This window comes from Sceloporus occidentalis, unplaced genomic scaffold, assembly GCF_023333645.1.
Source record: "Sceloporus occidentalis isolate IW3139 unplaced genomic scaffold, rSceOcc1.0.p SCAF_1, whole genome shotgun sequence".
In the NCBI taxonomy this organism is placed as follows: domain Eukaryota; kingdom Metazoa; phylum Chordata; class Lepidosauria; order Squamata; family Phrynosomatidae; genus Sceloporus; species Sceloporus occidentalis.
Window position 1 is genome coordinate 240,483,040 of NW_028316981.1, and position 144,179 is coordinate 240,627,218.

Below are 144,179 nucleotides of genomic sequence, written 5' to 3' on the forward strand. Positions count from 1 at the left end.
ATGGTGAGCAGGCAGGATCAAGGAAGCATCTGGCTGTTTTCATAGCCAGATGCAAAATGATGACACCAGCCTCCAAGGGTCTCAGTGAAGCTGTGATTTTGCATCTGGCTATGGGGACATAACCAGATACTTCTTTAATTCTTCCGGCTCACCAGGAACCATGGAATGTCTTTAGAGGCTTTTTAGTAAAAGTTTTTTTTTTTAAAGGGGGGGCATGGCTCAGCATAAAGCAGGTCTGCATGCAGATATTTACACTACTCTGGAATTGTTGGATCACAGACATTATATGCAATCATTAATAACAATTACAACCATATTTACAATTTATTTGCACATTTCACACAAATATTGGATACAGATCTCTATTTCAGAGTTTGGAAAGAAACTGAAAAAAGATCTAATACCATCTCTTCTTCTATCAACAGTCTGATTAGTGCGTCTGATGGCTGGGCCAAACTGAATATTACTGTAAAAACTTCAGATCGCTTTTTAGTTTCTGGAGAAGATCATTCACCAGTGTGATAGTTCTTTGATATTTCATTCCAGCCTGGCTCACTCTGTTTGAAAGATGGGCAAGAAGGTCAATAACTTCTGAGATTTCACTGCTTCCAACTGCAAACTGGAAGAGAATAGAAGAAATTTAGATGTGCCACTTTATGTTAGGAATGAACATAATGCATGCACATTTCAAATGGGCTTCTCAAGGCCTTTTCTGCGGGTCTCTAGTCCATAGCAGACCCACCCCAAAGCCACTAGTGAGGGAAAATGGGGGGTGCCAAACAGTCAAGCAATGCTCCTGAACACATCCTTAAAGGGTTGAAGGTGTTCAGGAACAGGAGTTGAGCAGAAAACATCCCTTCAGTCCCCACACCTTCTGGCACCAGTAGATGACTAAAGAGCAAGTTTCCATGGTTTTCCATGGTTCTTGGACAGTGTGGCCTGGAACAGGTCTGCAGGGGGGAAACTGGCCCCAGCACATGCCAGTTGTCTATCCTTGTTTTATGTCAAATTAATTTGTTGCTGTACAGTAATAGAAACTGTACTCTATTATATAGTTACTGTTGAGTACAAAGGGAAAAAATGAAAATAGCTTATACTGTATATCCAAGACAAAGAACCAAGAATGGGGGGAGGAGAAATAAACCCTGTTAACTTCTGTAAGCGGGGCACTAGTGTTCAATTCTGACTGGAATTTCCCCCCTCTTGCTTTGTCCATTCCATAAGCCACCTTCCTCAGCCTACTATCGTCCAGATGTGTTGGGAATACAGACTCCATCATTCCAGACTGCATGCTTTTTAATATTGGGTTGAGGGGAATGATAGTCAAACGTATCTGGAGAATGCCAAGCTGAGGAAAGTTGATCTAATCTCTCTATGGAGGAGATGCTTGTTGGCATTATTCAGTGAAAATGAGATGTCTCCTCCTCATTTTGCTTTTTCAAGGGCTGAGCAAAAGCAGTTTTGAAGCACACACACTACTAAAATCAAAACACAGTGAACACTCAAGATAACAAAACAGTATTTAGAGAACTTTCTTTTGTCAAGATCTCTATTAGCCATTCAGGATTGCTGAAACACAACTTTCTGACCTATTCTTCCTATTTAATTACCTGATTTTTTGACCCTGCCCTTTTCTCTTGAGAGATCATCACTCTCTTTTGACTAAGGTTCTTTCCAGAATTATGACTGGCAATGAACTGTGTATTGCTACTGCCAGTAACTGAAAGTGGAAAATAAATTTGCTACCTGCGGGGAAACAAACTGATTCTCTTTGCTGCCATCTTACACAGCCTCTCTACTTCTAGAATGGCAAGAGTAAAAATACTGTTATCTTCAAAGCTATCCATAATTTTACACAGCTGTATTTATCTATCTCTACCGACAAACGAGGAGCTAGGAGCAAACTTGTGGAGCACACACCTTGCATACAAGTGGCTCTACATCACAGTCCTTTGAGCACATTTTAGCTCAAAACATTGGCCAGTTAACTGCTTCTGAGCTCAATCCAGCAGCTGATACTGACTTTTAAACCCCTTCTTATGAATTTCCTGGTCTTAAGCGACTTGCTGGCCTCAACCACCTTCTTTAATCCTTCCCAATTCACGATTACTTTCACAAGTAATTTTGCTTTAAGGACTTGTAATCAGGATGTGGTTTAAAGGAAGCAACTGAACACCTGGCACTTCTTTATATGGGAAGAAAAAGCTGCTTCATGGAGGACTCCCCTCTGGGATGCATGCATCTATGGGTGTCATGGAGGACTCTCCCCTGGGATGCATGCAGTTTTTTAAAAAATTGACAGTATATGTGCTCCATTGTTTTTGCCATTACTTGTCTTGCTCAGCCATAGTCAGTCTGAAATTCCACAGGAGTTACAATAAATATCTTGCTGCCAGTGGTGATAAAAAGGAGGGGGGCACATAGGAAGAAATACTTACACCATCAATAAATTCTCTGGCTATTACTTGTCCACCAGGGGTAAAGAGCAGAAAGCTGATGATCAGATGCCTAACCACGTGTTTGGTACCAGGTTGTCTTATTCCTGTTCGGCTACTAACTGCAGTATGCAGGTCTGTGGCAGAAATGGATGCAGCTCTTGACAGGGTTGTCAGATGATCACAAACCGATCTTGCTTCTATCTGTTGGGAATCATAGAAAAGAATAAAGGGTTATACAAAGAATAAAGCTCACCTCTGTTTTGTGAAATTTGCAGAAAAGCACATCAATGATTCCTGATCCTATGCGGGGGTGAGGTAAGAGGTGGCATTATGAGCCCAAGGAAGATCCAAGCAGAACAGAAAGATGATTTCAAACAACTACAACAAAACCCACTAGCCTTAAAAAAAACACAAAGCACTAAGGCCATGGGCCATGGTTTGACCTTTACTTGTTTAAAGGAAACAGTGAAAGCCACAGAGCAAAATGAAGGAAGATTGTTACATCGTGGGGAGAAAAAAATAGAAGTCCTTTGAGGTCTCACTATAATAAGGCAGCTACAAATCAATTAATCCCCATGCAGTCTGACCTTGTCTGATTTTAAAAAATCTGATGGGGGGTTGTTTCCTTTTAGTATTGTTTGCAAAACATCCCCCTTCTCTTTCACCTCTTGGAGCAGCCAGAACAAACAGCTTCTGGAGCCAAAATATATGGAGGATTTGGGAGTCTGTGCATTAAAGGAAATTATTGCCTAGATCATAAGTAGTTATTACCTAAAAATATTTGTTACATAAAAGCCACTGCAGGAAATGAGGAATAAAGAAGTAATGCACACATATCCTTCCTGCTAACCTTAAGTCTGTTTTTAAGCAACAGATTTCCTTACAGATACGTTTTTCCCTATTAACATTTATAAATATGCTTCCTGGTTTAAAGACATGTGTGAGAAAATGTCACATCTTATGTCTTATAGACCATTACATTTTATTTTCCACACCCTCTTCCTCCAAAAATGAACCATTCAACCATGGATGTTTTTATGCTAAGGCACTGGCTGCTACAGTCATGGAGATCCCAATGTCGAGGAACTTCCTCTCCTCTCATAGTGGTGCCTGGATCTGGCCCACATGCTTAATTGGCAGGTATCTGTGCTATTGCTCCCGGGGTCTTCCATGGTTCCTGCCAGGCACAGCTATGCCAAGAAGAGAAACTGGGCTGGGATAAGGAGGTGGCTAGTATTGCACACAGCAGTATCATGCATCTATGCTGCTATTGCATCATAATAAGGGATAAATGTTTTCTACCTTTTCATTTATATTTGTACTATGCTTTTCATTTTAAAAATTTCCAAACTGTTCACAAATTATGACTACATAATCTCCTGCTAGGTGCCTTGTAAGGCCTGAGCCAGTAGCAACAACACTGGTTTCAAACAGCAATATAAATGTAAATGCAAGCACTACAATCAAAATCAAACAAGCAAAAAAGGAAGGAAGCTATCTAAATCTTGAAGATGATATAAACATAGATTGGGTACAGATCTGTCTATAAACACTGTCATGTTATTAAGAATTTTTTATTTTAAAAAGTGAACAGATTTCAAGTATAACTCTGTTTCAGTACATAATGAATAATATACTGAGGTTGTAGACAGAGCTTCTTTTGTTGTTGTTCTGAGTGTTTACATTTACAGTCTTACAGGACAAGACATATAGAAACCTATAGGGAGCCCTGGTGGCACAATGGTTAACTGCCAGTACTGCAGCCACAAGGTTGTGAGTTCGATCCCAGGGGCTCCAAGGTTTACTCAGCCTTTTATCCTTTTGTAAGACAGCAAAATGAGTACCCAGCTTGTTGGGGGCAATTAGCTTACAGATTGTAAACCGCTTAGACAGTACTGAGTTCATTGATAAGCGGTATAGAAAGCTACACGCTACTGCTGTTGCTGTATACAAAGGTACTTTTTTGCATTGCCATCCTCCAGTATCCCCAGCTATCATGCTTTAGCTACTATGACATGCAGGAATAAGGAGCAACACTGTTAGCCCTCCCAAGGCCCATACAGCAACATGGTTGCTGCTGCTGCTGCTTCAGCATCTGGTTCTACAGCAGTGAAAAGACACGACTAGAATTTAGAACAACTTTTAGACTACAATTCTCAGACACTGTGAACATGCAGGGCCACTGGCTTTCCTGGCTGGGAGATTTCAGAGTTGTTGTCTAAAAAAGTAGCCTTTCCAAGTTTTGGACCTCTAGGAGAATAGAGTGAATGTAGATTAACATCAGACCACCCAACTGCCAGTACTCAGAGCAATATGGTAAGATAAAGTTGATGGAAACAAGCACAATAAACTCATGAGGACAGGAGACAGTCAGGAAAAATACCACCACACAGCAATGTATCTGCAACTGATTTATTTTTAATGTACTTCACTTCTGGAATATTTCCAGATTGATAAAGAGAATAAAAATCAACTAACTAATGAATGAACTAACAGCAGTTCCCTTTTTTTTTAATATGAGAAGACTACTAAGCAGGAAATAAAAGTCAGGATGCCCAGGGAGTGGACTGTAGCTCCTTTGCCACAAGATCCAACATGACACTGAAAAGCATTATTGAGAAGGTACAATTAACTTAATTTCACTACTGTAGGTTCTCAAGGAAGAAGTCTCTCCACCCAAAGTTTTAAACACATTTTCATACCATGAGACTGTCAAATGCTATAAAATCTTGTCACTGAATGATTCAAGAGCAACAATGAGCAATTCAACAGACCAAGCTAGTTGAACAGGAATTTTTGTATTTATCTTATTTTATGCATAATTGGGCAACTGATATTTTAATCACCCACTTCAGAAATGCTCCTGTCCTCTGGGACACTGCTGATACTGTAGAATTGCTCTCAGTTAAAAAAACCTTGGAGGTGGGAAGTATTAACAAATAGAAGAGCCTTAGTTAGGAATAATCTCTAAACCATTCTGAAAGCATTCCCTATATGTTGTAGCCAAAAAAGCTCTTCAACCTAAAAGCCTTATGCTTCAAACAAACAAATCCTCATTGAACTCAGAGGCATGGCTGTGTTGGTCTGATCACTGAATATGTGTACAGAGAGAGAAAGAGAGAGAATATGTTAGGGAGTTGGAACTACCCACCATTGTTTGAGACCTCTGCTGATCCTCATAATTTGGTTCATAGTAAAATACCAAAAGCCACAGTAAAGCGTCTGTAGATTCATATTGTGACAACACCAACTGCTCTGCTGCGATATCAACCCATTCTCCAAAATGAATGAACAAAAACCAGTTCTCAAAGAGGTTGCCGCAAGACCTGGAATATCACCAAAACATATTTCAGCTTTCCCATCCATTATAATTTTAAATTTCATCAAAGGTTTACAAAAGGTGATGAATTGGAAGCAATGAAGACTGGCAAACCTTTTATGTACACATGAGGCACAACAATGGTTGTGAAACAATGTTGCTTAATATAGGGGAGCTTTAGAGCAATAGGGCATCTACTAATTAATTGCCAACATTACAAAAAGAGAAAATGGTAAGACATTTTCTTAAGACTGTGATCTTCACACAGTTCTGAAACTAGAAACTTTATTTTGATTTTAAAGTAAACTAAAAATGAAAAGCAAACTTTTCTTCTTGCAACTTTTCTGTTTTAAATATGTGGCTTAGTGAAATACTATTGATGAACAGCTGACCACAGTTTGGGGCTGAAATATCTGATAAGCCATCTTGGAGATGTGGGCCAGAATGATAAGAAGTGATATTTTTCATTTGCACATCCTTGGAGCATCACTAGATAATGACTAGTGGAAACAAAGAGTTTAACTGACATCAGTGGCGCAACTGTCACTGAGTTTAATGCCTGTCCAAACTGTAAAAACTTTACAGACTACAACCTGGAAGGTTCCTATTCATGCTTCAGCAGCAAATGGAGCTCCTATAAGTTCATTATTCAGTTAAAAGGAACAAGTGGATGGTTCCACCAGCTGTTCTTTTGAGTATAAGAGATATTATGCTGAAGCAACAGGAAGATCCTTGTACTGCTCCATCAGACTGTAAAACAAACAAACAAACAAACCTTCCTGAACCGGGCTACTAATGGCTTCCATTGGCACTTGAAATACCGTAATTTTATTTCAAAAATGTTTTGCATTTAGGAATATAAGTAATAAAAGAAATGTAAAGACACTGAAATAAAGACAATCAAGATGTCCTAAACAAATGAGGATTCTCAAAATAAAATGAAAACAATGCAGAAAAGGAAAACATAATTACTACTGCTTACCTGGTGCCTGTAGCTTCTACTGTTGTTTTGAGCATTTCAGCAACGTGGTTCAAATGCTGACGTAAACCTTCAGCTGACATTTCTGGAAGATTAATGTTAACTAAAATTGCTTAAAAACTGACAAGCAAAACACAGTCTATTTTGTACTATCTGAATAGAAGATTTTAACCTAGCAGAGGATTTTAAGCTAGCAGAGGACTGGCTGTGAATCTGATGGCTTCCACAACCACAGTGGCATAGATGACAGTGGTAGCATAGGCAGCAATATGGTAGCAGGGGTAAAGTGGCTGTAGGTGCTGGAAGAGGGATGGGAATAGCCATGAAAGCTCTTTCTGACAGATCCTTTGCTGATACTGGGCTGCACTGGAGCTTGTAGAACAGCTTTCTCTGGCAACACAGATATTTTCACTGTCACCCCACTGCTATCATGAAACATTACTCCAAACACTGCCTTGGTGTAGCTGATCAGAAAACCAGCATAAGACACCACCAGGATTTTGGCAAATAAGAACAAATGAAATTTCTGGGAATATGGAAAAGACTTAAGGTAAACTTACCTTTGGGATGTTTAAGAAGAGCCATCACAAGCATATGTGGATTGTGAGGAAAGTAGGCTTTCAGTGGGAACTTATGCTAAAATGAAATTAATCATTAAAATACGATAATCATGGTATAGTACCCAAAACACGAAAAGAAAACTTGTGGTTCAACTTGTAAAATTTGTAAATAAGAAAAGATGCAAATACAGTCGCCCTTCCTAACCTGCAGATCTGGGATCCATGACCTTGAATACTCACAGACCTCCGTTCTTTCCAATGGGGTATGTTTCTGTGGTGCGCGCCCTGCACACACTATCAAGCACACACACCATTCAGGCCTATGGGGCTTGGATATGTGTGAGCCTCTGTTTTCACGGGGGGGGGGGGCATCTGGAACGGATCCCCAGTGAAAACAGACTGCAAACTGTACACAAATACACTACAAAATATGTTAACTTTATTTAAGAAAAGAAAAATCAACTTCCTCATCAGACGTATAGAAGTCAAAGCCGCAAATATCAAAGCCGCAAATATGGAGGGATGACTGTATTATTATTATTATTATTATTATTATTATTATTATTATTATTATTGGTTCAGGAGGCCTGTCACCCTTTTCACATGACCATCTTAATGAAATATGAATACAGGACTTTCATAAAGGAGGACATATTTCTGCTTCCTGCCATACTAGGAATAAGGATTATACTCTGAAGTTATTTGCCAACAGATCCCAGGCAGACTTAAATACTTAAATAACCTACTGATGGAATACACTGCCACAGCCATGTCATAATTGTCTTTAGCTTTGATGGTTTTTAAAAAATTTAAACAAATTGACTCATAAATGCTAGCCATGAGTAACAAATGAAACTTCCATGCTAAAAGGCATAGCTGATGGTGGGAATCAAAACAGGGCAATTATAATGTTTGTGCGTGATTCTAAAGTTCTAATATGGCTGGTTGCTTTGACTCCCACTTTTTTACCTGAACCTACAATTTCCCCCCATTTTTTCACATGTCATTAAATTCAAGAAATACACAAACTTGCTCTCACCATACATTACTAAAGTTTAACTATGACTTTGTTGTTAACATGTGTAAAAATGGTTTATGAATATATGTTTAATATGTGTTTGGAGCAATGGTAGTTGGTGCCCACTAGAGCTGCTGGGGCAGAGTAAAGGGTTACTAGAACTAGAACCAAATACATCTTCTAGTTCAATACACACACTCCTCCCATGCAAAATATTTTTGATTCCAACTCTTCCAATCTTCTGGCCAACACATTCAGTGGCCAGGCTTGCTGGGGAAGTCTGTGAGCTGTAATCCAAAAAGTAACATTTCCAAACACTGGTCTACATACATTAAATGATTAACTAAACTAAGTAACAGTACTGTCACACTTTGCACTATACTGGGAGAAAAGACCACAGGTTTTTTTAAGTGTAGTTGTTCTCATTTTTCAACTCCTCCAGCACAACTCAAGACCATTTCAGACATGATTAATTTCAGGTGAAAAGCCTGCCAAATACTGCTTTTGCCTCCTCGCATGATTTGAGGATTATAAATTCCTAACAAAGCCCATCTAAACTGGATCTTTCCTCAGAGGTAGCAAACAGACCAGCCTGATTACAGCTGATCTTTCATTTCTGCGAATGCCTTATTGGTTTTCAGAGAACCAGAGAGGGCTCCTGTTCTGATTCTTTTTGTTTGTTTGTTCCCAGAAAAGAGTTTATCTACAGAATGAAGAATGTCATGGCATAGAGGAAATCTCTATCCCAGGCTAATCCAAATGTTTATGGACTATTTGCAAATACAGATGACATAAGTCTGAGAAAGGCAAAAGGCCGAGTGATTAAATTCTGCTCACTGTATGGCAAGTCAGACCCCAAAGACAATACTCAGTGCAGAGAGCTCTGTTGCAAATGGAACAAAGTGTTCCAGAAAGTCACAGACAGAGCATTCAATGCTTTTGTCACAGATTTCCAATCAGGGATGGCTAGTCACTGAGGAGAATGAAGAGGGCCAGTGTAGTATAGTGGTTTGAGTGTTGGATTAGGACACTCTGAGACCAGGCTTCAAATCCCTACTCAACCATGGAAAACTACTAGGTTACCTTGGGCAAGTAATACTTTCTCAGCCTCAGAAGAAGGCAAGGCAAACCACTCCAAACAAATTCTGCCAAGAAAACCCTGTGACAGGTTTGCCGTGAGTCAGAAATGACTTGAAGGCACATAGCAACAACAAAGAACCAACAACAACAATAAATAGTCGGGTGACTAAAGTCTTGTATCAGGTCAAACCCTCCCTCTCTCTCTCTCCCTCCCTCTCTCTCTCTCTATGCAATTGTTGTCCTGCATGGGGGAAATGAAAGAAAAGAGCCAAGCAGCTACCATGTACAATCTTCATTTTATGGTTCTGTGTTAAATTCATGAAAAGGACACCTTTGTTACCCACTGTGGCTTTCCTTTATGTTAATGGGATTAGAGTTTTAAAGAAAAATGAAAAGATGAAACAAACATTCTCTCACAACTAGGAAAGCAGGGACCACTTAAGACATTTTGCTGTTTGAGATGGACTATCTAATGATGTCCATTCCCACAGTACCCAAAGTTACCCAATTTATTTTAGCACAAGGGCCTTTCTCAAGCTCTTTTGTCCCTTTGTGGCACAGAAACTTCAGTAATAAAAAATCATAGTGCTACCATAGTGCTACTTTGCCAGTCTGAAAAGGCACCTCGGTGTTCCTTTAAAGCAGAAGTAAGATTGGTGTAGTGAATTGAGATCTGGATTAAGACTCTGGAAGATTAGGGCTTGAATCTCTGCACATCCATGGAAATCCACTGGGCAAGTCATACTCTTTCAGCTGCTGAGGCTGAACAAATTTTGCCAAACAAACTTTAGAATAGGCTTGTCCTAAGGCAGAATTGAATTGAAACACCACCACCCTTCTTGAAGGATAAAAGAAAATGCTTCAGACTCAGAAGAGAACCAGAATTCCAGATTTGGTGAAAACTTAGATAAAGAGAAAAGCACAAGAGAAAATAAAACCCTGCAACCCAAGATCATTCAGCTGAACAAAGAATGTTGGAAGAAGCTATGAAATGGAAGGAGGAAACCCCCAGATGTACCAACCAGTGGAAAACATATCTTGCCTTTTCCCATCACAGCTTGAGACAGAATGTACAAAAATTCTAATGACTCTCCCATCCAGTCGCAGACCAGACTAGCTGTTTCATATGCCTTCAGGCCATCTTGGCTTCATCCTTCCGGCTTGGTCTGAAGATGACTGGCATGCAACAAGTGGCATTTATTAAATAAATGGAAACTTGAAGAAAAATATCGTAGCAGCAGTGAGAACAGTTTAAATGTGTAGAGAAAGAGAGACCTGGAGACTAGAGAAGGAATAAGTAGAAGATAATCTGGTAAAATTCCAGATGCACAGATGGATGAAGAATTACAGAGAAGGCAAAACAGCAGTCAGAAAAAGATAAGGGAGAGTTGGAGAAAAAATGGGGAAGGAGAAATAGGCAAGATGGGCAAGAGTGTAGTTATGGGGGAGAGAGAAGGACATTGCTGCCGCCGCCCCCCTTTAAAAATTCTGTCTCCAAGTGAAATTTTCCTTATGTCCTCACCTCTCTAGCATTACAGAGAATGAGAGTCTGAAAGTGGTTCATATCTAGAATGCTTCTATTTGCTGTGTTGCATTCCCTTGGTAACTTTGCCTACCCTTTTTCTTTAGATGCCTGGGCTAAGTGTTCTTAGTTTCTTGGTTTCTTAGATTATTTCTAAATGCTCAATTGAAGTTTTAAATTACTGTAATGCTGGAAATTTGGGGAGCGAAGGAAAATTTTATTGGTGGGACAGAATCTTATTTGTGGGGAATGTTCACATTTAGCTATGCTCCTGGGTGGGGAGAACCCAAATGCACAACCATCAACAAAAGGAGGGAGGAAAGGAGCTGCAGCATGAATTTAGCTTGCTTCAGGCTCTATTCCCCTCCAGGGGATTTTGATTCCAGCAGCTCCCACCGCTGCTCTAAGGTTCTCTCAAATATTTTTGGCTAAGTGAAATGAAATCCCATTCAGGAAGGGTTCCTGGTTGGAAGCAGAAAGGGGAAGAAGGAACAGGAAGATATTCCAGACTACAGAAGCTAGGTTTTCATAGGCAATGCACAGTTAAAGACAATTAAACACTCTTTTAAATGGAACAGGAGGTTACTCTGGAATCGGCTGGATTCTGCCAAAGATTCCAGCAAAACCAGGGCCATTGGAGGCTTTGAAATGCAGCAGAGAAAAAAAGTGCCCAGTCACCTCTGTTTGTGTTGTTGTTGTGTGCCTCCAAGTTGTTTCCGACTTATGGTAACCTTATCATAGGTTTTTCTGGGACTGACTCAAGGTCTCCCAGCAGATTTCCATGGCTAAGCAGGAAATCGACCTCTGATCTCCGGAGTTCTAGTCCTATACTCAAGCCACTTACACCATGCTGGCTCTACCAGTTACCTTATCAGCTGGTAATATTCCTCTCCTCTCCCTCTCCCTCTCTCTCACACACATTCATACAAATCACACATACATTTTTAAAAAAAATAAAATCACTTAAATTGTAAGGCAGAAGCAGAACAAGGCAGGAATCACTTGGCTGCTTCTAGTACCTTTCTCCCAGCAAGCCACTGGCACCAGGGCATGAAGAGTTCACCATCCTAGCCTCTGATCTTCAGTTCCAAGAGGGATGCCATGTGAGTGCCAAACATGTCCTTTTGTGGCAGCAAATGGAGGGCAGCAACTGCTTGCCTTGCTGCCCTGCCTATATCCCTCTTTGCCTTTTCCAGAACTTCTGAGCATGAACACTGAGCATACATGCTGCTCAGAAGCTCCCAAGAAAGGGCCCTTTCAGAAATAAATATAACACATACAAAATGTCTAAGAGTCTGGGAAATTATTTTCTTATTGCACACATTGCCCACATTGCTTAGAGTTATTTCACATATTGCTTAGAGTAAAAATACTTTAAATATTTTTATTTTACTCTCCATTGTGGAGACTGAGTTGTGTGGGATTTTTTGCTGTGTGGTGTCCCCATAAGAGTCCAAGACAGGCTATTCCAGGTTTGGAGAACACCTGAATATTCTGCAGTTTCCATTAACAACAACTCAGAATATACATATACACATAATGAAATGATGGCAGGAATTCCAACCAGCCTACATTCCAAACCAACACCCAAGGTTTTTTTCCTCTCTGTTCATAACAGCAGAGATGAAAACTTACACAAATTAAACACTGGAGACCTAGTTAATATTTTAAAAACAGCTTAACAACGGAGCATGTAAATAATCTCTATAGCATAGTTGGCTCCTAGCTATGTGAAGGGTGTGAGATCTCAGTTTAAGTCCTCCACCCAATCACCCCCGCCACCCTCGGGCTGCAAAATGTGTTGCCGGTATATAAACAGAATGATACAAAATTAATGGGCATGGTACCTGTACATATTAACTTTGACTGCTGCAATTTCATACCCTAATTCATGCCCTTGAAACTAAAAGAGAGATTTAATCACAATGCTAATTAGAGTCAATTATCAAACTGATTCCAAGAGGAAGAGAGACTGTTTCATTAACAAGCAATCTGTTACCCCACTCTACCCTATGTGGAAACCTCACTGAAGTACCTGAAAAAAATTCTTGTGAGGAAGAAAAGCTGGAACAATTACATAGTTCAAAATTAAAATTTTGGTTTATTAAGCACATATGCATTATTTTAGTGAAGCAAGAAGCAGAGCTTGAAATGCTACTTTTTGGATTACAATTTCCAAAGTCCCCCAGCCAGCATGACTACCAGTAACCTTTCCAAGCCCTGACAAGAAAGCAACCATAGTCATAGAACAATATTGTACACAGAGAGAGAGACAACTAGTGGGAAGAATCAGATGCTATAGAAGGTGAAGACCACCAGATGCAAAAGCAGTCAATGATCTCTACTATCGTTTTTCCATGTACAAATCCATGTCAGGGAAGAGGCATTCAAACTCTGGGATCAAGAAGAGATTATTTTTAAAGATCTGAGGAGCAGAATGAATGTAAATGTAAATGTGTGATATATTTCCAGATTGATGACTAGTAAGGATGATATGGATTTCACAGGTACATCTCAAGTTACTGCACCACTTCTTCAGCAGTAAAACAGATTTGATGTGGTAGTGCAAAGGATACACTGGACAAATTGCTATCAATAGTACAACATAATCTTCTGGATTGAAAGAAGGTTCATTGACTCTATACATACTTCCATTTGACACAGTTTAAGATGTTTGCATTTACACTGACATCCATTTACTGCAGTAGAAAGGTATTATTTGGCTCTCTCTCTCTCTATATATATACACACACACACACACACACACACACAGAGAGAGAGAGAGAGAGAGAGAGAGAGAGAGAGAGAGAGAGAGAGAGCATTCTGCAGTCTAACACATTTTTACACTAATGTTGAAGCACCCAATTTTAAAAAATGAAAAATGGGACTTTACTAACCTGCTTGTTATTGTTATGGTAAGCCTGAACAAAGCACTGTGTAAACACCTGCATTACACTCATTACTTCTGGTGCTCCATCAGTTTCCAGCAGTGCATTCCTAAGCAATGAAAAGTTTAATTATGACAGGTCAGATTATGAGTGTGCCAATCAAACAACCATTAATTGAGTGAATGAAGAAAAAAACCCACCCACAAATTGGAACTTTCTCCTCATGCCTTGAGCTGTGGCCTTAACACATCCAGCTATTATGCCAAATTGGTAAATGGAGAAAATATTAACTTTCTGTTGCCTTTTCTTTTGAATATAAATACATAAATACCTTTCTAGACTATCATTGCTGTTACAACAAATCCAGTGTCAGTCTGACATCAAAAACATTATTTCTGGTAACTGCAAACCCTCCAGCTACAACTGTAAACACAATACCTGGTTATTAACATACTTAGTTTCTTGGATACAAAGTCTCATACAAACAGGTGATATGCAATTAACTGAACACTGAGGAAAGAATGATGATGAGAAAAAAAAGTGGAAAAGTTGTCTGGTTTCTGTTGTGATCTGCAGGAACAGAATATATTTGGATGGCATCCACAAATCTGTCACAAATTGCCAGGCAATTCCCCAGCTCTATGTGTTTTCATTTTCTCTATTGCTATTTCTCCCAATATTTCAGTATTTCCTGCTTTAGCTAACATACTAATACTACAGACATACAATGGATATTAGTACTATGTGAACGCAGGATGATAAGTTTTAAGTGTGTTGAAGTATTTTTCTTCTCACCTCTCCCATCATAACTGATAATTTGTCCAGTCTTTTAATGCTTTCTTGGAGAAAAGATATGTAATTCACCAAAGAGTTTTCAAAAGCTTTATAAGCACCTATCCTTCTCCACTGTCACAAACAGTTTACCTTTCTCTGAAAAAGCTGTTCATTTGCCCTCAGTTCCCATGTTGTTTTTTTATTCCAATGATGGACCAAAATCCAAAATGACACTGGTGGTAAAGTCAGGATTTTCACCCACACACAAAGAGCATGGAAGGTTGTGTGGCATTCACGCATGCTTAGGGGACTTGTATGGAGTGTCTGCAATAGGAAATTACTGTGCCCAGGAGAGTGGATTCCACTCTTGCACAAGCACAGCAGAAGTCTAGCACTGGATACTGCCCCTGTATGAAACAGAGCTTGAAAAAGCTACCCAGTCAACATGGTCAGTGGCCATGCTGGCTGGGAGATTCTGGAGATTACTGTCCACGATAATTCAAAATTCAGCTGTTGTTTTTCCTCTACAAACTTTCTATCATTGACCCCCAACTTTTGAACTCTACAGTTTAAAGTGTTTTCCAAATAAAAGACAGTTGAATTCCTAAATGCACTCCTTCCTTGGACTGTAGATCTGTCTTCAGTTATAGATTATGGTTATTTTAATTTAAAACAGATACAACCAAGCAGTTTACATTCAGTACTTTTATCAGTGTGAAATCAGGACATGTACTTTAAAAATAAAGGCATAAAAGTAAGTAGATTCTGCATGAGAAAAGATTCTGTGAAAAAGGCAACTTGGAAAAAAAAGATCTGTAGCCACCATGTGGCAAGTGGTGAACACTGCTTAGCATTATTTCAAAGCAGTGAAAAATTCTTACTCTCCAACTCCCCTATTAAAAAAAGCAAACAGAGCCACAATATTCAGCAGTATAGACAGTAACAGAACTATCAAAGCCCTATCAAAAGGCACTGGTATTTTAGTTAGTCTTCCCAACTTTCTGAGATTCAACAGCATTCATAGGAGTTTACCGTTTTTCACTACACATTGTAACATGTATTTTTATTAATGATAAAACCCAAATATTTACAAGATTGATAGGAACTAAAATGAAGCTATCATCATTAGTCTTTGCAACAGTTATAATGTCCTATGAAGAAGGCTCTTTTTTCTGAAAGAAAGGCAGAGCAACACAAAAAATTGTTCTGAAGGATTTTACAGATAGGAGTCTCATCTCCCAAGTAAGGTTAAAGTTGGATTCTGATGGAGGTGGTAAACGTGCTAATCAAAAGAATCAGCAACTACAATGTGAAGTGGTATACTAATAAAGCAGAGGGTTTTTTTTTAACCTGGGCACACAACATTTTAAATAAACCTATTAAGTGACTACATATTTCAATCTTAATTTTCATTGTAAATTTTTTTAATCTGTAGCGTATCTGATAAAGAACATAGGAGTGACCTTCAAGAGAGATATGGTTGTCAGGACACTAGCAGTGCCAAACCAGTTATGATGGTGATGGTTTCAATCTTTATGTATTTAAAAGGGTCTGGGCCCAGTACTATTCATCATTTGATGCAATTACTTAAAAAGAAAAAATGAATGTTATCCAAAAATGGATTTTGGGAATCTTGTGCACCAAGGGACAGTGCAATAACATAATAAAACATGCAGGTCCAGACATGTTTTCCCCACTATTAACCATAGAACAGCTTGCATTCAGTTCTGGCAACAGTGGGAGTTGGTGGGTGGACATGGTTCTCTGAATCACATTCTTCATATGGAGAAATTAAAGTTAAGTCAATCATGTCACAAGATATATCACCATATTTAAAAGTCAGAAAAGCTGGGGCACTCTTGCCAAGGGTCAAAACAAGAACTAAAATATCTGTTTAAATTGCTAATACAGTTGTTTTCTGTTCACTTGCAGTGGAACAATAAATCCCTCCCCCATAAATTGTAAGCAATCATACTTTAAAATTTCATCAATTATTCTGAAGACAGCTGGATGGCATATAGCTCGGTCCTGTTGAAAATAATATGAGAACAAACAGGTTAGACAAAACTTGTAACAAATTCTTAAAGATACAAAATAGATAATGACATCAGGCATGCTGATTTAGCGTTACTGTATTCCTGATGTTGACTTAGCCCAGGAGCTAAAAAGTGTCCCTTTTCTCCCAAGATCAAGTGATTTAAAAGGAAAGTATTAGGCTGACAGTGACATGAAGTAAGCATGATTTATTAGAGAGCTACAAGAGCAAGTCAACAAGTAAGATGATTTATTTTATGCTATGTATACATATCCACAAAAATTCTAATAAGTAGTAGAATTTTCATGGATTTACACAAACCTATCAAATATGGGAAGAAAAACTGTCCTATCCCCTAAGCACATGACCTTCTTACACTGGATGGGGAATTCTTAAGTAGGTTTCTTCATTAAGTTTTCCTTATTACATGGAGGCTTCTACTTACATTCAAACTAACATGCACAGAAGTTCCCTTCAGACTCAGAGGGCAGAATTGGGGCGGGGGGGGGGGTTGATGGGGGCAGAGCCAGTGTACACAGTGCTGCATCCCTTATATACATTTGTACTATCTCATTTTGGTGTAACACCTTATAACATCATCATCTATATTAGAGAGTTATTCTGCCTTTCTTCCATGCAGTTTAGAGTTAGCAGAGATGGCCATCAGGTAGACCTCTAGAAAAGCTCACAGAGACTTAAGAAAATGGAAGATGTGTTTCAGTGAGAATTTGTTTGATGCAACACTCTCAGTCTGCAGAAAGGACAGAAAAGAGGCCCACAGTTTGCAAGCCACAGATATAATTTGTTTGATGAAGAAAGAACACTGTGAGATGGACATCTTGCAGGGCCCACTGGAAGGAAGATGAGACTATCAGCCAGTCCTCTAAATATTCAAAGACAGACTCCTTCAAGCCTTAGCCGAACTGCCACCATAGCAAGACGTTTTGTAAAGACCCTCAGGGCTGTAGTGAGGCTGAAGGAGAGGATGCAAAATTAGTAATCCTCCAGCTCAATAAAGACTTCCACAGAGGACCCACTTATCTGTAGTGATAGCATCCCAACTGTTAAAGAAGGGTATTGACCAGTCATGAAATGGAACGTGAGGTTGGTAGCTGCTTAGAGAAGGGAGGAGTCAAAAACAATGTTTGGTTTCTAGGCAGAAGAGCTCTGACTGACCATAAGAAAGTCAGGGAAAGGAAGATCCTTGAAAGGGAGTTCTGGAATGCTGACGCAATAGAGAACTGAGACTCCTTTAGATGGGAACAACTTGAAGCAATATAACTTAGCCTTGACTTGTTGTGCAGGTCAGGACAGAGACCATATACGGCTTAGTTGTCAACTTCATTTACTGGTTGTGCTCCAACTTCTCATCTATGGATGAGTGGAACACCCCTGCTTGTCAAATAAAAGGTCTTCAATCATGGACCCTGTATCATTGGGGGATGATGATGATGATGATGATGATGATGATGATTTTATTTCTTTCCTGCATCTCCTCAAGGCTCAAGGTGGGGTACAGTATGTTAAAATACAATGCCCAATTAAAAACATATAAACCCACAATTAAAATGCAATACTATAAAATCATTAAAATACACTCATAAGAGTTCACATCCCTCATCAGGCAGAGAAGTATGGGCATTCTTTGAAGGTCCAAATTGTGTTGCTTTGACAATAATTGAATTTGACTGCGGGTGCTTAAAGAGCACAGTATATAGACTTCTTTTGCACTTTGTCCAGATTTTTCAATCCTCCTTGAAGTAGAGGGAACCAAGCCCAGAGTCTTCCAAGAGTAGCACACCATCTTCCAAAGTCCCAGAAACATAGCTATAGCTGTTGGAGCAGTGTGTAGAGGCCTGATTCTCCTAAAGACTGGGTCTCCAAGAGGCAGTCAACCGTGTACACTCATGTCCTCTGGGAAACATTTGCTCCATCTAACCAGGACTAGACTGGCAACAGTTTCCCAGAGGATTTTTTCATCTGCTGCTTCCAGACTGTAGAATGACCTGCTGGAAGAGATATAACAGCTGAAAGCGCTGACGACATTTAAAACAACATTAAAGACACATCTCTTCCAGCAGGCCCACCCAGTCAGTTTTAAAACAAGACTATTTAATTTCCATATTTAAAAAAATGTACTCATATCAGTGTACTTCAATGTTTTATAGTATTTTATTTTAACTGCTGGTTTTATGTGTTTTCATTTTAATTGTGTTTTGTATTATAATATGCTGTACCCTACCTGGAGCCTTGAGGAGAGGCAATAAAGTAGTAGTAGTAGTAGTAGTAGTATGGTTGTTGTTGTTTTTTAAATACTAGCTTTAGGAGGAAAGATGTGTTAATGCACTTCCAGAAAGTCTTTACAGCCAGTTGCACTAATTTGGAGCTCTGAGAGGGGAGAAATACTTCAACTAACCTTCAAGTTAAATAATAATAATAATCCTACCTTATGTGCTCAAAATATAAGCCAAAAAGGTAAAATCTATGTAGCAAACCAAGCTTCACAGTGAATAATGTGTATACTTTTTGCAGCATTCTCGATGAACAAAAAGCGGGGAATGAGAAGGGACCCATTAGTCTAAACATCTTCTCATTTTTCCTTAGATGTCACTATCATATTGAAAGGATTAAATCGCACCTCATTTTCATGCTGCACTCCTCAATTTTTTGCCATATAGTTGCATTTAAATTGTCATATTAAATGTATGCCACCTAGTGTTCATGAGTATTCACAGCTGACTCTCTCTCATATATTTGTGAAGAACAACTTACAGCTTGTTGCAGTCTGTCATCTGCAAATTCGTATGGTTTTAAAGAGAATTGGCTGGATGTAAAATGACAAGAAGGAAAGAAGGTATACAGTGCCTTTCTTATAGTGTTAGTTGCCCAAATCAGCAGTACTCAGTCTATGGAATATTCATCTTGATAAAATGCAACAAAGGGGGAGGGAAGGTGAGTTGATTTTCAGCTCACTGAGGTTAACAATTTTATCATTAACAAGGCATGGAATTTTATATCCAGTGTGACCATGAGTGAGTCACTATGTTTCAAACTGATCTATCTCAGAGAGTTCTGATGCTAAAACACCATTCTGAGAATCTGAACAGGAGGTAGAGGGGATACAGATGTAAATTGTCAAGATCATGCCCACTTCAAACATTTTACTGCTTGAAGACTCTACAAGAGCACATGCATTTTCAGACCTGAAGCCAATAATTTGGAGTATAAATCACTAACAAGTGATTATGAGGCAAGTACAGAGACCATACCGTGGCCCCTGTTAAAACAGCTCCACTGGCTGCCAGTTTGTTTCTGGACAAAATTCAAAGTGCTGGTTATGATCTGTAAAGCCCTATATGGCTCAGGCCCAGGCTGACAGACTGTATCTCCCTGAATGAGCAAAAGAGGCCATTCTCTCAGTCCCACAATCACAGTTGTTGGGGATGCAAGAGAGGGCCTTATCAGTGGCTGCCCCTAAACTCTGAAATGGCCCCTTCCTTGTTTTCCTTCCGTCAACAGACTTAAGACTTTTTTATTCAGACAGGCTTTTAAATGAGAAAGTTTTTAAAGTACAGGCTAGGGGGTGTTGTACTGTTTTAACTGATCTGTTTTAAGAACTTTTAAAATCTTTTAAATTATATATATTTTTATTGAAGTGCAATTAGTTTTAATACTCTAAATAGTTTAATTCTATTTTAATACGCTCTTTTTTGCATGTTTTTAATTACCGTATATACTTGACTATAAGTCAACCTCATGTATAAGTTGAGGGCAGGTTTTTGGGCCAAAATTACAAATTCTGAAATGACCCATGGATAAGTCAAGGATAAAACCTAGGGGCGTGAACCAAAGGATTTAAAGGATGAAGCAAAGGAAAACAATGCAAAAGAACTTACAAAATTCCAGAAGGCATAACTGTATTAACACTAAAGGCTGGATGGATGAGAGAATAGGGGGGGTCAGTACTTCCAGGGCAGATATGCTCTTGCCTTTCACCAGGGGATGGTTCCTCTTTAAACAGGAGTTAAAATACAGTACTTACACTGACCCATGGATAAGTTGACTTAGGCACGGTATAGACCGCCCAAAAAGGGCAGGCTGCCAGCGGCCCAATTTCCTCCGGAGAGAAGCCGCAGCTGCCAAACCGCACGGCTTCCCTCTGGAGGAAAAAGAACCTGGAAAAAATGGGTTCTTTTTGAGCTGCAGAGAGGATCATTATGTAAGCACTGCGCAGCAACGTGCAGCACTTACATAACAATGGTGGCATCTGTGTACACAGGGCACCGCCATTGTTACGCCACCCGTACGTAATAGGGTTAGGGACCATGCAGTTGCTGTGTGGTCCCTAACCCTAAAATCGGTGCCGGTATGCTGCTTGTTGGCGGTATGTACAGTGCCTTAGGTTTTTTGTGTCAGTTTTTTGACTAAACTTTTTAGACTTATACATGAATATACAGTATATTGTTCTTTTAAACTGTGAGTCACTTTTAGCCCCAATTTTGGAAGGAAAGCATGATATAGATAAAAAAATAAATAGATTTCAACAGATTGCTGTCACATGGTTCTTTTTACATTTTTGTCTTGTATTTCTGTATCTCAGTTGCACTGTTTAGATTCTATGAAAGGAATTTAAGCTGAACTGCCATTTAATCTCAAGTACTTATATACTCATTTTTAACTTGGAATGTTATGGTGATTGTTTACATGCTTAGAGGGCTCTTAATAGAAGACAGAAATCTTTTCAGCAATACAGTGTTAATGGAATCTAGATCAAAAGCAGCCCACAAGGAATCTGACAAATTTTACACAAAGTGTAATGTGGCACAGATAAATTTCTATGTTGAACTGTGTATATTGCAAGTGAGTCAAAGATTTTGGCTCCCCTCTCTCCCAGTCCCAAGCTGTAAAGGCACACTGGTTTTGCTCTCAGCTAGAACTTAGCAATCAGGCTGTGAGGGAAAGAAAGGCCAATATACTGAATTACTACAAGCAGCAACTGTTTCTGCCAATAGCTGTGAGACAGAGAAAAGAGCCCTTCCTCCATTTCTGACCCAGAAATCTTCAGTGCTACTACTTTTACAGGCTAACACCAGTTAACAAAGATTCTGACAGCAGGGCTCCTTTTTACACAGTGTTTTTATGCCTGTCCAACCTCTTTTTTCTCCCCATACTCTGTCCAGATGGAAGGATTTTAGCAACACTGGTATTTAGAAGGATGGTGAAAGAGAGCTGAAGAATTATTGTATATACTCAAATATAAGGCAAGAAATTTATGTCCCAAAATGGACTCCAAAACTCATGGGTTGACTTATATACGGTGCTATGTTATCTCTGGTCATACAGAACAATTTGGGTCAATGTTGGGCTTCCTAACATCAAAGAAGCAGAGATCAGGGGTTTGAATTTTTTACTCAGTTCAGATCAAAAGCTAAGGACAGTGAGTGTTTCAAGTGTGGCTGTGTATAGCCAGGGCTTTCCATTCTTTATGACACCATGTAAACACTTCTATGATGCTGTGAGTTGCGCAGGTGTTACTGTACAGAATCAGTCCATAAAGATCATGGGATTTTGCAGAATATTTCTCCATTCATGCATTCATCACTGTGGTAAATTACAAGTATGTCTAAAAGATTCGTACAACAGCTTGTTGACAATAGCCAAAATATAGTCTCACCCTCCCATATGCAGTTCACACAAGACATTTCTGCAAGTCTTTGGTAAGGTGAATCTACCACTCCATTTTAAGGGCACAACTTTAGCTGTCTTAAAAAAGAACTAGTGTTACCAATTCCTAAAAAGCAAAATAATATTTATAGAGGTTATTTCACTATGTGCAACCTGTATAACACTTATCTTTTGTTTTTATACTTCCTAGTAACTATAGACTTTCCATTACCAATTTCATTTTTTCCCAAGGGATGGAAACATAAGTAACAGCACACCATATAAACTAGAAGTTACTAGACCATCACACTTTAATTACATTTGGAGCCCTAATACAACAGTGTTGGATATCATATTTCTTGCATAAAAAAGGACAGCCGTCTCTTACTAGCAAGACTAAACCTGAAAAGTTGCTGCTCTGTATACTCCTAAGTGTTGTACGCTAGAGAATGCCAATGTACAGCACTGTGCTAAGTCACTCAGGCAAACCACTGATGAAGACATACATTTCATACCATCAGTTATTGTTCTAGTAATTGTTCTAATAATTTAATTTCACATTAAATTATTTTAGCCTAATTTGGGGGTTTATTACTAGATATTGTTTTTGATTCTGAAAATGCTCTTGCTCCCTGGATATACAACACAACCTCAAATGACTTCTTCCTATAACACTGAAATCTTCCTTTTTTCCCTTAGCAGATTAATGACTGGTTTACCAGATTTTGTAGCATTTAGTAATCTCTCTGTGAAAATCAGATATAAAAGCGCTTGGAACTGGGAAAATCTCTCAACTGATTATGAAACTGGTGTAATCTTTCTTCTTACTGGAAGAGGGGACATTAGGGGAAGCACACTACAATGCCTATTAACTGGGAGTAACTAGAAAAAAAGAAGCTATCAGTCTTAGCCACCGAAAGTTAGTTTTAAAAGAAAAAACAGAAGAATGTTCTTCATTAATGCAAATTATATAATGCTTTTTAGAAACACAATTGCATCCCCAATTTAAAGCATGCCAATTACAGATTTCATTTATTTGTTTAATCTTTACCCTGTCATTCTTCCACTACAGAACTCAATGTGGCCATTTGCTTTCTTGCATGGTTGGAATCTAGTTGGTTTGTCTCAACTAGTATAGATCCACTGATTACTGAATGGTGAGCCAACATATAGATAAATCCTACTGATTCAGTGGGTCTACTCTAGTAAAGAATAAGAACAGGACTTGTGTACCACTGGCTGCTTGTTCCTAAATTGATATGTCTTCTGCATTTGTGAACTACTGAAGAGGACTATAGTACAATAGGAAAGGCAACATCATATTGGTTTACTAATACCAATGCACCAAACTTACCAGTAAGGAATCTTTTATCAGATATGCCATTTCTTGCATTGAACATGGCTGAATGGAGATTAAATTTTCAAACGTTTGGAGTACTGCTTTCTCCAGACTAGGAAGATGACGAAGCCACAACTGCAGCACAGCAGGTTCAGACAATGAAATCTGTTTCCTACATTAAAAAAGAAATATGCTATTCTCTTCCATCAGAGTTATAAAGTAAATACATGTACTTCTGGAGTATAGTGAACAATATAAAGCATCTTCAAAATAAATCTATATATTTTACCTTTACACTGAGGATGTCTTTTTTGAGTGCTGCAACAATTGGTCTTCCCTTCCTCCCTCTGCAGTGCTCAAAGGTGCCTCCACTTACTGAAAAGCCTCTGAAACAGCCCCACATGGCCATTTTGAGCTTTGCAGTGAAAAGGCATGCTTGGAGAAGTGTCTGGCTATGTCCTTGTAGCTGGATGCAAAAAGATGACATCAGTGCTGAAATCCACAGGGTCCTTTGGGGGTTTCAGCACTACTGTAATCATTTCACATCTGCCTATGGGGACACAGGCAGATGATTCTCTGATCCTGCCTGCTTGATGCAAAGCATGGAATGGTCATAAAGAGCAGCTCCAGGGTCTTTTCAGTAAATTGGAATGAGAAGGTATGTGGCTCAGTGCAATGCTCTGCATGCGGATATTTACACTACACTGAGAGGTTGTTGCATTGAAGTTCATTTACTTATTATATATGAATTACCAGCAAAGGACCGGCGGTGTGGGGGGAGGAGGTAGTATACTTTGAATTAATAATTAAAATGTAAATCTCTCCAGGATTTTTACATGAGAAACAAGTTTTGTATAATATATAAACATGTCCCACAGAATTAATATATCAATGTATCATGTATTTTATTGTAGTGATACCTGGAGCATCAAAAATTAATTTCAACAGTCAACTTGCTAATTTAACATTAATTTTAAAGAAAGTGGAACACCCATATTTTATGGACTACTTACTGTAACATGGCCTCATTCACAGCTTCTAAAAATGCAGAATGGAGAACCTCTTGTGATCCATCATCATGATAGCTAAGAAGGGCTTCAACCAATGGTATGACATCAGGCAAAGTTATAAGAGGTACACAGAAGAGGGACATGGATGTTATTTGAGAAGAAATGCTGGTGAAACAAAAGAAATCTTATTTGGTTAACAGGCAATATTTTACTTTTTCTACAATAATTTGTTCATTAAACACAATCATCTGGAAAAAAATCTTAGGAGTACATCTATTTGCAGTGTGGCGACATTCACAGCATACACAGAACAGATTTCAGCCATATAACAGTAAAGATATGACTCTCTCTCTCTCTCTCTTTTGTTCTGACAATCATACCTGACAAGAATACCTGTCTTTATGTAATATGGGGACTCAAGAGATCACCATGGTTATATTACCACTCTGAGAACAAACAGAACATTCAATGCACAATCCTAACTGCAAGAAAAGGTTTGTTGTAGATTGAGATGAGGTGTGATCTGAAAGCAGCATGAACTTTCCTAGCCCTTTGCCATGACTGTTGGAATTTCATTTTTGTACAATATAATATTAGGTCCAGGATTTTGAATTGGAGAACCAAAACTCTTAAGAAAAAAATCTCAAAGCACAGGAATATCATTTCAGTAACTGAAGTTATAGGTAAAATTCAGAAATACAGTCCGTCCTCGCCTTACGCGGGGATCCGTTCCAGATCCCTCCACGTAAGGCGAATTCCGCCTATGCTCAAGCCCCATTGGAAACAATGGGGATTGTGTGCAGCGGTGCGGGCGCGCGTGGGGCACAACGGGCGCGCACGCCCATTCAATTGAATGGGACGCGCCGCCCCTTCCGCCCCGCGCGCGCCCCGCGGATTGAGCGTGTATGCTCAAGGCCGCGTAAGGCACGCCCACATATGACGCGGGCGTGCTGTATAGCCGTGTTAAGTCTGGAAGATCGTATGCAAGGGGACCTTACAGCACCCTTAAGACTAACTATGTAGAAGAAGTTGTAGCATAAGTTTTTGTAAAGAAAGCAGACAAAGTCTATGAAAGCTTATGCTACAACTTCTTCTATATACTTACTCTCAAAGGTGCTACATGATCTCCTTGTATACTGAACGTATAGGTGAAATGCTAGTTTCTGTACTTAAAGAAAATCTGGGGTGGGAAATCTGTACTTAAAGAAAATAATCTAATGGGTATAATCTGATATATATATATATATATATATATATACATACATACACACACACACACACACACACACACGCGATAAATTTAGTAAATCAGTTGAACCAAGGAGCAAGCAGATAGTTCCTGGTCCACAGCAAAATACTACATGGCCCAAGAAGGCTCTAAGTACAGGGATTTTACAAACTGTCATATACAGTAGACGTTTTGTTCAATGGAAGAAAGGAGACACATTGTTGCCCACTCAAATAGTGCTGGTATAAAGCTCATCTCTAGAAGCACAAACCTCACTGATATACACAATGAATGGACTAAAAGAAAATTGGCTGTTTTAGTTTTATTTATTATATTTAGTCCATGCCTAAAATCCCCATCATAACAGAGTATATATTTAATAGTTTCATATTTCATGTGTCTGGTTTTAAAAACCAACCCTAAAACAATGGAGAATATTTCTGCTGGCAAACTCTGATTTGATACAGATTTAGAACTATTGTCTGAATTGTAAGAATCAGAGGACCATGATCCAAATGGGTCGAAGGGTGGGGAGGGCATTCTTTCAACCACCGCAGGATGTGGCTCTCCTACACAGACCAAAAACCACCAGTGGCTGTGAGGAATGGGAACTGAGTTCAGCAAATGGAGGAGCTTAACAACAAAAAGAGCATTAGACTACCAAGAGTTTTCTAATTTATTTGAACTAACTACAAGCAGCATGATTATACTCCTAACAGAGTTGACAAGCAGAGCAAGATGTTGAATAAAATATCTCGATTCTGACTCAGCAAGGGGCTAGGACAGTCCTATTATTGAAACAGAAGTGCAGACAGCTCATCTGAAACATGCAAGAGGGAAAAGATTAATAGTTGAGCCAGGGTATAATTGCCTTGTACCTGTCCTGATCTCCATGCCAGCAGGGTGATGAATCAGCACTGGATTTTAGTCTAAACTTTAGAGGAGATATCCAAGTGTGAAACCTATTTTGCTGTAAGGTTTAAACATCCTGGATAGATAATTTAAAATTATCACAAGAACATGGAGTAAATTCACTCCCACTGACATGAAATTCATCAGTCACCACAAGCTGATATATGCCTTTTATTCCAGTTAATTAGATACTAACTGATTTTTAAAATAATAAGCCTCTTTCTATCTAAGAACAAAGACCTACTGAAAGATTTGCAAAAAAGTATAAGCCGGTAATACTTACCTTTTTTGATTCTTGAATCGATTAGATCGATTTCTACTGAGTTCTGTCACTAAAGATAAGACTACCTGTTAAATAAGATCAACCACACATTATCAATGGAAAGATACTTCAGAAAAATAAATTATATTTTCTCATTATTGGACCTGCAATTCCAGTGGATTTGATGATACCTGCTGTGACCTATGCAATGAACCAAGATCTGCAAGTAATCTTTTTAAACTCATTTTCGATCAGAGAAAGATCCAGTTCTAAAGATGCACTCTTCTAAATTTTATGTCACTATATCAGTCAAGAGCCATAACTGTCAGAGCAAAGTTTAATCAAATATTTAATCAAGTTCAATAAACTTTAATCAAAGTTTAAGCAAGAATTATATACATACTTATTAATTAACAACATTTTTGACTCTGATACATTATGTACAAAGGGAAAATAGCTTTTCCTGCTAAGAATGACTGGCAGCTTCAGCTTATGCAGTTAGAAGTTCTCTTTCATAAACGTCAATATTTTTTGAAAAGGCACCTATATGGAGTTTTTGTTAATATATACAAATATTTAAACTTAATTTTAAGGTAACTAAGGCCCAATCTAGACGGGCCTATAGTGCGCCCTCATCATGTGCTACGGGTTGGCTGAGGGCGCACTGCCCATACGTGCCGCACCCCTAACACGTGACAAGGACGTCAAAATGGCAGCACCCTGTACACATGGCACGCCGCCATTTTGAGACAAGCCTATTTGTGAGCCAAGGATATAGTTTGTCATTCTTATAGCTAACAGTCAAGAGTACAACATACTCACATTTTCAAAGAGTTTAGAATGGTAATCAGCAGATGTGAAGCCAAGAGCAGAAATAAAGCTGTTAATATCAGTGTCATGACTTCCCAGTCCAGAAATTGACAACAGATGGCACAATGAGCTCTTGATGAAAAATCAATAAAAGAGGGGGAAATTTGGTTAAAATATAGGTAACTCAAAGTAATTTACATTACAGTTATGAAATAAAGTGAGAGGAAGACTATGTCTACAAAATATGATATTTAATTTGAGTTAGGCTCAATATTATCACATATCAAAGTCCCACAACAGTCTTAAATTATGGGATCTACAAAGATACTAACCCCTAATTTAATCATAAGCAGTAACTAGGACCTGGTGCAAGATGCATGCAGAGAGAGATTGAAAGATGAAAAGAATAGGACAAGAGTAAAATGTGTATGCTTTTTTTTAATGTATTTTCCTTTTTGGTAAAGAGCACCGCAAATTTCCAAAAAACATGGATCTCAATATCCAACTGTATTCCAGTTCAATAAACATGAATCTGTAAGCTTATTCTGAAATGCAGATTATTAACTTTGAACAATCTTTCATCCTTACAGATAGTAGAATTGTGTGTGTCTATGATGATATACATTCACTAGTTACTTTAAGTTAATTGGCACAATAGTTCATAAATTCTTTAAAATGTGCCATTTTGATATATAGTAAGGTACTGTGTAATGAAATATTAAAAATGTATTAAATATCTATAAAAATAGCATGAAAAGTAAACTAGCCTTCCGTGTTCATTGGACAGAAAGGTTGAGGCTTGCATAGATTTGCTTAACAACCAAACTAAACATCTGTAGTAGTCACTGTTCACAGAAAGAACAACTGTTACATTGCCATCTAGTGGTTTACATGATAAAACTGATAAACACTTTGAATTTTGAAAACCATATTATCGTCATAGTGCTCAAAATACCAAACCAAGCCCCCCCTCCAGAAACCAATGTATTTATGTACCTTGTTCTAATTTCACTCTTCTATACTCTATAACTGCTCTAAAGATTCAAGGTTAGCTTTAAATTTGACACTCCTCACTTGCCAAATTCAATTGTGCGTAAACTAATTTTCAGCCATCACACAACAGGAGTAGTATCATCACACAAATTCCACTGCCTTAGCTTATCATCCATCAAAGGCCATCAATCAGGTCCCTATTGTTCACCACCAAAAACAGTGAGAATGTTTTTGTCTAGTAAATATAGTTAATACAGCATATCGTTTGCAAGCCAATGATTGTGGATTTGATCCCTGAAATTTCCAGATAGCACCAGGAAATTGAGAAACATTAGAAAGCCATTATTGATTGTGAGTTCACAAACTACCTAAGGTCCTTGACTGAGTGTTGAGGCCTGTTGCCATTTTTCTCTGCAGTCCTGCTAACCTGCATGGGTAAATTGGATGTGAGGATGACTGCTAGAAACAGCTCCAGAATTCAGGTTAGGGTCAAAAAGGAGACTTTAAGCAGCTGCTAAGAGGAACCAATCAGTAACTGGAGACAGGGACTATTTAATGGCATTTAATTTTTAATACTCTTTTCTTTAAATATGGCATATACATTTTAAATCATGCTTCTAATATATTTTAAGTTATGCTTTGCATGTCTGTAGTACCATAAGTTACTTCTGAGGAGAAATATATCGAACTCAGCTGTGATTTATATGTTTAGCGGAGAAATATTCATAATATAATAATATAATAATAATAACATTTTATTTATGTTTCCCCGCCTCTCCCGGTTGGATTGAAACGGGGTTGCAGACTAGGGCGGGTTATAAACCACCGCTTTGAGGTGGTCTGCCGCCGCCGCCGTTTGCTCCGTGCGGGAGCCGCAGCAGCCACACTGCGCGGCTCCCGCACGGACCGAAAAAGAAGATCCAAAATGGAGCTTCTTCTTGCGGCGCCTCTGTGACGTCGCGAGGCGCCAGGGGCACATTAGCGACGTCACAGAGCCGCGACACGTTCGGACACACAGCGTCTGATACGTTAAAATGGCGCCGGCCGTGTGGAACGGCCGGCGCTATATTGTACGGACAGAGTCTGTACTAGAGCCAGGGGCATCTAGAAGAGACGCCCCTTTTTTAAAATGGGACATCCTGCAGACGTCCCAAGTGGCGGTTTGTAACCCGCCTAAGTTAAAACACAGTATATGCACTAAAATTCTCTAACATTAAAATATCCAACATGTAATTATCAATTAACAATTAACTATTAGCAATACAATCAGTAAATAGCACAGTGTCTCATTCAAGGGGGTAGTCGGTCAGTATATTATATCATATCAGGATATGCTTGGCAAAAAAGCTCAATTTTAAGTGCTTGCCTAAATACCTCCAATGAGGTCGCCGAGCTGATATCCTCAGGAAGGCTGTTCCACAGTCTCGGAGACCTTATAGAGAGGGTTCAAACTGTTATGTCTCTCTCTCTGAGCAAGTACATCTGAGTCCCCCTGACTCCCAATATATCCAAACTCAGCCATAGAAAAATAACACAATTTTGCAAAGCTTACTTCCAAAGCCAACTAAATCTGAAGGGAGCAGTGAAAAGAAACAAAATGTGATAGAACAAAAGGGCTCAAGTGTTTCATTTCAGTCTTTTCCTCAGCCAATTGAACAATGTGAGTTCCTGGTAACTATTAGTATATTAACAAGCAATATGTACATCCTGTTAATATTTATAATCTTAAAATGGATGCATCCATGGCACCTCCAGACAGCAATCAGAAGCTGCACAATTGCCAAAACTAAACAAGTGTGAACATTTTTTCAGCTTACTCCTGGTCACAGTTCCAAGAGACTGTAAATCAGGAGCTTTAAAGACTTTTTATCTTTTCCTTAAAGAAGAGTTGTTTCAAATCTAGGTCATTCCTGTTCATTGCATTTGCAACCCAAACGAATCCATATTGCATTCATACCACCCAAAACCTTTGGTGCTTGAGCCACCTTCAATGAAAGTGCCCAGGACTTTAGATTCTTCAGATTAATTGCCATCTCCACAAGTTTTAGATATGCTTTTAATGCTGTCTTACCCATGCCTTGTAAAGCTTATGGTATTGATGGTGGATTCAACCGCCCATAGATTGAAAATATTAGAAAATATATATAAATTCTGTAAAGCAAATCTTGATTTTGCCATTTTATATAAGGGACACAATTTCACTATGTTATTGTATTTAATGGGACTTGTGCATCCATGGAGGCAGTCAGAGCAGTTAAAGTGGAATAGCAATGCTTTAAGAGCGTAGTGTGATAATCCTGTTGGCCTCATTCTGTGCAGTATTAGCAAGGGTTAGCTATGGTGCCATTGTTTCTGAGAGACAACACCAGTATCACCCTCCTCCCCCAATGCCCATCAGTTCTTTGGCACATTTAGACTGGCTTCTCATCAAAAGCATCTGACATAGGAAAGCCTACTAGCAGCAATGCAACCATCAGTATAGCCTCTGATCTTACAGGAGCATGCAATTCCACCATCATGGAAAGGTACAAAGGGGTGTTGAATGGTTCTTGGCCTGACCAAAAAAGGAATAGATGATCTAGTGCAGTGGTCCCTAAACTGTGCTTTTTGAGGAATTTTGGACTTCAGCTCAAAGAATCCCAGAATACTGGCCAACATGGCTGAGGCTTCTTGGTGCTGAAGTCCAAAATCTCTTAAAGGGCACCATTTGGGGACCACTGATCTAGAGCCATGAAATTTAAATGCTATTCCACATATTCAACCCAATGTTTGAAGGACTTGGCACATCATTTCTCAAGTTTCTTTAACCCTTCTTTTTAAAAATTATTGATGTCTGGTCACTGAAATTCTGCTTCTATCACCTCTGAATCATTAAAAATCTTATTTCCTAATTTAAACCCTTTTTAAGGTTTGGAAACAGGAAATAGACAGATGGAGCAAGAGCTAGTGAGCAGGCTGCACAGTCTATGCATTCCGCCTTCAAATTCTTCAAAACATCCATCATCTTGCCAGCCCCTTGAACAGGTGCATTCGTCTTGCAAAAAGAAAACACTTTTCCTCAGGGAACTTCATGCATTCTGGGGATATCTCTACTATCTCAGCAATTGTTTTAGCTGAGATTCATAAATATGGCAAAATCAAGCCATGAACACGCTCAATAATTTCAGTAGTTGACACTGTCGAAGGCCTCCCAGATCTTATTGTATTTTCAATCTCAAATTCTCCATGCTGAAAACTGGTACACCACTTCATCACAGTTGAGTACTGTATAACAGGCACTTGTCATTCAATGTTTGCATCATACACCCATGTATTTTTTGGAGTTTTCCACAGCAGCAACAGGAACTTTATGACAGCCCATAGTTCAGCACTTAAAAATTCCATACTTTTTGTTGACATGAATCTACATGATCCAAAAAAAAAATCAGAAATGAGATCCTGCAAATCCTGCAAACTGGCAGTTTGCAATACATAGGAACACGCTTTCAAGCTACAGTGACAAAATTACACTCAGATTTTGGAAGCGGGTTGGGCTGAGAACTTTTCAGCATCCTTTCATAGTGTCATGGGCGAGTCCCCCACACATTCATGGTGAAATTCACTTGATAGACTCAAATAGGGAACATTGATGTCCTGAAGAATGGTCCTCTTTGCAAATATGGTAGGAATGGAAACAGGAATTGTTGAGTCACTTGCACCTCCTATGGGTCTTGCTTCTCATTAAAACTTGTGTTTCAAATCCAGACCCCTAGTTTAATCCACTTTTCCAACATCCTTAAAGAAAAAGATTAAAAGCTCACATTTCTGATATCTTAAAGAAAAATTTAACAGTTCTTAGTTTTTCTCTTCCAATGGCTAAAGCCCTTAAATTTATTGCTACTTTCCTTTAAAATTGTCCTCACCAAATTTTGTGTTTCCCTTGCCACTTGTGGGAAACGAACAACAATAAAACACTGGTTTTGAAGAGATCCTTTTCACTACAAAACAAACAAAAACTTAAGAGAGTTATAGTGGTTAAGTAACTGAGAAGGAAGCCTGCTCATTTACAGACCATCTCAACACCCTCTGTTTATGAAGCTATTGCATGAGTAGGATGTGACATAATATAGCTCACTGATTTTCCACACTCTGATCCAATCATAACAAAATATTCAGATGCTAATTTTGCTTACAAGAATTCTTGCATGCTTATTCATTTGCCTTTCTGGGGAAGGAAGATAACAATTTTTCCACAACCTAAAATATATTAAACAATTAATTTTCAGAATACAGCTTGCACTACACAATTATACGTACAGTCTACGCTTCCCAAACTAGATTAGTAACACAGGTATCTGGTCTATGATATTTCATTAGCATGTATTTATGCACAAATATCAGTCATTTATTGCCATACAAATGTATCTAGAAAGTTTAAAAATGAATTTAAGGAAATAAATAAGAATTTAAAAAAAATTAAAAAGGAAGTGTGCCTTTTTTCCCTATAGCTCCAAGGCTGTGAAACCTAGATAACCTAATTTTCGCATGGACATCTGCAACTTGATGTTGATGAATTTTAGCTAATAAAATTTTGTCTACATTCTGCAATACCATCTTCAGTCACCAGACGGCAGACTTTCCTAACTACTGGAAATGAAGTAGTAGTCAAGCCTGGGGTATTTATTTCTCTAGAGAGATTCCACATGCTGCTCCTTTCTTCCATGTACAGGGCCATGGTAGGGGATATGAAGAGAACATTATCCTCCCAGGATTTAGCTGAAAGAAAAGCCAAATGGGCATCATGATGACAGTTTTCATTAAAGAATGGAAAGTGAAGTGACAATAGAGAAAGAGCAGCAGAATTATGAAAGTGCCCTAGGACTGGGTGTGGAAGACTAGAGGTTTGTAACCCTGTGTGAAGCTGGGTATATCTGCTAATATTATCTATTCCAAAACTGTTGAAATTGCAAAACCGTTAGCAATTTTCAAAACTGTTAGCAACACTTGGATCTCACAAAGTGTTTTCATGAATAGAAGTACATATAACATTTTCATGTTTTAAATGGCTTCCAATTAACAGTGGGCCCTTGGTATCCGCTGGGGTTTGGCTCCAGGACTCCCCCTGGAGAACAAAATCTGTGGATGCTCAGTACCATTAAATATGATGGCATACTAAAATGACGTTCCTTATTTAAAATGACAACATCAAGGTTTGCTTTTTGAAATTGATATTTTTCTTGAATATTTTCAAGCCATGGGTGGTTGAATCCGTGTATACAGAATGTGTGGATATGAAGAGCCCTCTATACATCCAAGAATCATTATGTATTTTTGGCCTAAAATGCATGAGATAAACTAAGCAGGACTCACCTTCCATGAGACGGATTGTAAGCCTGAGGGCAGGGAACCGTCTAATTAAAAAGACTATATGTGCAGTGCTGTCTAAGTTTGCAGTGCTATATAAATAAAGGTTAATAATAATAAGGAGAGAATCTTTTGATTCGATTCAAAGTCTCTAAATTCCATAAAAAGTACTTGTAACAACTTCAGTATGACCATATGCAAAAGGATACTGTAGCACCTTTGAAACTGAGAAAGAAATTTGTACCATAAGCTTTCACAGACTCAATCTACTTCATTAGATGCATGAAGTGTGCTTATAGACAGACATTCATGCTCATGAATCAGCAGGTGTACATGTGAATAATAACAGAAATGCAAAACATGTGGGCATGGTGATGAAATGACAAGCTCAATTTTAATAATGGTCGCTGGAGAATAATGTTGGGAGAAAATATATTGCATAAATGTAGTATGATACTGGCCAGCTGGGTGGCAGCCAGAGGGGCTGTTGTGATAAAATTGGCAAGAGTACCCTCATGAAGCTGCATGTTAAGCAGTGTTATAATCTGTGTAATGTATCAGAAAAATGTTATGTTTGATCGACCCACTGTTAATGGACTGGAGTATATAGGTACACTTGGCCCTTCATATCTACGGATTCTGCATCCATGGAGTCTACCAGCCATTGATTGAAAATATTAACAAAAAGAAAATCCGAAAAGCAAATCTTGACTTTGCCATTTTATATAAGGCACAGCATTTTACTATGCCTTGTATATAATGGGACTTGAGCACCCATGGATTTTGGTTTCCACAGGGAGTCATGAAATAAACTCCAACAGATATCAGGGGCTCATTGTATATCCCAGTTCTGCTGTTTTTTTTCCCAGTCTCTCTTTGAAGTTTTTTCGTTCTAGGGTTGCTATTTTGAGGTCTAAGCTGAAATGCCCAGGGAGACTGAAGATTCCTGCAAATTTGTTATTGTTTTGCTTGGGGACATTGTATTCCCATTCCTAATGTCTGATTTATGTCCATTTATCCTTTGGCACAGAGACTGGCCTGTTTGCGCAATGTAGAGTGCTAAAGAGCATCGTTGACAGATAATAGCATACATCACATTAGAAGATGAGCAAAAGAAAGTACGTCTAATATGGGGGTGATGTGATTAGGTCTTGTGATGACATTACCCAAGTAGATCCATGGACAGAGTTGGCATCTGATTTTGTGGCATGGTCTTGTACCCATCTCCCTATCCAGGTGGTGTGTTCTACTGTAGGTTAGTACAGTAGATTTAGATCTAAGAGTGGAAGGCTGTCTGTAGGCAAGTAAAGGCCTGCCACTAAGAGCCATTGAGAAGGCAGCATTATTGTCCAGAAGAGATTGTAGTTCATTGATATACTGAATTGTCTCAGTTGGGAGCTATATATGACCACCAGTGGGGTTCTGCAATTTCCTGTCTTTGATCTGTTCTGTAATTGATTAGTCCCGGTACAAGTCCTGCCTTGTTGATTTGTGTGTGTGTGTGTGTGTATATATATATGTGTGTGTGTATATACTGTATGTATATATACACACACTTCATATGGTGGGTACTAGACTTTCATGGCTTCTCCCACCTGGACTTTTTCCCTCCCTAGGGGAAAAACACGGGAAGGATGAAGATGAGGAATATGTGCAAAGTGGCCTTAACCTCACAAATAATTGAAACCTTGAGTGTCAAAGTCACAAATGTCGAGGGACGACTGTCCAGGTAGTGGTCAGTGAATCTGTGATAATGTCCACTCTGTAGCAGTAGGGTAGTGTCCAGAAAGTGAACTTGCCCTGTGAATAGTTCCAGGTTGAGATTAATGGGATGGTGGAAGTTGTTGAAGTTCTGGTGGAATGTCTTAAGTGAGTCCTCTCCATTAATCCAAATGATAAAGATACTGTCAATGTACAATACAGAGAAGAGGTTTCTGGGAACAGGCGTTAAGGAAATATTGTTCTAGGTCTGCCATTGAGATATTGGCATATTGTAGTGACATACATGTGCCCAAGGCAATACTGTTAACTTGAAGGTATATGTTCTTATCAAAAGTGAATTAGTTGTGTGTGAGAACAAAGTGGCAAACTTTGCAGGCTAATTCTGCTATGGTGCCATCTGGAATCCTGTTCCTGAATACTTGTAGTTCATCCTTGTGTGGGATGTTGTATATAGGGATCCTACAGCCATAGTGGCTAAGATGGTGCACCCTGGGAGGCTGTGGATGGACATAGCTTCTGTAGGTAGTCACGAGTGTCCTTTACTAGGGGTGATGGTGACATATGGTCTAAGGATATTTTCTATATCTCCAGAGGCACCAATTGTGAGTGTTCCACTACTTACAACAATGGGCCACCCAGCGTTGCCTGTTCATGTATTTTAGGTAAGAGATACAATGCACCTGGTATGTCCATAAGTAAGGGTGGCCTAATCATCTTTTTATATAAAATCCATTAATTGGATTTTTAAAAAATATCCCCCTGAACCTAAAGCCCACAATTTTATTACCGGAAAATACCAACTGAAACTATTAGAGGGCAAAGCCTGCCCAGAGGCCTGAAGTAGCAACAGAGAAAGATGAGACATGAAAACTCTAGTCTCATCTTTCCTGCAAGAGTTTACAGTGCATGTGATGCATGTCATGTTTTTGTTATGGACATGTGGTTTGAATGAAACCAAGAATGCCACATTCAATAGCTATGGCTTTCCACAGCTCTTCCCACAACTCTCTTTGCTTTCAGGAAATACAACACGGGGAGTTGGTGAGACAGAAAAAGAATAGGGATGGGGGAGAATTATTTTATATTATATTCAGAATTATTTTTAACATACCTTTAAGGGTAGAACTCACTCAAGTTAATGTACTAGATAGAAAGAATATGAGCACAAAACAAAATAAAAATAATACAGTCAACATATGACATCATTCACAACCAGTTTAAGAAAATGTGAGCACAAATTGGTGGGTGTGCAGAGCTTTCATAAGGACCTTCAAGGATGTGATCCAGATGTAATCTGAGCCTGAGGATGTGGACACGATACCCAGAGAAGTGAGAGCCACCACGTGTGTACTGGATCCTTGCTCTTCCTGGCTCCTGAAAGCTGCTAGAGGGGACCTGGCCTACTGGATAAGGGGAGTAGTGAATGCCTCATTGCAGCACAACAAAAAGATAGAACTGCTCAAATCCTTTTTTACTTCAGTTTTCCCTCCAAAAGAAGACTGTGCTTCCATACATCAGCAGATTGCAAATTAAGACGGATAAGGAGTTAGTCAGGAATCACCTATTTCCCTTAAATTAGTTCAGATCTGAAAAGTCAGATGAACTACATCAAAATAGGGAAAAGACCAAAATAATTACTGCCCAGTCAGCCAATACCAGAAAAGATTCTAGAACAGACCATTAAAGAGACAGTCCGTAAGCACTTAGAAAGGAATCCTGTGATCACTAACATTCAGCATGGGTTTCCCCAAAACAAGTCATGCCAGATTAATCTATTTCTTTTTTTTTATCAAGTTGCAAGCTTGGTAGATGAAGGGAATGCTATGGATGCAGTGTATCTTGATTTCAGTAACGCCTTTGACAAGGCCCCCCATTGATATTTTTGCAAAAAGACTAGTAAAATGTGGGGCAGACAATGTGACTGTTAAGTGGATCTGTAGTTAGTTGACTGATTGAGCTCAATAGGGCACTCACTATCTTTTTATCCTGAAGAGAACTGATTAGCAGGTTGCCACAAGGTTCTGTCCTGGGCCCAGTGCTATCTTTATCAATGACTAGGATGATGGAATAGACAGCATCTTATCAAATCTGCAGAGGACACCAAATTAGGAGGGGTAGCTAATATCCCAAAGGACAGGATCAGGAGCAAACTTGTTTTCTGCTGCTCCAGAGACTAGGGCATGAAACAATGGCTTCAAACTACTGGAAAAATATTCCATCTAAATATTAGGAAGAACTTCCTGACAGAAAGAGCTGTTCAACAGTGGGATACGCTGAGTCGGAGTGTAATAGGCTCTCCTTCTTTGGAAATTTTTTAAACAGAGGCTAGATAGCCATCTGTTGGGAATGCTTTGATTGTATATTCGTGCAGAGTCACAAATTCTAGCATTACATGGTCACTTCCCCCTAGAATACCAACTGTTTTTATTTCAATAAGCAGCTCCTCCTTGTTGGTTAGAATCAAGTCTCCTTGTTCCTTCTTCCACCTTTTGAAAGAGGAAATTATCTGAAAGGCACATCAAGAATTTGTTGGATAGCCTATGCCCAGCAGAGTTGGATTCCCAACAGAAAAGAGGAAATTGAAGTCCCCTAAAACTACCAGTTCTTGCATCTTGGGCAATTTCTGAGATCTTTTCCGAAAAGCATAATCCACCACCTTGTCTTGGTTTGCCTTAGTAAACTCCTACCACAATGTTGGGCTTTTTTCTTTCACCATTTATTTTTATCCAGATGCTCTCAACTGGTCCAGTCTGATCATTCACATGGAATTCTGTACAAGTGAATTTATGTTTGATATATAATGCTAGTCCCTCTAGAGTAAGAGCTGATATGATAGCCATATTCAAATATCTGAAGCATTGTCACGTGGAAGATGGAGCAAGCTTCTTTTCCCCAGACTAAACACAGCCAACTCCATGAACCATTCCTCACAGGTTTTCTTCCAGATGTTTTAAATTTTGGTGGCCTTCTTTTGAACACATTTCAGCTTGTCAATATTCTTCTTAAACTGTGGTGCCCACAATTGGACACAATATTTCATGCGAGATCTGAGCAAAGCAGAATAAACTTGGTAGTACTGCCTTGCTTGATATGAGACCATTTACACTACACAGTTATAGAGGAACATTTCACTTTAACTGCCATGGCAACATCTTATGGAATCATGGAGCTTGTAGTTTGGTCAGGCACTAGAGTTTCCTGACTGAGAATTCATAATACCCCTCTGTTGGTTCCAAATTGCAGGACTGAACCAGGGCAGTTAAAAAGGAATCATAGTGCTGTAATGTAAAAGATGCCAGTATCCTTTTCATTTGCACTACTGTCATGTCAGATGACATCCATCTTCTATTTGTATATCTGATGTTTTCTGCTCAAATGTAATTATTGCTAAGTGTTGTGTCATTTGTGACCTATGGCAACCCTTAAACGAACTGATCACAGGGATTTCTTGGCAAAAACTGTTTAGAGGGCGTTTGCCTTTCCCTTTCTTATAGGCTAAGACAGTGATGGTGAACCTTTTTGAGGCCGAGTGCCTAAACTGCAACCCAAAACCCACTTATTTATTGCGAAGTGCTATGTCCCTCTGGCTTTCTAGTAACAAACTCTGTGCTGGGGCGATGGCACAAGTGCCCACAGAGAGGGCTCTGAGTGCCACCCCTGGCACACGTGCCATAGGTTCGCCATCACTGGGCTAAGAGAATGTAACTTGTACAAGGTCATCCAGTGGGTTTCCATGCCCAAGTGGGGATTTGAACCCTGGTCTCCTGGAGTCCTAGTCCAGCACTTATGTCACTACACTACATTGGCTCTCCAAATGTAGTACCTTGTATATCTCTATTGCAATTGATTTTGTTAGTTGTGGTCCAATACTCCAATCTATTAAGGTCATCTTCTATCTACTAATATATTAACCACATACACAGAGACACACATACAATTTGATGTCACCTGCAAATTTGATAAACCTTTCCTCTTTTCTATCGTCCAAGTTATTTATAAAGATGTGGAGCAAAGCTGGGACCAGAAGGAGAACCCTGTGGCACACCACTTGTTATGTCTCTCCAGGATTATGAGAAACCATTGATCAGTACTCTTTGGGTTCTATTTGTAAACCAGCTACAAATTCACCTAACATTAATAATAATAATAAAAAATTTTATTTATATTTCCAGCCTCTCCCAAGTATCGAAGCAGGATTACATCATTAAAATAATACAATACAATTTTAAAAAAGCAATCAATAAAATACTAATAGTGAATTACACATTCCTATTAGTCCCTTAGCCCATATTTTACCACAGGATGCTTTGTTACTCAAATCAAGTTACACAACATCCACAGCATTCCCTTCATCTAACAAAGCTGTGACTCTTTTCAAAACATAGAAACCTACCGCTTGATAATATGAAGTTCCTGAAGTCAATCTAATGATCAATAGTTGCCTAGCTCCTCTTTTCTGCCCTTTTTGAATATGGTTACAAAATTTTTCTGTCAGCCAGCAGGGATAGCCAGCAGAGATACCATTTGTTGTCCAATAATTCTCAAAGTTTAAAGACAGAGACCTAAATCCAAGGCAGTGGGATAAAACTTCCTTCTCCCACCCAAAGCTAGCCAAACCCTGTCTTCTGAGCGGGTCCTCTGAAACAGGTTTGGAGACATTCAGAGGAAGCTTCAGAGAGAAGGTGAGTTTCCTCCTCTCCCAATTCCACTGGATTCCACTATTCCATTAACGAAAGTCCTCTGTTATATTTCCCCCTCAGTATGGACATACAATGAAATAGAAAATGGAGCCCAAACTAAAAGCAGGAGATCACAGTGATTCCTCTACACAACACAAACTAAAGATCTAGCACTAAGAAATGATGGAATAAATACCTGTTGTTTAAACTGGTAGGGGAAATGCACCTTCCATAGGTATGGGATCCACATTCACACCGCTGACACCCCAGGGCGCCCATGCCTTGATTTATTTGTCCCCCAAATGGCCATTATGCTGTTTAGGGAAGAAGTGATCAATTATTCGAGTTTAGGGGGCTGTGCAAGTCCCTCTGTGAACCTTAGATGATTGCACTGCTTGTGTACCATTATTAAAAGTTTGATTTTTTAAAAAATATATATTTATTTTTGGCCTTGATGTTCTGCTAGGGAGCATTTCACCACATTTTTGGCCCTCTCTGGGCCATTTTAAGCCAGAAGAGGCCTTCTCATCAGAGAGTAAGTAACTCATAGATTTTTGATCCCTGTGGGCCAGCAAAACAGCCCTGGGAGCAATATGTGGCACATGGGCCATACTTTTCCCATACTTAATCTAGGCCTGTTACAGACTGCCAAAATAAAGCTGCTTCGGGTCTCTTTGGAGGTATGCTGTTTAAATGATGCATGCATCCTAAGAATCCAGAAGCTGCACCAAAGCTGCACTCCAGTGCTTAGGAATGGAGTGTGGCTTTGGCGCAAACTCCGGACTCTTAGGACCCATGCATCATTTAAATAGCATACCTCCAAAGAGACCCGAAGCAGCTTTATTTTGGCAGTCTGTAACAGGCCCTAGTGTCATTCTGTACATCCTCCTCCAACCTATATAAGGCATCGAGGGGCCTTTCTTCAAAACCGAAGTGACAACTTTTGAAATTGGTTCTAATTGGCCATTTGGAGGTAAAAAAAACAAGAGGTGGACAAGCAGGTGCCAAAAGAGACCCTTGGAGGCCATTTGTGGCCCATGTAATACCTTCCGACCACCCTTGCAATAAAAAAAAGCCTGTACAAAATTGGGTAAAATAGTTCTGTAGGAAAGAAACCACATTTTTTCCTGCTTATAAGATGATGAACACATGTGTTGCCAGTGGCATAATCACATTTTGAGACATTTGGAGGAGGGCCAGTAAATAGCTGCAGAAGCAGCATGTTTGGAAATACGCTGCAAGTCCTAAATCAAATTTTCAGTTAGGGACAAGATATTCAACCAAATGAACCAGACCCTTTTCACTGTGCATGTGTGAAGGGTTTCTTTTACTGCTATTCCTATGACTTTCAGTTCAAAAAGTCACAAGCACATAGAATAGATGTCTAAAACCCTGGGCACAGGGAAAGAAAAAGGATCATCTGCTTATAATTTATACAAGCAAAATCTTGAATTTCTGCATAACTGATAAGAATATCATTTTTAAATTTTAACATTTATCTTCATACAACACACTGGGAATATTCATAATGTAGAATAATGAGCGCAGAAAGCATTAGAAGTGCTATTGTACATTAAGATTTAAGATTTAAAGCAGGTTATTTAAGATTTATGCCCTTGTAAAGCTTATAAATCCATTAAATTAGGGAAGAAGAATCTTATTTTCTATGGGGATGATGCATAACAACAGCACTAGTTGTAGCCGATGCGAGGTGCAACCAAGACCCTTTTCCCTCTTTCTTTCTGCCCTGACACCATTTCTCTCTCTCTGCTGCCATCTCAAAGTTAGGATGGGGTAGTGGTACAGGAACAATTACAGTTGACCCTTGTTATCCGCTGGGGTTTGGTTCCAGGACCCCCGTGAATAACAAAATGCTCTTTTTTTCACTTTTAGCTTTATTCTTTTCTCATATTCTTTCTCCATCCCTATGTTACAATTCTTTTGAGTAAAACATTTTTATTCTTGGCTTTTGATCTTATTAATTTAAATCAAACAATAATACTTTTTTTTTACTTTACTAAAGCATCTTACTTTAACCATAGCCATTATATCTTTTCAAAATGACATCTTATTTCTTCATAATATCATAACATTCGACCATTTTTTCTTTAATAAAGCATAAAGTAGCTGCCAGTCATTTTTAATAGTTTCTTCGTTTTTATCCTTCAACCAACATGTTAATCTATCCATTTCTGCTGTTTCATACATCTTAATTAACCATTTGTAAAGTAAAAGTGAAAGAAGGAGACTAAGAATTTATGTGAAGAAAAGTATTTGGAAAACAACGTAAAGATACATCAAAACAAAAGTAACAAAATAAGGAAGGAGACCAGGCAGTAGGAAGTTAACTGGATGTTATATGTAATTTTAAATAGATTGTAAGTGATGTGTAAGTGTGATGTTCGTTTATTTGTCACTTGTAAATTTATGTTGTTTTGACAATGTAATGTGATGTGATTGTATGGTGTTGTAAGTTAAAAAAAAAAAAAGAATAACAAAATGCTCAAGTCCCATTAAACACAATAGCATAGCAAAATGGTGTCCCTTATATAAAATGGAAAAATCAAGGTTTGATACTTGAAATTTATACTTTTTTTGAATATTTTCAAGCTGTGGATGCTTGAATCTGTGTATAAAAAAATCCGAGTATAAGGAAAGCCAACTGTACTCTGAACAAGAACTCCACAAATGAGGAATCTGGGGGAAAATATGTGTGCTATGTTGGCTGGATTCTTCTTGCAACCTTTTGGTGTACATGAGGCCATATGTAAGTAAAAGCAGCCTCATGGGTTTAAATGGGGGTGACTCCCTATGGACTAGAGCCCTTCCACACTACACAATTATATAATATAGCATTTTGATTCCACTTTAAAGGCCATGGCTGTACCTTCTGAAACCTTAGGTTTCTAATATGACAAAGCACTATAGCTCCCCTCAAAATTTCAGTTCTAATTATATTTGGCTTCTATTTTTACACAGTTGAATCCAGTCTTCAACTTTTCTGTTTCATCTAGCACTGAGATTTTTATAGACCAATGAATAATATAGAATAGATTGATCAAGCTTCATAATGTGAGCTGAAAATATGTCTCTCGATATTTTAACCAAGTGCTGCTTTCCTTTTTAAAATGCTGAGTTAATCTGGTCTATTGAACAAAATGCAGAATCAAAAGTGATAACATGAAAATAGAGAATTAATTTAAAACAGACAAAAGTGAAAAGTCAGTGTTCATTTCTATTGCAAAAAAAAAATTAACACATCAGAATTTTTCTAGCAATCTTGCATCATGTTTGGGGAAAAAGTTACTACATTCCTTTGAGACAGAAAAAGTAAATAAGATTCAGTTCAGAGAAGGACCTTTTTTCTCTTAAAACCACTCCCTCTGTCATTCTACCATCAAAGCCAAAGAATTCAACTAAAGCAGAGGGAACGGGCATCAGAAACCTTGCATAAGCAGAGAATATTAAGATGGCTTTGGAACGCTGTTTTCTTCAATACTGTTACAATCAATGTTTCAGGGAATAAGACGGACAATTCTCTGTGACCACCCACATGATGGGAAGCACTATGATTAAAGTGAGCTCGGCATTCCAGTATCTGCCAGAACAGTCTGCTTCATATTGTAATTATTATATTTGCAGTCTTCTTTTAATTACTTTCATGTGTTGTAACATGCTCCCCTGTATCATCCAACTTGAAAATCACTGAACATTCTTGGTGTAGTTTCTTCTACACTATTTTAAAATTAGACACTTATTCTTCACAAAATCAAAACAAAAACAAAGTCTGACTAATACAAAGCATTGTCAGCAGATTGTTTTATATAAAACACCTAAAGTTTGTTAGGCATTGTACAAAACTTTAATTTTTGGAGCTGGGGCCACTCAACAGCACAGCTCCTGCTTGTATGGTTACAATTTAATAGGTTTAAAAAAGGGAAAAGAAAAGAAACAGGGGTAAGGGTTGCAAATCCAGACCCTAATTCTTCATAAGGTTGCATACATGTTTAAAGGTAATGTGGACTAACCACTGAGGAAGAAAGCATTGGCAAAAGAAGACCCCCAAATGGCTTCTGGTCCCAAACTATATAACCCTTGGGAATCCATCCAAAAGTCAGTAAGAATGGGCTATACTGTCATAACATCTTCCTCTGCTGCTAGAATGACCATTAACTACTATCAAAATAATTGCCATTTGTTTACATAATAACCTACAGCATAGTTTAATGTACCTTTTCTCTTAAACTCTCTCTCATTCTCTCTTTTACAACTAAGAGAGTAACACTATAACTATTGTCCTGTGTCAGAACTGAGTGCAGTTACAGGCCTCCCCAAGCATTCTTTCGATGTTGAACATTAACAGTTACTATACACAGCTGACAGCAAAGAAGGCTCTCAGTCCTTTCACTGATGCAGTCTAGTGTTCCCTCACCAACAACTGTAGAAAATTGTGCAGGCATAACCCATCTCCCCCAAACCCTCATAGCTATAAGAATTGTACAGACAAATTAGTAACAGAGGAAAATTCATTTACCCAGTCAGTCCTCGGCCTTCATGTCTTTTCCTGGCCTCAAACTGCCAGACCAATGTAAACAGTACAAAACAAGGTCACTAATATAAATTAAATCTTTCTTTAGACTGGACACCTGTTAACATTTGGCCATGATGCTAACAGGGACTCCAAAATCCATCTGTCTGTGGAACAGACCCAACTCACTCCTCTATGCTTATCTATTCAGAAGCATTATCCATTCTGTCCGGTGTCTCTCACTCTCTGGTAAATGCCTACAGAATTGCAGCAGAAATATAAGGTTTTTAACATGCTTTTAGAAACCACTCTGCAAACATTATTGTCTATAAATCTTTCAAACAAATAAATGCAATTGGAGAAAAATCCCTATATTAACAATAGAATAAACATATTCACTAAGACAGATTAGAACTAATTCCGCAAATCTAATTTTACCTATTACTTCATACCACCTTTTTCTCAATATAACATGGCTTAAAATAACCATTTCCCATGCCATCCCCATGCTACACATTTATCCATAAGCCAACAAGCAAATAGCAATATCCTCTGATCAACGATATCTGACTGGAACAAAAGCACATCAGGATGAAGAGGGTTGGCACAACACACTTAAACACAAGCACCCTTCCCTGTCATCCAGATGCCCTTGTCTATCTTTAAGGTTAAACAGAATTCTCAAACTTTAAGGATTTGGAGTTTAACAATACTGTATCCAGAGAAATGTAAGCATTTCATTTAAGCAAAGAGCATATGCCACCTCTGGAAATTCACTCACGGGTTGAATGCTCTTTTGGCAAGGTATGGGGTGTGGTAGCTACAGAGGAAAGCAAGTAATAACATAATTGGGGGGCGTGGGGTAGGAATCGTGCACCAGAAGAGGTGCTTTTCCCCTCACACAGATATCTTCGTGTGAACATCCAGTTTCTAAACAGAATGGATAACTTGCATAAAAAGGCAAGGTAGAATGAGTTCTACAACACAATCACTTCTATCTGCAACCTACACATCGCAGAGGAAGATAAATGATGGTAGACAAGATGTCTTTTGGGTAGTTTGTCAAATATTACTGCTCTCTTCATTGAGGAATGCCTAACAATGTTTCCAATGAACACCAATTCTACCCTGAACATGCTGTGAACCTCCTTGATTTATGACATCAAAGACTCTTCTTTGTCCTCGTGATCCATATTTCCAAATATGAGGTATCAGGTGGTATTGTGATGGCAAATGTACCAAGAGCCAGACTGCTTCTGAGGGCAAACTTAACAGGGCTGCATAAATACAGTGCAAAACTAAGAAAAGCAATGTTCATGATGCAATTAATAAGCATCATGGAATTCACAGAGACTACTGGAGAGTGATGCACATACTATCCACTCAAAGTTATGGGAAAAGACAAGTACCTGTATTTCTGGCAGCTGTGATAGAATAATGGGAATGCTGCTCAGAGGATAAAGACAAAGGCGCGTTACAAACGCTCCTAAAAGTATGTGCTCAACACGTACTAGGGTTAGAAAGGGGCGCTGCTTCCGGACGCCCCCAACCCTAGTACGTGCTCAGCACGTACAATATGGCGGCGCCCGTTCCACACAGGGGCTGCCATTATGACGTCACGACCGCGCCGCCTCCAAACAAGGTGGCACAGACGTGACGTTGTCGCGCCGCGTGAGGGCACCTAGAGCGCCCTTTCCACGGCACGAAAAGGAGCTCCAAAACGAAGCTCCTTTTGCAGTTTGCGTCGCTAGCGGAGCCTTCAGATGGCTGCGCTAGCGACAGAGAAGAGAAAGGGGCCAAGCGGCCCCTTTCTCCTCCTCCCTGTCGTCGCCGGGTGTCCTTGGGGCTTGAAGCCCCAAGGACACCCCTTTCCAGGCCACAGGGAAGGGGCCTTTTGCCACTTCCCCGCAGCCTGCAAAGTGGTGGATCAGGGCCTCAGAGGCTGCTGTTCTGGCAGCTGAGGCCCCGATACAGCGGGGAAAGGGGCGGGTTGCAGGCCACCCCAAACAGGTGGTCTGTAACCTGCCCATGGAATGTGAAAATCACAGCTCAACCCTTCTGGTGATCAGACTTCAGGCAAGATACAACAATGAGAATACAAGTACAGTACTAATAAGTGTCCTAGCACAAAGCTAATCATGTTTGAGATCCTTCATGAGGAGTCTTAACTTTCCATGTCTAAGAACTTAACAGTCCTTTTCTGTGGCATTTGAGACCACAAGCCTCCAAGGGCTGATGTAGAAAAAATGCTATGGATTTAATTAAACAATATCTGAGAGAACTATGATTGTACTTCTGTGCTTTTAAAGGTTGTATAGAAGAGTGAATTTCAACAGGTGGAGCTTGTTCTCTGGTAGCATGACAAACACCAGCAGCTGAATTTCCCTCTTCTCCACATCTTTAAAGGTACAGGTGTCCTCTCTAGTTTTCTGTTTGTCAACCCTAAATTGACCCAGGTTGGCAATGAATACATTTACAAAAATGAGATTTCAGCCATTAATACTAGATTAAAAATACTCATTCAGAAAAACATGCAAAGGTATCCTTAATGCCTGATCCTGAAGTTCCTAACCAATAGTACCTACAGTTATTATGATCCCATATTGCCTTAATATAAATAGTACAAATGCAGAAGTAATTTGAGAGGCTTACAGAGAACCTCTGTGGGTTTACTTTACGATTAAAAATATACCTGTTGAATTCTATATATAATGTGGGAACACAGCAAACATTTTAAACTTTGAAATAATTCAGTATCTGATATTATAATGACTCTGAAAGGCCCCTGGGTCTACATTACTTGTCATTGTGTGCTTTCAAGTTGTTTCTGATTTATGGAAACCCTAAGGCAAACCTATTACAAGGTTGCCTTGACAAGTTTCTTCAGAGGGGGATTGACATTGCCATCTCTGAGACTGACAGTGTGTGACTTGCCCAAGGTCACCCAGTGGGTTTACATGACTGAGCCAGGATTCAAACCCTGGTCTCCAGTGTCATAGTCCAGCACTCAAACCACTACACCACACTGACTCACTCTGGTCTAGTTTATAGAAAGGGTTAACTCAGCCTCCTCAATTCAACAATCTGTCGGCTCAAAAAGAAGCAAAACAAAGCTGCTCCTTTGGAGCTGGCAAAAAAACAGTCTTGCCGCCATAGCAGTGGCTTTTCCCTGTTTCTTCAGCACAGCGTGTCTAAACACTGCACCACAGAAATGTCGTGGCGCCTGAACAGGCAGGCGGGTGGTGTGACGCCAGCATCAGGGTGGAGGTGGTTGCCACGCCCCCACTCCACCCTGATGCCAGCATTTCTTGCCAGTCTGCATAGCCTGCCTGGGAACTGTAGTTTTGTGAGACATTTAGCTTTCTCCATCAGAGAGCTCTAGTGCTGCAATAAGCTACAATTCCCAAGATTCCCTAGCACTGAGCCTGGGCAGTTAAAGTGGTCTCAAACTGGATTATTTCTGCGATGTGTTTTGGATCAAAGTGGAGAGTCCTAATTGGCCCTGATTCCCACTTGGGTTCTGTTATCCAGAAGAGGCTGGGTGGGGGGATTACAAGGAGAGAGAGACTTATAATGTAAACAGGGACTAACTACTCTAGTCTGACTAAAGGGAAGAAAGCCTGAGAAAGACCATAAAAAGCCAGAGACTGTCTAGGCAGGTGGTCTTTACATATTAGTCTAGAAAAAAGTTTGAGACCATTGGATAATATTGTTGGCAGCAGGTGAAATTGAATATCAGTGTTATCCACTGATGTGTGTGTATCAATTTGTTAAACCTGTCTATGTTTGTTTGTTTTTCCTTTTTGCGACAGGGAGGGGGGAGGAAATTGTCAGCCCTTATTTCCTCCTACCATCCTGTTTGAGTTCTGTGATCCAGGGGTTCAAGGCTCCTGACCCTGTCAAGAATTTCTTCTTCCCTGGTTCAGATTCACCCTTTCTCTCTTGCCACTCCATATTCCTAGAATCGCAATCTGGGTACTCATTTTAGCGATCTCGGAAGGATGCAGGCCTAAGTCACTTGTGGACCATTACTTCCCCAGTGGCGCAGTAGTTTTGTACTGCAGCCACTCACTCAAAACCATCAGGTTGTGAGTTCAATAACAGAAAAAAGGCTCAAGCTTGACACAGGCTTGCATCTTTCCGAGGTTGCTAAAAGGTCGCTAAAACGAGTACCCATATTGTTGGGGGCAATTAGCTTACAGTTGAAACCGCTTAGGCACTGTTAGTCCAGTATGAAGCGTTATATAAATGAAGCTGTTTGTTTTGTTTGTTTAATTTCAAGTCCGAACTAAAGACTTTTTTGTTTACAAAACCATTTCAAGCTGCAGGTTGATATTTTTGAGAATTCAGATAAGCGTATATTGTTTGTCTATAGTTTTATAGTTATTTTAATGGATAAATTGCTTATTTACTAAATTTTGCATTTTGTGAGTTTAGATTGTATGCCATTGCCAACTTTTTTTTATGTTGTAAAGAGCTGTGCAAAACGTACTGCACTATATAAACAAACATTAATAATAATAATAATAGAAAATGTGTCTTTTAAACCATTTGAAGTTTCTTGTTCTAGCAACAGTTACCTTTTACTAGATCATTTTCCTATTTCATTTTTAAATTGAAGAGTTCACTTTTTAAAGACCTGTTTGATTTCTTAAGGGAGCATGAAGCTCTGGTCACAAGTCTCCATGACCAGAACAGTCAGGAACCAAGTAAGTATTATTCTGTGTTCCCAATAACCACATGAGAGAGGGGGAGGGTGTTGAGCTCTTGCACCCTTTGGAACCTGAGAAGGATAAATATCCACAGAAGGGCTTGGTGGCAGCACTACTGTGCCATAGAACTGGGAAGAGGAGGCAAGTCAGAATAGATTTCAACTGCATCCTGGGCCGCTTTTTGCCACAGACACTTTTATTATCACTAGAAATAATTGGTTATTTATAAAAGCATAATTTCCTGACACTCATAAAAAGTGAACAATTCTCCAATATGAATTAACTTCAAGAGACTTAGCACTGAACAATCACATTATAAGAATGCTATGAGAAATCCTCAGGCTCATATATTCCCTTCTACTATTCTCAGCTGTTTGAACTTCAATTTTTGTTTTATTTTGCTTTTAAGTACAGTTTAACAGGCATAAATACTCTAAAGTCACCAGATCCTGCATGATCATGGAAGCTAATCAGCACTGGCTAGTACTTGGATGGGAGACCACCAACGAACACCAGGTGCTGTAGGCTATATTTCAGAGGAAGGAACTGGAAAACCACGTATGAGTATTCCTTGCCTAAGAAAACCCTATGAAATTCTTCGGGTCACTATATGTCGAAAGCGATTTGAAGGCACATACACATGCCACATAGTTTAAAATGTCATCTGAACACTCAGCTGTGGTTTATCTCAACTATAATTAATGGATATAGGCCAACTTCATAAAATATGGTCTGAAATTAGCTCCTTCCCACTAAACATACTGTATATATTCATGTATTAGTCTAGAAATTCTAGTCAAAAAATTGACCCCAAAAATCCAAAACGGCTTATCCATGGGTCAATGTACATTTTGTACTTTAACTGTTATTGTTAAAAAAGGAACCGTCCCCTTGTGAAAAGACAAAGTGTGAACTGTCTTGAAAGCACTTGCCGCCACCAACCTACTGTCTTACCCATCCAGTCTTTTGACCACAAACAGTTATCCTGCTGGAATGTCGTACGTTCTTTAGAATTGTTTTTCTTTGCTTCAACCTTTAAATCCTTTCTTACATGCATCTAAGTTTTACTCTGGACTTATCCATGGGTCATATCAAATTCCACAATTTTCGCCTCAAAACCTGCCCTCGATTTATACATGAGATCGACTTATCATCGAGTATATACGGTACTTAAGATTAAATATAATTTCTCAATTTCAGTGGCTCAGCAAACTGCAGTTAATGTAAAATGGAAATGAAATCTTCTCCACAAATTCAACATTGTTACCTGAATTTATTAATTGTATTTCCTGGTTCAGTTATTTCAAGAAACTATTTAACTGAAGCTTCTTGGATTCTTTTCCCACTTGCACAAAGGAAGGAATGAAATGGGAGCAAAGGGGCTATGTACAGGTGCACTAAACTCAGGAATATCCTGGTTAAGTCATGATCTGTTAGCCCAAACCATGAGATGGTTTTCTATGGAATGAACAGAATGTTGCTAAAATTTCCCCCCAATATCCCTGGATATACAGAGACTGTGCTGTGAGAAAATAGTGATGAAGCCTGTATTTTATAATCTCGATAAAACAGATTGAGTACAATTCTATACATGAGCTTCATCAATTATTTAATTAAGGAGTAAATATATAAGATGGATTGTTTTCAAACAGCAACAGCTGTAAAGGTCTACATTATAAACTTCTAAGTCCATCACTCAACCACTTGTGGAATCATTTAACTTACAGTTAACTAAAAAAAGGTTTTGAACTACAGAGAAATATTTTCATCCATTGTCTCTGAATAAAACTTGGATACAATTAGTTTCTCCCAAGGCTAGAAAGATTAAACAAAAACAAAGAGACAAAATTATAGAGCATATATAAATTGTTTTCAAAACAAACAATGGCATTTCTCCATATTACATTATTTTCCCTAATTGAAAGTCTGTTTTTACAGCATTCTCTGGGTTGCTGATTTGCAGGCTTTGTACTTCACTTGAAGTTACCAGAGTTTAAACTCCATGTATTAAAAACTATCAAAATTACTTCAGTTTATATGCTACATCTTTTTTTTTCATTCAAAATGAGAGGCAGCACAGATTGTGTTTTAATTAAACTAGAACCTATTTCAATGCAATGTGAATCGAACATGTCTCAAGAGTGGTTTCTAAAAATGACACACTGTCTCTGCTGTAGATGCTGCACCTTTAAATAATCAAGTTAATTTAAAGCAGTTAGGGAGAGGATTCATTTGCTTACTTGTATCCAGCTGTTGGCCTTCAATTCCACTGGGTTCTGTGGTTCACCACTGTACAGACAACATAAGCACCACATTAGAATCTTCTGGCATTCATCTGCAGATAGTAATCCAAATAAGAATAGTTTTTTTGAAAAAAAATTCAAAGAGCAAGAGCAATCTTTTTGTTGATGTTAATAAACAAAAAAACCACCCCATGAACCAAAGTCAATCTTTAGCTTTAAATTTTTGCATTATATGATGTGAAAGTTTTCCGGTGATCACTTATAGAAAATGTTTCTTCTTGCTTTTTATTACTACAACATACACATTAATAGAAAAGGGATACTATTCTGTACAATTATGGATTGGAGACAGAGGCAGTTAGTCACACTTTTGTCCCTTTGATTCAATGAAATTCATTAGTCATGACTAAAGTAAATCCCATTAATTTCGATAGAACTAATGCCTGTGTGCCTTTCTCTGGATCAATTCCAATTACTTTGGCTATGCCTTTATCTTTTTTTCCATTAAATTCAAGTATACATAAGACAACATTTATACATAATCTTATTTTAAATTTCAATACTTCAAGGGTGCTTTATGCAACAGATTATTTCACCTTAATCTAACATACAGCTGAACTGCTGAATCTCTTTATATTGTACTGTATCAATAACTTTCAATATATCATGACTTCCTTGACCTTTCAGTTTTTCAAGGCACAGGGATTCTTTCAATAGTACTAAGAACATGTTGTTTACTTAGAAATGACTATGTAAGCCCAGCTGGAATTGCCTCTGTTCGCCATGTGAAGTCTTTCTTCAAAGACCATCAGACTTAGCACCACATTTACGTGCTTGATTTAGGGCACGAACAGAAGCAGCTTCATGATGCTCCGGCGGCGCAGCATTTACACACTACATGTCACCAGAGTGTCACAGTGCCACCATGGGGCCAAAGTGGGGCTGGCAAAGCTGGCTTTTTCTCGGCCAAAACATTTTCGGCTGGGTTCAAGGCAGATTGGGGTAGCGGTATGTAGTTGCCATGGCTCCAATCCCTCTTCAAGCCATCCTTTCCTGTCTGTCTGTTTCCCCCCTCAGATTGTTGTTGTTGTTTTTTATAACACTTCGTAAATGCCTCTTTGGGCACTTCAGGTCTTTTATGTATGTCAGAGAATACTGTGAACTTTTTTTAATAACATTTGACAGACCATGCAATGGAGAAGACTGTAGCTCAGTAACAGAGCACGACACAAAAGATCCCAGATTTGGTCCTTGACTTCTCCAGGAAGCACTGAAAAATGCCCTCTGTCTGAAACACTAGAGAGCACTTCCAGTCAGCATAGGCAATGCTGAGTTAGACAGATCAGTGGCTTGATTTGTGTAGAGCGGTATTTTTTATTCCAAAGAAGTTTTTTTCTGGCAACAACTAATAATTTATTTCAATAAAAGCGAAGTATAGCTTTGCCTGGAGATATGAGGCCTGCCACTTGTTTGATAGAGCAATGTCTATCCTGGCTAATTACAATTGCCAGAGGAGGTTTGACCAATTGGGTGGAGGAAGCTGTAAATGCTTCTTTGAAACAGGGCTATGTTCCAACCTGTCTAAAAGAAGGAATTGTAAGACCTTTGTTGAAGAAACCTTCATTGGACCTGACTTCCCTAGGTAACTATCGATTAGTCTCTGATTTCCCCTTTTTAAGTAAGATCCAAGTGGAGACAACATAACTCCAGGCTTCCTTGGATTAAACAGATTATCTGAGTCCATTCCACTCTAGATTCACACCTGGTTATGGGACAGAAACAGCCTTAGTTGGCTTGATGGATGACCTACACAAGGAGTTGGACAGGGGGAGTGCATCCTGTTGGTTCTCCTGTAGCATTTGATACCATTGACCATGGTATCCTTCTGGGTCATTTGTGGATGCCAGGAGTGCCTTTGCCCAACTTTAGCTGGTGCTCTAGCTGTGTCCTTTCTTAGGGAAGGCTGTTCTGGCAACAGTGGTTTATGCCTTAGCTACCTGTTAACTGGACTAGTGTAATGCGCTCTACATGGGGCTGTCTTTGAAAACTGGTCAGAAGCTGCAGCTAGTGCAAAATGCGGCAGTCAGACTGGTGTCAGGTGATTTACAGACCATATAACACCAGTCTTGCAACAACTGCACGGCTTCCAATTTGCTTCTGAGCTCAATTCAAGGTGCTGGTGTTGACCTTCAAAGCCCTAAATGAGTTGGGTCCAGTATATCTGAAAGTCTGGCAGAAATTTGAGATCCTCGGAGGAGGTCCTGTTCAGTGTCCCAACATCTCATGAAGTTAGGTTGGTGGATAACAGGGCCTTCTCTGTAGTAATGCCTCAACTGTGGAACTCCCTATCCAAGGAAGTTAGTCTGGTCCCATCTTTTTTAAGCTTGCCAAAACAGTGCTGTTCCACATGGCATTCAATGTTTGCAATTGCTATTTTATCTGTTTTAGAACTAGATTCTAGGATTGTTTTTAGACTGCCTTTAGGAATTTTTAAAGAGTATTTGTTCTGTTTTTTAAATGTTTGTTATCCTCTCAGGAACCCTTGTGGGGTGGAAAGTTATATAGAAATGATTTAAATAAATTAATTAAATAAGCCTTAAATGAATCTGAATTTAAGAACATAGCTGTTATTGTTCCCAGCCAGCACCACACTACATTCCAGTAACTCCCTCCACTATTCATATGGTTATCTATTCATTTTGGCTTTACACAACATCTTTCCTGCTGCCTTTAAAATTGAACTTGTCACCTCATCACCATATCCACAAGTTTTGCATTTCTATTGCTATTCACACATATGATCTGCTCATTAATAGCTGTAAAGGTCTGTTCATAGGCACTTCACTCCAGACTTCTGATGAAGTAGACAAGTCCACAAAAGTGTATGCTACCAAGTGCTTCCTCTCAGTCTGAAAGGTGTGTCAACATCCCTTTGTATACTTAAATGGACCAGTGCTTCTCAAACTATCTGATATGGTATCCCAGCAATTTTTAGCCAACATACCAGAGGCTAGTACCACATTTGTGCCATATTATTACTGTGGTCACATAATTTTCTTGCAGCTTGCAGCAAATCAGCAGCCAGTAGGTCACAGATCAGTACTGGCCCACAGCACTTTGTGTGGCAATGAATTAGACAACTAATTATTATCTTGAATACTTTGAAGAGCTATGACTCCATTCAGGGTAGATTTACTCCACCACTAAAGAGACAACTATTTGATACCATCATTGTGGTCGTAGCTGGGATAACCAATTTGTCAGCAAGTGACCAACATTCTGGTGATGAGCCCCTTTGTAATTACCTAGGCTAGTCCTCAGAATGCAGACAGGACCGAGCTTCACTATCTTAGTGAAATCTGACAGAACTTTGAGCGCCCAGAGTCACTACCACAATGAGGTGGCAGAATAAGACTTTGTGGAGAAATCTTTAAATCAGACATGTTTTTGTGATTATTGCCATAAAAAAACACAAAATCCAAGAATAAATAAGCTTATTTCACAAAGCAAATTTCAAACACTCACCATGGGCAATGACAAGGGGATTCCAACAAAGTCGTCCCAATAACTGACCTATCAATGGAAACTGCTGGACAGCAGTAGTACAGTTCTGGAATTAAAAGAGAATGCTCAGTCTCAAAAACTTTGTCAAAAGTTATTGAGTGTCCAAAGAAAGAGTGGTTTGGAGAAAATTATACTGTATATATGTACAGCATCTTCAAAGACAAATTTCAGACTACTGTATAAATGTTACCTAAGAAGTCTTATCCATTCTTCAGATGGTCACAGAAGCTTTTGTAAAGTTGACTCATGACAAGGAAAGCACTGGCCACAAAGGAGATTTTGGAGAGGAAAGTGCACAGACAAAATATAGGCTAAGTTCCCACAATGCACTATTAGAACAAATGGGGAGCACAGTCACAGGATCCCATACAGACCTTCAAGCTTCATTTGCACATCTAGAATGCTGTTGAACACAGAGCAATGTTTATGGTGCGTCTTATGTGCATACCCCTTATCCTTGGTTAGTTACACTTGAGTCAGCAAGCACATAGGTTTAATGAAGAGACTATTAAAGTCTTCGGTAACTTATGGTTATCAGGTATGTAGAGTCTGAAGCTGTCTGATAGAATCCCTCCCCCAAAGCTTGTGTCCTGTTTTTCCTATCTACTTCTGAGTTCAAGAACAGAAAGACAGGGTTCAAGTAAAGGGAAGGACTTAGTTCTTGAAACTGAATGACTGGGTCTTGAACTGACTCCAGATGAGAAATCACTGGTGGCTTCTGCATAAGTGTGGACTCCCTTCCAAAAGTGACTACAGTCCTTCAGCATAACTGAAGCATCATCATTCATTACTATAAACACTTTCAGTTTAGCTCATCTTCTGTGGCCAAGACTGTATCTATTCAGGCTGGGTTTTTTTACATGAAGAAATTAAAAAAATTAAAACCTGGTGTTAATCTATTGTTTTTCCTAGCTTTCAAGATGAGACAAAAATGAGTGCAAAAAATAAAGAATAACACCACATCATACAAAATGTCAAGCCTCTTACATCATGCTATGGGTTATATGGAGGGCTGAGTAATAACTGCAGTACAAAGACATCCTGAAGTTTCTATAACAGTTTGCTGTATTCTGTATGACATCATATTTAGTCAATTCCAACCTGAAATTTAACAGACACTATGTCTACAAACCTAAACAAAATTTGACCAAATGGAAAGCAGCTTTGCTACAAAAGTAATGCATGATATAGTTTATAAACAGTATTATGCAATCAGTCAATGTTTTTCCACTTTTGTAGCTTTACTGCCTAATAAATGAAAGCTTTCAAAATGATACTAAACTGAGATAATATACAAGTAGCAGAAAAGATTCATACTGATATAATAATATCTTCAAATTTGTCCCATGTTTGGAGCTAGCTCTAGATAGATGTATGTGGCCAAAAATAGAAGGTCCATCTGAGGTCAAGGTATTTCCAAGAAACAGACATATAAACAATCCCTCATCTACAACTGATTTTTCATTACCCTATGTGACACTTTTCTCATTTGTCAAATGCTGCATTGGTAATAGAAATTTTAATTCATACTAACATATCAAAAAAAATTAACAAGTTGCAACTTGTCATCGCAGAACAATTACAAATTGCCAGACAATACAAACATTACACAGGCATGACTAGAAATATTTGCTTGAGATCTATTGGTGGTGGGCTGAAATGTCTTCATATGCCACAGCAGTAGGGTTCGTGTGTCAGCAGACTGTTTATGATTTAGGGGATCAGTTATAGTTTTGTATGTTAAGGGTCTTTAAATAATCCAATTTGTGACCTGAAAACCAGAATCAAATACTTGTTTATTATACAGTCTTTTAAAAAAGGTTACTATGTTGGGTAGGAAATCTCATGTGAGAACATAACCAATCAAGAAGAAAAAGCTCCTTTCACAATAAATCAGGAACACAGGAAACACATTCCTGTTTCCATTACCTGTGGCTGTTTCCCCAACTCGCTTCTGTGATCCAGCAATACATTAGGTCAATACTACAAGGCTTTCTGCTACTGTTAGCTTTTTGTCTTGTCAAAATGTGGGGTGCAGAATGTTTCTGTAACAGTCTTCCAAACAGTTCATTCTTCCAGCTAATTCACTTACCATATGTTTCAAAGCTCCATAAATCTGCAACAGAAATTCCTGCAATTCAGGCAAGTGAAGGCAGACATCTTGCTGAGATTCTGGAGTGGTGTTTTGACCCCACTTAAGAGTCTTGTGCAGCCAAAACTCAAAGCTGAACTTAGGGGGTCCATCTTCAGCCATCCTGTCACCTTAAAAACAAAAAGAAAAGGGAGAAAGCTATTCTGTGAGGGGGAGAAATGTTGCTAAACATTTAACACAGTACACGATGTAGAATTAAAGATTTCTGCAGTGTGGATGATGTGTATGCTTATTATAACACCATCTAAGATAGTCTTGTGCATAAGTTGCAAGAGGGAGCGATCAGTTATCAGTCAAATATATCAAAATGCATCCCTTTGCTGTATTTTTATGATAGGTGTTTAAGAATCAATACTTGTGGTAAAATTGTATAAGTAAAAATGTGTAAGGAATCATGGGAATGTGTACCATTTGCAGCCTGTGAAAAACAAATGCTTTCAGAATCCTACTTTTTAAACTGAAGGCACCCTTGGGTTTCAATATTTCACCCAGAAACCACATGATTGGAACAAGAGATATACTGCTAATCTCCAACATTCACAAATTTGAAGACTTTTAAAATGCAATAAATCACAATTTTCCATGCAAGGTATGTATTCAGACATTCCAATGAATGTCAAAACTCAGCCATAAATAACACACACTTCATGCATAGAAAAGGAAGGTCATTTTCTTTTTTACTTTCTTGAAACTGGGGGAACTGTCACTCTACTCCACACCTACCTAATGTGTGTGGTGTGGTGTATGTGTATGCGTGTGCACCCCTTCAAGTCACCTGTCTATCTAATAACAATCCAACTGGTTCAAATTCTTCTCCATGATCCCTTAGAACCAAGTCATGTTTGTATTATGGCAGCTAATACAAGCTGCCATTTTGTGCATGCTGACTAATCTCGTGAATGTTCCAGCAGATAAGATCAAGATCACCGTTCAAAAAGTCTAAAAATGTAAATCAGAAAGTGTGAAGCAGTGACCATTAACAATCCTTGACAGGATCATAGCAGGATTTTGCTTGACAGTTTAGTATCAGTGAAATCTACCGGTATGTTGCCACTGCACCATCCCTTACCAATACATTTTAAAGGAACAGGATTAGTGCATGTGCCCAGAACAATTTGTATAGCCTATATTTCCATCTGAAGTAAGGAAAGCAAGGACATATCAGCCAGACAGATGGTGTTTTCAGGTACACTGGCATGTGCTCAATTCTTCAAACATAAAATAAGCAGAACAACAACCAGTGCATTGAATGTCACAGCTAGATGTAAAAATCCATGCTTCTGGGATACCTTCGAGCTAAATGACAAGGAGCTCCCATGGAAAGAAAGTGAGAGAGATCTAATTTTAGTAACTAACCTCTGGGCAATACTACCAGCTAAGACTACCAGTCTGGATAGCACTAACACGTTACTGCTTACTATATTGGGATAAAGGCGGGGTATAAGAAAAGAAAATAATAAAAAAAAATAGTGAAAGGCAACTTGGAAATATATTGCAGATAGCAGGAGAGAAGAGGTGTAAAAGACAAACTAGATACTTGTGACAGCATCCTCCAGCTTTTTAAAAATATTTTTTAACTTTTGTTTAAAAAAATTAAAAACAGTAGCAGAGAGTCCCATTTCAGATCTGCACCATGGTACTGGATGCTTTCACCCTTTCCCTCATATTGTTTTCCTAATGGAGATCAGCATACAACTAGCTGTTAGTTCTTCCTTTAAAGGACACTTATGTATAGAAAGTTACATTTTACCTAGCATAGGTTTGGAAAAAGGAAAGATCTACACTGGGAAAGAGTGAATGAAATAATTCTAAAATGCCACCCCACTGCAATGCTCAGATGTGATCTCTGCTGCCAAAATTTGGCCTAGTTTGGCCCCAAGTTCTAATACTTAACCTAAGAACTTAAGTACTTTTCATGGGAAAATGGGGGTGGAAACTGCTTTGGGAGGGACTGATGCCCAACCAACATTTTTAAAATGTTAAGACACAGTGGGGGCCCTTTCACATTTCATAATTAAAACAATATGATTGGCAACTTCCTATGATATTCTGGGATTTGCAGTTTAGAGAAGGGTATTTGAAATTTTCTAAACTACAAATGGGTTTGTGGCTTTCCTAAACCACAAATCCCAGGATCCTTAGAAAGCAACCATGGCAGTTAAACTGGAATCATAGTGCTGTAACTATGTAGTGTGAAAGAGCACCAAGTTAAAAACAAAAGCCTGAAACACATGGACCAAATAAGGCAGCTTTGATGCATGTGCCCAAATGATACATGCCCCCAAAGCAACCAGGAGCCACTCCCGTACTGCCAGAAGGAATCCAGCACCACCACAAAAAGAAGCGGAAATAATCTGCTCCTGGCAGCACCTGCTTGGGACCACAATGGTGGCCCACTTTGGAAGTGGTCCCCACAGTCCCAGTGCAACCAGCATTCCATATCCATAGATTCTGCATTCATGGATTCATCCAACCACAGCTCAAATATATTCAAAACTATAATAATAGTCCAAAAAGCAAACCTTGATTTTGCCATTTTAACTAAAAGACACCATTTGACTATACCACTGTATATAATAGGACTTGAGCATCCACCGATTTTGGTATCTACAGGGGAAACTGGAACAAAAACACAGGGGATACTAAGGGCACATTGTATTCACAAATATTCCAATTTTTCAAAACATTTGCAGTGCAAGCAGTGAATGCATAACTATTTTTTAAGAATCCATAATTATGCATAGTCAAATTGTTTCACAATTTAACCATTACTATACTAGATAATTATCTCTGCGAGAGACAGCATGGATATATTTATACCTTATTGTTTAAGCAGCTATAACAAATAATGTTTCTTAGTCATCCAGGTAAGACACAAATGATGCTACCTCTGTTTACAACATTTCAAATGACAATGTTTCTCCAGAAATAAAGTCTCACCCACAATGCATAGCTCTCCCAGTGTGCTCATATAATTGAGCAAGGAGGTTGAGGTGAAAAAATATATAGAAACAAAAGAAAAAATGGTGAATGAAAATATGAAGGGAGAAAGGAAGGAAGGAAAGAAAGAAGGAAGGAAATGAGGGACCTATTCATCAGGAGACCACCTGAATAGAAGCTGTTCTTGCTGGTGGATGGAAACTGATGGTAGTTTGGTAGGTGAGGACATGTGTGGTAGGTGAGAGGGAATGGTGTGTTCCCACGAAGTTATGTAGTTCTTAAAACATTCTAAATGGAGTTTCTGTGCAGGTGCAAACCCATTTGTGTGATGCACAGAGAGCATGAGAAAGAATGAAACTATTCAGAGTGTTGGCACTGGGTTTTGAGCTGACAAGACTGAGTTTTTTTACTTGCCTAGAGCCTCAAACAGGTGGCCCAAAAAGGCCACTGTCGGGCCGATCCAGGAACAGAGCATACATACGACGCATGTTCCCAGATAACTCCTTACTGCTCTTTTTTTCAGCTTATTCAGGTTGCTGCTGTCCCATGGCAATCAGGGCAGGAGTGATCTCTGACCACTCCTACTGCCCTGTCTGCTTTGCCCCTAGGTTAGGGGAGTAGAGAGGGAGAAAAAGCAATTGTTGTCTTATAACTTCTGGAAGAGGCTTCCTTTGCCTGCTTAGAAGGGGAGTGTGAGAGGGGTAAAGAAACTTGAATTTAAAAATTTTGGTGTAGCTGGCACAGGTTTCCACTGCTTGCTTAGGTGGAGGGCGAGCAATGATGTCCAAAGATACCTATGGGATTGTCTCTTCTCATTTACCTAACACTCAATTTACACTGCAAACCCAGGTACGCAACCCCAATGTAACTTGAGACTCACTTGTAATTTAATTGTCTTGATCCATAAGAAGCTATTAAATCTTTACAGTTAGTAAAAACTGAGCCACAGTGCTATAGTGGTTTGAACACTGGACTATGATCCTGGAGACTATTTTCCTGAAAACGGCATACAATAATTGCTGCTTATTGGGGGGAAATCTACTTACACGGGCTAAATCTATTACTGGTCCTATTTAGAGAAAAATCATGTTAATGAATAGGAGGTGTTACAGCTCTCAGATGTATTCTAGATAAGTTTAGCACTCAATATTTTACCTTGCCCTTAAAAATATTTCTGAATTAGTTTGACCTCTGAACTAAGATGAACTTAAACCAACAAGAAGTGTGAGCAATTCTGTACAGAATCATAGTGAAACATAAGGTGAGTTTAATAAAAGCAAATCTTTAATTAGATTAGCAGACAATCATGCAGTACTCCTTTGGTCATGCTAAAATAGCTACATTAAACTCTTTCCTTTTAAAATAAAAATCAATTCAAAACAATTCAAAAATATTGTAAACTTTAAAATATGCTGTCTGAGTTCCAGTGCCTTAATATATTTATTTATAAGTTATTTAAATTAAGAAAAGCTTTTACGGTAATTTGTTCAAATATATTATTTAAAACACATTATGTGTACTCATTGATTTTTTTTCCAATGGGTATTTCAGCTTTAGAGCTTTTTAACAATGGAAAAAAAACTTGCAGATATTTATACAATGTGTAACGTTAACACGTATATTTTTAAAATGTTATTTACTAAATATAAATCAATTGCTCATGATAAATCTTATGTTTCTTGATATGGGAAACTGAAGTGTTTTTGGATTCAACATTTTTCAGATTTTATGGCATTTTTCTACTCCTGTGGGCTTTGCTGTAGATTTTACTTTGTAATTTATTTTCCACTATATTAGTTTTATGGTTTTATTACCTTGTGCATATTTCCTTCTTTTGCCCTTATTAGAAGCCAGCCGTAGAACCAATCAATGTTAATTTGTGTAAATAATGTTTTAATGATTTTTAGGAAAATTCAGATTGCTAAATACAATAGATACTGCACTTCATAATGGAGAATATCAGTCATTGCCTCTTGGTAACAGATAAACAGCTGTTTGAAAGTCAAGTGCAATGAAGGCTATTCTCAAAAGGCATAATGTAAATGAAAAAAAGTTAGTTTGTAATGTATGATCACATTTTATATTAAAGTCAGCACAATTGTGAAAATTGGTTGCTCTTTACAAGCTCCACGTGTCATTAAACATCTTTTCCATATATCCGTTCTTTTATATGTTTCCTGGCAGCCTCAATATCAGTAATGTACAACAGGTCTGGGGGTATCTCATAATTATCCATCAGAGATTCACACTGCATAAACCAGCTGCTAACTTGCAGCTGCTCCACCAGGTATTTTTAAGGTAGTCCATTATCTGGCATTTCCACAACTGAGGTAATCCCATACAGGGCAACCAAAGTACCTCTGAGTATATAGTATGCTCTCAGAACTGATTTTCCATGTTATCAGGGAGCTTAAACTTGTTCAGTCCTTCTCCTTCTTCCCCCTTTTCAATATGGCCCACTACATTTTCTGGCCACAGTCTTTCCCCCTTTAAGGATTTTTAAGCAAAGGAACTACCACATTTCCTTCCTTGCCATAGGTGAAATTTAGAATAGCATCTGTCAGTTTAAAAGTTGTTAAACTTATGACTGAAGTATGCCCATTCCTAGAGTGTCACATTAGATTGCATCAACCAAGGAGGTAAGATGATTAACTTGACAACAGGGGCTTTGCTCTTTTATTTGTATTTTTAGCAGAATCACCCTCTGAACAAAGTTGACTCTCTTCTGGAATGATGATTGTCACTAAAGCAAGAATGACATGTCAGAGATCTATGATATAAGCAATATATGAAACTATATAAAATTATTACAGAAGCAATATAAAGACCATACCTGAGCTAGTCAATCACCTTGTAATAATAACTACTATTCTCACACTTGACAATATGAGTTTGGAGAAGTTGACAACCTAGGCAATAACTGTAGTCACTGGCCTGTTCTGCAGTAGAAACACTAGAACATTTGAAAAAGATCACTCTTTTTCATGAAGCAATCAAGAAAATCTAAAACAAGTTCCAGAATACTGACTTACCAACTTAGCTGCAACTGAATGATCCACTGTCACTTGAAAGTTGGGATAAGAAAAGAAGAGGTGGAGACTCAGGCCCGTTACAGACCGCCGAGAAGCGGCAGTCTGCCGCCGCTGCCGGTTGCAGCATCCGGGAACCGCAGCAGCCAAACGGCGCGGTTCCCGGAGGCTGCAGAGAAGGAGCGTGAAAATTGCGCTCCTTCATGGGTCCCGGAAGAGACGCCGCGAGGCACTAGTCGCGCACTCGTGGCATCACTTCTGGGGTGTGATGTGCGGACGCAGAGCGTCCACTACGTCAAAATGGCGGCGACCGTGTAGAACGGCCGCCGCCATTTTGACCTAGTCATTAAGCACGAGGGGCAAGGCGCGTCAGGAAGCGCCGCCCCTCGCGTGATGACGACACCTCATGGGCCCGTCTGTAACACGCCTCAGATTGTTTAAATACTTCTTCTTTCAAAACATGTTTATTGTTGTTGCAAATAACAACACCACCAACAACATCCATGTATGTGCCCACATGTTTGTGTTATATAATGCAAGTTAAGTAGAGATGTACGGTAAAAATCTTTACTGTTATGGAATGACATGATAGAATATGAGCTTCTTTTTGTAGTTTTGTAGTTAAGTTTAACTGGATTGGCCTTAAAACTATATTTGCCTGATTTATTATATACAAAATGAGTAAGAAAAAGAAAACTATTTACTGTCACAGGCAGTTTTATTAGCACAACAGAATCTAGAGTTTCCCATACATAGTCTTCTGGAGATAAATTTAAATACCAAAAGTAGGAGACCCAAGGGAACTATGACCTACTTTTGCCAACAAGACTATTTTCACAATCAGCTTCTGGATAGCTGGCAGAAGAAGGCTTAAAAAGCACTTTATTGCGTATGACATCTTAGTAGTAAATGAACATGAAAACCAATGAGGAAATCCCTCTTTTTCCATTTCTTCATTATAACTTTCTAATATACCTACACATTTCCCAAGAGGCCAAGAAAAATAATGATTTCACCGATTCCATGTATCCCATGCAAAGAATTAGAGTCTGCCACTTCCCTGGGTGAAGTGAAGTATTTCTATAGGACCAAAATTGGATGAAATCAAGGGGAAAACATAAAACAGTACATTTACAGACACTTTATGCAGAACACCATTTAAAACTGAAACTCCACCACCAAATTCCATTTATCTTTAATGGCACTAGAGAATGAAATAAGCCATCTGATCAAGCAAAAAAAAAAAGGTTTCAAATCAGTTTTATCTCCCACCCTAGGCTCACTGCAACATCTTTTTTTTTGCCATTGCATCACAGTTTGACTCATGTTTGGCTTGCCTACTAAGATCCTTTTCACATGCTGTGAAGTTGCATGCCATCTATCCTACATTCATGCATCTGATATTTCGTACTTAAATGCCAAAGTTTACATTTATCCCTACCAAATTTCATATAGTTTGACCCCAGTTCTCTAATTTGTTGAAGTCATCCTGAATCCTGATGCATTAGCTTCCTCTCCCAAATTCGGTGCTATATACAAATTTTATTTGTATACAAATTTGTCTATATATAAATTTTATTTGTATAGAGGCAAAATAAGAGAAATTGAGAAAAACAAGTCACCAGGAGCAGATGATATTGTAATTTAGCTGCTGCTCAGACAGACTCAACTATAGTGCTAACTACCATATGTCAACAGATATGGAAAACAAAACAATGGCCGACAAACTGGAAATGATCAATATACCTCTCCATCCACTAAAAAGGAGACACAAAAGATTGCAGCAACTATAGAACCATAGCACTAATATCCCATGTAAGCAAAATTTCACTCAAAATTCTACAACATAGATTCCAACCACACATGGAGAAAGAAACCCAAGGTCCAAATCCCAGAGGTTCAGGAAAGGAAGAGGCACCAGGGACCACATTGTAAACATAAGATGGATAATGGAGCGCACCCGGGAATTCCAAAAGAAAATCAGCATGTGCTTTATAGACTATAGCAAAGCCTTTGACTACACAGATCATGAAAGGCTATGGAATGCTCTTAAAGCCATGGGAGAGCCAACACATCTGATAGTCTTGATGAGGAATCTGTACTCAGGACAAGAGGCTACTGTCAGAACAGAACAATGATGTCATGGGGACCCTTATAGAAAGCCTTAGTGAAATCAAATTACACTCTATCCACACCATTTGCCTAATATACCAGGCTTGTAAGAAGGTAAAGGTAACTCTTTGACATGAATGTCTAGTTGTGTCCAACTGTAGGGGGCGGTGCTTGTCTCCATTACTAAGCCAAAGAGCCACTGTTGTTCAAAGACGACTCCAGTGATCATGTGGCCAGCAGGACTGCACAGAACACTGTTACCTTGTCACATTTGCATGCTTTTGAATTGCTGCACTGGCAGAAGCTGGTGCTAGTGACAGGAGCTCACTCCATCACATGGCACTTAGGCCTCAAACTGCCAACTTTCCCACCTTATGGTAATCAGAATTGGCATCTTAACTTCTAAGCCACTGTATCCCTCAGGCTTGTAACTCAGTACCAGGTTTGTACCAGGCTTGCAACTCAGTCAAAAAAGAGGCAGTATTAGTCTGCGTGACTTGTTTTTGCTCACTCTTAAACATATTATTATCTATCATAAGTACTCCCAGATCTACTGTTTTACAATCTGTCCTAGAACATTCTTCTGGTATTTATGCCCAACTGGAACAATGACCAAATAGCTGTTCCTACAATCCTGATAGGAACAACGTTCCCCTGCCTCCAATCTACAGGGACCTCATTTGTTCTCCAAGAATTCTCAAAAATTATAAACAAAGGCTCTTGAAATTACGTCTCCTTAGCACCCTTAGATGCTGTTCTTCCAGCCCCAGATAAATGAATTCATTACCTATCTTCAACTGCAACTCCATTATTGCATCATTTATTCTATGTTCACCAAACTGAGCAGTTTTCCTTCTGGGTGAAAACAGAAGCAATGTAGGTGTTGGATAGTTCTGTTATGTATTAACACTTCTCCATCTTCTCCCTGCAATAGATCTACAACGTCCTTGTTCTTCTTGCTTCAAGCATAGCCCCCCCCTCCATAGAATTACCTCACCAAAAAAATAATAATCCCTATTCTAAAACTTTTAAAAGCTAAAAAATAAACTTCTCTTGCAAGACTGAATTCATTTTCAGCTTTACTCTTCATGAACTTCTCCTTACAAAGATTGTCTTCTCATTTGTACTTTCCCTTGATAGTCTGCTCCTTTTCCATTTTTAAAACCTGCTCCCAGATTAAGGGACGTCATAGTGCTGTTCTCTTTTGCTTTGGTCAGAGTACTGTGTCCTGTTCTGAGCAATACACATTAAACATAATACTGACAAAATGCAATCTGTCTAGCTTGGAGATTGACCAAGACATCTGCATGTGAAATGGTTGAGAGAGCTAGGCACATTCAGCTTGAAGAGAAGATGGAATTACATGAAAGTCATCTTCAAATATCTGAAAATCCATTGCGAAGAAGATGGTGCAAGCTTGTTTTCTGTTGCTCCGGAAGACAAGATCAAAAGCAATGAATTGAAATGACAAGCAAAAAGATACTGCCTAAATTTTAGGAAGAACTTCTAAAACAGATGGTAAGAGCTGTTTAACACTGAAATGGATTAGTTCAAAAGGTCACAGAATTTTGTTCATAAGAAGGAGACTCCACTGCACTTTTGCGTTGGCAAAAGTTGGCTTTTCCTGCCCCACCACAGCTTTATGGTGCTCTGATGGCATGTGGAATCTAAGTACTGCACTGTCGGAGCACCAGGAAGCTGGTTGCCATGTGGCAGTCAGGCAGCATGAAGCCAGCTTCTGGGCATCATGAAAGCATGTGTTGTGCGTATGCCATATGGCCCAGGGGCTGCATGCGGACTTCCAAGGGATTTCGAACGGCCTGAAAGGATGTGGAACAACTTCAAGGCTCCTCCACTGCTCGGCCTTCTCCTGAGGAGCGGATCATGCAGAGAAGGAGGAGGAAGGGTGAATGCTGACCCTGCAAGGCTCCTCCACCAGGCAAGGAGAAGGAAGAGGACACTTGAACCTGCACTGCTACTCCACTGCCCTGCTTTGTCCTGAGGAGAAGGCCAGGTGGTGGTAAAGGAGGAGGGAAATGAGTGAACACCCACCCTGCACTCCTCCGCTGCTCTGCTTTCTCCCAAGGAAAAACACAGGTGGTGGAAGAGGAAGAGGACATTTGGGAAGGCCAGGCAACCGAGGAAGATGCTCATCCGTCAAGTTTCCTCCGTCACTCGGCCTTCTCCCGAGTAGAAGTCTGGGCAGTAGAAAGACAGGCAAGGCTCCTCTGCTGCTCAGCTTTCTCCTGAGGAGAGGGCCAGATAGAGGAGGAGGACAGAATTACCATTAATTAATTCTAATTAATTTTATGAATTAGAATTCTAAATAATATTATGAACCTATCTGCAGCCCGAAGAAGTTTAGCCTATTTTAATTTTAGTCCCTATGTACTGCCACACAGGTCTGGCATACACCATTGCAAGCTGGCTGGAAGCCAGCTTTTTATGCCGGTCTGAACCGGCCCTGAGTCATCAGGTATGATTCCATATGTTCAGCAATGGCATTTTCAACGTGTGAACAGGTCATCTGAGACAGGATTGTTCTTCTTTCCAAAGCAAACTGAAACTATGAAGACTGTTCCTACCACACAGAGATGCTGAGCATGAAACAACAAAATCTTCCTTGTGCCGCCTCAGCAGCCCAAAAAGGCACTACAGGATCAGGTTGCCTGACACATTAGACTTTAACAGAGTTTATTTGCATAAATTATAGATGGGAAAGGTCATGTAACCCATGCCACTGACACTGAATAAATATTCCCTCTGGTTTATTTTCAGTTACAATTAAGTTTCCCCAATTAATACCTACACCACTGCAAGTGTGGACTCCACTTCCCTCCGTATTAACTGCAGCGGCTGGTTCTGTCTTCTTATTACATTTCACGCTGCTACAAAATTACCACTGAAGGAAGAGTTCTCAATAATTATAATTCTCCTCAAGTTACTTCAGCTGCTTTCTGGGAGAGAACAAAAAAAAGTCTTGCTCCTCCTGCATCAGAACCTCCCAGGCAAACGCTTGTTCTTCTGTACTTTTAGGAAGTGGGGAACCCTGTGGAGTTGAGGCATGGGGTATTTGTTACATCCTTCAGACTCTGTAAGCAGCATTTCTAACATGGAACGGATTAACTTTATTCTGTCAAGTGAGCTCTCTGGATTAGCGTCTGAATTGTAACATTTTAGTCAGTAACTTTTGTTAACAATTTTAAAGCCAGTTGCCTATAGTACACCAAAAGAACTACAAAGTTTGCATAGAGGAATGCTACTATCTCTAACCTCATATATTTACATATATTAAGAACGCTCCAAGTCAGAGAGGAACACACTAAATTAAAACAGCAAATGAATTTTCCAAACTCGACAGCATGTGTTCACAGTTCTCCAAAGCATTTGTGGGAGAAGGAGGTTGCATGATATTTGTGCAGGGAGGAGATAAACCATTTTTGAAATACTTTCTCCTTTGTAAAAAAAATGTTTTAAGATGTATATAGGATGTATAAAAATGTATGTTTTATGATGATTATAAAATAGCATAATTTATGTCCACTTAATACCAAATCAGCTTCATGTTATCAAAAATAAAGACAAATAAAGAGAAGCAACTGGTTATTATCAAGTGGTAAGTTTGCAATAGTGCAAGGTGAGACACTCAGTTTTAACCAAGCTCTCCCCCCCCCCCCAGCATCTGCCTGTCCCCCTCAAAAGAAATCATGACCAGGAAAAAAGCATTTCATTAATATTGCTGGTTTCTTCTATTTTCATTACTTTTTGCTAGGTATTAACAAATGCAAAATAAAAAAATATTGATAATGTGTCTCCAAGTAGAGACTAAGAAGCTTTTACCTAGAGTCACGGTAGAATCTTTTCAAAATAAAGTTCATATAAGTTTAACAGGCAAGCAGTATTGCCATTTAAGGGGTTTTTATATGCTTCTTTTCCACAGAAAACTGTACCCAAAGCAGCTCACAACATCAGCTGATCATTTGCAGGGGGTAGGCATTCTGTAAAACACATTAAAAAATTCAAATATAACAAAAATATAGGCGGATATTGTAAATTAGAAAACCTTTAATAAAAGTGAGGTTTTTTGGTTTTGTTTTTGTGTAAAATACGCACATAACTCCAGAAAACATATTCAGAATGTATCATCTTATGTCCTGAATGTATGATCTGCTGAATGGAAACAGCTGTTAATAGGACGAGTTTATAAGGACCCAGCTGAGGGAGGATGGCAAAGGTGATGGGTTTGCACTGGGTCAGAACAGAGACCCAATCACTCTACACAATTATAGTGCTATTATTCTATGTTAACTGCCATGGCTTCATCGTATAAAATCCTGTGAATGGGCCTGCAGCAGACCAGACTGAAGATGTTCACCAGTAGTTTCTGAGACATTAAATTCAGTTTATCTGTGCCCTGATCAGCAGTATCAGGGATGTATCTTTGCAAAATATTCTATTTTAGTTCGATACAAGTGTTATGAAAAAACAATGATCTAGAGAAGCGGGCATCAAACTTTTCATACTTAAAGAACCCTTTATATACCTATTTGTGTGTGGCATGCTTGTGGGAACATTCCCAGTTTACACACAGGACTAGCTAGTAGCTACACATAAGGGTGATTGATGTTGAACTCATGGTGAATCACAGAACTTGCCTTGAAACAGCCACTGCTGCATGGGACACAGAAGGACCACAAATGCTGGAAAATACATTACTCAGTGACAAATCCCTAGTGGGTTTCTAACACAACTCAGAGTATCAATTAAAAAAAAAAAACAACTGAAGAAGAAAGAGTAATGCAAAATTATACTGTCCGGGCCTAGAAGAGACAGAGCAAGTCATGAGCCAAAAAGGACAAAGCAGCTGATGAAGAAACTAGATAAAGCTTGCAATGATCCTGGGATAAGCATGCTACCACTTTCAGTTCTATCAGAATCATAAGTGCTTTGCGACTGGGAACTGGGGAGAGCGTAGAAAGCTGGAGGGGTGGAATTGAAGGTGGGTTCTTAAGATCCTGAACTGGAACACTGAATATCCATTCACACTGGCTCATTTTGCTTTAGACCCTATTTATAACAAAGGATAACAAACTGCCAGGAAGCAGGGTTATCCCTGATTAGTACTTGAATGACAGACTGCCAACAAATACCAGGTGCTGTTGGCTATATTTCAGAGGAACTGGCAAAACCACCTTTGAGTATTCCTTGCCTAAGAAAACCCCATAGGTCACCCTAAGTCACGCACAAGCATACACTAACACACAGGACTTTCATGACTGCTAGTCAAGCAACTACATCTTCTGTAGCTTTGGCATTAAAATTAAGTTTGCAGAGTTGCCTCTCTTATGTGACATTTTGGTAATGGCCAGGGACTGTAATCAAAGTATAAGCAGTGTCAGATCCCTATAAGCCACCAGAAAGGAGCTTTTAAGGAGCCTTGGGGTTAACAGCTTTATAGCAGTGATTCTCAATCTTGGACCCTAAATATTGTTTAGAAGACTCTGCCAATAAGGCCAACGGCGAGGGGCCTCTGGGGACCCAGAAATTGGGAGCCACTGTTTTACATTACCTGATATCTTATCTCTTCTTCTTCTTCTGCCACCATTCAGCCAAATCCCTGAAAGCTGCCAGTAACAAAGTTTTTTTTTTTTTTAAATCCAGAGCTATGTTGATCCTTTGTAACCTGATAAGGCTGACATCTATAGCAGTCCTATAAAAAAAGACTACTTCAGAATAAGTAAATCCACCTAAATGTATGAGCTTTCAAATATTCTTAACTTCAACTAAATACAGTCCCTTTATGCTTAACTTCCCCCAATGAAATCTTTACTTGAGTGAATGTAATTTTGGCTTCATTATGAACTAAGTCGCTTGGGGGCTAAAAATTACAGAATAAATGAAGCACATATCAGTAAAACTGTTCCTACAATTCAAATGAGTTCTGTAAAAAAACACCCTATTTTGGAGACAAAGAGTTATGAGGTAAGAGTTCATATATAAAATTGAAAAGAAAAATGAATGATAGAACATTTGTATTATTACAAACATCCATATTCCAAAAATATTTTTATAGATACAATTTATATCTATGTGTAGATAGATAAATAGACAAATAAACAGATGGGCAGATTCTATATGGAATTAAGAAAAAATTAAAAAAAAAGACACTATTTTAAATAAAATTATTTTCCTATAATGTATTGAAAAGTCAGTATAAAGACTACAGGACTTCAGGACTATCTTTTCCCTCTGCCCCTTTTAAAAATAAATGCCAGTCCACAAGAGGGCAAAAATTATAAATATTTATTTAGCAAATCTGTTTCCATCCAAAAGATGGCAGTGGCAGATCAATCATCAGTGCGTATATTACAAAACAAGTGAGGGGAGGAAGGAAGGAAAGAAAAATGCTATCTTGAAGAGGACTTCCCCTCACACAAAATAAATTGCTGTTGTTTACAGAACACTAACATTTTGATTTTCTCTAGAGGAATGATAATGGAAGTGACTGCTGCCCCACCAAAATGTGTGTGAATAGTGAAATTCTAGATCCAAGTAAAAGGACTGACTGAAAAATGGCTCATTTATACAACACAACACCTTGGAAATCATTGTGTCATACTTCAGTCACAAACATAAAGACAGCAGTACTTGAAAATTAACCAGTAGTTTAAGGAATTATCTGCCACAGATATGATTCTTTAAATAAATAAATAAATAAATAAATAAATAAATAAATAAAAATACATGATTCAACCCAACAAGCTAACATGCTCAGTTTGTGTATCTAGGCATCTTATTTTTCATTTGTAGATTATTAAAATATACAAAGAAGTATAACTCATGTTAAGTAATAACTATTTTTATGAATTCTTGGATAAAATTGCTGCTTATGTAGCCTTAGGCAGCACATAACCCTCAGATATTTAGCAGGTGAAGATGTTTTCATTGTTTATCTGCACCAGGAGAGATGGCTATTATTGTTGTTGTTGAAGTGGTTGTTGTCTACACCACATTTGGGTTGATCTCTGTGCCCCCCCCCCATGGGGTCAAACAAAAATTTTGCAATTTTTCTCGAAACTCTGTTCGTCCCAAAATGCCCTCTACATGTGAGGGGCATTTCCATCACTTTTTAACCCACCCTGGATCAATTTAAGCCCAAGAGTCCTTTAAAAACAGAAAATGAACAGGCAATTACTTCTGCTCACTTCCTGTTTAAAAAACTCTCTTCTCCTAAGCCTCAAATGACCCACGAAGGCCAGAAAAACAAGGTGAAAATGCCACTTTGTCCTCTAGAGGGCATTTGGGGGCAAAATTGGGTTTTTGTGTTTGTTTGTTTTTTCAGAAGTGAGAAAACGAAAATGGCTTCACCTGTGCCAACCCAAAAATGCTTGCATCTCTATTATTTGTGTATCCTAGTACTGGGACATCCTTCCAAAAGAGTGAGCTGACACTGTGAAGCTTGCATAGCAATTTTTGTTCCCTAAGACACCAAGGAACTGGGGAATGGGTTATGTAGCAAGGATTGGAGAATGGTTGTTTATTTCTCAAGAGGCAACAGGCTCCTGTAAGTTTCAACTTCTATCAAATTGCTAACTTGGTGGAATTTTCCCAGCATATGTGCTTTCCCATAGTGACTTGGTAACCCTAAACTACAGTGCGACTACGTTATACTCATGCCGCTTCCAGCATACTCTGGAAGATGCACCGGGAAAAATGCTGGCGCTCCCCGGAAGAAATGGGGCATGGTGTGGGCACAAGCACCATTACTTCCAATGGGACTTGAGCATATGCGTTTTTTCCCTTACATGGGGGTGCGTGTGTGTGTGTGTGTGTGTCCAGAACGGATCCCTCACATAAGGGATGGGCCGACTGTATATTAGCATGTAAGTGTTTGAGGTTCAAGGCTGTCATTCTCACCAGTTTCTGGTCTAATAGGATGAGTGATAGAAATGCATTTCTTTCCCTAAATAAAGCTGGAACCTTGATTCACCAGGCATGGCCTTCTAATTTCTCCTAGAGTTACAAAGGAAAGAAAGTCATAGTAAGTGCACCAGAGAGGTCAGCCTTACAAGGTCTCCTGGGAAGCTAATATGGCCCCATACTCCTACACAGTTGCCCACCTCTGCTTTAAACAGTAGTATGGTCAGAATGCTGCAGTAACTGATCAATGACCTGTCTATAGGGACAATGAGAATTATTATAATAATCAATGCAAAGAAATAGAAGACAGCAAAAATGAGAGCAGGAGACCTCTACCATAAGATATGAAATATCTAAGGAAAATTTAAACCATGAGCAGAGACACTATATGACTAACAGAATAACTATATCTTGTTAGAGACACTATATGATGAGGATAAAATAAAAAGACAATGGAAATAACGTGTTGAGAAACGACATGAATGACACTTTGTTTCACAGAAGAACTTTTTGACAAGGAACCCACAATTTTTAAAAATGAATTGAAAGATGCTCACACAGCACTTGGAAGAAATAAATCACCAGGAATAGATAGCATACCAACAAAGCTGTTTCAAGCCTTAGGTCCAAAACACATTGCAGAAATAATCCAGTTCGAGACTGCTTTAACTGCCCTGGCTCAGTGCTAGGGAATCCTGGGAACTGTAGTTTATTGTGGCACCAGAGCTCTCTCTGACAGAGAAGGCTAAATGCCTCACAAAACTAGTTCCCAGAATTCCCTAGCACTGAGCCAGGGCTGTTAAAGCAGTCTCAGACTGGATTATTTTTGCAGTATGTTTTGGACCTTCAAGAAATAATACTTCCGAATGTTGATAAAAATCTGCCAACAAATATGGAAAACTAAACAAATGACCACTTACTGCACATCCAATTCCCAAGAAAGGAGACACCAAGTATTGTGTTAAACATCCTCCCACAGAAGCAAAGGTATGCTGAAGATTTTACTAAAGACTTTACTAGCAATTTTACTAAAAAAAAGACTTTTATCATGCATAGAGAAATAATTTTCAGATGTCCAAGATGGATTCAAAAAAGAAAGAGGCACTAAATATCATATTGCGAACATTATTGGCTAATGGAGTGCATCAAACAGTTTTTTGGAAGAAAATCAACATGTGCATTATATATTATAGAAAAGTCTTTGATTGTGTAGATCAACTGTGGAAGGCTAAATCCTATTATTATTATTAAGGACCTGCATTGGTTCCCCAGAGATCTTGGAAGACCATAGCACACATTTCCATAAGATAAAAATTTAAAGGCGGGTTTGCTCCAAATGGCTCCAAACACCCTCTGGGAAGATTGGGGGGGTTGCCAAAATAAAGCTGCTTCGGGTCACTTTGGAAATATGCTGTTTAAATGACACACACATATTAAGAGGCCAGAAGCTGTGCCAAAGCTGGGTAGATGTTTATGTGGCACAGTATCAGTGGAGTGAAAGGGAAGAGAAATGCAAAAAGTCTCTTAATATGCGTGTGTCATTTAAACAGCATACCTCCAAAGTGACCTGAAGCAGCTTTATTTTGGCCTGACTGTTCAGGAACAGGACATTATAGACCCAGACAAAGCCTTTTTTTTTTTGGGGGGGGGGGGGGCAACAGGAAGTGAGTGGAAGTAAATCTTTGTTCACATCCAGTTTTAAAAAAAGCCTCTCCAGTGTCTAAATTGGTCCATCCATCCATGTGGTGGAAATGCCCCACTGCTCCTAGGGGGAGGCCAAAAGGTGTTGTTTTTTTAATTCACAAAATGTTTTTGATCCAAGGAGCCTATAAACATAAGGAAAATGCCCTCCACCACCCAGAGGCCATCTGGGAATATTTTGGAGAAAAACAATGCTTGAGGAAAACACTGTTTGGACCCTTGGAAGCTACAAAAAAAAAGGCCCTGGGGTCACATGCAGCCCACAAGACAGACACACAGCCTGGTGTAGAGAAATTATGGTTCACTTTAAAAGACAGGAGTACTACAACATCTGATTGTCCTGACACATAGCCTATATTCTGAACAAGAGGTCACTGTCAGGATACAGCAGGGAGAAACAGAATGGTTTGGGAAGTTGAAGGCTTTCACAGCCGACATCCATAGCTTTTTGTGGGTTTTTCAGGCTATGTGGCCATGTTCTAGAAGAGTTTCTTCCTGACGTTTCTCCAGCATCTGTGGCTGGCATGGAAGAGAGTTGGGTATGTATATACACGGTGTGAGAATGGTTTGGCATTGATAAGACGATCAGACAAGGCAGCATTTTGTCACACTGTTATATGCAAAACATATCATACAGAAAGCAGGACTGGATTCAGAGGAAGGAGGCATGAAAACTGGGGGAAGAAGCATTGACCATTTAACATACACAGATAACACCACATTACTAACAGAAAACAACAAAGACTTGGAACAACTGCTTAAACTTAAGGATGAAAATACAAAAGCAGGTTTACATCTGAAAATTAAGGGCCTGGACAGACAGGCCAAAATAAAGCTGCTTCGGGTCACTTTGGAAGTATGCTGTTTAAATGACACACACATATTAAGAGGCCAGAAGCTGTGCCAAAGCTGGGTAGATGTTTATGTGGCACAGCATCAGTGGAGTGAAAGGGAAGAGAAATGCAAAAAGTCTCTTAATATGTGTGTGTCATTTAAACAGCATACCTCCAAAGTGACCTGAAGCAGCTTTATTTTGGCCTGACTGTTCAGGAACAGGCCTGTCTGTTAAGGAAACAAAAATAATGTCAACAGATGATTTATACAACTTTAAAGTAAGTAACTTCAAAGACATCAAATTTGTTAAAGATTTTTTAAACCATGACTCAGTCATTAATCAAAATGGAGACTACAGTGTTTTTCCTTTTAAAGGCATGTGTTGAGAATTCTGCAGTATGCAGAAACATTATCTTTTCTGTGGGTGTTCTATTGCCCAGGTTCATTATTTCAAAGATATTATGATAAAATACCAAATATAAATTGATGTACAGGGATATTCCAGTTAACAAATGCTCTGACAAATAAGCTGCTTTTCACAAAGCTCTGTTCTTGTCACTGGCATCTCATCCCACTCCCCACTGGCAATTCAAAGAATTAGTCGGGATGCAATGGCTGCAGCTGAATGTTGGGCTTTGGAAGGAAAAGCAGAAACAGCCACAATTGTCCCACTTGATAGAGATTTATGGTACCTCATCCAGCTCCCACAACCAGTTCAGGATTAAAGTTACAGAAGCAATATCCCATCTCCAACTTGGCAACCCTATAGGCTGGGTAGATGTTTATGTGGCACAGCATCAGTGGAGTGAAAGGGAAGAGAAATGCAAAAAGCATTAATTATTACTTCAAAACAGGTCACTAACAAACATTAGCAGAAGCACTGATAATGCATTCATAATGTATCACAATTTCAACACAATACTGTAAAACTCTTTGTTAGTATTTAAGGTGTCACAAAACTCTATGCTGTTATCTGTCTGTACTTACATCTATTTATTTTTATCTTTTTCTTTCAAAGCAAACCCTCTTAAAAAAATGATCAAAGCAACAGCATTGTTTTCTGCCCACTACCTGTGGAATGAAAGAAGTAATCTGACATTGAACATGCCACTTTCTAGCCACTTAATAATGCCACTTAGCTAGCAAACATTCAAATATTAGCCCAGCATCAATAGCAAATTTCTCTTTAATGGACTACCACCTACTAGCCTAAATCACTAGCAATACAGTAGGTCTTTGGCATACGCTGGGGTTTGGTTCAAGGAATGCTCCTAGATACCAAAATCCATGGATGCTCAAGTCCCATTAAATACCAAGGTGGAGTAAAATAATGTCCCTTGTATAAAATGTCAAAATCAAGGTTTGATTTTTGGAATTTATATTTTTTTTAAGTATTTTCAAACCGTTGATGATTGAATCAGTGGATACAGAGGCCTGACTGTAGTAGCAGAAGCCAAGTGTTGACATCTTAGTTTCCCAAGTGGTGTAGTATCATTACAGAACGTTCGAATGGCAGCTAGACCCAGGCAGCCAGTGAGTCATAAAATGTCATAAAGACAGGGGACAGAAAGAGAAAGACATCAACTGTCCAAGTACATCAGCTGGTGGCAGCTTGCAACTTTTCACCTTTACAGCCCCAAACTATATGAAATTCTAGTTTCTCTAGAATCCTCACCCAAATGCTTCATTTCTTGCCCTACCCCTCCATGTAACTTACATTTTATTGTATTCAATTGTATAAAATGGCATGAAGAGACATTAAACCACAAAACTTCCTTTATTTCAGTTGGGGGAGAGGAACCCCCTGAGGCTAGGGGAAAAAAGACCACCAAGCAGGAGACATGAGACCCTTTCACACTACTTGAAGGAACGCCTCTCCCTACATAATCCGCCCCACACTCTCAGAATAACTGGGAAGAACCAACTAGAATTACAAACAACTAGATTAGTTTCAACTTCCCAAAGAACCTTTATCACAGCAGCTCCAAAATTATGGAACAGTCTCCTTGAAGAAACCCATCTTATTACCTCCTTGGATTCTTTTAGGAAGGCAGTTAAGACGGATCTCTTCCGGCGAGCTTATCCACCTGACCTCATATAAGAAATACTGATCCTTCCTTCCTTGAATCTGTATATTTCCATTCCACTGTCAATTTTTGATAGAACTGGTTTTAACGAATTATTAGTTAATTTTTATTGTAAATTATTGTTGTGTCTTGTATATTTTATTGGGCTGTAATCCCGCCTCGATCCACCTGGGAGAGGCAGAAAATATAAATAATATTATTATTATTACCATTACTTAGTTACAGCTATGGTTGCATTTTAACTATGTGACAACATCAAATGGAAATCTGGAGTCTGCAGTTTGCTGACGCACCCCAGCTCTTTGGATGCGAATTCTAAATACCTTCCCTAAACAGCAGGTTCCAGGACTCCATAGGATATTGCCATGGCAGTTAAAGTGGAATCATAGCCCTATAACTACCATATACAGTGGTCCCTCCACATTCACTGGGGTTAGGTGAAGGACTGCATCCGCAAATAAAAAAAATCATTATACTTTTTATCTGAGAGAAGAACACCTCTCTAGGAATCTCCAGGTCCTCCAGTACAACTCTGCCGTCAGCATCTGCCAGAAGTCGATCATAGAATCATACTGGAGGACCTACAAATGTCTAGAGAAGTGTTTTCTCTAGGAACATCTAGGTTCTCCAGCACAACTTTATGGTCAATTTCTGGTAGAGTTGTGCTGGAGGACCTAGATGTTCCTACAGAGAACACATTAATCAAAACAGCAAGCAATCAAATCCGCAAGTAAAAGCTGCAAATGTGGAGGGCCAACTTTGTGTGTGTGTGCGCGCGCACACACACAGAGTTAGCTGTGTTGGCCATACAGCAAAGTACAATTCAAAGATATAGCCATGTTAGTCTATAGAATCAGTATATAGAGAGATCTTGTAGGAACTTTGAGACTAACTGAAAGAAAGAAGTTGGCAGCATAAGCATTCATAGACTTCAGTCTACTTCCTCAGATGCTTTTGGTGGCGTGGAAGCCATACACAAAAGGATTTTGAATTTGAATTGACATTCTCACATAGCTATGGCATGTATATGTCTGTCCCTGGCTTCCACTCCACTAAAAGCATCTGAGGAAGTAGACTTAAGTCTAGGAAAGCTCATGCTGCCAACTTCTTTCTTTCAGTTAGTCTCAAAAGTGCTACAAGAGCAATCAGCAAAGTACAACAATGTCCAAAATCCACAAAACAGTGATACTTCTATAGGACCAACCAAAATACACAATAGTGTCCATGTGGAAGGCCAACTGTGTGTGTGTGTGTACACAACACAAGTGATCCTTCTATAGGACCAACCAAAAGACACAATAGTGTCTGTGTAGAGGGCCAACTGTGTGTGTACACAGTACAAGTGGCACTTCTATGGGACCAACCAAAACACACAAGTGTTCGCATGGAGGGCCAATTGTGTGTGTGTGTACACAAGTGATACTTCTATAGGACCAGCCAAAATACACAATAGTGTCCATGTAGAGGGCCAATTGTGTATGTGTGTACACAAGTGATTCTTCTGTAGGACTAAGCAAAATACACAACAATGTGCATTTCGGTTGGCCCCATAAAGGGCAGTGTGGTGCTTTAGGGTGTCATTGTACAGTACTTGGCTACAACTGTGTGAAAGGGCACGGGAGGTGTGTGTGTTTGTGTGTGTGTGTAAGGCAGGGGTTTCCCCCATGATGGCCCCATCCTTCCTTTCCATCCTCCCCGTCACTAGCAGTGGCTCTTAAACTTGGCGCCTTTGCTTGTTTTGGACTTCATCTCCCAGAATGCCTCGCCCTTGGCGCCAATGGCTGGGGCGCCTGGGAGACTGAGTCCAAAGCAACTGAAGGCAGGAAGGTTGAGGAGGGGCTTAAGGAGGCGCCTTTCAGTGTTAAGCGCGGGAAGCTTCTATAGCGGCGGGGCTGAGGGGAAAGGGCGCCTTCTTCCCTTGCCCTCTCCTCCTCCTCCTCCCCCAACGCTCCCCCCAAAAGCCCTTTTCATTTCATTCATTTTATTAAACCCCGCCTTCTCCCAAACATCCCGCCTCTGCAGAAACAATCCCGTTTGAGACTAACTGCCTTGGCTCAGTGCTAGGGAATCCTGGGAGTTGTAGTTGTGGCTCCAGAGCGCACGCTCTCTGCCAGACAGGGGCTACATGTCTTACAAAACTACAGTTCCCAGAATCCCCTAGCATTGAGCCAGGGCAGTTAAAGCGGGCTCGAACTGGGATTATTTCTGCAGTGTGTTTGGGACCTCCTCCACGACGAAGTCAAAACAAACGACCCTCCCTCTGAAGAACCATGCCAGGAAAGCCCCGTGATAAGCCTGTGAAAGGGCTCCCAAAGCCCACAACAGCCACAGCCTTAGCCCTTTCTGATCTGAGGACTAGGAGACTCACCCGCGCCTTAATTGGAAACCTCAGGCTCAGGGAGGGAGGCCAATGCTGGGCCTAGTGCGGGGGCGCCTCCCTGCTTCATGCAGTCTCTTCTTCAGAGGCTGGATGGAGGTGGGGTTTCCTAGGCGAGGCAAAGGTTTAACTCCGTCCCTGCAGGCCTCCAACCTCCTCCTCCTCCTCCTCCTCCTCAGGAAGCCTGCCCTGGCTGAACCTTTGCGGGGTGCTGAGGAGGAGCCCTTTGGGGCATCCTCCTCTGCATCGCCATCATCTTTATTATTTCTTCTCTAGACTGACGCCTATTTAAGTGCCCAGGCTCCTGCCTATGGACTCCTGGGGATTTGTAGTTTTATTACTACTACTACTACTACTACTGTACTACCTTTAATACTGTTACTATGGAATCCAAGGATTTGTTATTTTATTACTACTGCTGCTGCTGTACTACCTTTACTACTATTACTATGGAATCCTGGGATTTGTAGTTTTACTACTACTACTACTACTACTACGCAAAGATATAGCCTGGTTAGTCTGTAGGATCTGTATGTGGAGAGATCTTGTAGCACCTTTGAGATTTAAGTCCAAAACACACTGCAGAAATAATAATAATAATAATAATAATAATAATAATAATTTGTTTTATTTATATACCGCTATTCCAAAGATCATAGCGGTGAACAGCAAGTAAGCTAATTAGCAAGTAAGCTAAGTTCCCAGAATCCGGTTTGGCCCACTTTAACTGCCCTGGCTCAATGCTAGGGAATCCTGGGAACTGTAGTTTATTCTGGCACCAGAGCTCTCTAATAGAAGGCTAAATGTCTCGCAAAACTACAGTACCCAGGATTCCCTGGCACTGCACCATGGCAGTTAAAGCAGTCCCAAACCAGATTATTCCTGCAGTGTGGATGCACCCCTAGTTTATTGTGGCACAATGGTCTCTGAGACAGAAGGCTAAATGTCACACAAAACTACAGTTCCCAAAATTCCTTAGTATCAAGGCAGGACAGTAAAAGCAGCCTCAAACTGGATTATTTCTGAGGTGTGTTTTGGACCTGTTTGAAAGAAAGCAGTTGGCAGCATGAAATTTCCTAGACTAAAGTCTACTTCCTCAAATGCAAACGCATCAAATGTGTCTGAGGAAGTAGATTTAAGTCTAGGAAAACTCATGCTGCCAACCTCTTTCTTTCAGTTAGTCCCAAAGTGCTACAGAATCTCTTTACACATTATTATTACTATTTGTATTATTATTACAATGTTTAAGCTAATTGTCCCCAACAATCTGGGTACTCATTTTAGCGACCTCCGAAGGATGCTAGGCTGAGTTCAGGGACGTAATTAGGATTTTAGGAAGGGGGGGGGGGGTCCAGACTAAGTGCCACCATTATAATGGGGCTTGTGTGCAGCAGCACACACCATTCATTTTTCTAATGGAAGGGGGGATCCGGACCCCTCTGGCTACGTCCCTGCTGAGTTGATCCTGAGCCCCTGTCTGGTATTGAACTTTCAACCTTGTGGTTTGTGAGTGAGCAGCTGCAGTGCAGGCATTTAACCACCATGCCACCAGCCTTCTGAGATTTGTAATTTTACAAGGTCTTCAGCCTTTTCTGCCAAAGAGTGTTGGTGCCTCACAAAACTAGAAATGCCAGGATTCTGTAGGACGGAGACATGGCAGTTAAGGTGGTTTCAAATGGCATTATTTCTAAAGTGTAAAAATTGCCTGCAGCTTTCACAGAACGCTGACAGGAAGAAACGAAACTCATTTGGAAATGTGGCGCTGGAGGAGAATACTGAAGATATTCTTTAGCAACCAGCCTCCTTCAGTCATGCAGGAATACACAATCAGAGCACTGCCGACAGATGGCCATTAGACTCTGTTTAAAACTTACAAAGAAGGCGACGCCACCACCGTGTGAGGGAAAGTGTTCCACTGTTACTATCAGGACATTCTTCCTAATGTTGAGATAGAATCTCCTTTCCTGTATTTGTTCCCTCTACATACTAATATTCCAGATTAATATGGCTATGACTTTGGCCCAGTACAGACAGGCCAAAATAAAGCTGCTTTGGGTCACTTTGTAGGTATGCTGTTTAAATGATGCATGTGTCCTAAGAGTCTGGAAGCCACGCCAAAGCCACGCTCCAGTCCAGACTCTTAGGATGCATGCATCATTTAAACAGCATACCTCCAAAGCGACCTGAAGCAGTTTTATTCCAGCTTGTCTATACGGGCCCTTTGAATTCTAAACTAAGGCTGTTTGCACTTTGGACATAAAGCCTGAACTCTCCCTGGAAGCCAGATGATTAAATTGGGGCTGTTGTACTTTGGCCATATCATAAGAAGGCAGTAGAACGAGAGGAAGACTGAATGCCAGATGGTTAGACCTAATCATTAAAGTCACAGGCCTTTATCTCCAGGAGCTGTGCAGAGCAGTTGAGGATATAGAGACTTGGAGATGTCTCATCCCCAGGGTTGCCATGAGTTAAGGTTGACTCAAAGGCAGTTAACAACAACAACAACAACATAATATAGTAAGGAGTAATCAATGTACTGCAAAAACAGTATAGAATAATATGAAATGGTAAATCAAATAAACCATAAACAGTAAACATCAAATGTCTACAAAACATAGATAAATGATGTGCACAAGACAGGAAAACAGCAACAGTCAACAACAAAATGTATGCAGGACTTCCCAGTTATATCCTGTTTCAAAATATGTTCTTCAGTAAACTTGCCATTACACTGCTAATCATGAGGAAAACTTGTTGGCTGCAGAGTAAAACATTAAATGTCATGGGTAAAAGGCCAGTGATTAATTGTCCTAAGGACTTGCAAAAACACAAATCTCCTACTTTATTATCCGAAAAAGAAAATCATGGGATTGGCTGTCTCACCTTGGCTTTGTGCCACAAAGAAAGAAAAGAAGGAAAGAGAAGGAAAAGCTTGTGTCAAACTCTTGATCTGTTTATCTATGAGTCCTCTATTAACTGTCAACAGATTTAAGAAAATAACTTACTGACAATAGTGCCGAATTCCAAATAGCCGACTTGATCTGGATGAATGTCTAGAGGGGGAAATACACCAGATCATTTATTTTTTCTGGATGACTTCCATATACTAGAACCCTTTTCTCCAAATCTGTAATACATTGTGCTTTCTTTCCTGGTAGCAGGTAGTTGATTGTGGTCTTTTTGTCTCTGCTACTCCCTGACTGCCTGCGGACTGCCAGTGAGCAAACATTGGGGTCCTCCAGTGAGCTGCTGTCTGCCCAGCTAACTCTGGAATCCTTAGAGTACACATCTTCCTTACTACCCTGAGTTGCTCTGCCAACTTCAAAGGGTTACCCTTCCTCACGCAGTTTGGGAGGCCCATGCTGAAATGCTGAAGTGTTCCCAGGGTTCCATCTTTTAATAAGAGATGCACAAGAACTATAGAAATTTAAAGGTTATGAACTCTAGCAAAATGTGCTGGCCAATTTGGATTGACTGAAATTAAATGAATTGGAACTGGCAGGTTTCCTGACATGTCCTTTCTGCAATTAAGATATGCATTTGTTTCAACATACACTTGTTTAAAAAGGCAAAAGCTTGTGTCAGAGCCATACAGATGGAGCCTTCCCCTCCTCCCATAAGAAATATAAATCATCTTGAATTATGTAGCTTTTAATGGGTTAGAATATATGGAATCCATATGATTTTTCCACCAAAAAAGAGTTAGTGCATGTTGAATCTCACTTGTCCCCAATGCTCAGGACCAGAAGTGTTTTGGATTTGGGATTTTTAAAAAAAAATTATTTTGGAATACCAGTATTTTCATATACAAAAATAATGCAATATCTTGGAATCATAGAATCATAAATACAAGTCTAAACACAACATTTATTTATGTTTCATATACACTTTATGCATATAGCCTGAAGGTAATTTTAAATACAATATTTTAAAATAATTTTGTGCATGAAACAAAGTTTGTATACGATGAACCATCAGGAAATAAAAGTGTCACTATATCAGCCACATGAAAAAAGGTTTGGTTTTTGGAATATTTGGGATTTCAGAAATTCAAATGAGGTAGACTCAACCTGTTATTCTTTTAATTTTTAATACTCTGTTTTGATCAGTTTTAAAGGTCCAGCAAGAAATGACCAAAATATGGTGTTCCACTAGTACTAATGGCTTCATAGTTCTGAGCTGGATTATCTCAGTCTTGACATAGATCAGAAACTGTTACATGGAGCCCATGCACACTACAAAATTATAGCGCTGTTATTCTGCTTTAACTGTTATGGTTCTGTCATATGGAATCATGGGATTGGCAATTTATACTGTTTTTGTTGTTGTGTGGCTTCAAGTCATTTTCACTGTATGGCTACCCTAAGGCAAATCTGTCACAGAGTTTTCTGAGGCTAAGAGTGTGCAACGTGTTACGTGCCCAAAGTCACCCAGTAGGTTTCCATGGCTGACTGAGGAATCAAACCCTGGTCTTCAGAGTCATAGTCCAGTGCTCAAACCACTATGCTACACTACACCACTTAAAATGATCAACTAGAGGTCCAAAACATACTGCAGAAATAATCCAGTTTGAGATTGATTGAACTGCCATGATTGAATGCTAGGGAATCCTGGGAATTGTGGTTTATTGTAGCACCAGAGTTCTCTGATAGAGAATAATAAATGTCTCACAAAACTAGAGTTCCCAGAATTCCCTAGCATTGAGCCAAAGCAGTTAAAGCATCTGATGAAGAGGTAACCCTGAAACTAGGTATGTGATGTGGCTGAGTTGGGCAAGGAGGCATATGATAAGATCCATTTTCACCTGTTTAAACCCGTGCCTATCCTGTGCCTGGATCAGGTTAAGGTTTCTGTGATTAAATCTACATTACTTTACCTAGAATAAACCTATTTAAATAAATTAGATTTAAGTGAGTTGTGAACCTGTGATGAATCCTGTTAATTTCAGTGGATCTTAACTCCTATATCTCTTCCAAACTTCCTGCCAAAATTGTTTCTAGACATATAGTCAGATGAACCCATCTACTGAGGAGTGAGTAGGATGAATGTGGGACAAGTTGCATATGTTTGGTTTCTTTACTCTGATACTGTAAAGGAAATGAGGCTGAATAATCTCAGCGATGACTTCTTGGCCTGTCTTAATCAACCACCCAGAAATTGTTTTTTAAGGGAAGGGGACTCAACATTGACTCACATTGACTGCTTGCCAGGAGCATGGTGTAGTGGTTTGAGTGTTGGACTAGGACTCGAGACCTGGGTTCAGTTCTCTACTCAGTCATGAAACCCACTGGGCGATCTTGGGCCAAGAAAACCCCATTATAGGTTTGCCCTAGGGTCACCATAAACCAAAAATAACTTGAAGATACACACCACTACCACCACCACCAGTTTTGTTTATACAAAACAATGAAAATAAGAGTTTGCAATAAAACCATCATTGCCATCCATCTGAAGCTGGTAACAATCTGAGTATAATGAGAGCAATAGCAAAATAATTATCATATAGCACCCCTCTGATTAATTATTCCTGCAGGGATTCAACTACATGGGAGTATTGATGGTCCAATTTTCTCATATTATTTGGAAGGCGTACTCAGTCTCTCTCACACCAGTCTTAGAGGGGGATTGACTTCCTCGTCCTCCCTTCCCTCCTCATTCTGAGGTCCATAGTCTTAACAGTTACTAAAGTGCAATGCCTGAGTTCTTAACTAGGGATAATAATTATTCCAGATTAATTCCATGGCCATCCCACTAGACTGAGGAGAGAAGGAAAGCAGGGTCCACACACCCAGTCCCCTGTGAAGCCAAGTCTCTTGGCCTTTGTTTCTCCACATCTGTCAAGAAGCAGCCATTCCATTATGCTGACAAAATTTAGATCAGTGGTTCTCAAAGAGGTGGGGTGGGATTCCTAATAGGGGCACAAGAGTTGCTCAAAGGGTGGTTGAGATTTGGAGGCTCTGATCCCCTCCTGTCCACTTTTCAAACATTTCCTATCCTGGAAGAGAAAGGCGAGGAGCAGGGGTAGGCAACCTTTTTGAGCCGGGGGCCGGGTTGGTGTCCCTCAGGCGACTGGGGGGCCGAAGCCGGGGGTGGAGCTTCAACCCTCCGGGGCGGGGCCACATGCGGGGGGTGGAGCTTCCACCATACGGGGCGGGGCTGCGTGCCAGGGGTGGAGCTTCCACCCTCCGGGGCGGGGCCGCATGCCGGGGGCGGAGCTTCCACCCTCCGGGGGCCAGGCTTCATCCAGCTTTGCTGGCCCCTGATGGGGCCCCAGGCCCCGTCAGAGACTGGCAAAAAAGCTGGTGGGGGCTACCAGTGCTGGAGGGCCCCCTGGAGGGCCCCAGCGACGGCACCGGGACTCCCAGAGGCCCCCTGCCGCCGTCGGAGCCCTCCTGGAGGGCCCCAGGGATGGCAAAGGGCCCCCCAGAGGCCCCCTGCCGCCCTCGGAGCCCTCCTGGAGGGCCCCAGGGACGGCAGTGGGGCCCCCAGAGGCCCCTGCCGCCCTCGGAGCCCTGCTGGAGGGTCCCAGGGATGGCAGCGGGCCCCCCAGAGGCCCCCTGCCGCCCTCGGAGCCCTCCTGGAGGGCCCCAGGGACGGCAGCGGGCCTCCTAGAGGCCCCCTGCCGCCCTCTGAGCCCTGCTGGAGGGCCCCAGGGATGGCAGTGGGCCTCCTACAGGCCCGCCGCCGCTGCCGCCGCGGCTGCCCATTGCGGCTTTTCGCCGCTCTGGGCGCCGCCATTTTGGGCAGCAAAATGGCGGCGAAGTCTCGCGCAACCTCCCCCGAGGTTGCGCGAGATTTCGCCACCATTTTGGGCAAAAAAATGGCGGTGCCCATAGCGGCCTCTGGGGCTATGGGCGCCGCCATTTTTTTGCCCAAAATGGCGGGGGAGGTTGCGCGAGACTTCGCCGCCATTTTGCCGCCCAAAATGGCGGCGCCCAGAGCGGCGAAAAGCCAGGCGGCCGCGGCGGCGGTGGCGGCAACAGCAGCCAGGGGGCAGGCGGCAGGGCTCCGCGAGCCGCATCCGGCCCGTGGGCCGGAGGTTGCCGACCCCTGGCGAGGAGGGTGCTTGGAGCCTCTGCTTGGCGAAGGAGGAGGGCGGGGAAGCTCACTGGATCATGGCCTCTGGCAGGGTCTACCATGAGCCACTGCTTCTTCTTCCCCCACTGGTCCTGTCACTGTCCTGGGTCATGGGACATGAATCTGCTGCGTGAATATATTCATATACATGCATGTGTGAATAAAATAAACAAGCAAAATATTTTTATTCATATGCTACATCGAACGGGGGGCAACGTCCACATGTAGATGTAAATGTGGGGTCACAAGGTTAAAAAGTTTGAGAACCACTGACTTAGAGCATTGAAAATAAATGCTAGTGCTTTTTCCTCTCCCCCCTTCTTTCCCCCTTTCCTTTTTCCTTTCATGCCACAAATGTTTTGACTGTTAGTCTGAGGACAAAAACTAGGCTATTCCACTTGGTGCATGCTTACATAGGGTCAAGATAGGGCTATCTGCTTGGTATGGAGAAGCCCTTTCTAAATTTTGTTGGACTCCAGCTCCCATTAGCCTAAGTCATTATGTCCCATAATCAGTGATAAGGGGTCATAATTCCCCCATCCCTGCAAGAGGTTATCTGCACAGTTCTTCAGTGACACTAGGTGCAGGTGGGGGCAATAAACATGTAAGATTTTTCACAGTTGGTTGATATTCCATGGAGATGGGAGGGAATGGTAGCACATGCCCTGACTATTAAATATGTCTCTGTGTGACGTGTGCCTTCAAGTCTGACTTAAGGCAACCCTATCATGGGGTTTTCTTAGCAAGATTTGTTCAAGGGAGGTTTGCCATTGCCTTCCCCTGAGGATGAGACCATGTGACTTGCTCAGGATCACCCAGTATGAGCTGGGAATCGAACCCTGGTCTCCAGAGTCTTAAGTCCAGCATTCACACCACTACACCACGTGTCTACAGGAGTCTTTTAAATGGCCAGTACATCCCCCCCTCCAAAAAAAATACCTGAAGAAAACAAGCATGAAGTGTAGGCTGTGATGGGGCAAAGAAATGCAACTGTTCCAGAAATACATCTATGTCTATGAAGTTAACCTCTCCACTATGTTTCTGAGCATAATGTAAACTATCAACTGCACAGGCAGAGGTTTTAGCTATGAACTTATCATTTATTAGTTAAATATTTATTAGTTAAACGAAAATGGTAAGGAAAAAAAATTGTGAAGATGGATCCCAAGGGTACCTCTCCCTGAATAAATTTTGGAATGCCAGGTGCAACATCCTGCTTTTTAGGAGATTTTAAAAACATTTCCAAATGAAAAGTATGCATGCAAAAAAAAAAAAAAAAGGGGGGGGGGAGGAGGAACCCTACCTGGTATTTATTTTGGATCTTGTGCTATAAAAACTCGCCAGTAGCAAATTCCAAACACCCAAACCACAGTTTCTTATACATTCTCATGTGGTCCCCATCACACACATATGTACACGTACACTATGGAAAAACATTTAAAAAGCCAGCATCAACATTATAAAAAGAACCCCCAAAGCAGATTAGCACCTTCCTTATAAGTATGAACACTAGTCTCTTATGCCCACCATCCATTTATTTATAGTCGAGTGGTCCAGCCTCAAATGGCCTTCAGAATCGTAGCCTGGCCTGGCACTAGTTTCAAACTTTTAACAGCTTGAACTGGTTTACAGTGCATTGGCTCTGGAGAATGCCTCCCTTCTGTTTAAAAGACATTGAACCTGTCAAGCTACTGTTTATTGGAGCAACTAGTTGCAAAAGTTCATGTTGTGCTGAATTTTTCATTGGGAGACATATTCAGGAAACAAAAAGGCAGAAACATTGTTTATTAATTTAGGGGATATTCGAAATCTATACCATTCTTTTATGGTCTAAATATTTGATTGGTTGGTGAAGAGAGCAGTGGAGCTGGAGAGCATACATCATCTTCTATGTAACTCGGTAGATCAATTAAAGTTGGCATCTTATAATTTCTAAGTGTCTATTTCCAATTTATCTTATAATTCAGCAATCCTTTTCTCTCTCTTTGATCCGATTATATTGTTGTATACAAGATATTCAATATGGTGCCTCTGAAACCATGGAATATTTAGTCCATTTGAGAAGGACTTTAAAATATATCTCTGGGAAGGGATGAGAGTTCGAGGGGGGGGGATATATGGATGATAATGAGTGTTTAGATGTACTCTTTTTTAATTTGTATATAATTGAATAAAAATTATATATATATATATATATATATATATATATATATATATATATCTGGAAGAAGTGAGGAATCTGTACTGGATGGCTGTCTCATTTTTGGCTCCCAAAGGAAAGGGAAGGCATTGGTGGCAAAATGCTGGCACAAGAATGATTGGACAGTGTAGCTCTTCCCCAAAATTGTGGGGTGTCATTGAAATTACCCATGTAGTTTCTGGATCATACAACCCTCATGGAGATTGCCAGAAATAAGGCAGTCAAGTGGGGAAAGGAGGCATTGGGAAACACAGCAGGTTTGCACTTCTGGATAACACACCTTAAAAGGGGTATACTCAGTAAAGGACATTGGACCCAGGAATTCTCATCTGTAAAGGAACTGGATTTTAACTGGGATTAACATAATTTTTTATGCAATAAGAGATCTGCATGATCAATGGTTGGATTACACACCTTAGTGCTTTTTTTTTTGCAGGACTTCCATTTAAGGAATTATAATTGGATAAAAGGCTTTATTTTTCAAACCAAAAAACAAAACAAGAGAATGCCTTAATAAAGTTTTAAAATGAATTAGGGGACCATAAGTTAAAGACTGGATTTGGTTTTATAAGACATTAGAAACTTGTATTTATGTCGAACTGTTAAATACTGTTTATGAATCGGGGCAAGTGGTTATAGGAAAGTGAAAGATATCAGATGTTATTGTAACAAGCCAGATAATGCTCAGAATGGAAACACAGTAACAAGTACAGATGCTGCTGGAGAACTAAAAGATTAGACTTGCAAGAGGGATGCTGCTGTTGTTGTTAGGAAGCTATCACTGAGAAAAGGGAAAGGGAATTAAGAACTGTGTGCTGCTGTGGATTTTTTCTTTTAAGAAAGACACTGTTTTAATTAACTATGGCAACAGCTAGGAAGACAGCTGTAGAAAGGAGGGGATCATGCGATCTGTCTTGGTGACAGGTCTGGATCCCCTGATGCTAGTCAAAGATTAGCGAATGAATTTAAATTGAGGAGAGAAGAGATGGTTCAAATGAAAGTGAATTTGACAAGAGAATTCAACAATGAAACTAAGGATTTAGAAGATGCATTGCCTCAAGTGTCTGTGGAGATGAAACAGGTGAATGAAAAGGTTCTGATACTGTAGACAAATTCATATCTTATGAATACTGAAATGCAAAAAGATATGGATAATCTGGCCCCAAGGGAATTAAGAGAAATGGAATTTTTTTAAGATTTGGAAGTGTAAGGAATGTAAGGGTACACGTTTCCACATGTTGTGGAAAGTAGCTACATTTTGGAAACAAATTCACAAAGTAATAATGGAAACACTGAACATGGACTTCCCCATGCTACCGGAGATGTAGCTATTAAACATGTTAGATGTGTTAGACTCAATTACCGGGGGGGGGGGGGGGGGACATTCTAAAGTACTATGCTATATGATAAGCTCAGCAAGATTGTGTTATGCACAATAATGTAAATTACAAAAGATGCCAACAATAGATGACTGGCTACATAAACTATATAATAGGTACAAAATGGATAAATTAACTGTCTTGTTATCTGAGAAAACATTGAATCAACATTAAAATGATTGGAAAGATATAATAATGTTATGGGAAAAGAAATGGAGTTATCAAGCAATTAAATTTTTTTAAAAATTGTCAGTGTCATTGTTCAGACTATGTTAATTGTTATTGGCGATAATGTGAATTTTTAAAACTATGTTAAATAAAATCATTTAAAAAAAGATTTAGGGGTGTGGAGGAGAGTCCTGTGAGGAGGTCCTATGAAAGAGATGATTACTACAGTTTTGGAGGAATTTTTGGACTGTGAGGAGTTAGACATAGCAATGGAAGGGGATCATGTCTACAGGATAAATTCATGCTACACAAGATTGAAAAAGGTGCCAAGAGATATTATAGTTCACTTTACTAAGAAATTGCCAAGGGATCAGATTCTGCAACATCATTATCGAAAAAGTTTGATGATTAATGAGAAACGTACTATCATTCTTAAGGAAATCCCAATATATATATTGCACAAAAGGAAGGATGACTTTTTCTTGACTGAGAAACTTGAATAAAGATCTAATTTAGATGGTACAAACTGGAATTAAATATTACTTTTAAGCCACAAAGATAAATAATAAATTCAGTGCATAAAGCAAGACATTCGTTAAAAGATTTAAAAAAGACTTAGAAGAGGATGGGAATGGTTCTAAAGGATATAAGGAGATGCAATATTTGCAGCAAGGAGATCTGGATGTGGATTTTTAACTGAAATACCTTTGGGAATTGTGTCATCTGAATCTTATGCCTTAAAATGTATTACTGACATTTTTGTTGGAAAGTGAATGGACTGAACAAATTTTTTATTGTTGCTGAAGTAACATAAACAATGTGTAATTTTTTCTACAAGAATCCCATATTAGAGGAAAGGGCTTGAAATATTTAAGTTTTAAGGTTTGGATATAGAGTTTATTATTGTTGGACAGACTAAAAAAAAGAGGTGTGGTGCTGTATATAGGGATGCACATCTGTGTGATAAGCCTAGTTGTACTTTGCCACATTCCTCTTTGTAAGTCACTTTGGGAGGATTTAAGGGGAACTAACATGGCTTTGCGTATGCTAACCTAGCTAGTGCTTTTGTATTGCCTTCATCTTGCTCTAGAAGAACAAAGTGCCATTCCCTAGACCAAATGACTGGGGAATGAGTTGTGTAGCAAAGAATGGGGAATGGTTGTTCACCTGTGCATGGCCAACTGATGTCTGGAAGTCAAAACTTCTATCAAATTAGTTTCCTTCATGGAATTTTCAAAGCACATGCTTTCTGCAGTAGTGATTTGGCAACCTTGTCAAACCATATTAGAATGTATGAACTCATGACTCAAGGCTCCCATTCTCTTCAGATTTTGGTTTCTCAAGGTGAGAGTCAGAAATGCATTTGTTTCCCTAAATAGTGTATTTCTTTCCCTGGATCCTTCATTCACCAGGCCTGGTTTTCTAATTTCTCAGAGAGTTAGAGGCTATACATACAGCCCTGAAGGGGTGGCATGCAGCTGCCCCTTCTTCAGCGGAATTGTGGCCACAGCAACCTCACACCATGGCCCTGATCTGGGCTTCTGAGGGTGCAAAAAGCAGCTGCAAAAGACAGCTCCTTTTTGCTCCCTTGAAAGGGTGTCATAGCTGTGGCAGCATGGCTACATGCCGCCCCTTTGGCGCTGCATCATTTGGACGCAGCGCTGGAGGTACGCCATCATGCCTTGTACCATCTGGAGCAGCGTGCATTGTCAGGGCACCCTGGGGGGCAGTGTAAGGCATATGTCATCAAGACGCTGCACCCTGACTCTGCCCCCAGGTCAGCCTTTCAGGCCGGTCTGGATAGTCCCCTACAAGTGAAGGAAAGTCCCCTTCATGCTTCAGTGGTTTGCTTTGAACAGTTTAATTTCCATCAGTGTATTTGAGGAATGTATGTATATATACTTCAGTATGAATTAAAATCCCTACCCCGTACTCTAATCTTGATCCTAAATCTAACCTTCACCTTGTCTCCACACTTCATCCATCAATTTAGGCTTGAAAAAAGCCTCTCATAATTCCAGCGAGAGACTTCCTAAAAGCCTACAGTCCTGTTTGCACTGGCCAGGATCCTGAGAGTATCCTGATCCTGAAGTTGCCCTGACCCCATTACTTGGGGTCATCCAGTTCAATGCTGGAGTTTCTTTGCATGGGCATCCCACCCTGACACCTGGATCAGCTGCCACTGGTGTCGATCACTCACTCTCAGGTCAGAATGAGGTGTCCAGCCATGTAATCAGTGCTGAGCACCTTGTTCTGACCCCAGAGTGTGACATGCAACAGTGTGGGTGCCAGAGTGGGATGCCCATGCAAATAACCACTTGGACATCAGAATGGAGGGCTCCAAATCTTCCTGGAAGATCCAGAGCAAACAGGGTGTTGTTTAAACCCATTTTGACAGGGGTATACCCCTGGTTTGTCACTGAAGAGGCCAGATGTTGTTTGATCAGTTCACCCCAGACACAGGGTTTGGGCCATGCATCATCCAGTCTCCCTGCCAAGGGGATAAGGGCAGATAGATATGTGTGGTAGGTGAATTATGCTTGGATGAATATGGATAAGAAAATGGAAGGGTAGATTCTGGAGTGTCGCTACAGGTGGTGGCTGTGTCAAAATGAGGATATCACACACACCCCTCATGAAATTTCCCTCCAGTCTTCAAATTTACAACATTACAAAAGTTTAAATATTCAGTTAAACAATTAGGAATGCAGTTTAGAAATTCAAAGAGAGAGAGGCATAGTTACCAAGGAAAAGTGAACACAGCTAATATAAGAATTCTAGGTGTGAATAGTTTTCAGTGTCTTCCTCTCTGCAATGTAGACGTTTGAGGACTGAAAGAAAGTTTCATGGGGGGTGGGGATGGGATTTTTAAGGAAGAAGCAAAACCCTAATTCCTCCTGTCATCTCCCAGAACTACACCCCTGGCCCTGCTCATTGCTGGCATGCATTTTCCAGAAGGCTTGTGACTGGGAAAAGTGTCTGTTGCAGACCGAATGAGACTCACAGCCAATTAGAAAACAGTACCTAGACATTGTTGAATAAGATGTTGTCATATTCAGCGTAAGGTAGTTTTGGGTTTTTTTTAATGATGGAATGGAGTCTGAGGTTGGGATACCATCATTTTTGTGTAGCTGAAACAATTTATACTAGACAGAAGCGATGGAAGCAGGGTGAAGTAATGATGGGACAAATGATCATGGTACTTGGAAATCTATACTCAGTACTTGGAATATTTCATTTGGAAAAAGTACATCTTTCAGAGTGCTTCCAGCTTGTAGCCAGTATGGTAAATTTAAACTAGGGACACAAGAGAGTTTGCAGCTCTGAGTTTTCTGTAGTACACTGCAATGGAAGACATCTCTCTAGGAATCTGATTCAAGCCTGATTAATTTGCTGCCTGCTATAATAGTGTTTGGTAGCTTCCACTATGTTCTGATAAAATTAGAAACATCTTGCAGGATGTACCTTATCTCTCCATTGTTCTCTTACCCAAAGGAAATTTAAACCCATTGTACTAGGCTTCAGACTGCTCAGCGAAGTGGTGATGAGTGCTTAGTAATATTATATGCTCATAAAATAATGAAAACCAGGTAATAATTTGATCTGCCTGGTAAGTGCTATTTGATGAAAATAACTAATGGAATGGGACTAGTCATGTGCAACTGTTGATGCACTGAAACTGCCAAACTATTTGCCAGCCTGGGGGTAATGGGTGGTGATAGGGAATCACTAATTTGCTCCACTAGTTCATACAAATCTTGGAGATACCCCTTGTTGTTTCATTTCAGCACTGAAGGGTTTAAAAACATTTAACAGTTCCCAAGGAACCATAACTGATGGATGTGTAAATTCCTTTGCATTTCATGGACTACTGAATCAATGGACTGTAACAGTTACCATGCTGCACTGCAGCCTGTTAATACATATCCACGGATGGCTAGATGCACACGTGAAACCTCTCCGGATCATTTCTTATAAACCTAGTTTTACCCCCATTCCGAAAGCGATTGGCTTCTGGACAGAGGTAGTAGTAGTTACCAGGCAAGGCACTAATCCCTCGATAAACACATAGCTGCTCCACCATCACAGTTTATTTCTATGCCACTTTTTAGACTAATTTCTCAAAGGGCTTTTCACGAAAGTCTAAAAATAACCCTCTATAATAATACAATGTTAAACAGCAGTAAGTAGTAAAAGCAATTAACAAATGACTATGATGCTGACTTTCTCAAATTCAGGCTGCTAGTTGTGGCCTGCTGTCATAAATAACTCCTTTTACACAAGTACCATACTTACTCCTTAGCTAATGCCAGTGTGTACACACAGAGTACTGTCTATTGGAGCTTGGTGGTAACTGGTTATATATAGAATTCAAAAATATAGTTGTGTTTGTCTGGAAAATCAATATGCAAAGGGATCTTGTAGCCTTTGAGACTAAATAAAAGAAAGATGCATATTTACACGCATCTGAGGAAGTAGCCTGAAAGTCTATGAAAGCTCATGCTACTGGCCTCTTTCTTTCAGTTAGTCTCAAAGATGCTACAAGATTCCCTGGTTATACATAAGTAGTTATTTTTAATTCATTCAAATTTTTGAAAGTAAATGAAATATTTTCAGTCAATTTGAAAAATGAAAAAGGCATGAAGTTTCTTTTAAATATTATAATGGAAAGTAACTACTTTGCTGTAGGTGCCTCACAACTATAATAATAATTAGTTAGTCTTAAAGTAACTTTCCTATTAGTCAAGAGAAGTAATTGAATTTGTGTAAATCCTAAAGCAGTGATGGCAAATCTTTTGAAGACTGAGTACCCAAACTCAGTGGTGTTCCTGCACCGGGTGTTACCAGGTGCCGGGGCGGGGGGAACATGACTTCCACCTTCCAGGATTAGGAACAGATACAAAACTGCTCCTTCTTTCCCTTTCCCTGCTCTGCCTTTAACTTTCGGGAAGCAGTTAAAGGCACGGGAGGGTGGGGGAAGAGGAGGAGCTGGAGCGCATGCCGGCAGAGAGAGCTCCATGTGCCAGAGATGACTCGCATGCCGTAGGTTCGCCACCATTGCCCTAAAGAGTCAGCCAGTGGACTAAGACCTTCCTGTTTGAGGTTTTGACCTTCAACGAAGGTAAAACATTTTTTTCTTCTTAAATTTGGCTTGGATTGGCATGTTTTACCTCAACACTACCCAAAGTCTCCCTGATGCAAAAGCATGAAGGCTACTTTAAATATACAGTGTCCTCCATCTACAAAAGGGGCATGTAGCCTCACAAAGGATGGAGTCATGCTGGATTCCAAAGGTAGTATCTTTTTTGTGTTGCAAATGGATGTTAAATTTCTTGGACTTATTTAATTTCAAAACAGAAAAGGGCAAGAAAAAAGGTCAGACTAAATGAGATGGATACTTGTTCATTAATAACCCGCACCTTCTCCTGATTTTGTGTAATTTTGCTGCAAAACTGAACATTTTTATCTCACTTTTACCATACTTGATGATATCCTTTGAAACTTTTGGGTTTCAAAAGTTGAGAGCACACACGACTTCCCCAGAGCTTTTATTAGCTAAAATCAACTGTGTAAAGTCAGAACGGGAAAGTATTTTTAAGCCATTTATGCCACATTTCCTGGCATGCATCCTGTTCCACTAATGGGGTCCACTGTGACTGCAACAAATAGAGCAGGAATGTATTCTATGAATTATGGGGCTAGGAATTGTTCTCATTATTTGTGCTAGTCATTAAAAGCAATTAAAGTTTGGCACACATGTGATTATTCAAATATAAACAGCCTCTGTTTCAGATTCTCCTCAGAGGTGTAACTTACCTGAATTGCTCAAAAGGGAACACCTGTTTATACATCAATGCCACTGCAGTTTCTCAATGAGCAGCATTCCCGGAGCTGTTACATACATTATGCCAAAAAAAATTTAGCCACATGTTTACTTTAGCCCTGAACAAATATTTCTGGTCTCTGACAAAAAATAAAAATCATTTTTTAAAAAACACACACCCTAAAGTTAATTAGACTAAGTAAGAAAATATGTTCATAAGAAACATAGGTAGATTTTAATGGAAAGCAAAGAGTTATATTTGTTAACATTAAAAGGGATATTAAAGAATCCAAGGGGAAGGAACTGTCTCCAAATTAATATTTTTTCCAGTCTGATGATGCTAGAAGGAATTATTTCAGCCGTAATTGTGAATAGAATGGCATATTGGTATTTTCAGCTAATCATGCCTGGTAGTTTTATTTTCCATTGCATCATCCTCATTATGAACCAGTTTATGCCCCAAGCTTTCAAGCTATGGATTGCTTACTTAATCCCATTTTGTCTTACTGAAGTTCTTAGGGCTCTTTCAAGACCTCTTGAGAACAGAACGGCTTGGTCTTAAGACAGATTCCTTGTATTAAATTTATCTAGAGTTGACCACAAAGTAATTGTTTTTGTGTAATATTAGTGATTCTATCGGTTGCAGCAAACTTCCAGGAAATAAACAGTTGTAGTCAATGGGCACAATTATGGTGACAGTCCTAGGCATATTGAGGGGGTAAATGTGTCAGTCTCCCACATCAGTTTAAGAATCACTACTTAAATAAACATAAATAGGACACTTGCTTGTTGTGAAGCAAGGAACAGGGCAATCCGGGGTGCAGACAGCTAATCACAGCCTCCAAATGCTGGGGAAGGCTATGGAAGAAAGGATATAACCCAGAGGTTTGTCTGATAAGCGATTAGATGGGGCCAGTCAGAAACAGAGAACGGGCCAGTTAGGAATTGGGGAATAGCAATCTGAATAGGGTTTCAGGGAGCTGAGGATGCAGTAGAGAGAGAGGCGTTATTTCAAACTGAGGTGTTACTATGTACTGTGTATGGAACTAGCATAATGCCAGAGGTTTATCTTATCTGTTACAATACAGCTTCCCAGTTTTTATTTTCTATAACTGGAGGTTTTTATTTAATACTTAACAAGGAAAACTGGTCACACTTTATTACAAAGAACGAACTGATCAACACAGCCACTGGTCCAATGTAGTGGCCATTTTCAGGCCCAAGCATCAGATCCAGCGAGGAAGTTCAAGAATAAAAGAGCCAGGTGAGCGGAAGGAGCCCAAGGAACACTTCAGGGCCAACCCGAATAGGGATACTGTCACACCCATTTTAACTGTTGTGAGTCAAGGAAGGAGGAAAGGATAGGAAGTAATTGATTCAAATGCATTTATGCATTACCTATTTTATTTCTTTAAATATTTATTACCTCTCAGCCTGCTGGACCCCCACTTATACATACTTAGCAGAAAGAAGTACGTATAGTCGTATTTGCATGATTTAGTTGCTACTCTTGCCTTTGTTCACTTAGGACTATCAAACCTTACATTTAAATTCCTTAAGACTGGCGCTGCTTGTGTTTTTCAGCTTACCATATATACTCGACTATACTTGACCTCATGGATAGGTCAAGGGCAGGTTTTGGGGCCAAAATTATGAAATTTCATATGACCCATGTATAACTCGAGGGTGAAACTTAGGGGCATGCAACAAAGGATATAAAGAATGAAGAAAAGGAAAATGATGCCAAAGAATGCTATTTTCCTTTCCAAGCATTCAAAAAGGCCAGAGGCGGCACCACAGTGGAGAAAATAGAGGGGGTTGGTGCTTCTTTGAGGTTCTCCTGGGCTGGATTAAGCTCATACCTTTTGCCACTCTGCTCAGGTAGGGAGATGGTTCCTATTTGGAGTTAAGGTACAGTACTTGCATTGATCCACCCTAGGGTTTTTGGGTAATATTTTTGACTCAAATGTCTAGACTTATATGTGAGAATATACAGTATATATTTTGCTTCTGCTGTATATTGTTTATGATTTGTTGTTGTGTGCCTTCAAGTCATTTCTGACTTATGGTGACCTTAAAGCAAACCTATCATGATTTTCTTGGAGGGCATTTGCCATCGCCATTCCCTGAGGCTGAGTGTATGATTTGTCCAAAGTCACCCAGTGGGTTTCCATGGCTGTGTCAGGATTCGAACCGTGGTCTCCCAGTGTCCTAGTCCAATGCCCAAACCATTACATAACACTTGCCCTTTGCTTATGGCAATGCTTTGTAAAAAAACAATTCATTGTAAAACATTGATATATCTCTTGGATTAATCTGGGGGCACAGTATTTGCTGGCATTCATATACGTTAATGCATATCCAGAGATAGATGTAGACAGGACAGTTTACATAACATTATTATATAGAAAAGGCTATTTGGATTAGTCGGATTTTAATCTGTAGTTTTTAATCTTATATGGTTTAATCTTGTTTTAAGGGGGGCACTATGTATATATGGATGCATTTCAACTTGGACGCCACTTTGATTGCCTGGCAAAAAGCGGGATAGAAATAAAATTTTTATTTATTTATTTATTTATCAATAAGCTTATTCAAAAATCTTCTGCACCTGGCAAAAAGATGCAGCTGCTCTGTTACATAGCAACTCACCTGTCATAGTTGTCCCTCCACATCACCTGAACTAACAACTGCTACATCTTGATAAAATGCAGGCTTGTAACTAACATTGTCATAATTTTTTCCCCATCTGCATGGTTTTTACACCTTTTCCTGATGAATAAACAAGTGGAGCTTTCAAAGCTTGCAACATGCATTTTGTGCATTTTTTGTTGTCCCAATAAAGGCATCACTGTTTTGTGTATTTGGGATATTATTGTATTCTGTCATAGTTCAAGCATCCTCCATGCATACTTACGAGAATCCTCCATTGCATGTTTCTGTGTACTTCCACCTTCCAGTCAAAAGTTGCCAATTATCCATCTCTTTTATACATGTCTTCAATATGCCATGCCCCAACTCTGCTCCTACAGATATACACCAAATCTATATAGCCATATCTGCTTGGAGAATCTCCTCAACCCTTAAAGGTGGGAATTATTCCCTGTGAAAATTGGTCTCTGCTGAACATCAGTCATACAGGATACTAATTTGATTGTCTGAGTCAATCATCTGACTTAGATAAACCTTCATTTTCTTAGATAATTACCCTTCATTTTTAATTGTCCTTCCCTTTGTTCCCTGAGGTACCTACCTAAAACCCTAATAGCACCAGATCTTGTCTGAACTTGGAAGCTAAGCAGGGTCAGTTCTGGTTAGTACTTGGATGGGAAACTACCAACTCATACCAGTTTCTGTAGGCTAAATTTCAGAGGAAGGAACTGGAAAAACAACCTCTGAGTATTTCTTAACTAAGAGAACCCTATGAAATTGGATTGCCATAATTCAACAGGTGACTTGAAGTCACATACTCCCACACCCCTGTTTTTCCGTAGCTCTCCTTCAATAATCTCAACAACACTTAATTTGGAAACTGGAGTGGCATTGTATACTTTTGACTTTTAGGCCACACCGTACTGCCAGACCACGGGGAGATACAGTAAGTCAGTCAGTTGTCAATCAAGCAATCAATGAATGGGTCAGTCAATCCTTGGTTATTTCTAGTTCAAGGGTGGACAGTTCAGGGGTGGACCAAGATTGTTTTTTGTGAGCTCTGACAGTGATAATCATTATCTGATAATGCTGCTAATAGTACTGTTGCTGAGATGTTGCCTGATTCAAATTTAAAAAGATACAGGACTTTTAAATTAACTTTTAAAAAAATATTCCACAAACAACCAAATACGTAAGCAATAAGTTATAATATTTTTTATTCATGTTAGAATTTCTATCAGTGTTTGCACATTAATGTTTAGAGAGTTTGTACAAATTTCCATTTATGATTTAAAATTGAGAATCACACTAGATAAAAAAAATAGTAAACCTAAAACAGTTCAGAATGACATGAAATATCCCTACTCTCTTTAACACTGTTAACCTTTTCTTTGTTTGCAAATGGGACTTGTCATGAAAAGTGTGCATTGTATTTATGTCTCAGCAATGTTCCAAAACATAATGGCATCATCATTACATATAAACTCTTTAAAAATATAATTCTGTCAAAAGAATTGAGGACTACTATGTACACTACAAAAATAAATTTTCATATAAATAAATTATATGGCATACTTTTATCTTTGAACTGAAACACAAACCCATTCCTGCTAAAAACAGGCAGACAGTGAGACCCAGTCTGAATATTTTTTTCCTTTTAACTCCTTGCTCTAAAAAGCTACAAAATGAGTCCTTAATGTAAATGTTATATACTCTCTCCCTATTTAACATTAGTAAGAATTCTATACAAATAAAAATTCCATTAAAAAGTAAAAACATAGCTGTAATAGTGTTTCCAATAGAAATAAAATCCCTGCATTGTGTTTGTTATAAACTGGCATGACAAATACTGTAAGAAAACACTCTTATGATACAAAAATATAAATATCAGCAACAATTGACATTAAAAAAACAAAGAAAACCAGCCAGCTACTGAGATCTCCTTTTGCCAATGTGACAAGAAGAGAAAATCATCTCTGCTATGCACCCAGGGACAGCACCTCACAAACAAGAGGGAAATTCCCCCCCCTCACATACAAAGACATGGGAGAGACTAAGGTGAAGAAGGGTCTATTGACCATCAAAGCAATTTTGACTTCTTATTTTTCTGTTCAAAGAATAAGATTAATAATTGAGAAGTGACTAATAACCCCTAAAGAAATATCAATGGGAAACCAGCATATGAGTAATGATCCCACATGTGACAGTAAAAGATAGCCTGCATTTGGTATCATATAATCCTGCTTCAGAATTTTATGTAGATTTTAAAAAATAATCTTACATCACTATATTGCTTTTACTGAATTTGATACTAGAATTCTTTGGGCTACACAATGGGAAGTAACATGTAACAACAATATTGCTTCCTATAATGAGGGCATGACAATGGTCCTTTAGAAAGTAATGTAACATTTGGTAATGTTATTTGCCCCCATAAATGACAAACACTTCTCATTACTAAGGGGAGGAATGCTTCTGGCGGTCTGGTAAGGGGATTTCTCCCCAAATTTTAAGATTTTATTGCCATTTTAGATGGATTGTGTGACCGCAAAAGTAACTAAAAAGAAATATAAATCAACAGGGAGACTACAGAAAAAGTAATGAGCATCTTAAAAAAACCCTGTAACAAGCAACATCACAGTTACTTGTTGTTTTTTTAAAATCACAAGTAATGGTCACGATCCTTTGAAAAAGTAAGTTTCCCAGTATTATTTTGCCACAAAATGTTTTACGTTTGTAAGGAAAGTGGACCAATAGCTTGAGTTTTGTTGCTCCACTAAACAGTAGCTTATGTATCACTGAAATAATGGCACATCTCTTTCAAATGCAAATTTTAGATAGATGTAAACAACACATAAAAGAATTGTTAAGCCAAAGGACAGAAAAGTGTATACCACTTTACATGTTAAAGTGACAGGCATCTAAGAGGACTGAACAAAGATCTATGGGCAAAAGCTGACCCTGGGAGAGGCATAACTCAATTCAAATAATCTCTGAACTGGAAAGACTAATTGTTGACATCATCACCTAAGGCCAACCCAATATGGGCCCCTGGAATATGACTGACATTGATTCCCAAAGCTGAATTTGCCCTTCCTCCTGCTCTAGCCATGACATCTGATGAGCACACTGGACTGACCAGAACCGCCAATCAACAGAAGAGCATCAGTCTGGTAAATTCTATACATAGGGCCACCACTCACATGAGGGCAGCTAACTGGAGCTAACTGGCCAGCATATTGATAAACCGAGTTCACAAGCAAATCCACTTGAGAACTTCTGCCAAAGGCTCAGTGAAACAAGTGGGACTTATATAAACACAGTGTTGTTTCAGTGGGAATACCTGACAGGTTGCACATCCACAAGAAACTACTTTTAAACATCACAACAAGTACGTTTCACTCCCTCGCTAGTGGGTGCCACATTAAGGCTGTAGGGTATAAAGAAGACCTGTTAATGATTTGCATGTTTTCTGTATGTACCTCTGAGTCTTCTACAGGTGACAGATTTTATAAGCCCTCCCTTGAAGTAACTCCAAGGCTCTTGTTATGAGGGTAGATCATGCACTTTTGCATGAGGCCATCAGTAGCAGCTGTTAAACCCCCCAAACACTTTCACTGGTTCTCTACAAGATTTACTGTGACCCTGTATGTGACTGCATGCATGGAAGGCCTACTGTTTTCAATGTCAGTAAAAGCAAAAACAGAAGGGTGCAAGGCTATAGGCTGAACCAGCATTGGTGGACTGTTAAGGCCAAGAAGTATGAGGCACAATCTTCTTCCACATGTGCCACTGACTATGTACTGGAGTGGCACATGATTACTTACAGATGTGGCATTTATTTCAGTAGAGCATGTGTTGGAAGTTCACAATAGTCTATACTCCACAAAGTCATAAGAGTAACAAGCTCACACATAACGCTCTCCCCCAAATCCACACACAGCTACACCTGCTTCATTCACCAAGATTAACACACTCCTCTTAATGAATGCTCATTAAAAAAATAAATCAGAAAAAGAAAAAGAATATCACGCATAGCGTGTTTGAAAATTAACAGAAACATTTCATACTACCACAGGTTTGTGATATGAAAAATTTAAAATACTTTACAAAATACCACACATGCACACACACTCATTCTCACACACTCCTTTACAAAAAAATTCTAATACATTAGCAATATTTGCATAGAATTATACATGTAAATTATACAATATTTAAGCAGCAGCAACATATGCTGAAATTTACGACTAGATTAAGCTTAGTTGTGGCACAGAGATCAATGTACAAAAAGTACAGAGCACAAACAATAGTCCCCACTCTGTTAAACAGGAGTTAAAATAACTCCAGATTATACTACATTACATGGTTTCTCTGGTATATTACACATGTGTACATCTTTTAAATATTTATAGAATTATCTCACAAAATAATACAATAGGTTACAGTAATGGGGAACTGTTGCCCTGATGCAGCATTGTCCTTTTCCATAACTTCAAGCAGTTTCTCTTCAAGCAGTTCTGGAAAGAGGAGGTTTCCCATCTTTGGCCTCTTCTTTGCTTCAGTTATTTCCCTGTACAAATAGAGACAAAAAAAGGAGCCCCACTGTTCACCTAAAGTTCAGCAAAGATAAATAAATCACCTCAGCCCCAAGCCATCTGACAAGTCCTGCAATTAAAAGCCATGAGGCCTTGGTTCTCCATACACCACCACCACCACCCCCCCCACCTCAATAATGTCAGTGGGTTCCTGTGGCCACTGGTTTAAACAGGCTTTAAAAAAATGGCTTGCACATTTTAGTATTTCAGTCAACATCAGGAAGCTGTGTCCAAATGACAGATGCAAGTCATCCAACAACAAAAGAAAAGAAAAACAAAAGAATAGAAAAGAAAAGAGGGCTATTACAAATTTGAGACCTGAATTTCCCTGTGTTTATTACTCAGAAAAGTAACCACAGAGAGGTAAGTCTATATATCAGTTCTAAAGCAGGTAATGTTAAGCTATGCTTATGTAGGCTTTTCCCACATACCTCCAAGGAAAACAACTCCAGTAATTTTTTCATTTAGTTTTTCCATTATTAAACTGATCTAATAGCAAAGAATTTCTTAGATCAAGAAGGATTCTTGTCCTACAAGCCCAGTGAACAGATGACCTTCCTCAACTTTGTTTGCAGCAGAGTTCAGTTTCATGAGCATTGGCCTCAGGCTTGAAGCATCTCTCCTTCTCCCCAGCAAAATTGAAGGACAATGGAAACATCTGCTTCTGTTTTCAACTAATTGTGGTTTCTCATTATATTTGGACCTGGGCAGCTCTCATTAAGGTTAATTATGCTATACTGAAACATGCAAATTCAAACCACTGCTAACCACTGTTAATGAGCCATGTTTACTTGATAAACCATAATTAACATTAATCACTGTTCCCAGTGTGGATATTACAAACCTTAGATGAAAGTGGAATTATGTCCTTTCAGTCTTCTTAAAAATACATAGGAACAGGAGAAAGGTAAAATGCTTTGAGTCTGGGGCTTGTTCATGCAATACTAAACTAACCTTCAGTATTACATGGAAACAGTATCTAGACTTGGCAGCTAAATCCCAAAAGTATGGGTTTCCACACCAAATATGAGGTCTCCATATAATAAAAGATTTAGTTTGGGCTGACGCTAGTCCATCTGAGTGTAATCTTGAATCCTTCATACAATCTATTGTACATGTACAGGGCATTCAGTACTAGTCAGAGAGATTACGTGCCAACAGATGTCATCACTAAATAGCAACTTGGCTGAGAGAAGGACACAACACACTTATTAGTGGAATACTGCAAGATGAAGTAGAGGCAATGAGGCTTACTGGATTATCACCAGTTAGGAAAAGAGGCCTCTAACTTCCCAGTAACACTGAGCTCCATTCCATGATTCTGGGGAAAGTGAGGCCCAAAACAGATGGGCCAAAAGCATCATTTTTGGGTCAATCCAGGGGCGTGACATTCAGATGATGCACACCCCCAAATCAGGCCGAAGCCGCGCCACAGCTGCCTGAGGTAACCCAAACATGGTGGTCTGTTGCGGACCACAGTGGCACCCAGCCTCAGGAATGTGGTGTCTGGTTGCTGCGGTCCTCTGCTGTTCAGGGTATGCCAGAGGCCACTCCAAACCACTTGTCTGCTTGAGGCCTGAGACAGTGTCACACACCAGGGACTCAATCAAATACGGATATTATAGATCCACCATCTCTTGTGTTTTTGTTTGATTGCCTGACATCATGCAATAAGCTGTAATAGATCTTGCAAAAAACTCATTTGAATAATAATCCATACCTAAAATGATTTATCTTTGGTGGCAACTAGAGGAAACAGTGCTGGTCTTTATAAAAAGCACAACAAAGTTGAATGGGGAAGTGTAATGAGCAGTGCAACAGTTTATACTCATTGGGTATATGCCTTCCTGATATGTGAAGTAGTCAATACAGTTTGTTTGGGTTTTAACACAAGATGTAGTGATGATCTAGGCAGCTGCACTCCAGGAAGTGCAGCTGACAGCCCACCACAGCGCCTGCATCCCTAATGTTATTAATGATTACTTTACACTACATGCAGTCTGTACTGCTCAGGGGCACATATAAAAGTTTAAAGTTAGACAAAAAGCTCTCCAGACACCTTGCATATCATGGAGGTAAAGACAACAATCCACTGTAATTCTGTTCCAAAAATGCCCAACTAGCAATATAATGCATTGCTAGCCAGAAATTCAATGCGTTACTGTCTCTCCAGCGAGGAATCCAACAAACTGAAGATGGAGGGGAGAGCAATTAGTGATGAAACACATTACTTTCCTAAAGCAATTTTCCAAGCTGTGAGTAGTAGCTATTAAGGCTGGAAGCTATAGTAGGTTCCAGAACCACAGACCTTTAGGAAATGCAAACAGTTTTTAAGTTTCAGCGTGCCTGCTGCTGGAACAGATAAAATGTCCTACTGGAAAGTCTTACCTTAATCTAAGTTGTTGCCATGAGTCCTTTCCTCACATTCAACATCTTGCAGTTCTATTACTTCTACTTTAGAGTTCCTCCTTTCACAACGAACATTAAAAGGCACATGAGGGTCCTCAAACTGTCCGTGGTCGGTTTCATGGTATCCCTCATAGGATGGAAAACCTCCTCCACGAGTACTGTGGCCGTGCATAGCAGGATGTACAGCAACAGTAACTGAAGCTGAGGCAGTCACAGTAGTGATAGGCTGGCAGTATGGTGGCACTGAAGCACCCATGGCAGTGAAGGCTGGGTTCCTGATATTCTGAGAACGAGCTCTCTGGCTAGAGCAGTCCCTGTTACTTGGACAGGAATGCCCTTCAGTAGAAGTTTCAAAAGCATCCCTGCGTGGCCGATAAGGGGGTGGCCGGAGTCCTTCCCTTGGTTCTCTTTTGGGTTTTCTATTTTGATGCCATGTTTGTTGCAATCCAGGCTCTTGGCTGATCTGTACCCCTGGATTTGGCTGATGATACCGCATCTCTGGCTGGACCACCTAGTAAAAAAAGGGGCAACAAAATCTTTCACTGAGATTAAAAAAAAAACAATTCTTGCAGCTGTTTCATGAGCCACAGCCTAGCAACAAAACAAGTTTTCTTATGCTGTAGAAAACATTTTGACAGTGTTATTTGAGATATTCATTTTAGCCCTGTTCAGCAGTTGTTTTTTAAATGAACAAATCGTGATATGTACTCCAGACCCAGTTTGTCTCCCCCCCCCCCCCATGTTGCCAGGGGAAGTCTGAAAAGAAGACAGGGTTACATTCTGCTAAATCTAGTTACTGAAATACATGCAATTGGAAACCCTAATATTGTGGGGCTGCTGATTGTGTGAAGATCCATAATCACATTCAGGTGAATGTGAATATGGGGCCTTTTTAGACCTTCCCTGGCAACAGAGAAAGGGGAGTGGAGGGGACAGCACTTGAACTGACATCCACAGCTCTCTCTACATACTTATTATAAAGGATGCTTGAATAGGGCTACTTGTGATTTCTGAAAATGTTAATAAGCACAAAAGGATATAATCACACTAGAACATGAGTGTGTGTTTGTGTGCAATATGCATGTACACATTTGCTTCCTCAAAACCTCTCACCAGAATAGACTCAGCATCTATGTAGTCAGATTACACATTCATCTATGTTTTTCAAGAGGGTGACAAGGAAAATAGATTCACAATCCTGCTATACCTTCTAAATACTGTTGGGCTTTGGCAAAAGCTATAGTTCAGTTACATTATGTACTGTACTCAGAAGATTCATAGGTTGCTTTTGAACAAGTTATAAGAATCTGAATTTCTGGAACTTTGTAAAGAGTGTGATGCAGAGCAGCCACAGAAATCAAATGACCATGACCAACTTAAAATGTGTCTCCACTAATATCTTTTTAAGGCCCCTTCTTAATTCTGCATCAGAAAAAAAGTATTGGGTGCTTTGCTTATTTCAGAATAGGATATAGTTTAGAATCAAAGTGATTAAAGATTCAGCTCTCAAGCTATCCCGTGATCAGCGGCATTTTCTTTTCTTTCTAAAAGTAGCCTTTTTTGCATTTCTTTATTTAACCAATGCTATTTAGTAGGGGTGAGGGATAACCTGCCAAATCTCAATTCTGGTCTTTCTTATGACAGACAATGCCATCATAGCAATCCCAATGCTGTCCCTCTATTCCACATGCCTACAACTTGGATGTTATCAGAAGAAATTATGCAAATGAAATATGACATGAGTGTTAGCACCAAGCTTAGTGCAAGTGGGCAACGCAGCAAAACAATAGTTTTCCTCAGAAGCAGGCAAAGAAGGAACCAAGGGTATTGGGGTTCTTCTCTCCCTTGTCCAAAAGACTGAGGCTGCAAATCTGTGTATGACTTCCTGGAAGTAAATACATGTCTAAACTCACCGAACTTACTTCTGAACAAACACAGGACTGTGCTGTCAAATGGTCTTTTAAACTGAGACTCAATGTTTCTGTCTTCCCCTTTTCTCAGAGAGAAAGTGGTGCCCAGTTTTTGTCCTTAAACAAAATTTTCAGTTTAAATCCACAATTACAAGGGAGGAAATCCCGTCAAACAAGTAGAATTCACATCTGAGTAAATATACACAGGATTTCACCACGAGGGCTGGGGTGTGACTATCATGAGAGGACCCTGAATTTCTGAAGTTGCAACTACTGGACAGGAAACTCCACAGGAGCTGTCATAATACTTTCCAGATCCATTAGTCTTCTACAGTGGACCATCTTATTCCCCCACTCCTGAAGAGTTCCACTGAGTTTGAATTCAATAAGTAGTGATCTGTCAATGGTAATGGAATGTCAATGTGTTCTTTCACATCATCATTCTTCCCAGCACAGAAAACTAGATCAAAGGCTACCTGGAGCATGAATAGAGCCAAATACCACTTGAGAAAGACCAATAGCTGCCATGGAGGGAATGAAGTCCTGAGCCACTCCTGTCAGAATAGACTCAGCATCTATGTTGAAGCCCTAAGTTACCACTTAGATGTACTGAATGAGAACAGAGAAAACCTTAAAAATGGATGGGCAACTGCTAAATGCTGGGTGGGCACATTGGCTTCCTAATGCATCATACCTGCTGATTTCTCCCTGCTGGTACCACGGATTTTCAGATTTAAAAAATACCCACAATCCACAGGAGTCCTAGGGGGCAATTTTCCATGTTTTTAAGCCTCCCTTGGCTTAGATCCAGGAAAGGCTTTTTCTCACTATGAAGTAAATTAGACGTAAACCCATGGGCTGTACTTTCCCTACACTTCCTGGTACACCGGTTTGAGATATACAGTTCCATAGATGTGTTGCAGCCCTAATAAAATCAGGTAAGCACTTGAATGTTATACAGTGGGCCATCTCCTTACGCAGGGGATCCGTTCCAGACCCCCTCGCGTAAGGGGAAATCCGCCCATGCCCAAGCCCCATGTGGCGGTGTGTGTGCCATTGTTGTTCTCCCCATGCGGCTTCCGTGTAAGTTGGAAGCTGCATAAAATGCATTTGCACATGGTGTGGGTGCACTATATATACAGAAGGGGAATCTGTGTATTTTAGCTATTAATGGACTACATTCCCCATCAGCCCTGGCCGCTGGCCATGTTGGCTAGGGCTGCGGTGAGTCTCAGCCCAAAAGCATCTTGAGGACCACTAATTCCCTACCCCTGGTATACAGGGTAACGAGAGATAAAAACAGATAGGATTTGGGTTACTTACAGAGGATCTGGCAAATACTGGGTTTTCAGTTGCTTCAGTAATTACTTGATGGAGTGGAGCACCTGTTCTTTGTGTAGCCTCATACTGATGGAGCTCTTCACTGATTCCTGATACTGTGGTCTGAGAACTGTACTCGGAATCAGATGAATCTGACCCATTCTGAGTATGAGTTGGTGGTATGGCAAACCTCACGATGCTTGGGGGAGGCTCCGAAGAAGGGGTTGGTAACGTGCTCCTTCCACTGACTGGAGAAACCTAAGAATGACAATTTAAAAATCAATAAAATAATCCCATATTGTTTCTCAGGTTTTGGAACAATAGATCAATCCACCAAATAAAATTCCTTCACAAAACTGTTTCCAGTTTTGAAAAACCATCTCTGCCATTCCTTGCTGTAGAGTGTAGTGGCATGAAACATGTCTCGATTGGATACCTTTAATTAAAATATACTTGGTATTCTCTTAATAATATCATCCTATTGAACAGTTGCACATTTGTTACACTGACCTGTACTTCTGACTAGCATTATACACCAGGGATGGGAATTCTCTACCACCCCAGATGTTTTTGAATGGCAGCTCCTTGCAACCCTAGCCAATGAAAGAATGCTGGGACCTGTAAGCGAAAGATATCTGGAGGACCACATAATTCACATCCCTGTTATATACATGCAATATGCTTATCTTTGAAGGGCATTCAGAAATCTCAGCTGCTCTAAAATGCAGCTGCCAGACAACTGACTAGGGTCAGGTGAACAGAGTTCATAGCTCCAGTTTCATTCCTTTTACACTTGTCAATTAATTTTTGACTCCAGTTGTATATGCTACTTCTTACTTCCAAAGTCCAAAGTGCCCAAGGATCAGGAATGAACAAAGCATGTTATGGACATCCTGAAAGGGGCTGAACTGTTGGTTGTCAGCACTGAGATAAATGGCTTCACATTCAGTGCAATTCTTCATAAACTGCCTGTCACTTGTTTCCCCTTCCTCCATCACAAAGACACTTCCTGTTTGGGATGGGGAATGCAATGGATGAAACTTTTGGCTACTACCAGGTTCCAACCAAACATCATTTTCTGCCAGGGAAAACCTACATTCTGGCTACCAATTCTTTTGAGAAGAAAGCCTCAGGGCCATTGTAATCAGAGGAAATTGGGCCCTATACCTGAGCTGGAAGCATCCAGAACTACCTCTGCTATGTACTTCCTGCTTCCTTCTGATCCTATGGTAAGTTTCTAGGGTACCTTGGAACAGGAGAAGCAGCCCAACCTTCCCTGCCTGGCACCCTTTTTCTTTTATGGGATAAACCCTTAGTATCCATATTCATGAAAATATATTCTTCAAGCAACCCACGAAGTGACTGTATATATGGGGGAGGGATCTACAAAGAAATCAAATAGAATACATCAGTGGAAGCAAAGGATGGAGAAACTCCATACTCTTAGCAAAAACAAGGCCAGGAACAGATTGTGGCATAGACCATGAACTACTAATTTCAAAAGTCAGAGTAAGGCTAACTAAGCTAAGAACATTAAACCACCCATCATGCAAACAACAACAACAACCTGAAGGGCATAACTGAAGAATGTAAATACAAAGTGTAAAACAGATTTGCACTATTAAGCCTAATTGACCAGGAGCCAAATGAACTCTAGACTGAATTCAGGGACATTGTTAGGAAGAAAAGCAGAAATACACTATGTGTGGCCAAAAAAAAAGATAAACTTCATTGGATGACAGATGAAACTCTAGAAGCAGTTAATTATAGAAGAGAAGCAAAAACAAAAAAGGACAGAAATAGAACCAGAACCTTGAATCCAAACGTTCAAATGACTTGTGTGCAGCGATAAGGGGAATTACTATAATAATCGATGCAGTGAAATAGAAGCTGACAATGAAAAAGAAAGAACAAGAGGCCTCTTCAACAAGAGCCAAGATATCAAAGGAAAATCTTAAGCAAGAGTGAAAATGCTCTACAATCAGCAAGGGATCACATTACATGACAAGCAAAAATAAAATGATGCTGGAAACAATACATGGAATAACTATATAGAAAATACAACAGATACATAAAGAACCATACGAGAACCAACCTCCAGTGAGAGCTGCACTCAGAGCACTTGAGAGAAATATCACCAAGAACAACTGGCATGCCAATAGAGCTGATTCAGCCTACAGAGACAGAATCTGTTCTAGTTATAACTAAACTCTGTTAACAAATATGGGGAAACAAAACAATGGCCCACAGATCGGGAATGCTCAATATACATTCTAATCCCCAAGAAAGGCAATAACAGGGATTGCAATAATGACAAGACCAGTGCATTAATTTCCCATGCAAGCAAAGTGATGCTCAAAATTCTACAACAAAGTTACCATACATGGAGTGAGAAATGGCAAATGTCCAACCTAAGTTCATGAAAGGAAGAGGCACTAGAGATCATATAGTAAGCATACAATGAATAATGGAACGTACTAAGGAATTTCGAAAGAAAATCAGGCTATGCTTCATAGACTCAAGCAAAGCATTCTATTGTACAGATGATGAAAAGCTATGGATCGTTCTTAAAGAAACAGGTATGCAACAACATTTGATTGTCCTGATTCATAATTTGTACTGAAAAAAGAGGCTACTGTTAGGTAGTGGCATCACTAGGGGTTTGGGGTGTGTGAATAGCACCAGGTGACACCCTTGTTCCTCAAACACCTACCAAAATCTCCACTATGTATATGTAAACACATTTAGGTTGTGCATATGATATTGTAATTTGAAGGTAGAATTTTAATTTTGCTAGTTGTTTATGTTACAACTATTAGCACTACTTTCACGGTATATGGGAATTACGATTTACAAGCAATGTGAGTGCAAAAAACATTATTAAGGATTCTGTATGGCATGAAATGGGAGGAAGTCAATGGGGGGGGTGATGACAGCATGAGTAACCGCAGCAGATGGCACCAATCCTAGTAATGCCACTGTTGTTAGGGAAGAATATGGAGAAACAGAATGTTTTACAATTGGCTAGGGGGCAAGGCAAGACTGCATTCTATCATGCCATCTGTTTAATTTGTATGCCAACAATATCATACACAACACAGCATTAAACTTAGAAGAAGGATGAAAACTGGAGAAAGGAACATCAAAGATATGCAAATGACACTATACTATTAGCAGAAAATAAAATCTGTAAAGATTATTTAAGAAAGTTAAGATAGAAAGTGCAAAAGCAGGTTTACAGCTGAACATTAAGAAAACAAAAATAATAACCACAGATGATCTACCTAATTTTAAAGCAGAGGGCATCAAAGTAATTCGAGATTTTCCATCCTTGGGCTCAATAATTAATCAAAGTAGAGTTGGCAGTCAAGAAATCTGAAGAGGACTAGGATTCAGAAGGCAGCTTTGAGGGACTTAGACTAAAATTATATCGCTGAACACTAAAGTCAGGATGGTCCATGCCATAGTATTCACCATCCCTAGTTATGGTTGTGAAAGCTGGACAGTAAAGAAAGTTGATAAGGAAGAAAATCAACTCATTTGAAATGTGGTGCTGGAGAAGAGTACTGCAAATACCATGGATTGCTAAAAAGACAACAAATGGGTCCTAGATCAAATCAGGCCTCAACTCTCTATAGAAGCCAAAACGACTAAACTGAGGTTGTTATAGGGTGGCCATATCATGAGAAAAAAGACTGACTAGAAGAGGCAATAATGCTTGGTAATGTGCAAGACAATAGGAAAAGAGGAAGACCAGATAGATAGATTCAGTCAGGGAGGCCATGGCTATGAGTCTGCAAGTCCTGAGCCGGGTATAGGGAGACTTGGCAATCTCTCATTCATTGGATTGCCACAAATCAAAATTGACTTGAGGGCAGTTAACAACAACAATCTATATAAGGATCTCGCACCAGGTCAGTGGAACATTACTGTGCTCTAGAGAAGAAAGGTTGAACTGTGTCCTAGAGAAGAACGGTGGAGCTTCAGCATGCAAGAAGCTTCATAACAACTAATGGATTGTAGCATCAGCTAATACAGTGGTTCCCAAACTTTAATCTTCCAGTTGTTTTGGATTTTAGCACCCAGAATTCCTGCCTACTGGCCAATTTGGCTGGAGCTTCTGGAAGTTTAGGTCCAAAACATCTGGAGGACCAGAGTTTGGGTACCACTGATCTAATAGATGTATCTTAAATCTGATGTATCTTTCAGATTTGCAGCCTATGGCTTGCAAGCTATAGCATGAATTGTTTCTGATGTGGTAAATATAAGCACATAAATGCATTAGGTAATAGACCCCTTGGTCTCTCTCTTACAAATCAATCAGTGGTTACATCAATCCCCGAAGATTTAACAGCCAAATCTCGAAAGACAACTCAGACTACTCTAGAAGTGACGTCTCAAGCAGTATCACTGACAAGAGACCTGTATAATCCTAACTGGAATGGCTGCATCCAGTTAAATGATCAAATTACATCGTCAATTGTGCCAGACCCTTTCCAGTGACTGCCGGAGGGTGCTCTTAGGAGTTCCCCAAGTTTTACGCTACTTTCATGAAATATTGCGGGTTGGGGAATGAAAAGTAGTGATGTAGATTTTATTGAATATATCAATAAGTTTGACATTGTTTGTTTACAGGAGACATGGAGTCCTTATGACATTTGCCTACATGGGTATATATCTTTTTGTGTCCCGGCAGTAAGATCTGGTCTAAGGGGACGATATAAGGGAGGATTAGCTATAATGATAAAAATAATTAGTGGTCTTAAACATGTAATATTAACCCCCTGTGAGGAAATTGCACAAGCAATTCTACTCCAATTTGAGACTGTTAAAATAATACTAGTTAATATTTATATACCAGCAATTAACAATAATTTAACGAGTTCAACTCACTGGGACCACTTATCTAATTATATTGATGAATTTACTAATAAACCTGATCCTATAGGGTGCTTATTGATGGGGGACTTTAATGCTAGAATTGGCCCCTCTAATGACTATCTTTGTGAGCAGTGTATGCTCGATGTTAATATGCCTCCTTTTCCACTGAATCTCCCCCGAGTTGGTCTGGACCCAGTTACTAACAAAAATGGGATATTGCTGGCCAATTTTTGTATCACCCATAATTTACTTATTTTAAATGGTTCAGAGTATTTCCCAAACACAAATGGTTTCACTTTTATAGCTACGGGAGGGAGAAGCTCTATTGACTACGTATTATCTAGTCCAGTCTTGATGAATCTGATTACAGCCTTTGAAGTCGGCCATAGAATAGAAAGTGATCATATGCCACTAGTAGTCTCTATGGCATTACCCAAATTAGCTACTCCACCTTCCATAAATTCTGAAACGATTGTTGGTTATGAAAGATTAAAACGAATTTATTGGAACCCTAGAACAATAGAGGCAGTCAGTGAAATCTATAAGGAAGCTTGTGCCTTAACGGTAATAAATAATCTAGCTAATAGTACCTCAATAGACAATGCACTAGTAAATTATGGGAAAGTAATATCTATTGTGAGTAACAAAGCAGCTACTTATATAAATCCAACTAGAGGGAGGTGCTCGTGGTTTGATAAAAGTTGCCTTATAAGGAAAAGGAACCTTAGACAAATATTCCAACTTGCTTTAGACAACTCAGAGGAAAATTTCAGACCTTACTTAAAGGCCCGGGTACAATTCTATAAGTTCATTGAAGACAAAAAGAAAGCCTTTTATCAGCAAAATTGGGCTGATTTAGATAGAGATCTGAATTCAAATGATACCAAAACATTCTTGTTAGCAGTAAGGAGGCATTTGAATAACAACTCAAATTTATTTAGTCCTGGTATTCTGCCCCAAATATGGGTATCATATTTTACGAACAAGATGCAAACTCAATCAACTGATAATATTGTAGAAATTGCAAACCCTTCTATTATTTGGAGTCCTGTTTCACCAGATGAAGTATACCAATTAATTCTTAAACTAAAATCTGCTAAATTGCCAGGTTATGATACTATTACGGCAGAGGTTTTGAAACATTGCCCAGAATTATGGTCCAAAGCTTTGGCTAATCTATTCACCCTGGTAAACAACACTGGAAAGATTCAATAATTATTCCTATCTTTAAAAAAGGCGATAAGCAAGAGCCAGCAAATTATCGCCCAATAAGCCTGCTTTCTATTGTGGGTAAACTATATGACAGCTATTTGGTAATGAAACTGCAAAGCTGGATGACTACTCAAGCCATCCTGGGACCGGAACAAGCGGGCTTCAGAGGTAACATGTCTACCACAGATCAGATTACTGTTATTTCATTTCTCATTAATAAATATATTTCCCGTCCTAAAGGGAAATTATATGCTGCATTCATTGACCTAAAAGCGGCATTTGATCTTATTCATCGACCGATACTTTGGAGTAAACTGGATAGTTTAAGTATAGATTCAAGACTTTTGTTCTTGTTGAGCCAAATTCATACCAACAATCGCTGTAGGGTAAAATTTACTGAAAGTGGTCATTTAACTGACCCAATCTATTCAGGAATAGGCGTAAGACAAGGCTGTGTCCTAGCTCCTCATTTATTTAATTTATTTGTAGCAGATCTTCCAAATTTCATGTCAACGGTTGACACCCATCCTCCTATGTTAGGAAATCGCCCACTTCTAGTGTTACAATATGCTGACGACACTGTATTATTGTCGCGAACTCAGGTGGGCTTAAAGAGAGCCCTGAATAGATTTAGTGAATGTTGTGTTAGGTTTTACCTACAGATTAATGTTAACAAATCAAAGGTCTTGGTATTTTCAAAAGGATTTACTCCAAGGAAGTGGAAGGTGAATAATCAATTTATAGAACAGGTAAAAATGTATACATATTTGGGTGTTCTATTCCATTACAATGGTCTTTGGGTAAAGCAGAGAGAAAAGGTTGTTCATTCTGGGAAAAGAGCTTTGGCAACATTACAATCCTTTTACTATAAGAAGGGAAACTAAGATGTCCTTGCAGCCTTGAAAATCTATAAAACCAAAATTAGACCCCAAATACTATATAGTACATCTGTATGGGTTACAGCTTTTAACAAGGAGGTAGAAAACTTACAATCTCAGTTCTGCAGGAAATTGTTATGTATTCCGCCATGTGTTCATTATTTAACGCTATATGACGAGCTTGGTCTGGATACACTCGAGACCACTGCCTGGTTGATGGCGTATAAGTACTGGCTTAAAATCCATTATAGACCAAATAGATCTAGTTTAATCTGGTTCCTTTTATCTGATAACTATTATATTAATTGGTCAAAAACCTTTGAAGATAATCTAAAATTAAAGGGTTTAAATCTGGACTCTCTACTCTTATTGACGGAGCATGAGTGCTTTAAGACAATTAAGGATTGTTTTTTGAGTTGGGAACGTAAAGAAATTTATTCTACCTCCCCCAGAGTATGCTCCCCTTCTGTGTTTGGCATTCCCCCCTGTTGTGGTGAGATACCAAAGTATTTTCAATCATTGTCCCTTCAGGCTGCAAGGAAAGCCTTCCTTTTTGCAAGGCTGAATATCCATCTGTCATGTGTTACTAAGGGGAGATATATGAAAATTCCATTTGCTAATCGACTTTGTATTTGTGAGGTAGCCCCAGATACCCTCCAACATATTGTTTTTCTTTGTCCATTATATCAAAAACCGAGAAAGAAATTGACAAAGAAATTAATGGAAATGAATTATCATGTAATGGATATAACTTTAGTGCACCTATTGGAGGATTGTAACGAGCAGATTACACGATTGATGGCAAATTTTCTAATGGAGGCAACAAAAATCTGGTATAAACTGAACAACGGTAGTGCATAGAATTACATGTTATAAGGATGAAATTTTAAAGTAACTATGTTAATAATTTTAGTCAAATTTTAATTTTGTATGATGTTTTTGAGATGCCTAATAAAGGTTTTATGGTATGGTATGGTATAGGTAATAGAAGTAAAGAGTGGTTTGTCTATAAAGTGTTGCCTAATGATAGATGTAGAAAGTACAAGAGAATCTGCTTTCCAGTATCAACAGAACATGATCAAATCTGATTTATTTTCACTGACAGTTTTTCTTTTCTCTACCAAAATGCTAGCTATTCTAATGGCACATAATTGAGAAGAACTTCACATGAATTTAAAGGACCTAAAGTAATTAGAGCAGCTAAAAAAAAAATCAAAACAAAAACCTGTAATTTCCAAGGAACACAATACTGACCTCAGGATATGGTCCAAATAGGGAAAGGAGAACAGGAAGTAGCACCAGTCCATTCAAAGCACCCAAGATGGTTAAAATCGCCAAAACAGCAAAGAAATATCTGAAAGATTTTAATATATTAAAAGTCAAATGCAGAATATGTAATAAATATTAAAATAAAAAACACAAAAATTTAACATATTTTATCACACCTGCAAAACAGCCATACCATTAAAATTATTTTTGTTTAGCATGCAACTTTGGTTCAGCAAGGAGTTTCTTTTTTTCTTATTACCTTTTGGATTAGAGAGGCTACATTCCACAAGCCAAAGTGTCAGTTCAAAAAAGAAAGAAAAAAGGGGGGGGGGGGGGGCTTGTTAATTTACCACAATCTTGCAGCATGTAATGTTATTTATGAATGTGTTACACAAACACAAAAATATGGAATGTGAATTGAATGACTGAACAGATTGAAAGCACAAATACAATGAAAAGGGGCCCCCATTAGTGAAAACCCAGCAGAAGCAAACAAATGAAGTGAAGGGTGTAGAATTTAAACAATTTAGCCTAGAAGGAAAAAGAAGCCCACTTCTCCCAGCAGCTAATCCACTGTGTAATGCTTCTGCATCTAACAGCAGAATCTCTAATTAAATCTCTAGTGTATCAGGTAAGGTTTTCCCTTGCCATTCATTAATCACAACTTTCCGCCTTGAATTCTGTGAGTTCCAGTTTTAGCAAATAGCTCAAATTGCAACCTTTTTAGACACAGGAACCAGCTTTTTGCGAAGAAAATGCAGGCCATTCTGTCGTAAGCCTGAGCATTGTACTGAGTAAGAGCACTCTACAATGGCAGAGCTGCATTGCAGGCTAATCTTTTGTTGAACAATTTAGCATCTCTGAATGCTCTTGTTTTGTGTCAGCCAATTCAAACATAAAGGCTGAAGGACTATGGAAGAAGAGGAGAGTGCACAAGTGGTTGTCCTTTCCCACCATTGAGGGCTAAGGTCTGGTATCCTTCATGAATAAGACGGTAAACCTGCCAGCAAGAGGAAAGCCTTACTAGATAGTATGGGTGGGGAGGGGAGGCATAGAGAATTAGAGGCTAAGTTCCAAAATGCATTTTACAGCTAATGGATTTGGAGACTTGGATCTTAGGCAACAGTTTGAAGGTGAAAGGGGCAGAAGGGGAAGATGGGGGCAATCCCTTTGCCAATGTCTCTGCTGGCTACATGGTTTAAACAGGAAACACTCATCTGATCAGATCTATCAACATGGAAAGCTAAGCTATCATCCTGCTACAGTAGGATTACATCTGGGAATTTCTGGTCTGCATTAGCAGAAAAGCAGAGGGAAAATCAACAAACTAATCTCCTACGCTAATGTAAACGAACAGAGCTTTATACTGAAAAACTCCATCAACAAGAGGCGCTGGAGACATTTGCATCTCATCAGTCTAGCTCTAGAATAAACAGGCTGATTATAGATCTGACCACTCTGAGTATACAAAACTTCTATCCAGACGTGATGTGGGGCTGAAAACCTACCCCTTGCAGGAAGTTTGGGGCCTTCCTCAGCCATGAAACAAAGCCCAAGCTTTGTTCATTAACTTTGGATTCTTCTTTTGAAAAACAGAAAAACAAAACTGAACTGAGATTTTGCTAGACAATGAGATGGTCAAGCAAAAATGAAGCTGTGGGTTGCTAAAATATAGATTTTTATTTTATAGCAAATAGCCAATTATTAAGCACAGGTTTAGGAGCTGCTACCTGCCTAATTGTGGGGTCAATGATGCCTATAGCTCTGATTCAGATGTTCTCTTAACTAAACAGAGAAAAGTGTTAGCCATGGCCTCTCTGTCATTACTTTCCTCATGTGAAAAGCAAGACAGCAATAGCAAGTACATTTCTACACTACTTACCAATGTACTAAGCAGTTTACAAAGTGCAAGTAAATTGCCCCCAACAAGCTGGGTACTCGTTTTAGCAACCTACAGAAGAGTACCAGCCTAAGTTGACCCGGAGCCCCTGGCTGGTATTGAACTCACAACCTTGTGGATTGTGAATGAGTGGCTGCAGTACACACATTTAACCACTGCACCACCTGGGTTCTCTGCCTATATAGATATATTCTTATGACTTATGCATAGAGGCAAGCTCTCCACCTCATTCCGCACCCTGATTTTCTTGACTTGCACAGAGAGCCTTGATGCAAATAAGGGGTTTTCTACTGGTAATAGAAAGACATAACATTAGCATGGTCTCCCACCTGATGTGAAAAATATCAAAACAGGGTTTCTATCTCCTATTATCCATATAAGCATAGAGGCTAGGTCCAACTATTTTGGATCCAGTGGAAGCTTCTGTTCATGGGGAGGGAGGGGACAATTTATACCAATTCTCTTTTCTTCCTATAGGTCCATGCTCTACTTCTCATGATGTAACAGAGGATTCCCAGGAGCAAATTTTCACAGAATGCAGGTGGTTACTGGAAAGATGAGACCTGGTATGTCTCCTCATATGAACATGAGGCAAATTCAGTATGTCTTTTTGGAACAGCCTCATAAACACAGCTAAGGTTCAGAGATTTCCAAATTCTGGGTCTGAGTCACTGATTGCTCTATTCCACGTTACATCATTCAGTACTATACCAGAGACAAAGTTTTGCAGGGGGAAAAAAGTAAAAGCCTGCAGGAGATGTGGAATACAGGAAGCTCTCTTATACTGAATCAGACCATTGGTCCATCTAACTGGATGTTGTTCATATTGACTTGCAGGTTTTAGACTAGATCTCTTTCCCCAGTCGTATCTGGAGACATCAGGGACTGAACCTGGGACATTTTGCATGCAAACCATATACTACTTTATATAGTCATGCCTAAGTCTAGAAATTTTAGTCCAAAAATTTGATCCAAAAAAACCTGAGTCAACTTATTGTAAGTACTGTACTTTAACTCTTATAAAAAAGGAACCATCCCCTGGTGAAAAGAAAGAGTGTAATCTGTTCTGGAAGCACTGACCTCCCCCCCCCCCCCCCCCCAATTCCTTCATCCATCCATCCTTAGTGTGAGCACAAACAGTTATGCCTGCTGGAATTTTTTATGTACTTTGCCATTGTTTCCTTTTGCTTCATCTTTTGGATCCTTTGTTACACGCCCCTAAGTTTTACCCTTGCCTTATCAAAATCACATTAAAATCTATCATTTTAGTCCCCCAACCTATCCTCGATGTATATATGAGGTTGACTTATAGTCGAGTATATATGGTAAGTCATTGGATATCAATTGGCTTCTAGGTTGGAGTAAATGTAGGAGGGCATGATTTCATAAAGTCTTGATAGACTGCTTTGCTGTCATATTCTGAACTACTATTTTACAGGCTTTACTTTTTGTGTTGATGGCTACTATTTTTCATTTATAAACCTATCTTTTGTCAGCTAACGATTGTTACCTGTGCTCTTTCCACTCTCTCATACTCCTAGTTTTTGTTTATTGGCTACACAATGCCACAAAGAGACTGTGTTTCCTTTCTACCCAGCATCTTTGCAGAGACTGTCAGTAGCAAAACATGATCTCTTTCATCACTCCCCTTAAATTCCTTTCCACAGCAATGGAAAGGGGAGGGGCTTCTTTTATACTTCTATCCACCAAAATCATATTCTTAATTAAATCCACAAGAAAGCAGGCTCCCTTTAGCTTCATACAGAAAGACCTTCAGGTTTCACTTTATGGATTTTATGTTATCCTCTGTGATGCTATAAGTGCCTGCCTTCTCCTATTTTATACTGGGCGTTTTATTTTGGTCAGCCAAAATTTGCCATAAACTTCAATCAGGAAAAAGGGGAAGGGGGGAAGTTCAGCTTCAGGATGTTTATACATTTCTAGGCTTCTCCACTCAAAACATTCTTGAATGTAAATAGTTTCAAAGAATGGTTAGGTTAAAGGTCATGTCCAGCTAGCCACTGCAGAATGCTGGCTCTTTGGAAGTAAATTTATGTTGCTACTAAGCAAACTAGAGGCTGCACTTTATACTGGGCATTTATGGCCTTTCTGACTTGGAATCAACATTTTAGGAACGATATCAGATGTTCAGCTTCTGATGGAAAGACTTCATCAAATGTAACAAGCAGTTAATAAAGCAGAATGAATGTAGAACCATGAGATAAACAGGCATAGCACATCATGCATGGCATTATGGCAGCAAGTAGATGGAAATATGCAACAGTGCTCCCATGAAAGGAATCTCACTTATCTGATTATTTTGACTAGCCAAATTCACTGGGGTGCCCCAACACAGCTTCATGCTTAAATGTAATCCAACTGAAACAGTCTCTTAACTACATATCTGATTATCCAATTGCAGGAACCTTTGACCAACCAGATAAATGAGATTCCATTGAGCTAATTTGTTTTTAATTGAGCAGATTGAGAGAGGCAGAATGCACACATAATTTACCTGACAATAAAGTCAAACTCAGATCCTGCAAGCATTAGGACACCAAGCAGTGTAGACACAGCTCCATCCAACACAGGTGCAAACATGTGCTCTAATGCAAGGACAGCCCTGCGATTCTTGTCTCCCATTGCAGTCAGAAATGCCTAGAAAAGAATGAGGTCCATTCCCTGAGATTAGTGTGTGTAGTTCATGGCAATACTAGCAAAGAAGAAAAGCAACACAGTGTAAATAATTCATCTGCAGTTTCCTATTATAGCTATATTACCAATGGGCAAATTAACCACGAAGAATGACCTTAATTTTGTTGTAATTTTAATTTGCAAAACAAAAAGTGTTAGAAGCCATTTCTTCCTAGAAGCCATGACCTCTGACTAAAGGCCCTTTGCCTAGTTTCAGATGTTGCAAGGCTATCTGTGGATGCACATCTATAAGCAAAAGCATAGATGGAGAATATGTGATCCACCAGATAGCTCCCATCAGCCCCCATCATTGGCTCTACTGGCAGACAATGATGGAAGTTTTAGTCCAAAAGCATCTAGACAGACACATTTCTCCTCATTCCTGAGTTAAAGACTCTCTACACATGAATCCTGACTCATATACATTAATAAGCATGACCATGGTTATTGCGCAGAGCTATTCCCATTCTGACCATGCTTTCTTCCTTTTGGGGAGTCATTTCTAGAATGTAGTTAACTCTTTTAAACATATTACAACTCTACTTATAACCATCAAGGGCCATAGATTTAATTTAGATTAAATCTCATTTGTAATTTCATTCTAAAAAATGTGTGTCTCTATTCTTTCAAGTATTTTAATGTAGTCAGGCTTCAGTCATACACAGAAAACAAAATTTGACAAACCCAGGATAATAAGTAGAATGATAATTAAAAACACTGTTTGATAATGTTCTTTTTTTCCTATTTGTGTTCCACTGAAAATCAATTTGTATTTAATCCAGAAAAAAAGATATGCACATCTCTAGAGTGGCATGCAATAAAGTATGCATGTTTGAAATACATCAAGCTTACTTGATACCATTAAAGCTGTTAGTTTATTTCTCCTCTGCTATACCTCTTTGCATGTGACTTGCTTTTTGTATTTTTAAAAAAACATTTTCTGTTTCATCTCTCTAAGGGCACTGTGGATGACATAATGTGTGACACATATGGAGGTTTGGTCTATAACAGATTGAAAACACGACAAACTTCATTTTTAGTAAGGATATCCATATTCAATTGTCAATACTGTATTTCAGTGCCAAGCTGGACAAAGAAAGCAATGATACAGAATTAATTTATAGATAAATATAAGGACATATATACTTCTTAAATCATTGGGTTGATTCTTGACTTACAATGTATGTTATGGGTCTATTGGAATAAATTATACTTAACTGAATCATAATTAAATTTAATCTCATCAACTTCAATGGATATAGCTAACTCTTTGCCAATGGTGTAAACTTGTTGGGATCACTGGGCCTTCTGAAATACTCATGAAACCTATTGATCCTTTATTGTGGCACCAGAGCTCTCTGACATAGAAGGCTAAATATCTCACAAAACTACAGTTTCCAGAATTCTCTAGTATTGAGCTAGGCTGTTAAAACAGTCTCAAACTGGATTGTTTCTGTAGTGTGTTGTGGACCATGAAGGTTCTCCTGAAAACCTATAGATCTGGTTCTATGGAAGTAAAAATGAAAAAGCTAAAACCTCCAAGTTGTATATAATGCTCTAATACTCATATACTCGCAGATGTTATATGGGCATCACTGAGTACACAAGAGCAAAATGTAACCTTGTAGTAAAATTAAAGTCATGTGCAAGTTATGGAAAATACAATGGATTAGAAGCTTGGCATTGGCTGAATATTTACAATCAGTAATTCTCTTAAAAGCTGGAGTTATGCACAAGACATGTGTAACAGACCCAAAGCTCAAACATAGGTTCCTAAGTGTTGAATATTTTGGTTAGTACTGTTTGATTCTTTTATTTTTTAGCCACTTACATAGATTCATTAGGGTAACTTAGCTGCAGAGTTCAAATTCTCACCCAATAATTTTAAAATATGTTTTAGACTGAAATCTACATGAGGTCTAAGTAAAACATTGGGCTTTTTTTATGTCCATTTAGCTTGCTGACAACTAAGTATTAGATAAGTAGGTGACCAACCCTATGTTTAATCTACATCAGATAAGAAAGCACGGAAGAAGTGATGGGGGACAAAGGGAGAGGGCTCAGATTCAAAAAAATTTAAATATACTCTGCACTAAAGCCTTGATAGTTGTATGACTGCTGCCTGCAGTGTGTCAGCAATAAAATATTAAATATACATAGACAGAGGGGCCAACATGGACATGATGGCAAATGCAAAGATTTACTCCTTCTTTCCTTAGTTACCTTCCCCAGAAACATTACCTCCCCCATGCTGCTGTAAGAAAATAGAAGTCCAGCTGGTGCCAACTTGGGCTAAATCCACACCAGCAAAATAATCCAGATTCAGTGTGCAATAATTTGTCCAGATTTCACCCTGTTCATGCCACACTGACTAGTATAAATTTGCACTCAAATTGTATTGATTTCTCACAGTCAAATTCAAATCAGTATAAATGAGTGCTACTTCCCATGCACTTTTTTTTCCTTCCCAGCATGCATAAACCTATCAACAGATAGCCTTTCTGTTTCTCTTGTCAATCTTACCACCCACCTTGCACTCTCACTGCATAGCTCTCTCATCCGATCCCCTTCCCCACTTTGCACCCCAAAAAGTAAGTGAGGGGACTTTAAATGTCTACAGACAACAACACAGGATGGAAGGCAGACAGTGCATGAGTCTCCATGATGGAAAGAGGGAGCAGAGCAGGGCAAGAGATGAGGAAAAAGGCCAGGCAGAGGGCTGAAGCCTTTGGAGTAACTTTGCAAGTGGGGATCAGCATGGAAGGGGGAAGCAAAAAGGAGAAAGAAAAAAAAAGGAATGTTTCTTTCTCCTTGTCCTTGGAGCTGCTGCTTCCCTGGCCAAGCCCAGCCATGAGATCAATGATGTGGGGATAGATCGGGCATGCATGGGTGGGTGTAGACTGGGTCCGCCTGGGTTGGAGAGTTTGGTGTAGATTGAAATCACTGTCTATTCCCATTTCCCTCTCCAATATCAGTGATGAGTGAGTGAGCAAGGATTATTAGGACCAGCCATTCCACTAGTTTGATTTCCTCCAAGTGACCAAATCTACCATAATAAAAGGTAACACACACACACCCTGACAGGCAGAGAATTAAACATACATTGTATAGTAGGTTTTATGGACTAATTTGCAAAACTGCAGTTGCCCCAAAGTTAACATAGTGCATGTATGTGCATGCTTTTGTTGTGCACTCAGATATACATGTTCGATAAAGCAATGTGAATTAACCTCACTTTAGAATCAAAGGTAAAGCACATTACATGATTGAATGTTTCCTATCCTTGCTGAATGCTTCTTCAGTTCTGAAAATCAGCAATACATAGAAATGCTAGCCATCCAAGTGCAAAATGATTTTGAACACAAGAAGAATCAGAGATGAGACTGTCTATATTCAGAGGTTATACAGTTTGAAGAGAATTATACCAATTTGACACAACAAGTGACTGATTTTTTAAACATTTGTATTTATAACACACACACTCAACTCTGCTTACCAAGGCAATGTGAACAGTAAACTCCACTCCAATTCCAACAGACGCAATCAAGATGACAACAGGCACTGCACTCAGCTTTATTCCAATAAGACCCATCATGCCAAAAAGTTCCACTGTCATCAGAGCCAGCACCACAACCTTAGAATGATTCAAACAGTGGTTAGCAAATTAAAGGAAAGACAAAGAGAGAGGGAGAAAGAGAGAGAAGGAAAGCAAATATGTTTTTTTTAAATCTCACTTTATTTGATTAAGTGTCTACATGCTTTGAAAACTTCAGTTTAATCATTTCCTCTGATGCCAAATCATAACCAATTTTTTTCCATTTTTCTTTGAATTTGGAAGTACTGTGCAAAATCATGTTGCCTATTGTCTATTTCTTTCTAACATTCCACCTCCACTTGCACAGTCTGTGTATAGTAGCTTCTCCAAGTAATAATACAAGACTTGGACTCCCCTCTTCCTTGCATTTTTGACCCAATTGTAGAGTTAAGTGAAGATGACTCCTCAGTAATTAATACATAGGAAACAGAGAATACTGCAATCAGCTAAAAGGTATCAAATTACAAAAGGGCCTCTTGGCTTTGAAGAACTTGGTGGGATCAGCTTAAACAAAGCAAACAGTAAAAGTTAAGGGGATGCTTTTTAATTTTTCATCCTTTAATCTATTTTGTTTTAATAGGAATAACAAAATAGGTATCCGAATAGAGAAATGTGCAAAAAGAATAAGGCCTAAGACTCCTGTTAAAAAGATAGATTCACTTTCTGTAAACAAAGTCCACCCCCTGTAGGCACTACAATAAATTATTTTATAAGCTAATGACTCATGAATGATAATATACACAGCACATGTCTTTTGAAAGCTATTCTAGACTAAACATTTACCTTTTAACATACCTGCTGTACAAGTCTATAGGACCCTAAACTGGTAATTGCTTTTTACCTCTACATTTTATAAACTATGGAGAAGTTCATAATGTTTAGATGTAATAACAGCAACATTCCATTTGAAAAGAATGCTTACATACTGAAAGATGTCCAGAACATATAAATGTCTAGTCTATACAAATTATGTTTATCATTTTATTTCTCCTATACACTGCAACCCTGAGCTGAACTTTGCCCCCATCACTACTAACCCTGTGTGCTGACTGGCAACTTTTCACAGGATAAACTTATAAGGAGATACTGCTGGATATATATATACTCATGTATAAGTCTAGATGTTTTAGTCTAAAAAATGACCTCTAAAAGCTTAATCGACTTATTCACAGGTCAATGTAAGTACTGTACCTTAATTCTTATTTTTTTTAAAAAAGGAACCATCCCCTGGTGAAAGGCAAGATTGTAATCTGTCCTGGAATCAATGATGCCTCTCTACTTTTTCATCTGTCCAACCTTTAAGATGAGCACAGACAGTTATGTCTGCTAGGATTTTTTAAGTTCTTTGGCATTGTTTTCCTTTGCTTCACTCTTTAGACCCATAACTCCACCATTTGACTACTTCAGTAGGCATCTCTGGCAGGCATGACTTTGTCTTATGATAATACCATATATACTCAACTATAAGTCAACCTCATGTATAAGTCAAGGCCAAGTTTGGGAGCTAAAATTGTGGATTTTGATATGACCCATAGATGTGACATCTAAAAAGGCCAATGCAATTTTAGGCTGCATCAATAGATGTATAGTGTCTAGATCAAGGGAAGTAATAGTGCCACTCTATTCTGATTTGGTCAGGCCCCACCTGGAATACTGTGTCCAGTTCTGGGCACCACAATTTAAAAAGGATGGTGAGAAACTGGAGCATGTCCAAAGGAGGGCGACTAAAATGGTTAAGGGTCTGGAAACTATGCCCTATGAGGAACGACTTAGGGAGCTGGGGAGGTTTAGCCTGGAGAAGAGAAGATTAAGAGGTAGTATGATAGTCCTGTTTAAATACTTGAAGGGATATCACATTGAGGAGGGAGCAAGCTTGTTTTCTGCTGCTCCAGAGAACAGGACACGGAACAATGGATACAAACTACAGGAAAAGAGATTCCACCTCAACATTAGGAGGAACTTCCTGACAATAAGGGCTGTTTGACAGTGGAACACACTTCCTGGGAGTGTAGTGGAGTCTCCTTCCCTGCAGATCTTTAAACAGGCTTGATGGCCATCTGTCGGGGATGTTTTGATTGAGAGTTCTTGCATAGCAGGAGGTTGGACTGGATGGCCCTTGTGGTATCTTCCAACTCTACGATTCTATGATTCTAAGTTAGGGGTATATAACTTTTAGCCCCAACTTATCTATGGGTCATATCAAAACCCACAATTTTAGCTCCCCAAATTGGCCTTGATTTATACATGAGGTTGACTTATAGTTGTGTATATACAGTATTATTATAACACAAAGTCATACCTGCCAGGGATGCCTACTGAAGCAGTCAAATGGTGGGACTCTGGTATTTTGTTAAGCTTTGTGAGTCCATAAAACTTGTATTTCCATGGGCCAGTCCCAGAGAAGTGTCAAGGTGGACCAGACTTGGGGAATTGGAGAACTGTTCACACAGGTTCTTTGAAAACCTTGAGATCTGGTTATTTTAAAAAGTTGCATAAGACTGACCTATGGTTTACAAGCCACTTAAATGATAGGCATGTGCCCTATTTCCCCAACTAAGAAAAGAGAGCTTGGCAAAGTTATAAGTTCTTTGTTTCTTCTTCTTCAGACTATAGCTCCCAGAATCCCCCAGCCAGTATGAGCAGTGGCCATGCTGTTTGGGGGATTACAGGAGATGTAAGGTTTTGTTTGTTTGTTTGTTTGTTTAAGAAAAGTGACTTCTCCAAGCTGTGGGAAAGTGGCAGGACAGTTTTCAGAACACAATAAACAATTATTTACAGAGAGCTTGAAATCATATCATAGAGATTACTCGGCTGTAACTAAAGAAGACATTTAAGATTTTTTTCTTTATCATTCTTTTACATATCAAAATGAGGGCAAAAGTTTAGGTGGTTTTATTTTTATTTTTCAGCTGACAGACTATTCCAAAAGATTAAGGTTATTGCAGCTTATACCTTTACCATGAACCCTACCCCCTCAAGTTGAATAAATATATCATGAATGATGCAATACACATACTCCATCAGTAGCCCAGACATAAACAAAACCTTTCCGACTGTAGCAAGAGCTATGCTGAAAGGAATTTGACTTCAACAGAGACTTACAATGATTCCAGCTGTCCAGGGGTTCAGAAGGAAGAGGGCACACACCAGAAACGTGCAGGCCAGAACCACGCTAATGGACAAGAGAAGCCAATGACGAAGGCCAATGTACTGTTCCCAAAAGAGGAATGGATATCCATTTGGGTAACTGGGAACTCCAAGGCTGGTGTAGTTATTGCATATTGCTCTCACTTTCTCAATAGCTTCCACAAAGTCAGAAGTATCACGCAGTCCGTTGAGGTAGAAAGGAAACTGAGCATATTCAATAGGCTCTGCTTCTGGGACTGGGGAGAAAATAATTATTATAATTCGTTAACTGTATTGTGGGAAATATGTATTTGAAGAGACAGTGAAACAGAGATAAAAACCAACAATTTAACTTTTGGTGTGAGAACACTGAAGTGTATTAATTTGCATCAAAAATGCAATTCAGGTTTACCAACAAAACACAGCATAACGAGTCCTTGGCATTTTCATGTAGTGTTAGATTGAGTATAGGCAAGCCTTCTCACTATTGTAGCATTATGCTATACATTGAGAAGTTATGAAGAAGCCCCCCCCCCCCCCCCCACAACTGTCATGGGAAATATTAGCATTTCTAAAATCCCAGTCTTGCTGATGGAGTGCCTTTCTTCTCCCAGGATACAAGCCACCTGGATTTTTAAGAACAGAGGAGGGCTTTCTCTCAGTCCCACCACCTCTGAGTCCTTGTTGAGGACTTGGGAGTGAGCCTTCCCCATGGCTGCTCGCAGACTTGGGAACTCCCTTCCATAGGAAGTCAGGCTGGCCCCCCTCGCAGCTCTCTTTTCACTGGCAGCTGAAGACATTTTTATTTAGGCAGGCTTTTGGTGGGTGAATTTTACATACATAGGGTGGTGTGCTATTTTAATTCTTTAATTTTTTTTACTTTTTAAAATGGTTTTAACTATGTCATTTTTAACTCATGCTTTAACATTAGTATTATTTAATTATTTTTTAAACTTTTGTAATTAATGTTTTAGTTTTATCATTTTAAGTTATTGTACGTTACATTAAATCACATTTTGGGAGAAAGGCAGGATAGAAATCAAATAAATAAATATAGAAAGGATATGCCAGATCCTCCATGCACTATGCTGTGTTAGTCCGCTGGAGCTAAAATGGTGAGCCTTGCATTGCTTTGAAGACTAACAGTTTTATTTTGACATAAAGTTTTGTGAACAGCCACAATAGGGCCGGTCCTACAGAGTGAGATGGCTATCTCAGGCAACAGATACCAAGGAGACAAGGCATGGCCGTATGGAGTTGGAGGACAGAGCCATGGTGTCCCCAGGTGCAGTGCCAGATGCTGTCCAGTGTTGGTCTAAGATTAAATTGCTCATTTCTTTGACTTCTTTTAGGAGGAATCAGGTAAGGGTCACCATTTTCTCCTTTGCCTCATGTGGAAAATGACTTCACTTATTCAGCAATAAATCTTAGGGGTCATCCAAATTAATTAAATATATTGTAATATATGGGGGTATATTGATTTGGATTTTCACTATCTTTTATTGCACTGTTTTGTGGTGTTTGTGTGTGTGTGTGTGTGGTCATAATGTAACTGTGCACAGCACACATTCCAGTCTGCACAGTCCCATGTAGTGCTGTGGACAAAGCATAAGCACAGCCATAGCTCACACACATCATCTGAAGGCACTACCAAAATAAAAATGAAATGAACAGTAACAATAGATCCACATGTGCATTTGAAATTTGAAATCTCCTGAGATAGGGAAAAGGCCTCAAGCACCTATACTTGACTGTATTTTACACTGCAACTAAGGGAATTTAGACTATCTATCCCTTACTGCTGCTCTTGTTGCTGCTGTGTGTTCCACAGCCTGCAGGGTCACTCAGCTGACTTTCTTAACATGATTTGCCTTATTATGAATTTTCATTAAGACAAGACTTGACCAACTGCCCAAGAACTTTAGGATTCAAATATAGCTATGTACAATTTGCTTGTTCTCTTGTTGTATTTCTAAAAATGCAACCTCTTTTCTTCCCCCATTCCTGCCACCTAATAACCAACTAGCAGTCTACCCAGCAAATTCAGTGTAAAAGCAAATAAAATCAAATTGGTATTGCCCTTCAGAATGTATATGGGTAACTTGAGCAAGGATTGTAAGGAAAGATGATACTCTTGTATACAGATCTCTTTCTCACCTAAACAATTCAGGCATGATGCAGGTGTAAGAAAATGGCCTAATTTGCCAGAAACTCTTTGCTTGCTGGGCTGACAGATTTAGAATAAACAAGACATAATTCCCGATGATAAACACCCTGCATTTGCAAGGGCAGCATATCATGTGAACTGAGGGTTTCCCTTACACATAAAAGAGTGTTGCACATTAAAATGAAATGCCTAATGCAAGCCATAGACCGCTGAGATAAACTATTAAAAACTTCATTTTTCAAAATGATGAATGACTACAGAGGGATGGCATTCTTCTACTACATTACACCACCATATCTGTCTCCTGAGTTTTTATAAAGGAACACAATATATTGTTCTGTTTACGGTCTAAGTCCTGTACAGTGTCAAACGACAGGAGAGCGGCTGTGCTTTGAGAGGTGGGTTGAGGTACTTATATAAACCATAAGACATTAAAGTGAAATGTTCCTTACTGGTTACTGGCATATAGTCGGCTTTGTCATGGACCCATTCTGGACGGTGAGGCCGGATGTTGGCTTGAGAGGCCGCATAAGCCACGGGGTCATTGCTAACCCATGCTGTCAGGTAGATGTAGAAAGCCTTTGGGTTAATGATTCCATTTGCATCCACCAGGCGCTGTTTAGACAACTGCAAAATGGAAAGGAGCATTTCAGTATGGCCCCTGACTTCTAGGCCTCTTGTTCAAATATTTAACACAGAAAACCTGGAATGCATACCTTACAACACAGTACATAAAACAGAATCATTGCTTTTGTGAGAAACGTTATACTTAGCAGGAATGCCACAAACAGCCTAGTGCTGACAATTGAGGGGTGGGGGGTGGGGGTAGAGCGGCAGCAGCATTTTTATATATCCAAACTTTTCAAAGTGTTTTCTATAGTATAAAATGCTTTGCAAACAATTTGTTAGAAATATTCAATCAGCACAAGGTTTCAGATGAAGATGGAGCCAATTAAACATGAATTCTTTTTTTAAAGAATGTTTGCAGTCCAGAGGGGAAAACAACAAAGTTGGAGAAACATATCCAAAGGTGGGTTTTGGGGGGAGGAGGAGAGAAAAGAAAAGAAAGAATCTGGCAAGAGTCCGATGGACGTCTGTGTGCAGTTAACCTCTGTTGTTAACACTGAAGGAAATGCCACCCAGTAAATGGAGGAGAGCTATAAAAATAAAACAACATCTGTATAAATTTTGCTAACACTTGCCTCCTATGACCTATGCATTCAGAAAATGCCCAGCATCAAAAACCAGATGAGTGCACTCTTGTGGAGGCCACATGGGCAAATGAATTTGGAGAATATGAATAAGAAATGCTAGGATTCTGGGACAAAAGCAGCCTTGCCAAAAAAACTTTTGGGGGGCAACATAGAGAAGATGCCCAGAAAAAATAGCAAACAAAGATTTCTGATTTCTTTTCATTTCAAACCCAACTCTCATTTTTTGAAGTATGAAAAACAACAGTGACAGCAGTCTTTCTTTTTTTCCTAAAACTGGAATCTAGGGATCTGGAATCAATTAATCCACAGGATATGCAACAACGGCAAGTCTTCCAATTGTCTTTGGAACTGTAGAGCACAGCTCATGAGCCTGTGGGTGCAACAGCATGATTTTATTCCTCCTAGTCAGAGCAAAATGTATCTGGAGCCATAGGCTAGTCAGATTTTCTACACAATATACTCAATGTTTGCTTGAAATAAAAAAAAATCAACTGGGTAACCAATTATGGTTTTCTCTCATCTGTATACATTTTCTTAATACTGGATTCTTTGACAAGGCCAATGTATTTGACAGAATACATTACTTTCTTCCCCCCTGCATCCATGGCGGATATGTTCTAAGACCCCGAGCAGATGCCTGAAACCATGGATAATACCAAATCCTATACCAGTAATATTTTCAGACTGTGACCGCAGGCAACTGAAACTATGGAAAGCAAAACTGTGAAGGGGGGGAGGGGCTACATAATATTTTTGGACAATGGCTGACTGCAAGTAACTGAAACCTTGGAAAATGAAACTGCAGATAAGGCTGGACAACTGTATTGCATATTGTATAAAAAGAGTCAAGACCCAATATTACTTTGTTCAAAGTATTCTGAATCAGAATGCTAAATGAATAACACTTGGCATTCCAGATGTTGTTGGACTGCAGTTGCCATCAGAACTAACCAGCATAGCCAATGGTGAGAGATGATGGGAGCTGCATTCTAACAACATATGGAGGGTCACATGTTCTCTGCCCTTGCTCTAAAAGCAAGCATTTGTATACAGCAGCCCCCACAAAAAGGTGAAAGGACAACTAACAGCTACTAATAAGATCATTGTATTGCTTTTTCCTACTTCACTTTAAATAAACTGATCTACCATTCAAAATGAAAGTAATAATTATACGTTTTTCTTTGCTGTTGTTGTAATGTGCCTTCAAGCCAACACAGATTTATGGAGATCCCACCATGCAACATTTATCCAGGAGATTCTTGCAATAGCCTTCCTCTGAGGCTGAGAGAGTATTATGTACTTAAGCTCAACTATTATGTTTCCATGGCGAAGCGGGGATTCAAACCCTGGTCTTGCAGAGTCCTATTCTGATGCTTCAACTACTACGTTACAGTGACTCTCACTGACTTTTCCTTTACAAATAATTCATTTAATGGCCCCTTTAAAATCAAATTCAATGAGGCAGAATGCCTTTCACTCACAGGGCTGAGATCAGTTTTACAAAATATTATTAGGCTCTACATTTTAGTGGTGGGCAGATCTAGAGACAAAAGAATGGGACCAAAAATATCAGCATATTTTCATTTAAAGCTCCTCTTGCCAGTATCTAAGCCTTAAAAAGGCATTTACAGTATGTTTTTAGAAAAGCCCATGCAGAATCTGTAAAGTGTAAAGAAGCAATAGTAATATATTTGTGTACTTGCTAGCATTTGATCTGGTCTACTGACCATATAAACACTTCTTGACTCCTCAGTGAAACCATGGTGTCATCTGTAAATTGTCATTTAGGCTAGGTAATTAGTTCTGTGTGAATAACAGCCCACAACAACATGTAATAACAACCCTAGTTAACACTGACAGGAAAGGAGGTAAAGCCCTTCAGTGGTCTGACCATTGGGCAGCATTGAGTTTGCACTGGGACCTACTCACTGCATGTGTGCATGAGATGAGCCAAAACAAATTCTTTCAACATTAAATGTTTATAAAATTAGATTAGTGGTAAACAAAAGTAGTGTAAATTCAATCAAAATTATATTTAACCCATTCAAAGGATCTTAATGTATGGAAAGACTGGTAAGAGAAGGGTTTTCTTTAAGCAGGTGTTAACCACTGGCTGCATGTGGCCTCTGGGTGCTTTTTTTAAAGGTTCTCCAGGTTTCTCCAAGATCCCATGAAAGTCCTTACATCTCTTCCAATTTAATTTTGGGGAGAAACTGCACTCCAAGTGGAATGCAAAATGCTCCTAGAGAGGCAGTTTATCTTATTCATACCTGCAATGCTCTGCAAAATGGCCCTTGTTCAGACACTCAGAAAGTGGCCTTACCAGAAGCTAGAAGTTACAACCAGAAGTGATGTCTGGTTGGGATTCTTGATTGCTGGGGCTGGGGAGCACCAAGGGTTAACTGATCTTCACTGTTACTATGGTTGTTTACCCTGGCATAGACAGGACTTTAAGGACTGTACTAAAAACAAATTAAGAGTCACTGCTACTGTTTTCTCCACTCAAATAATATACTCTCATTGACTTTTTCTGTGCCTAACTAGGTGGCCACATTCTGCATTGGTATTCTGACCAGTTTTCAAAGAACGTATCAGGGCTCCAACCTGGAATCTCATCTAAGAAATTTTCTTGTTGGAAAATCAGCTAAAACTAGAGAAAAGTCTTTCTGGCCATGACTGCTATCTAGGAATCCAGGGGAGGTTGTGACTCCATTTACAACAATGGAAGTACAGCATCAGTCAGGCCTTCCATATTTGTCTCAGCTGTTCTCTCGCCCAGTTCCTCACTGCTTTCAAACATTCCATCAGAACTTCCTCAGAACCTCATTTAGCTCCATTGAAAAGAAAAATCAGAATCAAGCGTCATCAGGTGATGACCTTCCAACCAACCGTGTAAATCGTACACAGTGTTTTCATATACATTTCAATGAACGTATGAGACAAAATTGAACCTTACAGAACTGCTTAGGCAAAACAGCAGTCCTGCACATTTGTGGAGGAGCTTCCCAACGTACCACACTGTCTATAATGCTTGCCCCAGCCATACAACCAGGAAGGATACCATGGTAGTAAAAGCAATGGTAAAGTCTGGGAGATCAGATTGCATTACTGCTGTCTGATTATTCTATTTTGGTGATTATCAAAGTTTCTTTTCCCCAACCAAGCCTCATGAGGGCATAGATAATCTACTTCAACCAGCAGTTTCTGGAACTGTGCTGTTGTTATCCATTTATCAGGGAAAGACATGTTAGAAACTGGCCAGTAAGTATTCAGGTTGTGGGAATTCAAGCATGGTTTCTTCAACAGAGGTTTGACAACTGCCTCCTTCAAGATGGAAGGCGGTACCCCCACCCTTCCACAAAGAAAGACATTGTTCCCCTCATTACTAACCAAATCAACTTAAAACAGATTATTAGAATCAGCCAGGAAAAATACAGGTCAAATGCATCAGCAACAACCAGACAATTCCAAGAATTCTGTCCACATCCTCAGCAGAACTTATCCTAGTAACTCTGGCCACCAGACATTCTGGCCATATGTACAGTTTAATGCATCATCCACAAATTTTAGCATACAGAAAGATGCAAGTGCCTAAAAAAATCTACCACAGCAAGCAATAGTAGATTATAATTTATCCAAACTTGTGGATAGGAAATAATAATTCTGAGGTATTAGTATTGCTCACTGCCACCACTATCATGGAATATGTCTTCAGATATGCTCTTCTTGGTGCACAGAAGGATTCATCCAGAGTTTTCTTCAAGTACTAATCATACTGCTGTCCCTTTTGATTTACTGTCTAGAAAACCTGGGAGAAGCAAGAAGATGCCTGGACTCTATCATGCAAGAGTACACCTCAGAACTGTTGTGTCACCCCTCCATATTAATTCTCTATCTATCTATCTATCTATCTATCTATCTATCTATCTATCTAGTATTAAAACGTGTTCCTTATTTGTATCATTCTACTTAAACAGAATCACATTAGTATTTTTAAATACCTGGCTAATATTAATGGGTTTATCTCGGACGCCTGAAATTGTTTGAACCAGAAGTTTATACGCCAGAACAGCATCTTCAGATCCATTTTTGTAACTGCTGAGGGTTATCTTTCCAGATTTCCAGTCACTGTCAAAAGCCTCCTGAAGTCCTGTTGAAAGGTAAGAGTACAAGTTAAAAAAACAACACCAAACCCCAAAACATGTCACTTACCAAACTTCTAAATAAAGAGAGAAAATCAGATAAATTTGCCTTTTAGAGCTATTAAGAGGATGTAGGACTTTGCAGTTTTCAGTCCCCAAGTAAGTGCTGACAGGTGATGTGGAACATCACCACCACTTTCCCAGAGCTCTTTTGACTCTTGTTCTGCCCATTCCTCCCTCCTCCCAACACCCCTGGAACAAGCAAAGCCTGGGTGGAGTACTGTCACCTTCCTCCCAAGCAGATGTTTGGGTGAGTGCCACAGGCCTCAGATACATGGGCCTCCCAGACTTACAGCACTTACATAGACTGCCTTTCCCATCTTCCAGCTAGTTTGTGGAAGACTGCCAGACTGGAGTTCCAGACAGACCTCCTGCTGCCTTAGAACTGGCCCAGTCCTCCCACACCCACTTAGCTAAACTCCACCACACATGAAAACATTCTGACATCATAGCACTACTGTGTGTGTGTGTGGCTGAACACATGGCTTGTATTCCGACGTGTGTATATGGGAAGTACAGGAACCACATATGCATGTTGTAACCTGAAAGACATATGGTTGTATGTCCATACAGAAATGCTTATACACCCTCTTCCTTAATATATAAGTAACTCCTAAATTTGAACTCGTTTTTTACCTTCTGTAAAGAAATGGAAGAAATCCCACTTCTGAGCATAAACAGTACATTGTAACTGATGTTTTTATTAGTATTGTTGACTCAAGTTTTAACTGATTATTGTTTATAATATGTATTTTAGATACCATTGTATTGTATGTGGTTTTATGGTTGTAATCCTGCCTCGATCCACTGGGAGAGGTGGGAAAACATAAATAAAATTATTATTATTATTATTATTATTATTATTATTAGGAATCCGCTAATGCAGAAAATGGCTGTGTGCTTTGTGAATTCTGACGTGTCAAGTAAACTGACACATGGTTAAAACCTGGTTTAAAGTAGGGCAAGAATGACACATATGGGAAGAAATAGTGCTCTGAGCCCCACAAATCATTCACTAGAACAGCTCAGGTGCAAGGATTTGCAAAGAAACAAAACAAAACAAAAAACCTTGAAGAAAATAATGTACTCCCCCTGTTCTACAGAAATAAAATATGTATTTTGACTTAAAACATAGTTTTCTGCAATAGTGCAGTCATGATAAACCTAGGGCTACAATTGCAACAGTTTGAAAAAAAGTACACAAAAGGAACAGGGTGGATGTAATGAAGAGCAATCTCACAATATTTCAGTTCATTGTGGAACACAAACACACCAAATCCCAACTCAAGTGAGCATTTCTGCAGCAGTCACCCCATGATCTTTTAAAAAGGTTATCCAGGTTCAACAGCATCAAGCAGTAGATTTCCAGCTTATCCCTATGTTCAATTTATATGAACAATTTGATTTACAACGAAGTTACAGCTTCTACCAATTTAACTTTCACGGACACCACTGAAATTAAAAGGGCGAAATCCAACTGTTAGTTCTCAACTAGAACAGATACACTGCATTAACATAAGTACTGACTTATCAAATGCCAGTTTATTTACTCAGTCTGCTGTAGTTGGGAACTAGCAATTGAATTCAGGCCACAGAGCTGTGGGAAAAGTGATCCTGGTGGATCATGCCTTTTGACTGTAATAACAGAATCTGGGAGACATGGAAACCATTGCCAAAAAGAAAGCTTTCCTTACTCGTGGCCCTTAAACGAATTGCACAATGGGGTAGAGACACCCAGCACTCTGTTGTTTCAGCTACCGCTAGGTGCCGAAGCCATAGGTTATATGACAACATGACCAGAAATTCCACCGCAAAGCCGGAGGAAAAGGAAACTCACACTCCAACTTTCAAACTTCAAACAGCAACTCTGCTCCTTCTTGAGCACAGCATGAGTGAACACGATTTTGACAATTTGTTCCATCTGTTCAACTTGTGTAGCTAATACAAGTTGTGGGATCTGCTGCCAGCACGTGTAAAGATCACAGCCAACACCTATTCACTCTCAACTGTTATTTTCCTCTTTGCCACCCCTTTCAAGGAGGCAGGGAGGGTGGGCAAAAATACCTCACAGCACAAATTTGGATCACATTTAGAACAGGAAGCCACAGCCCAGCACAAGGAGGCTGTGTGAGAACAGATGAACGAACCACATGTCTAAAGGAAGGAGAGGAAAGGGGGTGAGCAAGGGGGGGGGGGAGAATCCATGACCCACCTCACAGCCACCTCGCAGCTGCACAGAGAGGCTGTAATGAAAACCATCATTACAGATCTGATAGGTTAGCTACAGCTATAAAGAGATAAGAGGAGTTGGAAGAGAAAAACATGGCCTAAATGACACAGCCTCAGGCTCTGGCTGCTTGCTCTAAAGTTGCCTCCCATGTAGAGATGCAATAAAACTGGCCCAGAAAGCCAAACAGGGTTCAGAACAAAAGTGGCGAATGAAACAAGCCTGCCAAACCTGGCACATGCAGTCCCTCCAACACTTGGCCAAGAACTGTGTGTGTGTGTGGTAATAATAATATCAATAAGCACTCCCAAGCAACCAAAATATGGGCACTTGGCACAAAAACAATTTTAGACAAAATACACACTTCTTTCTGTCAAGGTTTTCCCCCTTCTATAAACTCTTCAAGAATCTTCAATGATTGGGACATCAATCAAACATATTAAATGATTAGGAAAATAGGTTCATATTGTTGGCATATGCATATCCATTATAATATGCCTTGGACTATTGGGATAGGAAAGACTTAACAAACAGATAGTTAACCCTTAAGGAATGAAGGTGTATGCCAATCAAATTGAAAGGCAGAGCTTGGGCAAGTTACTTTTTGAGCTAAAGCTCTCTGAAACACCCCCCCCCAGCCAACAAGGCCACTCTGGGAGTTGTGGACGAAAAAGAAGTACCTTGTGCAACCTCTGGAAAGAGATACGTTATTTCCAACAGTGCAATTCTAGGCAAAGGAATAAAAATAAACAAAATATGAGGAGATTCTGCTGGAGGAAAACAGAATACTACTAATGAAATTAGTAAAACGAAAGTACATTAGTGGAAAATCTTAAGCATTGCTTAGGGTTTTTTCTGTACCTTGCAGCCAGTCTCTAAAGTAGTGCAACCACATTTTTGGAAGCTGGTTGTTTTCTTCCAACAACACATATGTTACATTGCTGAAACTTTTGTGAAGTTCATAAAGCAAGTGCTGGATGTTGGGATAATCTGCTTTTTGCGTCACTATGTACATGTGGTAGAACGAGAAGTACTTGAATTGGGCTGCAATGAAGTCATATTCCCGTGTTTCCCGTGGCACAATGTCCGTAAGATCCAGTCCATCTCTCACACAGGTGGTTCCATAAAGGCTGAGGCCAAGTAAGGCCAGAAAAAGAAAAATGACCACAATCTGGGAATGAAAAAAAGAAGACACTATTTTACATAATTAGGGTAGTTTTAGCATTTGGAACAACACAAAAGCTACTTATTTACTTATTTATTTAATATCCCACCTTTCTCTCAGCATAAGATCCACGGCTGCTTTCTCCTTGCAGGGCCATTAAAGCCATGGAGTCTTTTACATTCTTATTTGAGTGATTAATACAATTAACTCTGGGATTGGTTACAATTAAAAGCATATGCGATATTTTAAAAATATAAAACCATTTAAAAGCAATTTGAACATTTCTCACGTTTCATTATTTGTCTTATGACATAACTGGTTTGTTACATAACATACCAAGTCAATGTGGTTGGTTGTCTCAAAAGTCTGAGTTGAGTACCAAGACAAGGGGGGGAAAACATATTTGGCAATGCTTCAGCCTAATTTGTTTGTACTGGTTCCTACCACTCACCACCCTCATTCCATGGTTTGGAATTTTTGTTTGCCAAACAACTGAAGCTATAACTAAGTTTGGGACATAGCTGTTTCATCAACATAACATCATATAATTGACATGCACACACCCATGTAAGGGACTCATTACAGTTGTTCATTTTCAAGTCTGTGTAAGGCATGTTTTATATTATATTAGCAAATGGAGAAACTGTATTAAATCTGACTTTTTTTAAAGGCCTGGCATTTCAGGACACTATGGCCAAGATCCTACACTTTTACTGTAAAGTATGCTGCATACCAGCATAGTCATCCTGGATCTCATAGTGTCTGAAGTGATTGTGCAACAACAGATACCAAGGCCTTGAGCTTATCCACTGTACAACTGTTGAACACCTTGCTGCTCACCAAGTCAAAAGGAAAGTTGTGTGTATGCTTGTGCAATGACTGGCTGCAGTGGAGAACAGCACTTGCAGTACCTCTAAGAAACCACAGTCATTTACACAATAATTTTTACACTAGTGTACTACACCAATAGGATTCTAGTCATTTCTATTTTCTTAAAGAAGCTTACTAAAATTTCATTAAATAAACTAAATCAAAAGTCAATAGTAATAGTAATAGCACTTATACTTTTATACTGCTTTATAGTGCTAGGCACTCCCTAACCAGGGAGCCAATTGTCCCCAACAAGTTGGTTTTACCAACCTACGAAAGTATGGAAGGCTGGGTCAACCTGGAACAATGCAGGATTGAATTTACAATGTTTTGGCTGCAGTACTGGCATTTAACCACTGCGCTACCAGGGCTCAACTTCTATTTATCTCCAGCTATGGCAGATATGGCCTAAATACCCTAAAGGCTCCAGATTCTGTCTGATCTTGGAGGCTTAGGTTAGTACTGGGATGGGAGACTGCCAATGAATACTAGGGACTGTAGATTATATTTCAGAGAAAGAAACTGGCAAAACCACCTCTTAGGTAAGATTATTCCTTACCTAAGAAATCCCAATGAAATTCATGGGGTCACCATAATTTGACAGGTGACTTGAAGGTACATACACACACATTTTCACAGCACGCTCACAGCAAACAGATCTAACTTCTCTAACTATTCATCCTTGATAATAGGTTATATAAGGCTATACAGCTGTATGTTTAGGACCTAGAATCTCTATTCTTCTCATTATACTGGCATTTGGGCCTACTTTCTATTTTAGTCCTTGCTAGAACAAATCCATTTAATTTACACATTGACTCATCATTCAATGGTTGATTGGGTCTACTCTAATTTGGGTTGCCAACTATAGTTGGAGAACAGATTCAGACAGATTTAGACAATCATCATTTACCAGCCTGGTCCCAGCTGAGCATGCAGAAATGCCAGTATAATGAAAAGAATAAAGATTGTAGGTCCTAAACAGACAGCTGTATAGCCTCACATAACCTATTGTTTAGGAAGAATAGTTAAGAGAAGGAATTAGAAATAAGAACAGGAAAAGGAGCAGGTTAACAATACCCAACCCTTTGGTGGAATTATTCATATTTTTTATTCTTACAATATATTTTAAAGTGTTTCTGTTTTATTCTGTTTTAGAATGTTAATGAAAACTCCAAAATAGTATACATATTAAATGACATACAAAGATGAAGGAAGTTATTATGTATATAACTAACTAAAAGCAATAAAATGATAAATCCAAAAATGCAGCAAAATTAATCAAAATACTACAATACCATAATGAAGCAAGGCCTCCCATCAACATTTTAACTCCCCAGAAGGCTAATGCAGGAGATGTTCCCAGAACCAATCAGGAACTGAGCCTTTATTGGAGAATCTATGCACAAAATCATAAATCCAGATACCCCCACCTGCGTCCTGGATGATCAACACAGGCCTACAACTCAATGGGGTAGGAATGGTGGCTCATCAACCTACCTACAAATAACATACAGTGTTCCTATTGAAAAACAAACAAATGTTACCTTTGCTTTTGGATTTAACAGGAATGGTGCATATTGCTTTTCAGCAAAGGAGGAGAGTGTCCATTTAGTACAAGGTGGCTCAAGACAATGCAGAGTAGATTCTGAGTACTGGGAAAGGAGATCCCGTGTTGAACTTGTGCTTTCTGGGCTTTGGCAGTTGAGGTTATCTTGTGTTACTGTGACCGGCTGTACCGAAATTTCTGAACGAGGTTCTGCTGTGGTATAATAAACCTGGGTATGAGGGTCATATTCAGTGCGCAACTGGACTGTGGACTGCATTGTGATCTGAGTTTCATGTGCAAAACTGTGGCTGCTATAGGGAGGTGGAGGGCTGTAGCGTACGTTGTCACCAGCCTCTGTATATGCTTGTGGTGCAATCTGAATTACTCTGCTGACACAAGGGCTGAAAGAGGACAAAATGGGGATGTTATTGCTTCTCACTGTAACCAGAATAACCATGGTACATTATTGTTAATGATTTACTGATTCATAAAATATCATCAAAATGTTTGATACTTCACAAGGCACAGGAAAACAGGTATCTTACTTAATATTACAAATACAATGGAACATGCCTTCAGGTTGCCTTTTGACTTGTGTCAATCCCATGGATTTCAGAGGGTTTTCTTACGCAAAGAATACTTTGAGATGGTTTTGCCAGTGCAAGATCAACAGCTGCCCCCTCTGCCATCAACTGTGATGCATTTTAGTGCCTTTAGCTGTTCAAAAAATTTAATTAACTGACTATGTGGCTTTGAACCAATTTGGTTTAAATAAAATTCATATGTTTTATGTTTCCGGCTGCTATAGAGTGAGCATTTCAGTGAAATGGTGTTGAGAGCCCAAAGATGAAAGATGGTGAGAGAAGAGAGAAACAAGAAAAGTGGGGGAAGAGCCAAAACTGAGTGACAGGAAAGTAGG

At 39.4% G+C, this 144,179-nt stretch overlaps 2 protein-coding genes across 4 annotated transcripts in view; both read right to left on the reverse strand.

The window, feature by feature from the left end:
• Positions 1 to 299: 299 nt before the first annotated feature.
• Positions 300 to 80,795, reverse strand: FANCC (FA complementation group C). Of its 3 annotated transcripts, XM_089490902.1 has the most exons (19): positions 78,339 to 78,358; positions 77,003 to 77,080; positions 73,773 to 73,868; positions 71,425 to 71,565; positions 69,696 to 69,853; positions 57,715 to 57,884; positions 55,584 to 55,668; positions 52,056 to 52,150; positions 27,851 to 27,970; positions 27,050 to 27,114; positions 24,630 to 24,791; positions 23,632 to 23,788; positions 16,554 to 16,606; positions 13,814 to 13,913; positions 7,297 to 7,372; positions 6,740 to 6,821; positions 5,590 to 5,764; positions 2,439 to 2,639; positions 300 to 619 (listed from the first exon to the last, which is right to left on the reverse strand). In XM_089490902.1, the coding sequence occupies exons 6-19, from the start codon at positions 57,874 to 57,876 to the stop codon at positions 464 to 466; spliced, it is 1,689 nt and encodes a 562-aa protein (XP_089347028.1). In that variant the 5' UTR covers positions 57,877 to 57,884; positions 69,696 to 69,853; positions 71,425 to 71,565; positions 73,773 to 73,868; positions 77,003 to 77,080; positions 78,339 to 78,358; the 3' UTR covers positions 300 to 463. The 3 variants fall into 3 exon arrangements, with proteins under 3 accessions (XP_089347028.1, XP_089347016.1, XP_089347021.1); XM_089490890.1 differs by lacking the exon at positions 69,696 to 69,853; XM_089490895.1 differs by lacking the exons at positions 69,696 to 69,853; positions 77,003 to 77,080; positions 78,339 to 78,358 and adding an exon at positions 80,766 to 80,795.
• A 20,511-nt stretch (positions 80,796 to 101,306) lies between these two features.
• PTCH1 (patched 1) overlaps positions 101,307 to 144,179 on the reverse strand; it is a 116,292-nt gene continuing 73,419 nt past the window's right edge. The window contains exons 14-24 of the mRNA XM_089490909.1: positions 143,259 to 143,661; positions 140,538 to 140,847; positions 137,249 to 137,397; positions 132,486 to 132,660; positions 129,843 to 130,123; positions 126,642 to 126,779; positions 122,967 to 123,109; positions 118,537 to 118,636; positions 110,315 to 110,569; positions 107,061 to 107,592; positions 101,307 to 104,647 (exon numbers count right to left, since the gene is read on the reverse strand). Of these exons, the coding sequence (XP_089347035.1) occupies positions 107,062 to 107,592; positions 110,315 to 110,569; positions 118,537 to 118,636; positions 122,967 to 123,109; positions 126,642 to 126,779; positions 129,843 to 130,123; positions 132,486 to 132,660; positions 137,249 to 137,397; positions 140,538 to 140,847; positions 143,259 to 143,661 (2,485 nt within the window). The 3' untranslated portion in view covers positions 101,307 to 104,647; position 107,061. The remainder of the gene's footprint in view (positions 104,648 to 107,060; positions 107,593 to 110,314; positions 110,570 to 118,536; positions 118,637 to 122,966; positions 123,110 to 126,641; positions 126,780 to 129,842; positions 130,124 to 132,485; positions 132,661 to 137,248; positions 137,398 to 140,537; positions 140,848 to 143,258; positions 143,662 to 144,179) is intronic.

Bases quoted from the DNA above. Each gene is read 5' to 3' on its own strand.
- FANCC (XM_089490895.1), bottom strand. From the start codon at position 57,876: ATGGCTGAAGATGGACCCCCTAAGTTCAGCTTTGAGTTTTGGCTGCAC. The intron at 52,151-55,583 runs GTGAGTGTTTGA...TACTATCTGCAG, and splicing joins TCCCCTTGTCATTGCCCATG to ATGAATGCCAGAAGATTCTA. The intron at 6,822-7,296 runs GTAAGTTTACCT...TTAATCTTCCAG, and splicing joins TCTTCTTAAACATCCCAAAG to AAATGTCAGCTGAAGGTTTA.